At 35.5% G+C, this 144,179-nt stretch overlaps 8 protein-coding genes across 8 annotated transcripts in view; 6 read left to right on the top strand and 2 right to left on the bottom strand.

The window, feature by feature from the left end:
• Positions 1-13,477, top strand: part of slc50a1 (solute carrier family 50 member 1) — a 15,420-nt gene extending 1,943 nt beyond the window's left edge. The window contains exons 3-6 of the mRNA XM_056475638.1: positions 1-73; positions 3,598-3,759; positions 9,102-9,221; positions 9,309-13,477. The exon at positions 1-73 is cut by the window's left edge and continues 51 nt beyond it. Of these exons, the coding sequence (XP_056331613.1) occupies positions 1-73; positions 3,598-3,759; positions 9,102-9,221; positions 9,309-9,416 (463 nt within the window). The 3' untranslated portion in view covers positions 9,417-13,477. The remainder of the gene's footprint in view (positions 74-3,597; positions 3,760-9,101; positions 9,222-9,308) is intronic.
• An 18,643-nt stretch (positions 13,478-32,120) lies between these two features.
• On the bottom strand, positions 32,121-38,128 carry si:dkey-247k7.2 (uncharacterized protein LOC797677 homolog). The gene is made up of 4 exons (XM_056475050.1): positions 38,052-38,128; positions 33,286-33,397; positions 33,049-33,176; positions 32,121-32,460 (listed from the first exon to the last, which is right to left on the bottom strand). The coding sequence occupies exons 2-4, from the start codon at positions 33,353-33,355 to the stop codon at positions 32,326-32,328; spliced, it is 333 nt and encodes a 110-aa protein (XP_056331025.1). The 5' UTR covers positions 33,356-33,397; positions 38,052-38,128; the 3' UTR covers positions 32,121-32,325.
• A 3,375-nt stretch (positions 38,129-41,503) lies between these two features.
• trim46a (tripartite motif containing 46a) lies at positions 41,504-72,555 on the bottom strand. The gene is made up of 12 exons (XM_056475049.1): positions 72,162-72,555; positions 66,761-67,016; positions 64,359-64,509; positions 59,562-59,760; positions 57,497-57,643; positions 55,100-55,195; positions 52,258-52,511; positions 51,960-52,081; positions 48,835-49,182; positions 46,196-46,425; positions 45,859-45,926; positions 41,504-44,920 (listed from the first exon to the last, which is right to left on the bottom strand). Exons 1-12 carry the CDS (start codon positions 72,219-72,221, stop codon positions 44,530-44,532), a joined length of 2,322 nt encoding a protein of 773 aa, XP_056331024.1. The 5' UTR covers positions 72,222-72,555; the 3' UTR covers positions 41,504-44,529.
• A 2,984-nt stretch (positions 72,556-75,539) lies between these two features.
• Positions 75,540-80,596, top strand: krtcap2 (keratinocyte associated protein 2). Its single transcript, XM_056475486.1, has 5 exons — positions 75,540-75,650; positions 77,407-77,561; positions 77,664-77,727; positions 80,068-80,134; positions 80,254-80,596. The coding sequence occupies exons 1-5, from the start codon at positions 75,647-75,649 to the stop codon at positions 80,369-80,371; spliced, it is 408 nt and encodes a 135-aa protein (XP_056331461.1). The 5' UTR covers positions 75,540-75,646; the 3' UTR covers positions 80,372-80,596.
• Positions 80,597-90,777: 10,181 nt separating this feature from the next.
• On the top strand, positions 90,778-92,267 carry s100a10b (S100 calcium binding protein A10b). The gene is made up of 3 exons (XM_056475659.1): positions 90,778-90,886; positions 91,394-91,543; positions 91,838-92,267. The coding sequence occupies exons 2-3, from the start codon at positions 91,403-91,405 to the stop codon at positions 91,997-91,999; spliced, it is 303 nt and encodes a 100-aa protein (XP_056331634.1). The 5' UTR covers positions 90,778-90,886; positions 91,394-91,402; the 3' UTR covers positions 92,000-92,267.
• A 4,540-nt stretch (positions 92,268-96,807) lies between these two features.
• On the top strand, positions 96,808-98,740 carry s100w (S100 calcium binding protein W). Its single transcript, XM_056476166.1, has 3 exons — positions 96,808-97,074; positions 97,593-97,735; positions 98,264-98,740. The coding sequence occupies exons 2-3, from the start codon at positions 97,595-97,597 to the stop codon at positions 98,432-98,434; spliced, it is 312 nt and encodes a 103-aa protein (XP_056332141.1). The 5' UTR covers positions 96,808-97,074; positions 97,593-97,594; the 3' UTR covers positions 98,435-98,740.
• A 19,966-nt stretch (positions 98,741-118,706) lies between these two features.
• On the top strand, positions 118,707-120,139 carry icn (ictacalcin). The gene is made up of 3 exons (XM_056475229.1): positions 118,707-118,817; positions 119,570-119,700; positions 119,930-120,139. Exons 1-3 carry the CDS (start codon positions 118,805-118,807, stop codon positions 120,071-120,073), a joined length of 288 nt encoding a protein of 95 aa, XP_056331204.1. The 5' UTR covers positions 118,707-118,804; the 3' UTR covers positions 120,074-120,139.
• A 19,297-nt stretch (positions 120,140-139,436) lies between these two features.
• On the top strand, positions 139,437-143,843 carry LOC130243339 (ictacalcin-like). Its single transcript, XM_056475483.1, has 3 exons — positions 139,437-139,547; positions 143,285-143,415; positions 143,615-143,843. Exons 1-3 carry the CDS (start codon positions 139,541-139,543, stop codon positions 143,756-143,758), a joined length of 282 nt encoding a protein of 93 aa, XP_056331458.1. The 5' UTR covers positions 139,437-139,540; the 3' UTR covers positions 143,759-143,843.
• The last annotated feature ends 336 nt before the right edge of the window (positions 143,844-144,179 follow it).

Below are 144,179 nucleotides of genomic sequence, written 5' to 3'. Positions count from 1 at the left end.
TTTTGTGAACATCATTGGAGCCTTTTTACAAACTGTGTACATTGCCACCTACTGTCATTATACCAAAGAGAAGGTTTGTCCATGTCTTGAACTATTATTGATAATGCACAACACAACATGAATCCACTAGCATTTTTTTTTGTAGAACATATTAGTTATTACAAATTAGTTGGGCTGTGATGAGACGCTTTCTCCACGTGACGAGACACGAGATTGGGTTCACGAATATGAGACAAGACAAGATTTTTACACTATTTTTAAGAAATCTTCAATGATGAAATGTATAAATGTAAAATAGTCTTTTGTTAGCTATTTTATTAACTATTTAGGTGCTTTTTTAAAAATCAACTTGTAATGATATATAACTTCTATTTCAATGAATTCTATACAGTAAAGGACGTGCAAACGCTGCAAAATATTTTGCTAATAGCCTACATTAATGGATTATTGTCGTTTTTTTGTAGGATTTTAAATATTAGCAAAATATTTGCGTGTGTCTCCAGAAGTTCACCGTCAGGATAAGACACACACACACACACACACACACACACACACACACACACACACACACACACACACACACACAGCTGTGTGTGTCTTATCCTGTCGCAAAATGTGGCTAAAAGACCTACATGATGGTAATAGTTTGATTATGGTCTTTACTCTGCACTTAGCTCTTCAACAATGGGACTAAAATACTCCATTTGTGTTTGCGATGAGTATGACTTTAAGCGGATCTGAAGTGCTATTCTATCGCATGGATATGAAGCATGGTTAGTGTGTGTGGCTGCAGTTTTAGCCTCTGTTGGACGCAGCAGCTGGTGAACTCCGGTTAAAAAAATAAAAATAAAGCAGTTACGTCACACTCGCCCAAGCAAGTGTGTAACATGGGCAACTCCTGAGCCCAGCCTGGGTTGCCAGGTGTGTGCAAAGCACTTGATTTGCAGTTCAAATCAAATCCTGCCTCCAATCTTCAGTGATAAATTCACCCTTATGCTCCATCATAACATCACAACTCATGACACAACTTTTCACCTCGACGAGAAATCTCATCACGATTTAATCTCGTGAAATCTCATTATACGAGATCTTGTCACATCCCTACAAATTAGTAATAATCAAGAACAGTTTGAATGTTTTTATTACAAATTAAATAGTCAGCGTAACTGTTAAATCTGTATTTAAAAGGTAATTCAGCATAAGAATTTAATAAAATGATTAATTGAAAAGTTAATTCAGAATTGTTATTAAAGGTTAGATTATTGGAATCCTGATCTAAGAGAAAAGTTAATAAAATGGTTTTAATGTCAAGTTTTATTGTTGTCTCAATTCGAGTAAAAAGTTTAATTTAAATCAGTTTTATTAACACATTTAAATTAAAAGTCAATTTAATTCTATATAGGGGTGTCACGGTGGCGCAATGGGTTGCATGATCGCCTCACAGCAAGAAGGTCGCTGGTTCGAGCCTCGGCTGGGTCAGTTGGCATTTCTGTGTGGAGTTTGCATGTGCTCCCTGTGTTTGTGTGGGTTTCCTCCGGGTGCTCCGGTTTTCCCCCACAGAATGATCAAATGAAAAGTGCAATTTAAATAAATATATATATAAAATAATCACCATAACAAATCAAGAGGCAATTTTAATTAGAAAAAATGCTTTATTCACTTAAAGGGGTGGTCCACTACGATATAGCATCATAAACTTTAGTCGATGTGTAATGTAGCTGTGTGAACATAAACAACATCTCTGAATGTAATACACTCAAAGTTCAATGCAAAGGGAGACATTGGCTTTTACTGAGTTAGCTTAGCAAAGCCTACAGCGAACAAAGTTTGGGGACTACAAAAAATACATCTGGGTTAATGATGTCATTAGCCCTTCAGGTTACACCATAGACTGTAAAATATATGGACAGAGCATCCGTGACGTCACCCATAGGTTTCTGAACACTGCAAAAGAAGCTACAAGTAGGCGCGGCCAACCGTCGCCATTTTGTTCGCGCGTCATCGCACACACGGCGGGATACCAAACAAGGGCAAATAGGCGGAGAGTGGGCGGAGCTACAGACGCCTGCTGGCACTTTGCTTAGACCTAGCAGACAGACTTTACTTTGGGAGAAACGCTTGATACTTTATTACCTGCGACTCGTTTGTGTTCTGACCACATGTGCTTGGCTGTACACTATATCAATAAAGTGTTTGGACTTTTAAAAACACTGTAGCAATACAGTGAGCCACTAAACATTGCTCTTATGACGTTTTTCTACAGGAGGAAAACCCGAAATACGTCCAAACACTTCAAATATAGTGTGTGTTAGTAAATGCAAGACTATTGATGAACTCCAGCATAACACTGTATGATAACGCTTCATATGACTGTTCTAGAGCCTACAGCTAATCAATCTGTCACATTCTGGAGTGCTTTATGGGTCTAAAGAAAAATATTAATGATAAATGATCTTAAATAAAACAAATACATTTATAGAGATGGTATACAAGTATATAACTTTACTCACATGGGAAACGGAGGCCACGTGAATGGTTTGTGAGCACAATTAAATGCACACAGCATGCCATATCATCTGATAATTGTAAGAAATAAGTCCAAAAGGCAGCTGACTGTGTAAAGCCACATAAAACAAAACAAAAATACGATGAATATGCCGAGATCAGTGGCTAATCTGCCGGATTCAGCTGAGGTGAAGTGACGGCGACCAGCGAGACCTAGCTGTCACTCAAGTGGCCACGCCCTTAATTATGCAAACTTAATATAACCTAATATAAAGGAAATGGATGAGTTATAAAAAAAAAATTCACCCCCCTCACAGTTGTCATGGAGGGTAATAATAGCTATATGAACCAAAATCGTTCTTTGTACCAGACTGTAAACACCTTTTCTTCTGCTGTAAAGTTGGCCATTCTAACAGTGGGCTCAATTGCAACTTGCTCTATTATGGAGCCAGGACTAGCGGAATTTTGATGAATTGCAGTTTCAGTTACTTCCGTATTGGCTTCCCGAGAGAGAGCGGGAGGTTGCCGCTTGGGTTACACACATACACCCCGCACAGCAAAGGGGCGTGGCCAGAGGCGCTGTAATGTTATAACATGTGGAGCTGATTTGCGAATCACAGAACATTAAGTTAGCTGAACAATCAGAGCCTCTTGAAGGCGGGTCTTAAATATGACCGTCCTTTTCATGTTAGCTTAGTAGCTGTATATAATCAAAGTAGGATGTATGAAAAACGAACGTGATTTTCTACAAATAAAGCATGAGCACACATTGCTTTTCACCCCATAAACACAACCAAGCCTTAAAAATAAACTCTGGACCACCCCTTTAACAGTTTGAGATATTTGATCATAAAATACTCTTACTAATTTCTTAGTATATCTAGTTTTATTTTCTAGTTTGAAGTAGAATTTGTATCCTAGGCTTGACTCTTTTACGTGACCCCACTGTATATACAACAGATGGGAAGGCTCAGAAACAAGAAATAATGTCTTCAACCCAGATGTGTAAAATAAATCTGATCATATTACTAAAACACAGACAAAACAGTTGCTCCTCCGTAACACTGCCATATCTGTGTGTGTGTGTTTCAGAGGAGAGTATATACTCACACCCTACTGATGGTGAGTGTGTTGTGTGTGGCCTGGGTTTACTTCACGCTGGTGATTCCTCCCGGTGAAGCTCAACTCTCTCAGCTGGGCCTGACATGCAGTGTGTTCACCATCAGCATGTACCTCTCTCCTCTTGCTGACCTCGTGAGTGCACTCCTATACACACAATTAACATTAATTACGTGCTGCATCCCAATTCGCCTGTTTGTACCACGCCCTAAAAATATGAGCTTGTTTTGTGAAGAAAAGGTACATATTTTTGAGTGTTTAAGCTTTGAGACATACTAATTCCACATTGAAGGACTGTTATGTTGCTTGGTTACATTCCCTGTCAATCTTGTCCCATCATCCACATTACATTCATATTTAATTTCCTACCATATTGAAGAAGCAGCAGCAGGTTAACCTGCCATCCGTGAGTCCTCAAGTGTTTGCATAATTGTGCATTCAGAATTTAAGAAAGTTTCTAATAGTTCACAGGTGAAATCAACATGAAATAAATATGTTAGATATGAATTAAGGTGCATTGAAACATCTTTACCAAAGCCTCTCCACTGAACAGTAAGTCTTGCTTATGCACCATTTTTGTAGTTTGTTGACACTTTTTAACCATGTTTGTAGTTTTAATTGAATTTGCATCCAGTATGCAGTGCAATATGGGTAATAGCCTTTTGAGCATGGGTCTCAAACTCAATTCCTGGAGGGCCGTAGCTCTGCACAGTTTTGCTCCAAACACAGCTGATCTAACTTAAGCAGGTGTGATTTGGAGGTAAATTGAGCTAATTCTGCAGAGCTGTGGCCCTCCAGGAATTGAGATTGAGACCATTGCTTTAGAGCATTCATGGAGCTGCACTTAAAATTTCTACCTCAAATAGTAGACCATCTGGGTAATTTTAGAGCACTCATTTCAACATACTATGTTTTTGGACATAATAATTCTATTTCTATTTTTTAATACTATTTAGGATGGAAAACATGTACCTTGGGACACAGCAATGCTTAAAGGGATAGTTCACCCAAAAATGAAAATTTACTCACTCATTTACTCTCCTGTTGAACACAAAAGAAGATATTTTGAAGAAAGCTGAAAATGTGTAACCACTGGCTTCCATAGTAGGAAAAACAAATACTATGGAAGTCAATAGTTACAGGATTATGACATATTTCAAAATCTTGACATGTTCAACAGAAGAAAGAAACCTAAACAGTGTTGAAACAAATAAAGGGTGGGTAAATGATTCAAGAACATTCATTTTTGGGTAAACTGTCCTTTTTAAAGGGTTAGTTTAAAATGAAAATTAAAATTATAGCTGCGTCCCAAATGGCACACTATGCACTCATGCACTATGTACTTATGCACTTACACACTCAACAGCATAGAATATGTAGTTATGTAGAATATGTATAATATAAAGTGTCGTCCCAAATGAAAGTCTAAGGTTTTTTTTTACTAAGCAGAAATTCAACACGTTTCCCTGGTAATGTTTGTTGGTTGCCAAATTAGCGAAATAAATAACCAAAGTACCAAATAATACCTGCCATGAGTATAACCACCATCACCATCCGGAGGCGATATAATTACTCTCATAGGAGAATTTTGCTTTCACAATCCAAAATGAATAATGAATCCAACATGTGCGCCCGATAACTCCGCCCCTTCTGTCACGTGAGCAAGGCTGCGACTGTTTAGTGCGTAAAGTGTTCATCATTCTACACTTCATTTTAACAGTTGAATAAGTGCATGCGGTTATACTCATGGCAGGTGTTATTTGGTCATTTATTTCACTATTTTGGCAGCTGATAAAGGGAAATGGTTCAAATTCCACTCTGTAAAAAAACTATTAGTGTTTCATTTGGGACAACACTACATGCATATACTATGCTGTTGAGTGTGTAAGTGTATAGTTTGCCATTTGGGATGCAGCATATGTTATTAATAACTGGCCTTTATATCCATGTTGCGATCAAATGGAAAGTAATGCAAGGTTCCCCATCTTGGCACTATAGAGTATAAAAAATATATAGAGTAGAAAAAGTATATATATACTTTTTGCCTTCGATGCGATTTTATTTTTTATGCTTTTTGCAACCACCTGCATTTGCCGCTCGTTTTTTACCCATTACATGTGTGAATCAGTGGGCGGAGCTTAACAGGCAGGTATGTTGAAGCAGGTGTTGATCATCTTTGGTGGAGGAAAAGTTTATGAAACAAACTTAATATAGACTTAATAGAGTGGTTCATTATTTCACAACCCCTTTGTCAGGCTGACTTTAATTCAAATTTTTTTTCTGAGGGGGCTTTCAAAGAAGTTTAGAATTCTCTCGTTTTTATGGAATAATTAATGCTTTAATGTCAAATGATCAAGTAAAAGTTAGATTTCTCAGTTCACAACCCCTATAAATGAATACCACATTTATATAGTTCATTGTTATAATCTATGAATTAAAAAACAGGCACTAAACATCTTAGCATGTTTTTTGTCTTTTTAGGATCGTGGGTTTCTAATTCAGTTGAATAAAATTGAAATGATGCACAGTTGACATTTATGTAGCATCAAAGCATCATCATAAAACTAAACAAAATGGATTAAATAATTTAAACTAAACTTTTACACAAAACAAAATGCTCAGGACCATGTTATTATATGTTCAGCTTTCTGGTTGTCTTTTGCCCAATGAAGCAAGTGGGTAGGAAACTAGTCAACATATTTCTCAAATTAATGCATTTTCTATAAATGTCTTATTACCATTTTTTTGTTTGTTTAAAGTCCCCAAGAAATCAAAAGCAACCATATAATTTTGTTAGCTCGCATTGCTAGTTTTGTGGTAAACAATTCATCTGTGCATGTCCATTTAATCTTTTTAATTGAAATCTGAAAATGCACCTCCTGTTTTTTTTGTTGTTTTTTTTTTTTTTCAGTTAAATTGTCAGATTACGTATATCTTAGCAAATGGCCGTGGCTAACATATTTAACCACGCCACTCCAACTGTCAGTTTTGACAACAAATGGTGAAAATGAAATGGTGAAAGGGTGAGGATGCGGTGTCTGTTAAATTGTAATAACTCCCCAAATCCTATTCCCCATCTTTCTGAACGAAATGCCTACTTTACTACATCCATTCAGCTCGCTGTAAAAAAACAGGCCATGCCCACTGTTGTGTCAATTAATATTCCATTTCTCTAGGAACTACGTCACAATATGAAAAAAATAACGATCGCAGCCTCCGGTTCATGTGGACTTTAAGATTTTTTTTTTCACACCTTCATTCTCCTTCCTTAACCTGCCATATTGAAAATAAATGCTTGAACAGTTCCTTTCGCATTTAATTTGTGCTATTTTGGGCCTTTGAGGTAATTAGTTTTCAGATTGCTAGCAAGTTAACATGTATATACCACAAGCACTTTGGGAAAAACTTTATTTTAAGGTGTCCATGTTACACCTTGTAAGTTGTACATACTATAGTAATTGCAAGTAATTACGCATAATTACATGTAACCTAACCATACAGTAAGTTCAAGAGTTCACATTTAGCTGATGATTGATAATAAAGCATATAAAACCCTGATTTCAGAATATCCTTGAGCCCAGGGCTCCCTCCCGTTTGAAGGGCGAAAAGCGATTATGAGCTCAGGTAGGATTAAGATGCTATTTTGAAGTAGTCAATTTACCTATGGTGTATGTCTTTGAACGATGGGAGGGAACCGGGAACCCGGGCAAAACCCACGCGAGCATGGGTAGAACATGCAAACTCCACACAGAAACACCAACCGGCCTGGTGACGGGCCGAACCAGTGGCATTCTTGCTCTGAGGCAACAGTGCTAACCACTGGGCCGTAGTGCCACCCGATCAGGAGAAGGGAAGGAGTAGGGGTGGAAGGGGAGATTCTTCAAGACAAAGATGACTGGAGTGGAAAACTGGAATAGTGTGTCAGTATTCATCTGATTGGTGCAATATACGGAGCTGATGTGGTACCAGCCGTGTTCAATCATAAGCACGTGATCCTCTTGAAATTAGTAAATAAATAAGCCGTACTTTACGTAATTAATTAATTAATTTTACTCTGTAGTTTTATGAAGGGTTACACTGTAACAAGGGCACCTTTAAACTGTAAGTGTATTGTAATTATCGATAATTTCACCAGTTTCTGAGAAAGAGATGATTTTGTTTTCTAAAATACATGGGATGGTAAAATTGCTAATATTTATGTGATGTTCTAGTTTATGAAGTTAAATTTGAAGGTTTAGATAGAAACATAACTAATCACTCTATCTCACACAATAGAACATTTGCCTGTTTAACTGCTAGCACAGATGTGCTATTTAAAACTGCTTATTTATATGGCACTTTTAAAAGAACACATTTGCTGTAAAAAATGCTGCGCAATAGACAAAATACAAAATTTCACTTTTTTTTAAGTGTCCTTGTTACAGTGTAACCATTATTAACTACTTAGTAATATGAATTAATTGCATGTACTTTCTATAAGGTTAGAGCTAAAATTTGGGTTGGGTTTAGGCTTAGTTGCACGTAGTTGATTGTAATTACTATAGTACATGGAGGAATGAATGAATCATGATAAATGAATGAGCATATATCCTCTTCTGATCCTTTCCAAAGTAAAAATAAAGACATAAAATCTTATAGTGACATTCCAGCATTCCAGTTTTTGTTTACCACTGTATTTCTGTGCCCTTTTGCCATCTCCAACTTCCTGTTTTCCATCTTTCCTTCTTCCACATTTATCAGTCCAGCTCCGTCTATCTGTCCTGCGCCCTGTGGTGTATTTCCTGTCATTCTCATACCTCCTTTTGTTTCTTCCTGTTTTTCCCTCCATCACTCCCTGCAAGTGTCAATACCTACTTGTTATGGGAGAATTGGGGCTTAAAGGTCCCGTGAAGTTAAAATAAATTTTTTTAGATGTTAGTAATGTGATGGTAGTCTTTAAGGTATTGTGCTACAAAATTCTCATTTAAAAGATATAAAACTGAAATAAACATCCAAAGCTTGCTGTTTGCCACTTCTGCCTAAATGATTTAATGTTCTTTTTCTTGTCATCTCATACTTTGGTTTCTCAACAAATCTTTACCAATCAAATGCTTTCTAGTATCTGACATACCCTGCTTTTTTCAAGATGCTTCTCATTTGCTTTTCATTTAATGCACTTGAGCTCAACCACTCTTATTGCCAGAGCAGTGATAAAAATGAAAAGCTATAAAGCTATTGGCTGTTTTTAAAAGAGGCAGGAGCTACTCTGTCTTACCTTCCCTTCATGTTTCAGTTGAGATTTACGTCAAACATCAAAAAAACCTGCACATTTCAAAGCACTTGATGGGATCTTTAAGTGTAAATAACGAGCACTCCACATGTGCTGGTCCTGGGTGCTGAATCTGAAGGTGCGGGTTTGAGTCCTGCTTGGATATAAAAAAGTATCAAAATCATATTTCTCCTCTCAAAAATATTTTCGCATTGTTTATTTTCATCAGTTGGAGATCATACGGACCAAATCTGTAGAGCGCTTGTCTTTTTCCTTGACCGTCGCTACATTTTTCACTTCTACATCATGGACGCTGTATGGCCTTCAGCTGGGGGACTATTATATCATGGTAAGATGATGAAGAGACTGTTCTGAGAGAGAAGTTTGAGGTGATTAAGTAAGTTTCATGTTTTGTTTTTCGTGTCTTGGTTTTTAGGTGCCCAACACCCCTGGCATCTTTACGAGCCTCATTCGCTTCTTCCTCTTCTGGTGGTTCGGTGCAGTCATTCCCCAAATCCCATCCTATAAACTCATCCAGATCTGAAGGGGATTTGGATTGAATCTGAATAAGTGCCTTCTCCAATTTCCTTTACCCAAGCCACAAGAGCTTGACATGATGCTATCTGAGCTCAAACCTCTAGTGAAACTGGCACTTTAAATGCTTAATTTTCACAGTTATTTTAGGCAAGTGGGAAGCACAAAAATCTTATTCTGTCACCATTTACTTATCCTCATGTTTTTCCAATTCTGAATGAGTTGGTTCTTCTACCTGTACAGTAGAAGTCTGGTTACAAGCTTTTGTGTTGAATAGGAAAAAGTCAGGTTTGGATCAACAAGAGTGTGACTAAATAATGCTTGAATGATTAGAATATTCATTTCAAAATTCAGAGTTCATTCATGCTCATCCCAAACCTGTATGATTTTCTATCTATTCACAAAAGAATATAAAGTAAATTGTTTTTGTTTTTTCTCAGTTACAGAGAATTGAGGTTTTTCGGTGTTTAAAAAAAGACACAAAAGCACCATCATATTGAAGGGGCCATTAATAACACTTTTCTGAGAGTTATGAAGCTATAAGTTAATCTTTTGTGAAGCATCAAGACAACATTAGAGCCATTATCATCTGAAACCTGTTCTTTTTGAGTGATATTTTAATCAGCCTGTTGATTTATTCTGAAGCATCACTGATCTGCAGGTTGAGATCACTCAAGGTAAGATTATTTGATCTTATGTCTTACAAAACCTTTTGTTTTTTTTAGCAACTCTAGCAATTCTTTGTTACTGGATGGGGAAAATCCTCTGAGTTTCCTTTTTATGTTTCCTGTTAGTCATATGGGTTTGGAGCCACATGCGGATGAGTAAATAACAGTTGTGTATTAATTTCCGGTGAATTTCAGCGGTGACAGATAATTTTCTAATTTTTTTAACCTTGTTATAATGGAGATGCTCTCAGTTTGTTTGTCAGGTATTTCTGAGTTAATAAGTGTCAAATTCTGCAAACATGGCACACCCCAAACCGAGAGCTCAAACCTGTTTTCCTGTTACAGTCTTTTCTTTTGGAATGACGTCTTGTTATTACAGAGATGTCTACCTTTTTTTTTTTCTTTGTAAAATTGGTTGCATACTCCTTCAAGTGGCCTTTAGAAAAGTGTAACAGTCCATTGCAATGAATGTAGTGTTTCAGAACCCTCATTAATCATAGGCTAATTTATTACAATATCATTCCTAATTGTCTCTGAATATCAGTTTGGCAGCTATTTAATCAGCGAGAAACTCAAGTCACTCACCCCAAGTGATGCCTTGCATGTGTAAAACACATGGTTTGCACATCCTTATGAAATTAACCATGGTTTTACTATAGATAAAACAAACAAGCATGTTTTTTATATTTAAACCATGGTAAGCACAAATTAACCATGCTTTTGCTTACACTAACCACAGTTTAACCATAAGCTTTGTAGTAAGACTGTGGTTATTCCAATGGTAATTACTATATCAAAAACTACATTTGATAAAATATATATTTTTTTGATAAGTCAGCATCAGAATATGGTTGTCATGCTGTGCTTTATCCTTTAATGTGCTTGTGTTCATGCATAGTTTGGTTATTTATGGGACTGATTGTTGCAATCATATTTTCTTGCTGTTCTGTATGATCAGAACAGAACTGGACATCTAGTTGTCTCAGTTATGTACATCCCAATGTCACCAGGAAATGTAACTATTTTACATATATCGTCAAAAAAGATTTATATGATTTAAAAATAGGAAAGCATATTATTTTTAAAAGGAGGTACCTCTAAACCCATCGGGGGATGAGCAAATTATGCTAAAATGTACAAATGAGATTGTACAAATTCATACACATTAGGTACTAAATCAACAAGTTATGAATTTCTGTGAGATTTTGTTGTAATATCTCTCCATACTGGACATATATGGGCAGATATGGTCTCTATCACTTACAGTTACACTGATTTTAGGTTTAGATCCTATCACTTTCCTCCACTGGGTCAGTTTCATGATCTGTACAGTTCTAATGACTCCGTTGTGCAGCTCTTTAATGAAGTATAAAATCTTTAATTCATTAATTTAAAAGATAAATTTATACAAACAAAGCTTTACGGACTGCCCAAATTTTCAACCATACCAGTCAGCTATGAGGGGATTCATTACATTACACACTTTCGTTTGAATAATTTTTTTTTTTAAATTGGACAAGAAAAGAAATGTACAAGACTGTGAAGCATTGCAAATTATGCAAATTTAAAAGAAATGTTTAGAACTTGTGTGTCAAGTTCATTGTTATAAATATGAATTTAAGAATGCCATTTGTGATACTTCATGGTAGTGGCTGGGGCTGAATATAATTTGATGCTCTTTGCAACTCTGATTGGTGGAATTTTCTTTAAAGCATATAGTGTAGTTTATGTAATCTTCTATCAGTTACAATTGCTTTAAAAGATAAATTGTGTAGTTCATTCCCTTATTTAGTAAGGTAATTTTCTATTTCTTCATATAATCCTTTCTTTCAAATCAGACTTTGTAATGTTGTGATTTTCCTTGTAGCAGTTTGGTTTAGTTTTCATTTTATGGGTGAACTATCCCTTTACTAATATCTTTGATATATCTAGCGCACCTTTGTTTTTGGAACAAAAGGGTATTTTTATGAACATTGTCATTTTCAGAATATCATACACTACCTGACAAAAGTCTTGTCGCCTATTCAAGTTTTAGGAACAGCAAATAATAACTTGACTTCTAGTTGATCCTTTGGTATCAGAAGTGGCTTATATATATGACAAAGGCCTCTAGATTATGCTTATTTTACCAAAATAAAATATGATCATGCCTTGATTTTTAATTATTTTAATAGGACAGTAAGGTGTGACTTCGCTGAATCAAAAGTCTTGTCACTTAACAGAAATAATGTACAGTATAGAATATAAAGTCATGGTGCAGTGGAAAAAAAAGAAATATTGTGTATGACTCCCATGAGCATGGACGACTGCATCAATACATCACTGCAATGACTCAAATAAATTATTAATAAAGTCATCTCCCAGAGGAGTCCTCCTCCATCTTATCCCAGACATGCTCAATAATGTTCATGTCTGGAGACTAGGCTGGCCAATCCTAGAGCACATTGACCTTCTTAGCTTTATAGAACTTTGATGTGGAGGCTGATGTATGAGGAGGAGCGCTATCCTGCTGATTCCCTTTTTTGATTTGTAACGTAATGGGCAGCACAAATGTCTTGAGACCTCAGGGTGTTGATGTTTCTATCCACTCTGCGTCTCTCTCGCATACCCCCCCCCCCCCCCCCCCCATACTGAATCTAACCCCAAACCATGATTTTTCCTTCACCAAACTTGACTGATTTCTGTAAGAATCTTGGGTCCATGTGGGTTCTAATAGGTCTTCTGCAGTATTTGTGATGATTGGGATGCAGTTCAACAGATGATTCATCTGAAAAATCTACCTTCTGCCACTTTTCCATTGATCAACTAGAAGTCAAGTTATTATTTGTTGCTCTTACAATTAGGATTGACAACAAGACTTTAGTCTGGTAGTGTACTTTAAAAAACATTTTAAATGAATAAGAACTTTACAAACTCCCCTTTCCTCAGAGAATGCCATAGTCTAAACAAAATCAAAAGTCTTTATTCACTATAGTCAAGCTGGCTGGCGGGATATGGGGGGAGTAATGCACATATTCATAACCGGAGATGTCAAGATAAAAATCATAAGCAGTCATTAGCTGTTCTTGTTGTAAATCTAAACCGCTTTAATCTGTGAAATGCAAATCTCTTTTTGGGCTTTACAATATTAGATACTTTATCCACTCTAAGTCTCCAAGACTGGGTGTTGTGGATTTTTTCAAAAATGGTTTTAATGTATTAAATTTAATGTAAATCAACTTTGATTTATTGAGAAATGTTTATGGCTTTTGTGTTGTAAGATTGTGTTTTTTATATTAGGTTTAAATGTGTTTATATATACAATTGTATATTCTATGCAACAGTGTATTTTATATCTGAGGGGATTTAGAGGGATGTTCTTCTTTCCTGGAAAAGAAGGCTCAAATAAAAATTTTATATAAGATATACACTTCGATGTCTGTCTGAGACTGAGGGAAGAAGTTATTAGGGCTTAGCAGGGGAATGTGAAAGGATTTTGTTCTGGTCTCAAAGAGGATCAGAGCTGATTGTGAGCAATGAAAACTCAAATGCGCTGAAAAGCCGAGGCGTAACGCATACTGACAGACGTTTTAATTTCTGTGGGAAGTAACAATACGTTTATCTCCCGCTATTAGGTATTTGGTTTTGCAGAGCTCTGTCAATTATTGTGTGTGTGTGTGTGTGTTTGTTTACCGTTTGCTTGTTTGTGTTTAGTTTTCGTTAACGCGAGTGAGTGGGAACCGTGTGTTTGCTTTTTCTCATTGCCTATGGAGTCTTTACATGCTTTTCCTGTCTGCTTTTCAGAGTAAGACATGAAAGAGGAAAAGGGATTGTAGGCGGTGATTGTTTATCAGAGAGGCTTTCTGAGCGAACAAGAAAATTAGTGAGAGAAACAATGGTGATTATGGCAGCCGAGTCGTGGATGAAGACAAAAGCACTTTGTGCAAGCCGTTTAGTCATGTTTGTCTACATGCTGTTAATCTGAATGTTAAAATGGACAGATCAACAAATGCATTCTCAGATCAGAGCTTTTTAGCTGGTGGATTGTCCACAAAAATTATGAAGCATCAAAGGCCAAAGGAAACATTTTTGAGCTATATACAGTTGAAGTCAGAATTATTAGCCCCGCTGTTTATTTTTTTCCCCAGTTTCTGTTTAACAGAGAGATTTTTTTTCAACACATTTCTAAACATAATAGTTTAATAACTCATTTCTAATAACTGATTTATTTTATCTTTGCCATGATGACAGTAAATAATATTTTACTAGATATTTTTCAAGACACTTCTATACAGCTTAAAGTGACATTTAAAAGCTTAACTAGGTTAATTAGGTAAACTAGGCAGGTTAGGGTAATTAGGCAAGTTATTGTATAATGATGGTTTGTTCTGTAGACAGTCGGAAAAAAAAAAAGTAGCTTAAAGGGGGTAATAATAATGACCTTAAAATGGTTGATAAAAAAAAATAAAACTGATTTTATTAGCCAAAATAAAAGAAAATAAGACTTTTTTCAGAAGACAACAATATTACCAGACATACTGTGAAAATTTCCTTGCTCTGTTAAACATCATTTGGGAAATATTTAAAAAAGGGAAAAAATCTAGGGGCTAATAATTCTGACTTCAACTGTGTGTGTGTGTGTATATATATATATATATATATATATATATATATATATATATATATATATATATATATATATATATATATGAATATATATGAATTTGTGTTATTTATATTTTACCATATTAAAATACAAGAATATAGTATTTTATATAGTATGTTGGACAAAGAATGGAATGAGTAAAGTAATTTTATGTACTCCTTTTGAGCATATGGATGCAGGTAAAGTTTCTACTTCAATGTTCTACTTTTCTAAAAGTGAAATGTCAAAATATTGGGTGATAAAATGAATTGTCATTCAATTTAACAGACACATTTATATAAACAAAATGATGCAACATAGTCTTTAAAATATATTTAATAAGTCATACTAAATTTGCTTTGTCATCAATTAAAACAAACTTATTTAATGTTGAAACCTTAGTGGTTTGAAGGATTGTGGAAAATCAGACCCGTTTAAAATGAGATTTAATTAGTATCAAAATAACTTGATTTAAAAACTATTTCTACACTGAATGATATTTTAGAGGGTGTCTTCCGCAAATCTTGGAGCAAAAAAGGAAGGATAAAATGAAGAACAATATAAGTAGAGCAGCAGATCACTCAAAGATGGGGATTTCTTTCTTAAACTGGCAGCTCAGGTGTTTGTTGCACTGTTGTAAAAACATTTCTGAAAATCATTATTTCTAGCTCAAGAAAAAGCACTTCATGCTTACAATTTCTTTTACAATAAAATTTATTTTAAAATATTTTGAAAAACAACAGTTTTTACAGTATTTTTTAACAAACGGAATGCATCAAGCCTTTGATGGACAGATCATAACTACAATGATCAGTTTTCTGTGCTGAAGTTGAGCATTTGGGCCTCTACACATCATTGAACTTTATTTTAAGGTCATTTTTTTTTTCTTTCTTTTAGTGCTCTGTAATATCTGTGTGGTTAAGTGCAAGATTGAGAAGAATGTAGTGTGGTAAATGGAGAGAGAAACAGGTGTAATTTGGGGTCATTTATGTGACATGACTCTTTAGCCCTTTAACCTCATATAAGGTGTGTGTGAGTGTGTGCATGCATGTGTTTTTCACGTTTTATTTATATTGAGTGATAATAATACCCTTTTTTTCGTTTTGTACAGAATATACAACTTGTACAGTATAAAAATCATTATGTTTTCCTCAAACCGCCATTAAACAACGAGATTTGACATTTTAATTGCTGTGTTTTCATATTGTTTAAAATGACACCATTTTTAAACAAGCATATTATTATTTGTTTATTAATTCAGGTACACTTGTACACTGTAAAAGTTTCACATTGGTTAAACTTACAAACTCAAGTTCACCAGCTGCCTTTAAAATGCGAGTCAACTCAACTAAGAGAAATTCTTTGTTTCAACTTAAGATGTTGAGTTTCACAATACATTTAACTAAAACTCAACATCTTAATTTGAAACAAAGAATCTCTCTAAGCTAAGTTGACTCGCATTTTAAAGGCAGCTGGTGAACTTGAGTTTTTTATAAGTTTAACTAATGTGAAACGTTTTACATGTCATTTTAATGTTTCCTCCTCTGTTTTCTTTGTAGTAATTTCCCGTCGTTCTTACAATATAACTATATTTGTTGCATCGAACATGTTCACAGGAGAGGACAACCTGTCAATCACATGACATTGACCAATAACAAACCACAATTGATCCACTCAGGGCTGTCGCAATGTCTGACTTTTCACTATACACGATCATTATGGCCAAACTAAATTACATTACATATGTTTTATGTAAGTGATAAAGTACATCCAGGAGGTTGTTATCACAGAATAATGCCTGGCTTATTAGTAGCTTGACGCGAAGCGGCTTTGCAGTTAATTTTTCAACAACAACAGCAAAAAACATTTTAAATCTGAACATATCTTGACAAATTATTATTTATTTATTCAGGTAAACTCTTGATCTTAATGTCCCCTCCTCCATTATTTTTGTAATACACTGTAAAAAAATGCTGGGTTCCACACAATTCATTCATGTTGTCCCAACACAAATAGATTAAGGTAACTTAACACTTTTTACAAATTTATGTGGATAAAACATAAAATATTAGGTTGTCCCAATGAAATCTCAAGAATTGTGTTGTTTCAGCTCATTTAAAATACGTAGTTTGAACAACAAAAAAGAAATAGTTTTTTTTTGAGTGTATGAAGATTTTAGATGCAAATACCTGTAAATGCTGTTTCTTCTAAAATGTCTTCTAAAATGAGCATTTTTCTCTGACTCCTGTGTGTAGGCTTAGTCATTTTACCTTTATAGTGACAAATAAGTTCTTTTCATTGCCTTTAAAGTGAAATAAATGAATATAAACATTGGAGGATGAGAAAAACTCTCAATTTAGGAGAAAAATTCAGACAACATTTCTGAACTCTCAAAACTATTTACAATCCAAATGTGGGGTAACCTTTAAGGAGTTAAACCAGGGGTCACCAAACTTGTTCCTGGAGGGCCGATGTAATGCAGATTTTAGCTCCAACCCTAATTAAACACACCTGAACAAGCTAATCAAGGTCTTACTAGGTATATTTGAAACACCCAGGCAGGTGATTTGAGGCAAGTTGGAGCTAAACCCTGGAGGGACACCGGCCCTGCAGGACCGAGATTGGTGACCCCTGAGTTAAACCATGGTAACCAAAAAAACAACAATGTTTTTTTACACCAACCATAGTTTTTGTAAAACTCAAAGAAAGACAACTGCACTTTTGCTAATAAAACCATGGTTAGCTTACATGAGGATGTATATACCTCACAAGAGTAGAGAAGACTATGCTGACTTTAAATAAAATAAACTTTAAAACCTAGTTGAGATGGAAACAGACAGCAACTTTCCTGCATGAACCAACCGAAATAAAGGATTTCTTTATAGCAAGATGAAGATTTTTTTTTGTCATCAATGCCTCATAGAACAAAATAAAATGTGCTCACTTGGTGACAAGCTCATTATGCTGAAACAATTTAGTGTAATTACAGTGTAAAGCAGGGGTGGGCAAACTCGGTCCTGGAGGGCCGGTGTCCTGCACAGTTTAGCTCCAACTCTGATCAAACACACCTGCTTATAGATAATTAGTGATCTTGGAGACACTGATGAGCATGTTCAGGTGTGTTTGATTAGAGTTGAAGCTAAACTGTGCAGGACACCGGCCCTCCAGGACCGAATTTGCCCACCCCTGGTGTAAAGCGTCTCTGTTACAGAACAGACAGATAAATAAACACAAGACAGGGACTGGACGGTCAGGAGTGATGGATGACCATGTGGAGACAGAGAGACTAGACAACACAATCTACACACACGCTGCTCCAACTCTCTCTCGCTCTGTGTGTGTGTGTTTGTGTGTGTTTGTTTGATGTCCAGTGATTCAACCTTTGTTGAGTAAGACGGGAGCTCTTGTGTGAAGGCATCCGGCTAAATGTGTTTATTATGAATCGAGTCTGAGTGATCTCGGACACTTTGCTGTGTTCTCATCAGCAGTAGTTGTAGTGTGTATGCTTGTGTGTGTGTCTTTAATCAGCGCAACAATGGGGGTCTGCTGCAAAACAGGATACCACTGTTTCCTGCAACAGAGACTGTCTCTGGTATACAACACAAACAGACACACACATACACAACAACAACAACGAGCACCTCGATGCTGTTACTAACCAGCATGCATAAATTCTCGGTGACATTTCCAGTCGTTCAAGTACACTTGACTGATGAATAGTTATTATCAGGCTGTGTTTACACTCTTCCCTCTTTTTCTGATGTTACTACAATGGAAAAGCAATAACACAACTGTTATTTAAGTATTGTTTAATAAAGTCAGGCTGATTGTGTCATAAAAAATATATTTATAATAAGAAAAAAGAGTTTAATTGGGATGACGTCAGGTTTGATTTAGTCACTAATGAAACAGTCATAACACATTGACTGGTCAATGCTAATGATAAAAGTACATCATTCTTACAAGGCTTTCTTTGCTTATTTTTTTACCAACAGCATATATTTATTTAGCATATAATATAATATAATATAATATAATATAATATAGTGTGGCACGGTGGCTCAGTAGTTAGGACTGTCGCTTCACTGCAAAAAGGTTGCTGGTTCGCGTCCTGGCTGAGTCAGTTGGCAATACTGTGTGGAGTTCGCATATTTCCTCCGGGTGCTCCAGTTTCCCCAACAGTCCAAAGACATGTGCTATAGGTGAATTGAATAAACTAAATTGTCCGTAGTGTGTGAGTGTGAATGCAAGAGTGCATGGGTGTTTCCCAGTGATGGGTTGGAGCTTGAAGTAATCCACTGCGTGAAACATATGCTGGATAAGTTAATAAAGGGACTGAGCTGAAAAGAAAATTAATAATATAATATAGGGCGGCACGGTGACTCAGTGGTTAGCACTGTCGCTTCACAGCAAAAAGGTCACTGCTTTGAGTCCTGGCTGGGTCAGTTGGCGTTTCTGAGTTTGCATGTTCTCCCCATGTTCGCGTTGGTTTACTGCAGGTGCTCCGGTTTCCCCCACAGTCCAAAGACATGTGCTGTAGTAGGTAAATTGTGTAAGCAAAATTTTCCGTAGTGTATGTGTCCTGGTCTTCCAGGTTGGGAGTTGAGCGTTGGGCTAACAACCCACCTCATAAAACTAGATGCTACGAAACACCAATATGGTGCAGCTAAATATCAACTTCGATATAAACAGCGAAGTAAGTAATATAATATAATACAATATAGGGTGGCACGGTAGCTGAGTGGTTAGCACAAAGGTGGCTGGTTCGAGACTCGGCTAGGCATGGGCCAGTATAAGATTTTGACGGTATGATAACCTTGGATAAAAATATCACGGTATCACGGTATTATGATTACTGCACTAAAATATATTCTTTTTAAAAGTCTCGGTGAAAAAACTACAACTTTTTTCCCTTTTGAATACAATATATTTTATGTTGAGAAGCATTTAAAATATTTTGGAAGAGTAAACATGTTAGGCTAAATTAATTATTGACTTCTGCTGTCTTCATTTGTTTCAAAAACCGATGTTTTTGCAATTGAAAATGGCATCTTTAGATATATTTTCTGCTGGAGATTCTGTTGTCCTAAAAAACAAAACAAAAAATGTGAATAAAAAATCGTGCACATACCTTAGGAACGATATTGCAGAAAATTTTGACAGTTTTAAAACCTTGACCTTTTGAAACCGCGTTTTACCTTGAAAACTGTTATCGTCCCATGCCTAGTCTCGGCTGGGTCAATTTCTGTGTGGAGTCTGCATGTTCTCCGCATGCTGGCGTAGGTTTCCTCCGGGGGCTGTGAATTTGAGAGAGTATGGGTGTTTCCCAATACTGGGTCGTGACTGACAGAGCATCCACTGTGTAAAACATGCTCAAATAGTTAGCGGTTCATTCCGCTGTGTCAACCCCTGATAAATCAGGGACTAAGCCAGGCATGGGCAAACTCGATCCTCGAGGGCCGGTGTCCCTGCAGAGTTTTGCTCCAACACTAATCAAACACACCTGAACACCCTAATTAGTGTCTTCAATATCACTAGAAAGCTACAAGCAGGTGTGTTTGATTAGGGTTGGTGCAAAACTATGCAGGGACACCGGCCCTCCAGGATCGAGTTCGCCCATCCCTGGACTAAGCCGAAGGAAAATGAATAATATAATATAATATAATATAATATAATATAATATAATATAATATAATATAATATAATATAACGTGATGTAATATAATATAATATAACGTGATATAATATAATGTAATATAATATAATATAATATTATATAATATAATGTGATATAATATAATGTAATATAATATAATATAATATAACGTGATATAATATAATATAATATAATATAATATAACGTGATATGATATAATATAATATAATATAATATAAATTAATATAATATAATATAATATAATATAATATAATATAATATAATATAATATAATATAATATAATATAATATAATATAAAACTTTATAATATAATATAAAACATTGTGCAATATAAAAAAGGTCAAAAGGTTTCATATCCACATAACATCCTTTAAAAAAACACTTGAGAAATAATGGCAAAGACACCAACTCTGTGTGATCTTTTTGCCATTAGTATTAATATGAATGGAACTGATCTATATCCACTATCATTTTTGCTTTCAGCTAAATGCAGAAAGAAAGGCTCAGAAATATGAAGATCCAGTTCTCGTGTGTTTACAGAAGCCACTGATTTAGTTTGATATTGTGTAAAAACACACAATTTCACGGTCTGTCTTTTGAAAATTCTTCTTGTCGTTGTACCTCAGACCGAATAAGTGAGATAAATGTGCAGAAGAAGCACTTTAAACTTCTGTTTGCTGAACTCTGAAAAACAGTAGTGTGTGTTTGCTGCATCAGCACACTTGAGTGTGTGTGTGTGTGCGTGCTGTCAGCTCATATGTTTCAGCTTTCAGCAAGTAAAACACACCTGTGAGAGCTCCAGCTGTTGTTTTGAACAGCCCGAACAAGAGAAGCAGAGACAGGGGAAGAGGAATGTGCTGCTCTCCCCTTTTTATCCTTCAGCCCTTCTCTTTTCTTCTGTATCACGTTTGTTCTGTTCACTTTCATCTCATCCAGGTCTCTTCCCCCTCCCCAAACCTCTTTAATTATCTCTGTCTCCTGGTGCTTGTTTGCATTCGCCTGCTTCTGTCTTAACGCCAGCTCTGTAGATGTTAACAAAGACGCCAAAAGCACCGCAAGTTGTAGCGACATGTTTTTAATAGGCAGACTCCATTCTTTAAATGTGGAGAAGAAGGTAATAAACGTGAGACAGAAAGCAGGAGACGCAGGCAGAGACAGGCAACACCCCTCCGGCACCTGCTGACCTCCGTCACCCATTTCAGTGGGTTCAGCTTCTGCTAGTTAAACAGGTAAGGCCAGAGGTCACATACTATAATGGTGACCTTTTTTTTCTCCTGTCCAACTGTCTTCACCCTCTTCTGTCCTTCTCCGTTTCATCTGCAGTTGCTTTAGGCAGGCAATTACCAGTAACATTATGCAGACTCATGACATTCAATATATACAGTTGAAGTCGGAATTATTAGCCCCCCTGTTTATTTTTTTCCCTAATTTCTTTTTAACAGAGAGATTTTTTTTCAACACATTTCTAAACATAATAGTTTTAATAACTCATTTCTAAAAACTGATTTATTTTATCTTTGCCATGATGAGAGTAAATAATATTTGACTAGATATTTTTCAAGACACTTCTATACAGCTTAAAGTGATATTTAAAGGCTTAACTAGGTTAATTAGGTTAACTAGGCAGGTTAGGGTAATTAGGCAAGTTATTGTATAACGATGGTTTGTTCTGTAGACTATCGGGAAAAAAATTGCTTAAAGGGGCTATTAATTTTGACCTTAAAATATTTTTTAAAAATTTAAAACTTCTTTTATTCTAGCCAAAATAAAACAAATAAGACTTTCTCCAGAAGAAAAAATATTATCAGACATACTGTGAAAATTTCCTTGCTCTGTTAAACATCATTTGGAAAATATTTAAAAAAGAAAAAAAAAATTAAAAGGGGGGCTAATAATTCTGACTTGTACATACAGTTGAAGTCAAAATTATTCACCCTCATGTGATTTTTTTTCTTTATCTGCATCATTCTCATGGTCACTAAAACCCATCTCATCCTCACTTTCATCTGCAGGAAGAGCCAGTTCTGTCCTTTTCTTGTTTCACTTACCATTGAACATTATGGTGCTCGCTGATACTGTTTCCTGTGTTCATATCTATTCAAAAGTAGTATTGCCATTATAACTAGATTTTATCCATAATGCAAATGTCATTAACACATGACTAATCAACATTATATTACTAGCATTCATGTTGTTATTGTTACAACTTAAAAGTTCACAGCTGACCTTGCTAGCTAGCTTACCCATTGTAAATTGCACGTTCCACTATTGCACAGTGTTGCCATTTGGTAACACATACATTTGATCGATTAACAAGAAACTAATTTGATTAAAAAAAAAAAATTGCTCTGGATATGTCATCATAACTTACTGGAGGTGATTCAGATGTTTCAGATTTCAGATTTTTTTTTGTGGATCTGACATAATTTGATCCTTTGTTTTATTGACGATTACATTTGCATTCAGCAACTACTCACAATAAACGCCAGTCTGTCAGAAATGTGCTACAGAAAAACACAGCATGTCATGTGACTTAATCAAAGCACATCATTGGCTACTCTAAGGTCTTCTCTTTCCACAAAAAAAAATTTATTAATTAATTTATAATTTAAGAAACAGTGTCAGGGAAACAAACATAAGTATCATGTTGCCAAATGGTGACACCGTGCAGTAGAGGGATAAGTTTGAAGTTCCTATAACCATAAATGTTCCTAGTTCCTGTGGAGCGAACATTCCAAAATTTGCAGTGCACACTGTACATATAAAAATTAAAGTTTTTTGTTTGTTCATTTGTTTTCTTTTTTTGCAGTGATGTCATACAATAACCTTTTCTTTTGTTGTTCCATAAAAACATCTCAGTGAACAGGTCTTAATGAAACCTTTTTTTTCTTGGTGTGACAAACATTTTTAAATTTGAAAGAATCTTTTAATTGAAGCTTCTCTCGATGTTAAAGGTTCTACATGAAAGTATCAGTTACAGTAAAAAAACAACTTTATTTTTAAGAGTGTGTCCTAGCATACATATGAAAAGAAAGAAAAACAAGACTTATTTATTTTTCTGTATGCACTCCACCACCACCTGACTTTCCCTCTCAAAACCACTCAACTCCTGTTCATTGAGCATGACTTTTAAGGCGTTTCTCCCAATGCTACATCTGGTTTCTGATTTGTAAAGCCTAATACCGGTTAGCATTCCCTTTCACTTCAGTAACATCTGTTCATCCTGCCCTTTCCTAGCTGCATATATATATTTTCTATATATTTGCATATGTGGATTTTCATGTTGCAATTAATTTTGGAAGCTTTTATCACAGTATCTGTTAAAAGGTTACTTTAACTGGTAAAATAACTCAAAAATACTCAATTTATTGCCTTGTTGATAGATAAAGCATGACCTGGTGGACCAAAAAAAAAAAAAAAACAATTGACTAATGGGGAACACCAGAAACACTGCACAAAACATATTTCCATGTGTTTTAAGCTAACTTGACAAATATTTGTATCACATATCAACAGAACAAAAGAGAGATGTGATCACAACCTGTAATTCTGCACATTTGCAATGCATATATACTGCGCCCATAGCAATTTTTCAGTTAAAACCATTATGTTCCTGTCAGACCTCCAATTTGGTGATGTTTACATCTGTCTTGTGGATATCCCTCAGCGATTTAGTCATTGGTGACTGCGTTATATCGTGAAAATGTCTGCTTTTATATTTGGTGTCAGTCTGTTTTGTTTAGATTATTATTTGATGTTAGGTAAAATCTATTTGTTCACTTCTGTCTAAACTTTAACTTTGCATTTCACTTTATACACTACTTGACAAAAGCTTTGTTGCCTATTCAAGTTTTAGGAACAACAAAGTATAACTTGACTTCTAGTTGATCATTTGGTATCAGAAGTGGCTTATATGAAAGGCAAAGGCCTCTAGATTAGGCTTATTTTACCAAAATAAAATATGATCATGCCTTGATTTTTAATTATTTAATTTGGACAATAAGATCTGACTTTGCTTAGACAAAAGTCTTGTCACTTAACAGAAATTATGTAGAATATAAAGTCATGGTGCAGTGGAAAAATAATTAATATTGTTTATGACTCCCATGAGCTTGGAGGACTGCATCCATACATCTCTGCAATGACTCAAATAACGACAAATAATGGCAAAGAAAGCGTTCCTGCAGGACTCCCAGAGTTTATCAAGATTCTTTGGATTCATCTTCAATGCCTCCTCCTTCATCTTACCCCAGACATGCTCAATAATGTTCATGTCTGGTCACTGGGCTGGCTAATCCTAAAGCACCTTGACCTTTTTTGCTTTGAGGAACTTTGATGTGGAGGCTGAAGTATGAGGAGGAGTGCTATCTGGCTGAAGAATTTGCCCTCTCCTGTGGTTTGTAGTGCAATGGGCAGCAAAAATATCTTGATACCTCAGACTGTTGATGTTGTCATCCACACCGCGGATCTCTCTCACGCCACTATACTGAATCTGACCCCAAACCATGATTTTATCTTCACCAAACTTGACTGATTTCTGTGAGAATCTTGTATTTGTGATGATTGGGATGCAGCTCAACAGATGATTCATAGAAAAAAATCTACCTTCAACTACTTTTCGAAATGATCAAGAAATCAAGTTATTATTTGTTGTTCTTACAACTAGGATCAACAACAAGATTTTTGTCAGGTAGTGTACTTTAATTGCACCTGACAATTAGAATAGAAAGTGTATAAAGCATACAAACATTATAGGTTATAGGACAATTATAGTCCAAACACTGAAGAGCAAATCCATCAATGCGCAGCTCTACAAGTCCCAAATATGTAATTATTCACGATAAGTGCCCACAATATCAATACTGTGCATGTTCATTATCAAGATAAACTAAATTATTGAATATTGGCAAATATGTGTACTCTCAAGTAAACATGCAATGGGTTTGTAAAATCTGTAAAAGTTTTGACGTGCATTTTTGTAGCATTGACCGTGTTCTGACCAGCAGGTGTCGCCATTGTATTATGTTTAATGCGCTTAGTAAGGTGGGATATTTGAGAGAGCTGAAGAAGAGAAAATGTCTAAAGACAGGAAGATAAATAAATGCTAAGATCAACTTAGCCTACGTGAGATGAAAAGCCTCGATGAAGGAGGAAGAAAGTTCTGTGATGTCTTCTGTATCTGTTGGACCAGTGAGTAATTTAATTCCACTTTAACCCTATATCAATCAACAGATGGAATTTCACACACAGGTCACAAATAAATACATACTTAAGTTTAAGACCTACCTGTGCTTTAAAACTAGTCTGGTATGATGTGGGAGGTAATAAACGAGATTATTTTACCTGCTTTCATCACAGCAAGAGCTGTACATGCTAGAAATGTCTCTAAACCTGCAATCTTAAAAGTAAAAGTTCTTTATTTGCATCAATGCTTCCACGAAGAACCTCTGATGACCATTTCATTCCAAAATCACTCTTTATTGTTATTACTTTGTTTTCCGCTCTGAATTTTTTTTATCCGATTCAAAATAGTGCACATGAAAAAGACAATATGAATTTATAGTAAATAGACCTACAATAGTGTTTTTGTACGATACTATAATATTTTGTATAATACTGTAGCAATGTATTGTGGTATTATCAACAATTTTTAATGACTATGATGAACTGATAAACTAATAAAATACACTGTAAAAAAATCCGTAATTTTACAGTTTTTTTTTCTGGCAGCTGGGGTACTAGAAAAAAAAAACGTAAAATAACGACCATTAAATTACAGAAATTTACTGTAAAATAACAGGGGTTGAATTACAGAAGTTTAAATGTAAGAAAATTTGTGTAATTTAATGTACATTACTTTATTTCTTTAATTTAAGGGTCGTTATTTTTCGTTTTTTTTTTTTTCAGGCATCCCAGCTGCCAGAAATAAACCGTAAAATTACATATTTTCTTTACAGTGTAGTTTCCTGTAGGTTTTACAAACTGTGGTGAATTGTAATATAAAATACTATACACAACAACTTCTTAAAGGGTCACAAAACACTAAAACACATTTTTTGAGATGTTGACAGACTATGTATATATAAATATGTATATATATATATATATATATATATATATATATATATATATATATATATGTATATATATATATATATATATATATATATGTATGTGTATATATATATAAATATGTGTATATATATATATATATATATATATATATATATATATATATATATATATATATATGTATATATATATATATATATATATGTATATATATATATATATATATGTATATATATATATATATATATGTATATATATATATATATATGTATATATATATATATATATATGTATATATATATATATATATATGTATATATATATATATATATATATATATATATATATATATATATATATATATATATATATATATATATGTATATATATATATATATATATATATGTATATATATGTATATATATATATTTATATATGTGTGTGTTTGTGTGTCCCACATTGCTAAAAACACTATTAGGACACATATATTTAAAAAAGTGAAAATTGTTTGTTTTTGCATTGTTTTGAGCAAATTCGTTCTTCCGGTTTGAAAAAAAATTTTGAAGCTACATCACGCTCATGAGATCCTTGTGTAAAGTCCAGAGTGGAGATAAGCTGACTGTACCGGCTGGTACAAAGTGATATCATTTGGTTTTCAGCACATCTGTTCATTAATTGATGAGAAAGATTTGGTTTGAATTAATCAGCACGCTCTATTGTGAATGAGATGCAACTTTATTATTATGCATGATATAGCTTCGAAGACTCCTTTTAGCTGTTACAGTGTTCAGAGAGACATCACGTTGTGTTGCCAACCGTAATTCAAACAAGTAGGAGAAGAAGACAGAGACATGGGTCATTGGTGTTGCGTTTTTAAATGTGCCACAACAAAGTTTTTGTTTCTATTTCACCATGATGAGAGCACAGCTTGTGACAAAAATATGTTAGTGAGGAACATTTTTTACCTGAGAGCTATTCAAACCTAGACAAAGTGAAATACAGATTTGGCACTCGTCTTCTTTAAAAAAAAGACAAGGTTCCAGTTCGTGTTTATTGTCCTGTCTCTACAGATTTGGTTGGTGTGTGATCAATGTTCGTTGTTTATGTTTATTCAGATGGCAAAGTTGTCAGAGTACTCTCAGCTTTTAAAGGCATGCTTAATCAAAATGATTTAGTTATGTTTACAATAATATTACTACAATATTATGGACTGAAAGTTCTTCTTCTACACAGCTCTCTGATCCACTGTTAATGCTGCTCTTCGTATCACTGTCTATCTCCCTAGCATCTGTGTTTGTGTTGCTGGTGTGAAAATCAGCGTGTGCACATACTGAAACCTCCCTTTCCTTGCAAACCCTTCCCTCCTTCGCCACTCGACACTCCCACGTTCCGCCTAAACAAAGCTGGACTCACCCACTTCCTGACTCTTTTCAAGCTAGTGGTGTGAAAACACCCTGCTGTACATATTGATACCTAAAGAATACAAATGTGTACCTCACAGTACCTTAAGGGAACAAAAGTGTTCCTTTTGAAAAGGTATTGTTCAAAAGGCTTCTGGAACATTGTGCTGGTGACCAATAGCATTTGCAGCATCACTTTAATGGGCGGGACTTGGAAAAGCAAGTGAAGCAGGTGTGCTGAGCAGAATCCGAACTGAAATCGCTGCAAAGTGAAAGTTATCTGCTTAACTGCTATTGTTTACTTGCAGAACAATACCACTGCTGATGTATATAGTTGTGCGTGCACAGAAAGTAAGTGTATTTGGTTTGACTAATGTAAATGCCTTGTTATTTCATATCGCGGGTGAAATGCGTCATAGCGCCATAACGCCATATAGCGTCTAATGTTCAATTTTGCAGTTCTAATGGATGATAGTTGATGATTAAGCTTGCTTTCATGTGCAGTGTACTTAATGCAATTATTCTAAACACTTCACTTGGATAAACTTGATTGTTTCATCGAGTTATTTACCACTTATACTTGTTTATTATTCTATCATTGGAAATGTGCCTCAGTCATGTTTAGTGGTCTATTGGCGCCCTCTTGGACAGTCAGGGAACGGCTGCTCCGATTATTTGCACTCAGATGGTGTGCGGTTACTGCAATTTGTATTCATATTTTCTAATTATAAGTATTGTTAATTGATGTTCTAACTGTTATTTGTATAATTACCTATGTAAGATTATTTTTGTATTGTTTCAGAAAACCACAACTTGTCAGTAAATATTCGAATGAGACATCGTTGAGACAATTTCTTTAAATAGATGACAGTAAACAGTTCTGACCAACTGTCTGCAGGGATTCAGATACACCCCAGTCAGTTTTAAAATTAAAACCTCAGTTACAGCTGTAACACACCTAGGTGTACAACCCCAGTGACTGATTTTGTACCTTTATTTCTCAGAGTTATTGAAAACGGCAGTATTGGGTAACTTTATATTACTATAGTTGTTGTGTTACCATAGCAACTATAAAATTACTACAACAGATTAATTCAAAACTTTACTTCAGTATGGTCAAAGAGCTTAAAATTACCAAGAGGTAACACTCAATAGATCGTTCCATTGCAACAGCAGCGCCCAGCAACAGCACTGCGATTTCGCCATTTTAGAGTGAAAGCGATCGGCCATTCATTGGATCTTATTGCTGTCATGATGGCAAGAAGCTGATTTGTTTTTTATTTATTTATTTATTTAAAAAATGCATTAAAGCTGAAATACAACCTGAAAGACGACAATCCAACACTTACATCAGCACTTTTAATAGTTTATTTTACAGATTTGTTTAATATAGCCTACCATACTTGTTTTCTTGAAACTGTTACTTTAAGGTGAAATTACTTTTATAATTTAAGCACTGGCATAATACAAATAAATATTGACATATTAAATTAACATGACTTTCAAAATGGGACATTGATAACATACACTGACATGACTGACCATAGGCTTCTTGCTGTAGTATTAGATGTACGTTGAATGGAAAAGATAGATGTTGCAAAATGTGGCCAACTTGTTCATTCTACACCTAAAAGTATTGGTGCTGTCAATAAAAAGTCATGGAGGCCATACAAACTACTAGATAAAGTAGTTTTTGTTGTGGGTACTCATTTTTGCATCACCCTAATTTATGTAAAATAAACAAATAAACAAAAAAATAGTAAAATCTAAGTTAATTCGTTAACCTTACTTTCATGTTATAAGTTAAACAGATATTTTAGATATCAGATATAATAAACTCAGTCTTGTCAACATTTTGGAAATTGTCTTTGTTTACATTGAGATATTTTTTAAATATTATATTTCAAAGGGTGTGTACAAATTTATGCTGAGAGCACTATAGCATAATATTTAAACTCATATTTAACTGAATATTTAAATTCATTCTGTCTAATTAGTCTGACGTTAGTTATCCGTGCTGTTGTCCAATAGGTTGTTTTCACATGACGTCATTGATGGAAGGCAGGAAGTGATTCTTCTACATAGGAATCGCTATCAGATCATCAAAATGTTTGTTTTACGTTGTTTAGAATTGTTTAAATAAGAAATACCGAACAGCTTTTATAGAACTCCAAAAGATTTTGCTCATAAAGGGGGCAAGTTCAAGAAACTGGCTGAAAACGGAAGAAAAGGTAACGTGTAAGCAACATTTTTTCAATACATCCATGTGTTTTGACTGCAATAATTCATTTGACAGCACTAATACAACCACCACCACACTTATACAAAATCCAGGAGTAAATAACGTACCCTGCCATGTAATCGCTGCAATTAAATATCCGTCTTGTTTTGCAATAATCCATGTCTTGACTGGTGTTTTGGTGGAATAAACAACCGTATCGTGAACATCGAGATGTGCAGCAGTGGTTAATGTTTGATGATGGTAAGTTCATCGACTGAACAAAAAAGCAATACAACCCTTGTGACAAAATTAGACGGTTATTATTGTTGAACACATTTTCCCTCTTTCAAAAATAAATAAATAATAATGTAGACTATGCGTCCACGCTTTGTATGCTTTCATCAGTTATTTTGTGATGTCTGGAAGACACCCCCATGGGGAAAACTATAGTAATTTATAATAAACATGTTTTTGAACCACATAGTAAAGTGTATAATATGTACAACTCTTTGTTAATGAAGGCAACAGATTACTGTAGTATAGTAAATTGATCAACTGTAATAAATACTGTAACGTTAGTGTAACCTGTGGTGCATTATAGCGTAGAAAACTGAAGCCTTTTAAATCAATTGTTTATTACTACAGTTGTGTTGTACCACAGCAACAATATAATTACGACAGTTTAATTCAAGTAATTAGCTATAGTATGCTTCCAAACACTATAGTATTTAAAACATTTTTCATGCAATGTAATTATACAGTATCTCCCGCCTCGATGACAAATATATATTAGTTCAGTTGAAAACTCGGGCCTCTTGATGATATAAAGATCATACCCAGCATATGTGGTTATTTTCTATTTATATCTCCTTTGAAATATGTTATAAATCGCAAGAATATGGACTTTCCTCGATTGTCTCTCTTTCAGTTTTTTATGTTGTGCCCTCCATCTGAATTTTGCACGTCACCAGAACCGCGTGATTGAAAACAACATGGCTGTTTTTCAATTCCAAGAATGCAGAGAACGGACTTGCGTTCTTGTGAAGACCGGTCTTGCCAGGTGCCCTCAGAAGAACGAACACGGGAGACCACGAGAACAGAGAACGCGTCCTGTGAGAAATGAGATGATGCGTTTTTCCTGATGGTCACATGACCTTCATACATTTTAATGGAAAATTATTTAAACATTACAGCATTCATACAACGATTTATCGTTTTCCCCCTTTTTAAAATATATACTATACATAAAAACATTATTAATATACATTACACAATATAAATAAAACAGATTTCAATACAAATTTCAGCAAATAAACACCCTTAATGTGTTTATTCTTTTATTAAGATTTGCATGGTAATGTTTACTTTCACCTTTTCATTTAAGGAAACTCCCGAGAAAAATAAGTTATATCTCTAAACTTTAATAATAAACCTATATAAAATGCAGCGCTTCCCACCTCCAGTCGCAATGACTTCTGGGACTTCTAGAGCGAGTTCGGTGCTCAAGTCTGCATCCATGTGTCCTTGATATCAAGAACACATCCGGGAAATTTCATGCGTCCTCCGCTCTTGCGGTCTTGGAACTAAACTCTGGCAGCTGACGATGACGTTACACGGGAACAGGAGGACACAAGACTGCTGATGAACGCATATTGAGAAACAGCCCATATTGGAATTTTCATTCCAAAATGGCCACCGTGTGACACTAGCGGCATCTAGTGGCTATTTAATAAATAGCAACAGAGTGTCGCCTCTTGGTGATTCTATGCTCTTTGATATGGTTCAAAAACACTATAGTATCTGGAATAGAAGAATATATTTTATACAAATAGTGCAGGAAATGTAGTACTAAAAGTAAGTGGACGACGTGTGCAAATCAGTAGAGATGCTGTTCATATTGCAAGTTAAAACTGCAAAAGGGACTTCATGCTGAAAAAATTCTTTAGATTATAAAAAGGTTTTTCCAACTGTGAAAAAAAAAGTCCTTTTTAAACATGGCATCTCTTTAAAACTTTTGTTGTAAGAAATTAAATAATAATTCCCCATCAAGTTATTTGAAATAGTTTATTTGACAGGTATTTGTCATACAGATCATTGCTTTATTTTTCTTCTGAATTATAGATCACAGTGTTATATAAGAGATTATATGAGTTTAAGCTACTGGACTTGCATTCAATATAAGTGTGTGTGTGTGTGTGTGTGTCTGAGTTTTTTCATACATGTGCAAGCTACTTTAGCCAGTCGATATGATTTCTTTATATCTGAGGAGGCCTGTGGACAGAGTCATGCACTCTCTGGACGACAATGGAACACTCCACAAAGTTGAGGCGATTGTCATGATCAGTATCAGCATCTTGCATCCATTGCTGGGTCACCATTGGGGTCAGAGTCTAATGTAGAGAGAGAGAGAGAGAGAGAGAGAGAGAACTAATGTAGCATTTCAAACTTTTGGTTGCCCTTAGGTCACCAAGACATTAAAATATAATGACACACTTCTTTTAATAATATTCTTTATTTATTTATTTATTTCAAGGATCTAAAGTCTCAAGTCTGTATTTCCCATGCTTTAGTTGTAGTAATGTATTACTTGAGCCAGTATAATTAATCACCAGTCTACCAGATGCAGTGCCCCAACATTAATGAAAGCAATAGAATGTACAACCCACTAGAGTGCTACATGAGTAATTTATACATGTGAACAAAATAAACATTAATAAACTTCTGAATATACAGTGCTTAGCATATGTAAGTACACCCCGCACAATATATATATATATATATATATATATATATATATATATATATATATATATATATATATATATATATATATATATATATATATATATATATATATATATATATATATATATATATATATAATATATATATAATATATATAATATATATATATATATAATAAGCTTAACTTATGCATCTTTGCTGATTTTTGAGTTTGTTTTATGAATGTATCACACCTGGATATCTCCTCCGAACTCAAACCTCATCAAGTCAAAGAACTTCGTTCCGTCCAGAAGCATGGTGCCAGAATTAGTGTAGTGAGTGCAGACCTGCTCTCCATAACTATTCTGACCAGGCCCATTATCTATTATGTAAAGAAAATGAATCAAATTAAAGCAAAGGGGGGAAAAGAAAGAAAGAAAAAACCCTCTCTGTCAGTGAGAGAGAGGAGAGAGCTGTGATTGATTACTCACCCTGAGCGTTCACCACCGCTGCCAGGAGGCACAAACTCAACACTGCCGCCAGCTGGACAAACTGCGCCATTGTTGCAGAGATTTTACAAAAACGAGATTGCTAGACGAGAAACTGGAGAAAAACAACAAAGTAACGTACTCAGAAAGAAATCTAAAAGCAGTGGTTGTCATTATACGATGATTTTAAATGATCTCGTTTTAAAGGACAGTAGTCCGTGATATAATAGAGAAACAGGCCCGTAGCTAGTCTGGTGAAAGGGGTGGTTCTTTTTTTCTCAAAAAGTGGACCTTTTTGCAATTATACGCCTCATTTTCTATTCAATTATGAGATTTAAATACTGCATTTTTTTGGCATTTTTTAAAATACTAAATTTTTTGCCTTAAACTTTGTGTTTTAGTAAACATGGTTATCAACAATGGTAATAACAGAATTCCTCAACATTGACTTGGTTCAATGTGTATAGCATGGTTGATAACAAAATAAAACAAAGTAAAAAATTACAAATTATATATATATATATATATATATATATATATATATATATATATATATATATATATATATGCATGCAAACAAACACATGAATATGAATATATACATATATGCATACAGAAACCTGTAAATAAGTACAAAAGGGAGAATAAAAAACTATATACATAATGTCAGAGAAGTACATAAATAAAAAAGTGCCTAATAAAATTATTGTAAAACAGATCAAACAGAAAGTAAAGAAAAGTTTGTTGTTACCTATATCTTAAGGCATCTTAATCATTTCTCCTACATTGTTAAATTAAATCACTTAAGTTTTAATAATGGAGATCCAATTGTCATGTATTTGGTTCCAATGAAGAATTGTTGAAATCTTTGCTCTGTAATTAAGGCAGTGGATTGTTCTAGTCGAACAGTGTCTTTAAAATAGTATAACCATTGCTGAATTGACAGGAGATTAGGAGGGAACCAGGAACTGATGATTGTTTTCTTTGCAGCAGTTAATCCTGAGAATTTTTTGTAACATTTTAAGCACGATTCTGAATTAGCTTGTCAGATGGTCATCATAACCACACTTTTTGACTATTTTAGCCAAAATAATTTTCAAATCAATTTTAATATGGGCCGCTTTTGGTGCTTCACACTTTTTTATTGGTCTTTTGTTTGTTTTAAGAATAAGGTCCAAGATTTAGAATAAAATTGACGTGTAAAATATTTTCTCAACAATACAGTGGTTTTCGTGCACAGCTGGATGTTTGACTCCTGACAAATATGTTAGCATTGGCCAGAACTGATTAGCTGAAGTCACAACAGCCAAAGCATTTTCCGGTGGGTTATTTTCACCATGATGGCATAGCAGTCAAAATAGGACAAATAAGCTCATGTTTGGGACAAATTCTGAACCTTTGTCAGTGAGGGGTGGGTCTTCCGAACCACCCGAATCCCCTGGCTACGGACCTGAGAAAACTCCTTTACAAACCTTCACAAAAAACACTAATACTAAGGAAGTAAATGAAAGAAATAAGCCTTAATCTATGTGGATTATTTGATATTACCAGTGTTATAAAAAAATAAGGTCAAATGTTATTTCTTATTAACATAGAAGAATTGTTTTGGAATATTTATCATGAAAAACACTTCATAAAAAATAATCCAGTTTACGAGTACAGATATAAACTTGAGAAAAATGTATGGTAACCCTTTATTATCTTCTTAATATCTGTTGATAACTGATTATAAGAAACTTTGCAAATACAAGTCAACTTACAGTAACCCTAACCCCAACCTAACAGTCTACTCATAATCTAATGAGAATTAGTTGGCGTGTATATGCAATGTAACCTAAACTCTTTATTTTGAAACGGACCATCAAAATAAAGTGTGACCAAATGTATTTATATAAAAAGTTGTACAATACATACACATAAATGCACAAAATACATGAATATAGAACATCATGTGACAAGATTTTCTGGTGACAGTCATGTAGACTTTTGCCAACCTCAGTTTGAGTCTATTATTCATTTGTGCATGTTAATTAATAAGAGTAGTAGTATTGTGTTAATGTTGAGCTCCTTTTACACAGTATAAATGGTCTTAAATAAACTTATTAAACCTGCTTCTAGATATTGGTAGTATTTAAATGGGCCATCATGGATTGCGTAAAAAAAACACACTGCAAGATCAGAAAAACTTGTTTACTTCCTCAATATTTCTTTCCATCAATGCAATACAATCATTTAGCAAAGAATGTGAAGGTGTGATTTCTTTTCAATGTTCACTGATGTGCATTAAGCAGTCGGGCCGGTTCCACAAGCTTTTGTTCAAAGCCAAGGCCAGTTGCAATGACATCACACATTTAGTGCACAGTGTTACTGTAAAAAGCAGTCCAGAATTTAAAAACAGAGTTCTTTCTGCTCATGTTATTTTTCTTGCTTGCTTTTTGGTGTGGAAAAGACCATGTTTACAGTTTGATATGTGTTTGGAAAAAGATGCAATGAAAGTGAATAATGACTGATTCTCTTAATCTGATGCATGTTGCAAACTGACCATTTTAATATGGGGGCTAAATTGTTCATCATATATCAAAAGTTCATCATATATCAGTATGTAGATATTGAGGCAGAGGCAGATTATGCCATTATGGAGCCCTAGCTTTGAAATTCAAAACACTCTCTTTCTCTATAGCTGTTTTTTTTCTCTGTAGAGTCTCTCTGTAGATCTTCAGTTCAAAATAAACTGCATGTTAAACTCTTTCTTCTTAATGTAAAATTAAATACAATAAATTCAAAACAAGTTCACGAATGTGCAGTTAATTAGCCATATTTGTGAATGTTAATGCCATATTTATAATTGGTTAAGTCCGCCCCTGCGTGAAAGCAAAATTATTAGTAGCCATGTGAAATTGTAAATCTTTTTCCAATATTTATTATTGGTCTATAACAGGGCAAGGAAATTTTCACTGTATTTGCTAGTATATTTTTTCTACCAGAGAAGTGCTGTTTCTTTTAGTTTGACTGGAATATATGCACTACTGGTCAGAAGTTTGGGGGCAGTTTTTTTTAAATGTTTTTTATTTGAAAGAAAATTATTGTGTTTATCAAGATGGCATTTATTAGATGTAAAAAAAATGTTCAATTGTTAAATATTTATTATAAGAACTGCTAAAAGAACTGCTTGTTGTATGTAGTTTCAAATTAAATTATCACTCCAGTCATTTGCTTTTATTACTATTACAATTAAAATAATAATAATAATAATAATAATAATAATAATAATAATAATAATAATAATTATTATTATTATTATTATTATTATTATCATTATTATTATTATGATGATGATGATGATGATGATGATGATTATTATTATTATTATTATTATTATTATTATTATTATTATTATTATTATTATTATTATTATTATTATTATTATTAATATTTCAATTTATTATTAATATTTACAATTATAAATATCACAATTTTACAATTTGTACTGCATTTTTGATTAATAAATGCAGCTTTGGTGAGCAACATTTAAAAATCCTACTGACCCCAAACTTTTGACCAGTAATATATTATATTCATTCATTCATTTTCTTTTCGGCTTAGTCCCTTTATTAATCATGGGTCACCACAGCGGAATAAACCACCAACTTATCCAGCATATGTTTTACGCAGCGGATGCCTTTCCAGCCACAACCCAACACTGGGAAACACCCACACACTCTTGCACACACTCACATACACTACGGCTAATTTAGTTTATTTAATTCCCCTATAGTATATAGAGTAAAAAAGTAAAGTATATTAAGGTCAATATTATGATTATTATTAGATTTCTTTTCATTGGCTACAGCACAAACCACTTTCATTCAATAACTTGCCTAGTTAGCTTAGCGTAGTCAACCAAATAACTACTAAAATATTATGTGCTGTCATAAGTAATTAAAACTAGTTGTTCTATAGAAAAATGTTCTCTCTATTCAACACCAATTGGCAAAAATAAAATAATTATAATTTAACGCTAATAATTTTGCCTTGCATATGCCTTGTGTTGTATAATAATTGTCCCAAATGAATAAGAAGATATAAGGTTACATTAAATCTTAAAGTAGTCTGGAATGACATCTTTTAAAACAGCACTGAAGACACTGAATTAAAGTAAATCTAAAATAGTGCTGTATTAGGGCTGAACAATACACTGTTTAAGCGTCAATAACGCAATGTCTGCGATATTATCACATCGCTGGATTAGATTATTTATTAAAGATTAAAAGATATTAAAGATTACTATACAATGATGGCCATGATATTTAACATTTGATTGATTGCTCAATTTCTGTACTTGGATACTGTTACACTCCCCAGAAAACCATAAGGCACTGTTTATTTCACTTTTATTTTTGCTCTGTCTTATTTACATTGTAATTTATTGTAAGGCAGATGAACTGCGTAGAATAAGACTTGATCATCTCCAGTCGATCTAAATTAATAAATTCTTTCCAAATAAAGCTATTCAAATCACCAGGTGAAATTAAATTCATATTGCAATATATATCGCAGCAAAACAAAATAATTAAATTAAAAAATAATTCCAATATCGCACAGCCCTATGCCATACCGTACACTATTTTTTAAAACCTTGATAAAAACACTCTCATTCTATATTTGCAAAATTTATATATTAGATTGATGAAAATAAAATATATGAAATATGCAATAACATCATGATTAAAGTGGATTGGAAAAAAGTGGATGTGTGTAGCTGTTCCTACCTGTTTGAAGTCTGAAGAGAAACTGACAGCTGCTCTGATCGAGGAGAAGAGAAAAGCTTTGCATGTGATGATTTACAGATCACCGCCTATTTTCACATCTAATACAGTGAGAGGGGAGGGATGAACAAGAAACGTTTTGGACGTGCGAGTTACTGATTTGTTGTTTTTTTTCTTCCTTGTTCCTGAAGAACATCATGGAACATTTTGAAAACAACAGAGAAATCAGCTGCTTTTATTCAGCTTTGATGACAGTGGCACATTTAGCAAAGGTGGCTTTTTGCAACATTAATGCATGAATCAGTAATTAACATTGGTGTATAATTCAAAACATTAATAATGACATGCAAGTGGGCGAGTCAGGTGTGTAACTTTAGTTCACCTGCACTGACTAAACACAAAAACAGGACTGACAAGCAGCTCTTTTTACAAAAACATTCTTTTACTTTCATTTTATTCACTTCACAAATGCCGCAATCATGTGAGACTTCCTGAAAGTCCACATTCATGCCATATGAATGATAAATGATTTATATATATATCACAACATGTGTTTTTAATTTCAGTTTTACACTTTGCAACAGTGTGAATGTGTAGATATACAGCACATGCAAATTTGACCTGACCTCATGTATTTCTCTGTCATATTCTTTCACCTTCAGAACACAAATACAGATGTTTTTGGGTGTAACCTGAGAGCTCCCTCATCCTCTATAGACAGCAAGATTTGTGACTCATTCAACATGCAGAAAAATAAAACTGCCTTCACAAACATCTATCTATCTATCCATCCATCCATCCATCCATCCATCCATCCATCCATCCATCCATCCATCCATCCATCCATCCACACTCACCAGTCACTTTATTAAGTACACCTTACTAGTACCGTGTTGGACCTCCGTGTTGAAGATTTTGGTCCATATTGACATGATAGAATCACACAGTTGCTGCAGATTTGTCGGCTGCACATCCATGATGCCAATCTTCCATTCCACCACATCTCAAAGGGGTTCTATTGGGTTGGGATCTGGTGACTCATTGTCATGTTTAAGAAACCAGGCTGAGATGATTGCGCTTTATGACATAGCGCATTATCCTACTGGAAGTAGTCATCATAAGACGGGTACACTGTGCTCATAAAGGAATGGACATGGTCAGCAACAATACTCAGGTTGCCTGTGTTGTTGACACGATGCTCAATTAGTACTAAATGGTCCTAAAGTGTGCCAAGAATATATCCCCCACACCATTACACCACCACCAGCCTGAACCATTGATACAAGGCAGGATGGATCTAAGCTTTCATGTTGTTGACGCCAAATTCTGACCTTGCCATCTGAATGTCTCAGCAAAATCAAGACTCATCAGACCAGGCAACGTTTTTCCAATCTTCTATTGTATAATATTGGTGAACCTATGCATATTGTAGCCTCAATTTCTTGTCCTAAGCTGACAGAAGTCGCACCTGGTGTGGTCTTCTGCTGTTGTAGCCCATTCACCTCAAGGTTTGACATGTTGTGCGTTCAGAGATGCTCTTCTGCATACCTCGGTTATAACGAGTTACTGTTGCCTTTCTATCAGCTCAAACCAGTCTGGCCTTTCTCCTCTCTGACCTCAGGCATCAACAAGGCATTTTCGCCCACAGAACTGCTGCTCACTGGATATTTTCTCTTTTTCAAACCATTCTCTGTAATGCCTAAAGTTGCTTGTGCGTGAAAATCCCAGTAGATCAGCAGTTTCTAAAGTACTCAGACCAGCCACCAACAACCATGCCACGTTCAAAGTCATGCTCAGTTTGAACTGCAGCAGATCGTCTTGACCATGTCTACATGCCTAAATGCATTGAGTTGCTGCCATGTGATGGCTGATTAGAAGCTTGCGTTAATGAGTAGTTGGACAGGTATAGTGGATCAAAGAATGGGTGTTGTTCAATAGTTTTAGGACCACTTTGATTAATGGTTTTGATTGCTTTCAAATGTTGACTATTATATATAAACACAAGCACAACCCCACTTTATTACATAAATTGAAAGAATATTTTTGAAACTGATGAATAAAATGAAACGGCAGTCCCAAACTAGTTTTTGTGAATACAATGTACAGTGTACAGCATTATAACAGTGGTATTAGCCACCACATTTGTTTAAAAACAAGAAAACAAGTTACACACTGATACAGTGTGTGCTGCCAAATATTTGTGTGCTATTGAAAAGTGCTTTGAGCACATTAAAAGCTGACAAATCGAGAACGTTTTTTAGTGAGAGACATTTAATTTCATAACAAATTATAAAAACGTTGTGCTTGTGCTTCACAGTTCACATGCTGGGCTGCTAAAAAGTGGCAGGACCTTACTTTGTGCAATGCCACTCAAACTGCTTACATTTTGTCGCTTATTGTTGCTTTTATTTTTTGACAATCACAGCTGCCATATCTCATCTGAAATGTTCTTTAGGAGAACAAGATTTTCTCAAGAACAAAGATTATCTGAAAGGAGCACAAACATCTTTTACACACACTTTCAAAATTCAAAAGCATCACGATGCTACCCACAATGAGCTTTATGCACACAGACTTTTATATTCAGCCAGCCAACCCCAGGGTTACCATAAACTGTCTTTCCATCACAAAATTGCCACAATGAAGATTTTTCACTGCCTGATAGATATACGATATGAAGTCGGTGTCAGATCGGACAAGAAGCACTGCATTAAATTCCATTTCCCCTAACCGTGTCTTTAATATATAACAATTTATTTTACCCCAGTATTTTCAATGGAGTTTCTGCGCTGGCCTACTGCTCCTGCCAGTGCTTGTGTTTACACATTATTTAATCTCGTTTTAAGCTTGCACGACTAAATAAAGGCTTAAGTCTATTTAACTGAATGTATTGTAATAAGATTACAACATTTATGCTGTAAAAGCAACCTTATTAAATTGAAAATAGTCACATTAACCTTTCACCGTAAGTGTATAATTGACTGAAAAACACTAGCTGTGTATATAGACCATTGGGTCACATACGACCCACCATTTGAAAAACGCTGCTCAAGAGACATAAGAACCTGTTGTAGTCCAGTAGACTTTTAGAAACTAAATTTGCGTGGAGGTAAGAAACAACTATGAATCCTACCAAAATCAAGCGTGGAGAAAAATTAGGCAACTGCTATGCTCAAATGGTGGTGTGTTCTAACTCATTTTCCAGTTTATATTAGGGGTAATTATTACATTAAAAATATCTATTACAATGTTGAACAGTCCAAGGAAGTAGTTTTTGGTATAAGAAATGTTTTAAGATTAAATATCTTGAATCACTGTTTTTTTGACTGATTTAATATACGCAAGGAATCCAATAAAAATTCCCAAGTATAATGCTTTCGACTAAAAGATTGCTTTGTGTCAACAGTCTATTGTTCAGGATTAAAATCGAGGTGCATAGAAATAATACAAGTGTGAAACGTTGATGCTTTATTTCATTTCTGCCATTAGTGTGTTTTACAAACATTTTGCCAATTTGCAAAGGCCCAGTATTTTTAAGAAATGCTACATAATATCCTTAACATCAATATAAATTCACACAACAAGACCTGAATCTGCAACAATGCATTCAAATAGCAGAAAACATGGCCAAAACCAGAGCTTTCAGCAGCTGTCTTTATTGCAATAACACTCTCTCTAATATACACACACACGCACACATCATAAATACAACTGACATCCGGCATACAATCAAAAATGTCCTTTAATCAACACACACAGACACACACTAAAGACTGACAGTCTCACGGTCATGAGCAGCATTCTCGTATTCAACTTCAATTTAATGCCTGCTAAATCTGCCATACCCAGTCTGCAAAAACAAAACGACTTTAACAGTCACGGTTATAAAAAAGCATTAAAAAAGTAAGAGGTGTGTCAAAGACTGTTGCAGTTTGGAGATTGTTATTGAGGACATTCAAATGGGAGATTGGGTTGTTTCAGATTGGCGCAGGCACCTGTATGGATCTCACAAAAGCAGGTTCTTCTCATTTCACTGTTGTTCTTTTCGTTTCGCTTGCTAAAGGCTTGCATCAGCCCTGTTTTGGCCCAAACAAACCAAACAGACAAGGTCTCTATGCACGGGACGTGTACTGATACCAATACAACATGTCCAACCAAAGCCTTTACGTTTCGGTTGAGCCACAAAGTTGCAACACAATTCAAGGACACCGGGAACTATTGAAAAAACAATCAACAAGACAGCTGTAAGCCGTCTCGAATGGATAGGAGTTGTGACATGATCACATTTCAAGACATTTGAACATTCCTGTAAAGAGCACATACATTGTTAATGAATAAATCAAGGTATTCGCTAACTATTAGCACACCCATACTAGGCGGTTTGCATGCTAACAATGCTGGAAAACGAGTTTGTAAATAGCAAGGAATCTTTTGTTTTTATAAGAACTTTCGATTTGAATGCACCCTGAGTGAACCTGAAATGCATTTCGATGGTTTCTGATTTTGTCAAGTGTATCTGTCTGCGGACTGCAAGATGGGGGCATAACTTGTAGCAAGTTAGAGAGGCATAACTTGCAGTTATCGAGATTCCATTGACCCATGCGAGATGTCACAACGAGCTGTTGTTGGCAAGATGGTGGAACAGCACATTTTTACCAAATGTTTTCATGAGTTTTCTCCAAATTTATCCACAATCTATTTATTTGATATTTTTTAATATTCATTCATTTAGCAACTCCACCATGCTGTTCCACTCGCTGAATTCTTCATTCGTTTTGTCATGATAGTTAAGGCTGATTTATACTTCTGCATCAAGCAAACGCGTATGCTCTGCCGCAGCCTTCGCATGGTTGCATAGCCCTCGTCGTGGCTGTCGCGCACCTCTCAAAATGTAACTACACGTTGCAACGCGCGTAGTGCAAGCTCTGTGATTGGTCAGCATGGTATCGCTGACGAGTGTGGGCGGGACCGAGAGCCACGCAAACCCGATTGTTTACAAGTGTGGAGTCTTGAGTAGGAGCTCCAGATAGAATGTTCTGTTTTGTGTTCACCTTGTGATTAAAGTTGTTGCACCTCCGCCAGTTCCCGCCTCAAAATGAGCGAGTTTGAGCCACTTGTACATTTAAGGTAGCGTTCAGAAAAAACAAAACACCAGCGAAGAAACATGACACAGAGGAACATAAAAACCTCACTGCCAGCTAGCGTTTCGGAAGTGTTACTGCTAGGCATGGGACGATAACCGACCTTAAGGTATACCGTGGTTTTGAAAAGTCAAGGTTTTAAAACCGTTAAAATGTTCTGCTATACCGTTCCTAAGGTATTTGTAAGTTTTGTTTTTTAACATGTGTTTTATGACTATTTTCAGTTTTTTTTTAGGACAACAATAGAGAAGGACCCTCCACATCACAAGTTACTGGTCAGTCCATGGATCAGAAAACATCTGAAAAACAAATCTCGTATAAAGCAACATGCAGCATACTGTAGAGCTGAATAGTGCAGAGGCTTGCTATATATCCAAAGTAAAGAAAGATATCCAAAGATGCCTTTTCAAGTTGAAAGAAATCTGTGTTTTTGAAACGTATTAAGACAGCAGAACCTATTTATGAGTTATTTAAATTATTTAGCCGGACATTTATTGTTTCAAAATATTTTAAATAGTAAAACAATATATACCATGTTCAGTAGGGTAAAATGTTGTTGTTTTTAACCTAGACATTTAAAAAGAACATATTTTTAAGCAGTAATTACTATACCGTTATATTGTGGAACCGTGATATTTTTACCCAAGGTTATACCATCAGAATCTTATTCCGGCCCATGCCTAGTTATTGCAGAGCAACACAAACAGCGCACAGAAGTATAAATGCACGGCAAAGCGCAAGGCATGCGTCGTGGGTCATGCCAATCGTTTGATGCAGAAGTACAAACCAGGCTTTAGCCTACTTGGCGTTGCCCCCTATGGTTATAAATAAAAATACAATGGCGAGCGTGTCAAGTATGAAAGCCTCTGCAACTTGCGGCTGTATGTTAACAACTGTGATGTTGGGTTAAGGATTGGGGTAGTTGTAGACATTGATAACTATGATAGTTGGGTTTAGGTTTGGGAAGGTGTAGAAGTTAATAATGATGATGGTTGGGTTTAGGTGTGGAGTGGGTGTAGGCAATAATAACATACTAAAAGTTATGTTATACTAAAAGTTTATGTCTTGCAGTCTGCAGACAGACTCTATTCGATTTTGTGGCCACAGAAACGAACAATTCCTTGTTATTTAATACTGCACTACATGTTGTTAGCATGCTACATGTTGTTAGCATCCATAACCACTTTTTAAAGTTTATCTTTTGAAATGAAATGGATCCTAATGTAAAATATTACCAGTCAATGCATTGTTACCTATGAAATAAGCGGGTAAACAAAGTTGATAGAAAAACGATTTGCTTAAAGGTGCTGATTTGACAAGTTTCCGAGCGAGCAGATGTTTTAGTGACCTGTGTCTGTGACACGTGTTTGGATAGTCACTCTTCTTGGCGGGTTCTGCTCCGTGCTGCGATTGGCTATTAGCTCCTGCAGCTGTAGCGCACCTCCACCAATGAAACAAAAGGCTGGGCAAATGGGGGCGGAGCAATCAACAGTCCCCTCCCACAGCACTCTCAGAGAGTGAGCATCGTAGAAAGTGAGGCGTCCCTTCTCAAAGTCCAGATACAGCCCGAGGCGAGGTGGTAACGGGGCAGTGAAAGGTCCAGTTGAACTGTTAGGTCCGCCACACTTGGGAAGTAAGATCTTGCCCATGCCCATTGTGAGGAAACAGAAAGGAGGAGGACAGTCTTGGGCGTCCTCTGCGCCACTGTCATGACCACTGTCTGGATCATACCTACAGAGAAATCAGAGGGAAAACATCAAATCACATTTACTACAACATAGCCATTCTCAATTAATTAACATAAGGCAGATTTTTTGATTTACAGCAGAAGATCTGGACTCCTATAAAGATTTAATTGGCAGAAACCATCTGATGGACTGTTCATTTGTTTAATAACATGTTTCTAAAACTAGCTCTCTTGAACTTCTAAAAAAATTGACCAAGGCTCATTGGAAATATGGCCTACATTTTTATAAAATCTGAAATAAAGTGTATATAATGCTCTAGTTACACTTCTATACACTTTTATTTGACATCCACATACAGTCTGTGCTACAGTATAAGCATTATATAAGATACAAACTGCTAAAAAGACCATATTTAATTAATCTAAAATATGTCTGTTTACAAATCAAGGCACTGTAGTAAAAAGGTTTTGCGGTCTTCATGTGGTTTTGTTTAAGTTTCCATGAATTCTTTTTTTAAAAAGGCATTGATGCATTCATACATCACTGATTTGTCTCCCTGCAGTCATTATTTGTATAAAAAAGGAACAAATATCATTGTTACTTCCTAGTTAGCCATTTTTACATAAAAACTAAAGGGAAATGTAATCATATGTTCATTTTTTAAGTTTATTGCCATGTGCAGTTAAAGTCAGAATTATTAGCCCTCTTGAATAATTTTTTCACCCACCACCCAGATATTTCCCCCAATTTCTGTTTAACAGACTAATAATATTGATCCTAAAATGTTTTTTTTTTATTATTAAAAACTGCTTTTATTCTAGCCAAAATAAAACAAATAAGACTTTCTCCAGGAGAAAAAATATTATTGGAAATACTGTGAAAAATTCCTTGCTCTGTTGAACATCATTTGGGAGGCCTAATGATTTTGACTTCAACTGTATGTATTTACAATGAACCAGGGTTGTTCTTTTTTTTTCTCACCGTGGACTTGCCATATCTTGTGGTAGATGGAACCACTCTTGGAGTTTTGCTTCAACACCCACTCCCACCTACACACATATAAAACAGCTCTTTAAGGCATAAACATTAAATAATTTTAAATTATATTTTTTAGTAAATTAAAAATAATAGCATAATATACTTCAAATTCACACTTCATAATACTCTTTAAAAACAGCTTTCAACTTTTATTTTATTATTTTTTGTGTATTTAGTGCTTGTTAAGTGTGACTTCACACAAAGGGGCTTCCACGTCCAAGTACTTTATAGTAAAAATATCTTACTGACTCCAAACTTCTAAAAAGTAGCATATGTTTACCTTAACCAGGTAGGATCCAGGCTCTACCGAGCATGCCCAGTAGTGTCGTCCCTGTGTGATGGAAACGTCAGCCACGAGAAGGTCAGATGTGAGATGGCAGGATGTCAGGGCCCTATCAGCAGCCTGCAAGAGCGTCATCCCAGGAACACTGCGGGCGTACGTCTGCCCCTTCCCCAGTGCCACCCGCTCCGCATGCAGACCCCAGCGCGAATCCAGGCAGAACGACAACACTGAGATTGAGGTATGCGGGAGTGGAGGAGAGAGTTGGAAAAGCCAGGTCGTAGGGAGCAGAACACAAAACGAAACGAGGATGAGGGAGTCAAAGTGAGGGAACGAAACATGTAAAAAGGGGATAGAAAAGAACAGAGCGGAGATATGTATGGATAAGCATAAAAGGGAAGAAGAATGGGATTGGAAATTTGAAGAAAAGAGGGGGAACAAAGAGGACAGCAGGAACATTGTACATATTCCAGGATTAAGAGGAGATCAAGCAGCTTAAATATTCCATTTTGAATTGGAATACAAGTCACAGAAAGAGCAGCGATAACAGGAGCAAAGGAAGGAGGAGAATAACGGGAATCACAAGGAGAAATAATACAGAAAGAGAAGTAAAAAAATAGAGACATTAAAGAGTTGTGGATATGCATGGTGAAATGTACCACCAGTAAGCAAAATTGCATGAGAGAAAAAATAGAGAGAATGTGATATGCATATAATAGCACAAAACAAAAGCAGGCTCAGTTTGTTGTTCTAGAATTGTGGATGGATGGAACAAGAAAACAATCAATAGCTAAATTAATAAACAGGTAGTGGGATGATTGTGGGGATAACCAAAGAGATGCATGAGTTACTGAACAAACAAAAATGTAACAAACAAAGAGATAATGATGGATGAACAACTGAGTCAACAAACTCAAGACCTAATGTATGTGGGGGGATGCATGTATGAGTGTTTGAATCAATAAGTGGATGGATGAATGGATGATTCTTTGAGTGAATCGACATGAGGATGGATGCAAAGATGAATTGATAAGCATTTGAGTGATTTCACAAGAGGATGTATGGATGAGCATTTTAGTTATTTGACTAGAAGATGGATGGATGAATGAGCATTTGAGTGAATTGACAAGAAGATGAATGGATGGATGGATGGATGGATGGATGGGTGAGCATTTGAGTGAATTGATTGATGGATGGATGGATGGATGGATGGATGAGCATTTGAGTGAATTGACAAGAAGATGGATGAATGGATGAGTATTTGAGTGAATTGACAATAAGATGGATGGATGGATGGATGGATTAGCATTTGAGTGAATTGACAGATGGATGGATGGATGGATGGATGGTTTGATGGATGGATGGACGGATGGTTGAGCATTTGAGTGATTTGACAAGAAGATGGATGGATGGATGGATGGATGGATGGATAAGCACTTGAGTGAATTGACAAGAAGATGGATGGATGGATGGATGAATGGATGGATGGGTGAGCATTTGAGTGAATTGATGGATGGATGGATGGATTGATGGATGAGCATTTGAGTGAATTGACAGATGGATGGATGGATGGATGGATGGATGAATGGATGGATGAGCATTTGAGTGAATTGACAAGAAGATGGATGGATGGATGGATGGATGGATGGATGGATGGATGGATGGATGGATGGATAGATAGATAGATGGATTAGCATTTGGGTGAATTGACAATAAGATGGATGGATGGATGGATGAGCATTCGAGTGAATGGATGGATGGGTGGATGGATGGATGGACAGATGGTTGAGCATTTGAGTGATTTGACAAGAAGATGGATGGATGGATGGATGGATGGATAGATGGATGGATGGATGGATGGATGGATAAGCATTTAAGTGAATAAACAAGAGTATAGATGGATGGATGAGCATTTGAGTGAATTGACAAGAAGATGAACTGATTCATGGATGGATGGATGGATGGATGCATGGATGAATGGATAGACAGATGGAGGAGCATTTGATTGAATTTACAAGATGATGGATGCAAAAATGTATTGATAAGAGTTTGAGTGAATTGACAAGAGGATGGATGCACAGATGTATTGATAAGCTTTCAGTGAATTGACAATGTGATGGATGGATTGATTGATGGATGGATGGGTGAGCATTTGAGAGAATTGACAAGATGAATGGATAAACAAGTGAGTGTTCCAAATAAATATATGGATAGATGAAAAATTTAAGTAAAAATGGATGATCAAATAAGGGTGAATGAATCTATGGAGGCATAAATGAACAAGTAAACAAGCAACAGTCTGTTTGAATCTGTGGATGGATGGATGAACAAGTGAGAGAACAAACAGGTGTTAATGAGTCTATAAACCAATGGACGAACATCTAAGTGGACAAACAAAAATATGAATAGATCTGTGGATAATCTCACATGAATAGCTATCAAATAGCTAACAAATGGAATAAGCCTTAAGAGTGATGAAAACTGTAAGTTAAAGAAGTAGAATAAGTGAAAGGGGAACAAAATAAAAAAACAAACTTTCAATAATGTGAGGAAATTGAGGAGCTTGAGCGAAATAAGGGAGTCTCTGAATAGCGGATATTTGGAAGTGGTCTGTGCATTAGTGTATGGATGTGTCTTACCTGGTGCAGGTGGTGTGTGTAGATACACCTCCTCACTATACTCTCCAAACCCTGCCTTATTACATCCTCGAACCCTCAGAACATACACGCTGTCCATCTCCAGCTTGTCAATCACAGCACTGGTCCCGCCCACGTCATCCAGACGCTGCCAAGAACAGTGTGTGCCATTACTTCCAGAGCTTCCTTCAGACCACACCCTGCCCCACACTGCACCAGCTCCACCAACTTTCCTCTGAAACTCCACTGAGTAGTGCCAGGCGGGGGCTGAGTCTTGTGGGAGGCGCCAGCACAGATAGAGCTGGTCATAGGCCAGGGTCTTCTGAGTGTCAATCACAGGAGCCAATGGGGCTGCAGAAGGAAAATGAGACGTTGGAAATTGAATGCGAAATCCAATGGAGGTGTGCTTAAATGGCAGGTTCTACCCAAAAATATAAATTATGTCATCATTTACTCCATAAACCCTTGAAACATCCATCTTTTTTTTATTTTCAGAAACCAAATGAAGATGTTTTTACATAATATAATATATTTATGTCTTAACTATACTCATTCAAAATGTTCATGCTTCAAATGTTCTAAATCCAACTGAATTAAATAGTTTATTCCAACTCTTCTGAAGAAAGACATTTGCTTTAACTGATGAACACATTTAAAGCTATTGTTTGGATCTAAACAACACTCCTAACCTGCTCTTTACTCGTTGCCCTTATTTACCATCCCTAATATCCAGTTTTTACTGGCTGAACTACCCAATATTTTCAAAAGAAAAACACATCATCATCAATACAATGCAGTCGAGTCCTAGATGGTTCATGCACCTTATTTATTTTATTTTTTTGTAAGCACAGACCATTGTTATTACAACATGTCAGAACTTAATCCTCATTCACTTCCATTTATAAGGCGCTTTTGCACTGGGTAGTTATAGGAACTTAGGTACAGAAACTAGCCACCAGGCCAATTCCCGGACAACATTTTCCCACCAAGACATTTTCCTGGTTGCATTTACACTGTCACAAGAAACTGTGAGGTGATGTAAGAAGGCTGACAGTAGTATAAAACATAGCATTCAACAAAATCAACAACTGGAGGATGAAGATCACACTGTGATTGCTGAGATTTTATTGTATGCTGTGTGTTTCATAATAGCTTAGCTTGAATGTAGACTTAAGTCATTTAGAATTATTAGCTGCCCTTTAATTCTTTTTTTCTTTTTTATATATATTTCCCAAATGATGTTTAACAAAGCAAGGAAATTTTCACAGTATGTCTGATAAAATCTTTCTTCTGGAGTAAGTCTTATTTTTTTATTTCGGCTGGAATAATAGCAGTTTTTAATTTTTCAAAAGCCATTTTAAGGACAAAATTATCAGCCCCTTTAAGCAATATTTTTCTGATAGTCTACAGCAGTGTTTCCCAACCCTGTTCCTGAAGGCACACCAACAGTCCACATTTTCAACCTCTCCCTAATCAAACACACCTGAATCAACTTATCATAACATCAGAAGAGACTCCAACACCTGAAGTTAATGGGTCAGAAAAGGGAGAGATCCAAAATATGTACTATTGGTGTGCTTCCCGGAACAGGGTTGAGAAACACTGGTCTACAGAACAAGCCATCGTTATAAAATAACTTGCCTGCCTAGTTAACCTAACAAACCTAGTTAAGCCTTTAATTGTCACTTGAAGCTGCATAGAAGTGTATTGAAAAATATCTAGTCAAATATTATGTACTGTCATCATGGCAAAGATAAAATAAATCAGTTATTAGAAATGAATTATTAAAACTACTATGTTTAGAAATATGCTAAAAAAATAAACAGGGGAGCTAATAATTCTGACTTCAACTATGTGTGTGTGTTTATATATATATATATATATATATATATATATATATATATATATATATATATATATATATATATATGCATATATGTTTACTATATTTATAAGATTAAGAATAAAATACAACATAATCAAATAAGAACAAGTCCCTTTCTTTTCATTGATTCATTTTCTTTCCAGCTTAGTCCCTTTATTAATCTGGGGTCGCCACAGCGGAATGAACCGCCAACTTATCCAGCATTTGTTTTATGCAGCGGATGCCCTTCCAGCTGCAACCCATCACCGGGAAACACATACACACTTATTCACACACACACACACTACGGAAAATTTAGCCTACCCAATTCATCTGTACCGCATGTCTTTGGACTGTGGGGGAAACCGGAGCACCCGGAGGAAACTCACACGAACGGGGAGAACATGCAAACTTCACACAAAACCGCCAACTGACCCTTTTCTTAACTATTCAAGCATATTTATTATATAAAGCCCTTTTGTACATTTTCTGGAATAATAATTAAATAAAAAACTATATCTTGGAAGATATCACTAAATTGAAATAAACTTTCTCATAGCGTGAACAAAAATGTTGGTCATATCGCCCAGCCTTAATCAACACTAAGAAAAGACAGAGATAAAAGGTGAATGCTGCTAACATTAGCTTTTTAGCTGAATGCGTTTTTCTGGTGATACAATATGCCATCTTTTGTATTGCATGTGTTCACCCAATCAGCTGACATTTGCCTTACTTTTATTCCTATTGTGCTGAATTACACCCTGCTCTGCAGTGGAAGATAATTTAGGCATAACAAAAGGTGTTCTTTTAACTAAAATTATTCTAGTTCCTGTTGTGTGAACATGTCATAAAGCAGGTAACTTCCGCTAGCAGTTCCAGGAACTGTGGAAAGGTTCCTCTGGTCTTAATGGCCCTATAGTTGTACAAACACACTGATTTAAAACACAGACTTCTTTTTTCAGCCAAAAATCAATAATGCAATTATTATCTGTCAGAATCTGCATCCTTTTATTTTTTCTAAAGTATTGTAAAATGATGTACTTTAGTTTCATAGAAGGCACTGAGGTCTATCCTATTACACCACTTAAATATGTCTGGCCTCGCCACTGCCAAAAATGAACACATTTTCTAATGGGTTTGGAACAACATGAGGGTGAATAAATGAGCTGGGAGCTAACCCTTTAATCACTGAGCTGACCTATAAAATAGCTCAAAAAGCAATTGGGGTATATAGCGATATTAAAAATGTAGTATTTATAAAAACCTTGTATAAAGTCCATGCTGCTGAGTGTTTTGAGCTCTCTGGAGACATCCATCTGAAAGTGTCGGAATGAGGGATCAGCTGAAAGAGAGAAATGCTGCAGATTTTCTATTGCTTTTACCAATCTGAAACGGAGAAAAATACAAACGTAGAATATGAAGCAGATCTCTGCAGAAGTGTAACAATTTTTCAATGTTTATTTTTTAAAGGTTTTCTAAAAAGCACACATTGTGCTAGTGCTGGATTGCAATTTCATAAACCATTTACAGACACATTTACAGCAGGAAACACTCCGTCTGACCTGTTGTGTGTGACTCTGGCAGCCTGAACAAAGCACGACTGGTCAGATTCCTTAAGCAGCTCCTGAGTGTACGTGAGCAGTCCTGCATTTTCCAGCAGACTCTGTTTTTCAGAGAGCTGAGCGTTGAGAGCTGCTGCCCGTTGTGCACGAGACCCTTCCAAACACATAGCCAAAGCCCCCTGACGCTCGGCCAGTACAGCTCGCAGCTCATTCACACACTGAGACAACTGCTCCTTCACCACCGCACTGTTCACCTGAACACAAATGGACAGAGACAGTGAAAAAAGTTCATATTATATTTAAGAGCAGACATATTGTCTACTTTTAGATGTTAGTTATGTATGTGAAAGTATCTCTTTTTCAAGTGTTTGAATATTTACATAATTTAATAAATCAAATATTTGTAGTGATCAGCATAATTGAGTACACCACCTTTTGAAAATGAATATTTTTATCCAATTCTCAGTGAATATAAGCCTAAACTAAACAGTTTTATTAAACAGTTACATCCATTTAAATAATAGTTTGGTCACCTAATACAACTGAGGCTCATTATGAAAATGTACTCCTATATACATTTCTACAGAGTGCAAATACGTCCCAGGAGCTATGTTTTTTTTTTTTTTTTGCAATTTTCATTTTCACAAACCCGAGGCCGCTATGTACGCTTTTTGAGATCTCAAATTTCTCTTGCAAGTGCCATTCGCGCCTGCTGTTCTCGCGTAAATCCACCAGAGGCTGCTGTCGACTGACTGACTGACTGACTGACTGACTGACTGACTGACTGACTGACCGATCGACTGACCCACCCTCCTCCATCTCTAAACTCAACCAATAGTTTTTTCAAATGCAATCTAGAAAAAGAGAAGCCCTCGCCTGATTTTTACCATGTTTTCAGATTTTATCACATCCTCACCCTGATATTTAATTGTTTTTTTTTTGCCTTCTGTTTTAGTCTTACGCGCATTCTAGAACCCTTCTTGGCTGGACTCGAACCCCGTAGTTATGGTCAGCTCCTCTCTGCATCTTAAGTCCACCGACATACATGGCAAGCTAACTGGACAAAGCCGTCCATATGGAGGTAAGCGGTCAGCTAGTAAGTGCATTAAGGAACGTGTCATACCGCCCCGGAACATTCGTTTGAAAGACAAAATGCAGCCATACGTATTTCTGGCTACATAATTCGCAATACAGAGAAATGTATATGGGGCTACATTTTCAGAATGTGCCTATGTTGCAACATAGATTTAATTTAAACAAGTTATTGCAATACTACTACTACTACTACTACTACTACTACTACTACTACTAATAATAATAATAATAATAATAATAAGAAGAAGAAGAAGAAGAAGAAGAAGAAGAAAAAGAAACTACAAAATGCAACTAAATTTGACATTTTTTTATGTTTCTCTGGATCCTGTTTATTAAAATGTTATTTAATATATTTCCCCAACATATTCATTTGGGTGTACTAATCTTTGGGCTGTGATCTTAAGCTTTTTTATAAGATTAGTTCAAGTTTTGGCTTATGTATATCTATTATATATGCATGAATATTTTATTGTAAAGCATACTAGAAAATATCAAGGAGATTATGTGACTCATTTATGCTGAGCTCTGTAATTTGTTTAGTGTAATTTAGATTTCATATTCTATAGTTTACAAAAATATTAACTGCAATACATGAACATTAAATTATAAATATTACATCAAATATACAAATTTAAAACTAATGATTTTCAATTATTTAAAAAAATTAATTGAATTAAATGAATTAATTTATTATAATTATGTATTATTATTATTATTATTATTATAGTCAACATTTGAAGTGGTTCAAAAAATTTCATAAAAGTTGTCCTAAAACTATTCAACAACACCCATTCTTGCATTCTAGGAATGTTTGGAAAACATTTTTTCACCCACTTCAAATGTTGACTACTGTACATAAAAAAGTGACCTATTATTTATAGATTTACTTCCATATACAGTTGACGTCAGAATTATTAGCCCCCCTGAATTATTAGCCCCCCCTGTTTATTTTTTGAACAGAGATAAGATTTTTTTCAACACATTTCTAAACATAATAGTTTTAATAATTCATTTCTAGTAACTGATTTATTTAATCTTTGCCTTGATGACAGTAAATAATATTTGACTAGATAATTTTCAAGACACTTTTATACAGCTTAAAGTGATATTTAAAGGCTTAACTAAGTCTTAGGTTACCTGCCTAGTTAACCTAAATTAGGTTAACTAGGCAGGTTAGGGTAATTAGGCAAGTTATTGTATAATGATGGTTTGTTCTTTAGATCAGTGTTTCCCAACCCTGTTCCTGAAGGCACACCAACAGTCCACATTTTCAACCTCTCCCTATTCAAACACACCTGAATCAACTTATCATAACATCAGAAGAGACTCCAACATATGAAGTTAATGGGTCAGAAAAGGGAGGCATCCAAAATATGTACAGTTGGTGTGCCTCCAGGAACAGGGTTGGGAAACACTGCTGTAGACTATTGAAAAAATATATATAGCTTAAAGGGGCTAATAATTATGACCTTAAAATGGTTTCTAATAAATTAAAAACTGCTTTTATTCTAGCCAAAATAAAACAAATAAGACTTTCTCCAGAAGAAATTCTTTATCAGACATTCTGTGCAAATTTCCTTGCTTTGTTAAACATCATTTGAGAAATATTTAAAAAAAAGAAATCAAAATTCAAAGGGGGGCTAATAATTCTGACTTCAACTGTATATATAAAAAACAGCCTTTTCTTTTATTCTATCAGCTGTCTGTCAAACTCTGCAGGTTTGCTTTAAACAGCGGTGTGCTTTACCTCAGTCTGAGCGATGCCACTTTCTACTTGGGTGATCTGTGCCTGCACTGAGTCTTGATTGGCTAAGATGTAGTTCATCTCCTTGGTGATTTTGTCCTGTGATTTGACAACACAGAGAATGAATGAGGAGTTAAACACAGACGCACTGTAGATTTTCTCCACACGGCCTACAGTCATAAAGAGGAAATCTACAAGCTTAGAGAGATTACACCAAATAACCATTTCATACAGGAAAGAGGGGCTTGTTGGGCGTATTTACACTGTTTATAAGACTATGCAACTTTTCCCTCTGTCACATGATGCTTTGCTTGAATTATAGGAGTAATTTTTATTAAACTGTAAGCAAACAGTCATGTGTTTCTAAAAATTGTGCACAAGATTGCATTTTTCTCCTCACAGTTCATCAATCCAATATTAAAAGGAAACTTTTTAGAATTAACTTTCAGCAGACAATGGCTGTTTCTCAATTTGCGTTCCTGCATCCTTGTGTTCTCATGTAACACCATCATCAACTGCCAAAGTTCAGTTACAAAACTCAAGAACATAAGAACGGAGGACGAGTGAAATTTCCCAGATGTATTCTTGATTTCAATGATTAACCGATGCAGGCTTGAGCGTAAAACTCGCTCGAGATGTCCCAGTAGTCATTGTGGCTGATCAAATGTGGGAAGCGCAGCATTTTATACTTGTTTATTATTAAAGTTAAGCGATATAACTTATTTATCTTAGGAGTTTCCCTGAATGAAAGGGTGAAAGTAAACATTTATATGAAAATCTTAATAAAGGCATAAACATATTAAGGGTGTTTATTTGCTGAAATTCATATTTAAAGGGAACCTATTTACCCCCTTTTCAAGATTTAAGATACGTCTTTTGTGTCTCCAGAATGTGTCTGTACAGTTTCAGCTCAAAACACCCATCAGATTATTTATTATGCCTTTCAGAAGTTTGTAGTTTTCAGCTCTGCAGCTGTTTTTGTTGCCTGTGCCTTTAATGCTAGTTCTCCCCGCCCACTGTTCCCACACGCCTGTCAGAGTGTGCCTCAATCTCCGCCTCGGCTGTGTCAGATAAACAGCACAGTGACAGACATGAAGGAAGCAGATCTTACGTTTGTGAGAAATACTACAGCATGAACGTTTAACTTTGCACTGTTTTTGCATGCAAATGTGACAGGATACGCGTTAATATCCACTGCTGTATGGATATTATGTTAATGTACAAAATAAACCTGATTTAACGTCCACAAACCAGGATTGAAGCATCTTCTTTTATAATTGTACTGACACGCGGCTGTGGTGATGAGGTAAATTTACTGTAATTCATTAAGTTCTCTGTTTTGAAAACATTTTAAACTTGTAAAACTCATTCTTGATCACATTTGATGATGATCACAGCGACCTTAACAGATTAATTGCCGTTGATTTGCGCACGTCCTGTCTTGTGGATATGATTATACACGTTACTACAGAGAGATGTTAATACGCGGCTGTCAATCAATTCGGTGGGCGGGAAAACCAAACTTCTACATCACGTTGCAGTGGGCCTCAAATTGGGAGGGATTTGGATCTTTTTTTAACGTTAGGACATTCAAAAAAATAGGCTTGTGTTTCTATCACTCCAATATAACTGTGCACACACTGTACAAACACACAGTTCTGTCCAAACAGCTTACAAAAGATGACTTTCATCATAGGTGCCCTTTGTTTTATTTGTATTGTGCTAAGTATATTTGTAAGGTTTTTGTGCATGTTATATATATATTGAAAAGGGGAACAACAATAAATCGTTGTGTGAATGCTGTAATGTTTGAGTAATTTTCGGTTAAACATGCTGACGGTCATGCGACCACCTGGAAGAACACAGCATCTAAATCCCTACAGGACACATTCTGTGTTCTCATGGTCTCCCGAGTTCGTTCTTGTGAGGTAAACTGGCAAGAACGGTCTCCACGAGACCACGAGTATGTTCTCTGCATTCTTGGAATTGAGAAACAGCCAATGAATTACCCCAAAAACAAGTCTTTTCATTAAAATGTTATGGACTCTACTGTAGAAAGAGCTAAATGAAAATAATCTTGAGAAACAAAACAGTGAACTTAAAAAGTCTTTGGCCACAGATATGCTTGTGATACTAATGCAACGTTAAATTAAGTGTTACGTTATTTCAGTGATTTGACAAGTACAAAGCCAAAACATACCTCTCACTCAGGTTTCACTACTGTATGTATATGGAATATTTTCTTTATTATTGCAACCTTATTTCCTTATTATTACATCCCTATTATTTGAATGACTTGTTTCGGTTGTTTTCAATGGAAGTTCCCCAGAAGTGCAATCTATAATCTGAAACACACTAACGGTGTGTGGAAACAGGGGGATGGCGGTCAGGAATGTGTACCTTTAGAGTCTGGTAAGCCAGCGCAATAGGCATGATCTTGTGTCCACTGTGGGCACGACGGAGTTTACACAGTGAACACAACAGACGCTGACATGACCTACAGTAAAACTGCAGCCTCTCCTGCTCATGCTCCACACACACCAGCACCTGCGGACAGGACATGAGGTTAAGAGGAAATCTGAATGATCAAGAATAGTCTGAGTTGACTTCTGTGGAAAAGATCAATATTTGAATGTTATTTGCATGGGACCCAAAATAATTTCAGCAAAATATCTGATCAGATTTTTGTTAGCGCTGTTTGGTACAGGGATAGTTTACCCAAAAAGGAAAATGATTTCATCATTGACTCACCATTCACTTGTTCAAAACCTAGTCAAGTTCTTTCTTCTGTTAAGTACAAAAGAAGATCATTTGAAGAATGCTGGTTGAATGCTGGTCCCAGCAACCAGAATTCTTCAAATATGTTTTGTCCATGTGTAGGTTTTCAACAGAATAAATCACATGAAGGAAAGTAAATGATGAGGTAATTTTCATTTTTGCGTGAACTATCCCTTCAAATCAAAGTTACAGAGAATTATATACAAATAATAATATATAGATGTTTACAATAATGTATACATGTTCATATTATCGTAATGGGTAACACTTTACTTGGTCTCATGAAGAGGTGTGAAACCTTTATAATCATGACATGTCATGAATGTAAATGAGTTATTAACTGTTATTAAGTGTCATTTGCTCAGTTATGTCATTTTAAATACAAACATGGCATTTTTGTTGAGCAAAGATGAACAAATATTCATCTTTGTCATGACAACTTGCCTTTACCAAGATAAAGCAACTTGTAATAAATCTGTCATAAACAGGATTATCATGAGGCGTTGTAATTGTCATAAATGGTTTTCTAATCTTGTTTTCAGTGGAACGGACTCTATTTGTCCTTAAAAAGTCTCGTTAAAAGTGTCACTACTGTAACACGGGGAGTGACACAGTCAACTGAAGTTTGGATCCACTTGCAGGTTTAATCAAAGTCAGGCAAGCAATGGTCAACACGGGTGCAAACAGATGTATAAAGGCAGTCCAGAATCGTAGTCAAATGTATTAGGCGAGAGGTCAGAAGGCAGGCGGCAGACAGGGAGAACTAGGTAAACAAGACTAGGGTCAAAACACAGGAAAACAAGACTAGGGGAAACGCGTTGTAATGTCACTTTACAGATAACAAGACTCGGCACTGGAAATGAGAGTGTGTGCTGTTTAAGTAGTGTCTGTAATCAGTCTTTGACAATGCTCAGGCGGTGCGAGTGTAATCAGTAGAGACTTGGAGCAGGTGTGAGTATGTGTGTGTATAACTGAATATGTAGTCCATTAATAGAGCAATTGTAGTCCATGTGTGTTTGTGTGTGAGATCAGTGATCTGGGAGTTATGATCGCTGATGATCGTGACAACTACTCTGTCAAGTCATTTTTGCTATATTTATGTTAATTATATTAATGACAAATTCAGCTTGTTCACTGTTGTTGAGTTAAAAAAAATATATATTAATGGTGTGGTTATAAAATTCATGACACATTTATAATGGCTTCATGACAATCATGTTTATGACAGATTTATGACAAGTTTTTTTGTCTTGATAATGTCAAGTTGACATGACAGACAAAACAGGTTGTGATGTATTTATGTCAAATTTTCATAACAAACAATGTCATCTTTGCATTTAAAATGTCATAACTGAGCAAAAAGCACGTTATGACAGTTGTTATAAGCATGCATAAAAACTCATTCACGAAATGTGTCATGTCATGATTATAAAGGTGTAATGACTGTCTTACGAACACCCCTTTAAGTAATGGTTACCATATAGGTAATATTGCTTTGCACAAATATACAATAAGGAATTCAAACGTTTTCTTTGAATAACTGTTTCAGTTTGTTTATAAGCTAAAGAAGCCACATGCAGTTGAATGTTTGACTCTTTGAATGGCCTTGGGTGGCAATTCATTCTGCTGTGGCGACCCTAGATTAAAAAAGGGACTAAGCCAAAAGGAAAATGAATGAATGAATGACCTTGGGTCTGAAGCTGTGTGTGGGCAGGATGTGTTCGTGCTGGGCGCGCGGTGTGCCCCACGGGTGGTACAGTTTGAAGCACTCATTGCAGAAGTTGGACCTGCAGTCGGCGCAACCTTTAGTGGCTTCCAGAGTCTGAGGAGGTTTGCAGAACTGACACATGATCGCCATAGTGCCCAAACTCACTGTATGCCTGTACCTACACACAAACACACACACAAAGACAGATGTCAATCAGTCAGAGTTAATTAATAATCGCAGACTGATCAGATAAGCAAACACATATGACACAAGTTACATGTACACATGATTGTTCGACTGCATTACTAATCTGCATGTGTACAGTGATAGTTCACCTAAAAGGATCATATACTACAAACATGTTTTGAGTTTCTTTTTTTTCTATTACACAAAAAATAAGATATTTTGAAGAATGTTAAAGATTGGTCATCATTGACTTCCATTGTATTTTTTTTTTTACTATTATGGATGATCTTGAAAATATCTTTGTGGTCAACAGAAAAATGAAACTCATAAAGATTTGGAAAAAACTTGAGAGGAGTAAATGGGTTGTAACTTGTACTTTTTGAGTGAAATGGCCCTTTAAACTAGAGTTTAACCTTGTCTGGCACCTCTTTTTCTGGCCCCATTTTGCTGTAGGGTGAATTTACTGTTGCGTGAGTGTTCGAAAAGGCTATCAATTTCTGTCCTGGTGTGCCTATGAATAGATGCAAGTTCAGAACATCTGATCTAGTACAACAAACCAGTACAGCAACATTTCTGCATCTTATAGTCCGCTTACTGGAACTGTAAGCTTTAGTTAACAATAGAGAATGGGAATCTACGTCATGGCGATGTGCATTCCACCATGTTTTTAACACACTCAGGAGCACACATTGTAAAACCATTCAAATCACCAGAGTAAATGTTGACTGTTTTATAGTAATAATTTAAAAAAAATCCTATAAACACTTAGAATAAAATAAAATATCTTTATTTAAAACATTCTATGTGTGTTGGAGAAGCTTAAAATACTCATTACATTAAATTCAATCTCCAGTGCTAAAGAGGAAGTCGACCATTTGTCGAGTTCCTTATTTGTGGTGTTAGTGCTTACAGATTATTGCTAATCAGCGTATATATGATACAATAAACCCATAGAGATCAATAGAATCCAGGCTCCCATGTATTCAAATTTCCATAAAGCAATGCGCGGTGATGGCACATTCTCATTATCTATGGCAGGAACTAATGTTAAAATAATTTATTCTAAAGTTATCCAGATGGTGTGCTGTTTCCAGTACAAGTGGAAGTGCAGATTGAAGTGCACATCTGTGGCTAATATTACCCAAATAACTCTAATGGCCAGGGCATGACATTAGCATGCGCCAACCCACCAAATGCAGGTAGATTTCAGCTGTGGTGGGTTAGACAGACACTCGCACTAGCCACTTTGGTTGATTGAAAATCATTTTTAAATCATAGTTTTCTTTAAAGCAGGGTTCGACAATAAGGATATTTAAATATCTTTTTGTAAGCAGCAGTGGTTGCCGCTTTCACTTTAATTTAACAGATTATTAATTATCCGTGTGCGCGTGATCATCCTTTCATTATCACACACGGTATGTTTTTCGCCTGCTTTGTTTTGCTTACAGTTATTTTTGTTAATATAGTTCAATTATCTTTTTTTTTCCTTTTTTTTTTTTTTACAATAACATTGCTTTATCATGAGATTAACTCCCCGTATATGTCTAGTTAACTAACTGGTGATCTGGGACCTTTAACCAGGGCTGATTACTGTGCATTGATTTAGATACATGACAATAGATATTTTTTTAAATGTCTATTTTTTTTTATAAAGAAAAGTTTTGTTGAATAAAAGGAGCATGTATACAGCTATATTTTGCTTGTTTTGACGCATTATTTAACTTTTGTGGCTAAGAAATAATAATTCATATATTTTTGGTGTGGTCAAAGATAAATTTGGTAAATCCTTAATTTTGAGCTCTGAAAAGTCATGTGAAATAAGAACTAAATGCAATGGGACAACCCATTTGCACATGCACATTGAGAAAGCTAACACACACAAAATGAATTGAATGAGGAGGCATGTGGACATAACACAAAATCTAAATCAAGTAATTTTAGCATGTCAAAGCCAAATTTATGCATATAAAATATATTTTCCCATCAACAAAATTGTGGCTTGTGAAAATGGCAAGTGGCAAATAATGCTGGAAATCTACTAGCCACAGTGGCTGGTAATCAAAAAAGTTCATGTCAAGCCCTGCTAATTGCTAATATTAATTCATTGTGCGCTGGATGTGAATTCGATTAGAACTACAAACACGATTTAACAAACTACAAACATGGCATATGCTCGAGACCAGTTGTAAAGTGGAGAGGCATAGGTAAAGATGTATGAATGATTGTTAATTAATACCTACCCTAATGGAAAATAATGATTTCATAGTTTCAGGCTTATATTTCAACTGCTACAATGATGTGTGCTTTTATAGGGGACGAGTTTGATAATTAACTTCTGAATACGTGAGGAGAATTCTCTGCGTGAAGGACTTGTGAATGTCAAATTACCATGCTGCTGCTGCATCTTCAATACGGTAGGAAATTAAATATGAATGAATGTAGATAATGTGACATGACGATTAACGGGGCATGTAACTAAGCAACAGAACAGTCCGGTATTGTGGAAGTGCATGTGCAAAGCTTGACTACCCTTGTTACACACTCAAAAGTGTTGTATTGAATTTTTTCTTCATAAAAGCAAGGTATGGTTTATAACATAGTATACGTAGGTAAATGATGCAGTAAACATTTATACTAGTGTGGTTACATTTAAAACACATTAAAAATAAATTCCATATTTGCTGTGATGGTGGCACGGTGGCTCAGTGGTTAGCACTGTCGCTCCACAGCAAGAAGGTCGGTGATTAGAGTCCCGGCTGGGCCAGTTGGCATTTCTGTGGGTTTCCTTCGAGTGCTCCGGTTTCCCCCACAGTCCACAGCTATAAGTGAATTAGGGAAGCTAAATTGGCCGTATGTGTGTGAATGAGAGTACTGGGTTGCTGATGGAAAGGCATCCGCTGCGTAAAACATATGCTGTAATACTTGGCGGTTCATTCCGCTGTGGTGACCACTGATGAATAAGGGACGAAGTCGAAGGAAAACACTTTACATTTTTACTTTTAAATTATTATGAAAAATTATATTTGTTTCAAATCTATGATGTATTTTAGCTTTAAGTGTATATTGAATGCCATTATAATCTGTGTTTGATTATTAATTGTATACAGTTTGCATATTTTCAGATTTTTATCTTGTTCTCTTCTGAATGGTGGTAAAATGGAAGGATTTGCTGCTTTTTTCTTCTCAATGCAATTTATAACTGATCATACACTGTAAACCAGGCTGCTGTCATTACTAAAGATATTAAGTTACTATAACTTGACATTACCTTAAACAGGTGTGCTTAACTTAATTGTTAGGCAGCAAAAAACTTTTAATTAATATTTTAAGTTCTCTGAACTTAACATTTTAATTTCTTTAAACAATTCACCATGTCTCTGTTTAAAATGATTGAATGTGCTTGAAATTCTGCCTGGACAACCGCGCTGATTGGTCGAAATATGATATATACAAGGTGGTCATTCTGCTTGTGATGCTGAATTTTGCCGAAGTGCAACAGAGACACTACCTGAACAACTACGTGATACACGCAAGGGCGACATGGTGGCGCAGTGGGTAGCAATGCCACTTCACAGCAAGAAGGTCGCTGGTTCGAGTCCCAGCTGGGTCAGTTGGCATTTCTTTGTGGAGTTTGTTCATGTGGGTTTCCTCCGGGTGCTACATTTCCCCCCACAAGTCCAAAGACATGCGCAAAAAGTGAATTGTAAGCTAAATTGTCCAAAGTGTACAGTATGTGTGTATGTCCTGGTCCTCCAGGTTGGGGGTTGAGCGTTGGGATTAACGCCCCTTCTTGTAAAAATTAGATATTACGAAACACACGCATAGTGCGGCTAAATATCAACTCCGATATAAACGGCCGTGGAAGCAAGTAAAGAATATAAAAGCTGAACAATTTGGAAGTTTAGTCTATTGGCCATTTTAAGTTATCTGTAATTAAACATTTCAGTTAATTCAATGAAGAGACCAGATTTGGTCAACTCAATTAATTGAGTGGTTGATTTCCCATTACTCAAACAAACTGAGGGTATCTCTTTCCTCAAATCATTTAGGTAGTCTCAATTTATTAGGGTTTACATTGTATGTTGTTTATAGTGAAATCTAGTGTAATTTATTTTTATCTAGTAACTATATACAATTTTGCTTTATAACTGCACTTCTGTTGTATAATTAATTATTTATAACATGTTTTAACTTAATAGTTATGTTATAACACTATTTCTGATGTTTATCTTGTTCTGCACTGGCTAGAAATAACATTTAAAGATCCGCTGTTAACTTAAACACTGATATTTTTAAGTGCAATTTAATACTAGGTGCTGTAATTTGTGTTTTACTTAATATTTGTATATGGATTATTATATTATTACATTTGTATATTTATATTTTGTATATAGACTACAATTTTGGCTAGAATTCAGGCTATACTTTTATAGCTCTTTTTAACTTCTGACATGAGTTTGTGATTGGGTCATTTGGATGGAAATATTTTCTGAAACATAGTTGAAGATTGTTTTCATTTTAGATGCTATTTTAAAACAAAACAAAACAAAAAAGGTGAAAGTAAAGGCAGCCCGAGAGACAGAGAAAGACCTTTCCACGATGCGCTCGAGTGTGAGGTTTCTCAGACAGTCGGCCAGGCCTCGCTCTCCCAGCTCCACGTCTCTTCTGCATGTGGGACAGGGGAACAGCATGAGCACAGGAGGGGTGTCTTTACGCCTGCGTCCCGGATGAGTTCCGCACACTGCACAAAAACACAGACAGAGAGAGATACAGATAGCAGAAGCTGTTTCCCAGATTAAAGCTTCTGTAAGCCACTATAAATCTGAGGCAGGAAGAAGAAAGGAAAAGATAATCAATGCAAAAGTGGAGCAGTTTCAGAGAGCCAGTGTGTGCTGACACTTTCAGAAAGAGCACATCACGACCCATAAACACACACACACACAGGGAGAGACCTGCAAAGTACTGCACAGACACAACGCTTCTGAATAAGGCAGGAATATCTGAAAGAGCTGAAAATGTGGCAAGATAATGTATGTCGACATTTTAAATGTTATTTTCTTTAATTCAATTAATAGTTTGCTCTTTATAAAAAGGAATAAACAGTTGAAGTCAGAATTATTAGCCCCCTGTTAATTTTTTTCCCAATTTCAGTTTAACGGAGGAAAGATTTTTTCAACATTTCGAAACATAATAGTTTTAATAACTCATTTCTAATAACTGATTTATTTTATCTTTGCCATGATGACAGAAAATAATATTTGACTACATTTTTCAAGACACTTCTATACAGCTTAAAGTGACATTTAAAGGCTTAACTAGGTTAATTAGGTTATAATGGCAAGTTAGGGTAATTAGGCAAGTTATTGTATAACGATGGTTTGTTCTGTAGACTATTGAAAAAAACATAGCTTAAAGGGGCTAATCATTTTGACCTTAAAATGGCTTTTAAAAAATTAAAAACTGCTTTTATTCTAGTCGAAATAAAACAAATAAGACTTTCTCCACAAGAAAAAATATTATCAGAAATACTGTGAAAATTTCCTTGCTCTGTTAAACGTCATTTGGGAAATATTTAACAAAGAAGCAAAATTCAAAGGGGGCTAATAATTCTGACTTCAACTGTAAGTAAACCCATTGTAACTTGGCACTGTTAAGCTGAATTAATTTGTATTATTATGCAAATTGTATTTACTTTTTAAAATAAAAGTAAACTAATCACTTTATCCAACACACATTTATTACATTTGTTTTTTTCCAGGTTTTCTGTATCTAGCAAATTGACAGTAACTAAAATAAATCTGCTCTTCCAGACTCCAATGTGTCTTCTAAATTCAATACAGGCTAGATTTTATAGACTTAATGAAGCACAAATATGTACTTTGTAATAAATACAGTAATTATTTGAAAACAGATGTGCTAAAATAGTCTAACACTGTAAAAAAGAATTAGTTGACTTTAAAAAGTAAGTATAATAAGCATAATTATAAAAATTAAGTCAGCTTAACAGTTCCAAGTTACAATAGGTTTACTTACATTATTTTTGTAAAGTCAACTTGTTGCTTTTAAGGCAATTGGTTTACTTGCTTTAAGTAACTAATCAATTTTACTGTGTAGATTATTTAGAGCAGGGGTGCCCAAACTTTTTCTTATGAAGGGCCAAAAACCAAACTTGTTTGAGGCTAGTGGGCCAAAGGTAAATACAGTTGCTATGAGTGATTTACAATATATTTTTTTACATTTTATAATGAACTTATTACAGTAAAAACAAACTCATTTATAACAGAATTACACTGCAGACATTGCCTTGGTTTTCTCGCCCATGTCTTCTGCATAGTTCTCTATCCGTCGAGTGACAGTATTTACATTTTAAAAATCAGATTCATTCATTCATTTTCCTTCGGCTTAGTCTCTATTTCAGAGGTCACCACAGCAGAATGAACCGCCAACTATTCCAGCATATGTTTTAAGCAGCGGATGCTGTATATGAAAAAAAAATCTTATTCATTTACAACATTTAATTGAAAATTTGTTTGCTCTTTTGGAGCTCAGCAATAAAACAAACGAACATAAAAATGTTACGTCAAATTTGAAATGGCGATCTCTGTGTTAAAAGAATTTGCCCCAGCCCCCTCCATCTTTCTACCTCTCTTCTCAGATGGGATGGTGGGCCAAATCAAAGGTTACAATGGGCCAACTTTGCTGTGGCAGATCTTCCAACTACCTATATGGCATTATTTCAATGACAAATGTCACCAACTTTGGCCAATGGGCCCTACCTTGGGCATCTCTGATTTAGAGTATAAATATAGTGCCAGAAGTATACATCATGATATTTAAAAGATTCTCATTTTATAAATAAATGACTATTGAGAGAGTTTTCACAAATCAGATGAGCAGAGTTCTTCATACTTTACAACTCAACCAGTGGATAACACAACAGCTGATTTGGCTCAGTTTGAAATGTGTGTTTGTCAGTGAATGAGCACACAAACCTGTCCTGATGACTCTGTCCAGTCGGTCTGTTTTTGGTGGAGGTCTGCGGTTCTGTCGAGGGGAGCGTGTGAGGGGGCTGGAAGTGGGAGTGTTGGGCTCTGGAGGGAGTTCGGGTGGTGGATAACCTCTCTGAACCAACACTTCAGCTGCACACAACACACACACACTGTGCGAACATGGCAGAACGATGGGCTGCTTCACCATTTCCTCACACACCGGACAGTGCAGCTCGCGCTCCATGCTCTTCATGTTAGACTGCACACAGAAGAAGATAATAATGCACTAACTAACATATGAAAAACTGCTATCAAGCACACACGCTGAAAGTAGTATTTGATTTTTTACTCTTCTTTTTTTGTCTTTGTTTTTTGCTCTTGTTTTCTATTATAAATCATTACAGATTTTGCTAAAAAAAAGAGCTAAATCCATTCCATTTTTGATCAGTAGGGTCAGAAAAATCTAATTGATTTAAAGTGAAAACAAGATTATTTTCCTACCTTGCTATATTTTATAGTAGTTTATCAGAGTATATCAGAGAGTGAAATTCGATGCATTTTAAGACCTTTTTTAAGACTCATTCCATACATTTCAGTTTCCTCTAGGATTTTTCCCAGCTGTGGTGGCAGGCATTTTACACAGATCTTCCAACTACCTATGGCGTTATTTCAATGAAAAATGTCATGAGTGTAATACGAGCATGCGAATCTTTCCTTGCGTGCCAATTTCCTCTGCTCATGCATAACACTTCTTGCATACTGTCAAATATACGTTACTTAATATCAGATTTTCTTGTGCACTCTCAAATAAACACTGCTGAAGTGCGATTTAGTGCGTTAATGTAATGAGTTTGTTTCCAACATTTATTAGATTTGCTAGGAATATTTATGAATGTCTCTAATAGACCTACAGAACAGCATTGATTCATCCTGAAGTACGCAAACTCCACAAACTCCAGCAAGATAAAGTCATTGTATGCAGAGCCATAGACCTTTATCTATAAATAAAGTATTATTATGGAAACCGTGTTCATCATAACTGAAAGCTAAGTCGTGTTTGCTGGCCTTACGCATCACACAGCCCTGTCAGTCAGCAACAATATTAAACAAATACGCACTATTACAGAAAAGTTTGCTTTGTTATAATTCACTTACATTTTAATACATTTTGGTGCAATTATAACCCACTATAGACCATTTTGAGGAATGTAAACTGTAACAGTGACCTTAATGTATTTCCTGTTTTACATTTTTAATTTTCATAGTGTTCGAAAATCCAAAAAGGTCCACATTCAGATAAATAATGTTATGATAGCTGTTTTAACATGATCATATGATGGAATTGCCCATTGTTACAGTTATGAAATACTATGATTGGAAGCTGGAAATGTTCATGGGCCAATGACATTACCACATTAAAGTGGTCTATAAAAAAAAAAACAGCAACAGCTGAAGGTTTTGAATGTGGAGCTGTAATGTAGCCCTGGTAATTCTGTAATTCTAAACTAAAACGTTATTTATACTGAATAAAAATGCTAATTCAGGTGGAACAGCAGGAATAACTGTCTTTCCCTGTTTACTGCAGTAAACAAAGCAGCGTGATGTAAAAATCTAGGAGGATTTTACTGATTTCATAAACTACAAAGCATTTAATCGCAGATTAAATTCGGGCAAACTTTAGCACACTGATACAAAATACTGAGGCTGATAAACACATGGACATCAGTAATGGAATTATTTGCCTTAATCTGAATAGGACAATAATATGAAGAAGGTGTTTACATGAGTTACTTTTCGAATGTTCTTTTCATTATCCCGTTTTACATGTTACAGCACATAATTTGTTTAATCTTTAATATTCATCACCACGCTATCCACATTTCCTCCGAGAGTCCTCCAGTTTCATTTAATTTTGGATGTTTGGCACTTTCGCTTTCATTCAGGAACATTTCATGCATGTCCCCGTGACAAACAGGATATTTGATGCGAATATGAACTTCTTGAAATGTGTTGTTTTAATGGAATTTGATATCGCATGCTGTATGGGAAAAAAAGCCTCTGCATTTCACGGTGCAGGTGTCTGTGGTCCATCACGTACTTGATTAATTTAATTTCTGTTTAGTTCGATTATGACCTTAATCAGATTAAATTAATCAAAAATCTCTGTTTACATGGTAGACTCTTATTCAGTGTATTGTCTAAATCATATTAAAATTGGATTATTGGTATCCATGTGAACGTACTCGATAATACTTTTTAAGACCCCCTCAGACTCCCTGTTTATATCGGATTATATATTTTCCAAGAGTCAAACATAAATTCACTCCATTTACTTTATTCTTTCAGTTAATCAAGGCCTACTGTCAAGAAAACCAAAGAAAAATACTGAGGAAATAAACAATTTTTGCAATGCAACACTCCTTCCATATGCATTACAGATTGTGTTAATATATTTATCTATTTCTTTAATATGTAATATTATTAATGTAGCGTGCAGTTTTGTAATTTTAAAGCAACACTGTAGATTATTATTTTTATTTTTACATTAATTACGTATTAAGCTGTGGACTGAAGGAAACAACATCATGAGCACAGATAGGTCAGAATAAACTTTGCATATAAGGAAAAAGATGGACATCTCAAAAATCAACAGAGGTTATTTATTACCTGTGGTCAATACTTTCCTTCTAGTTCAGTTTGACTCCAATTTTCTTTTTTTCCCTGATGTTGCCTTTAGTAAAAAAAGTATTAACTACATGAAAATTTGCTTATTTACATTCTAGACCGTCGAGTTACTAAATGTACTTAGAAACAGATTTAAGGAAGTGAACATCTGAATTACTTCTTGTATGTGATCATGCTCATGAATGCATGATAATTCTACAGCAGTGGAATCCTAATATAAGAAATGATAATAGATTAACTTATTGAACAGGAAGACATAGAACAACAGCTGGGTTGCAGAAATACAAATTCCATTCATTATCTCCACAGGGAAATTGATTTTGAACCACGAAGAATAAATCTTTAAGGACGGGCCTTCTGTGAGCTCTGAGGCTGTCAATCAATAACAGTATATGCTTAAAACAGAGACTCTCAGTTCACCTCACTTCTTTTTTGTTTTTTTAAAAATAAGTAGATTCAAGAAAGTAATTCCTGGTGAAAAAACGACATTGCCAATGATACTGCTGAGAAATGTAGGAAAAATACATATTTGTATGTATCATCAAACCAATAAAAGGTTTAGATTTGTACAATAGAATGTGTCCTGTATATTTGTCTTTTTTTTCCAGATCAAGGTAGAATAAAGAAGACATCCACACAAATGTCATTCAGTCTAACAATAATTTACAATTTAATAATAATTGTCAGTCATACATATCGTCAGAACACATAACAGATCAAAAGACTTCCAAATCATCTCCAGAATACTGAATAATCATCATGTGCATCAATTATGTTTATAATATTTCAAACATTTCATGGATTAATATTTTATTTTACGTTTAATATTTCATGGATGTTGAATAACATTTAATTGCCATCTTTACCAATAGTTTAATATTTCTTCATTTTAATAAAAAGGTAAAGGATTTTAATGCAAGTGTAAATTTAGTGATTGAATTGTAGTTTATTTAGCTATTAATTGTTAGAGTATTTCTTCTTGTATTTACTGTAAGTGTGCACTGCTTCCTTTTTTTTCATCACTAAACTTTGTAATGGTCTGAGTCACCTCACAACTGGTTTGTTTGGTTCATGGCTAATGCCTTTTAAACAAAGACTTGATGAAAAAAATGCTTCCAGTAAATAAATGCCATGTTGCATTCTCGTTGTTTGAAAAAGATTTCCCTATGCTAAAAGAGAAAATGCTGATATTTGCTGCGCACCCAATCCAAGCAAACGCTCAGCAAATTAGTAAGATGTTACCAAACATAACCAGCTAACGAATGAAAAACTCTTAAAATCTGTTTACACTCATTGATGGTTCCATGTAGAACCTTCCCATTTCACTTTTTTATGTAAACTATTATTTATATACATATATATATATATATATATATATATATATATATATATATATATATATATATATATATACATATACATGAAGAGTTCAGATGCAAAAATCTCTAAGTACTGTCTGAAATTTCTTTCGAAAATTAACATTTTTCTCAGCCTCCTTTGTTTGTGTTGAGATATTTCACTTTAAAGACCAGAAAAAGGACTTATTCTTTTCCATAAAAGTGATATTACTGAACATACACACAGGAGCCTGATAAAAAAAAAATGCTCATTCAGTGGAAAATGTCAGATGGAATTTAGAGGTTTATATATATATATATTATATATATATATATATACTATAGAGAGAGAGGATGAGAGAGAGAAGAGAGAAGAGAGAGAGAGAGAGAGAGAGAGAGAGAGAAGAGAGAGAGAGAGAGAGAGAAGAAGAAAGAAGAGAGAAAGAGAGGAGAGAGAGAGAGAGAGGAGAGAGAGGAGAGAGGAGAGCAGAGAGAGAGAGAGATAATGACTAAATGTACTGAAAGACTTCATGTTGGGAACCACCGGATATGGTTTTTTTTTCTCTAAGACAATTAACGCTAAATTATCAACCACTTCTTTAAAAGTGGTAGGTGATTTTATACTGTTTTCTCTTCAACGATCTAATCATTATATTCACAAGCAAAAAAAAAAAGCTGTATATTCATGTATTCAAATAGTAATAATAGTAATAACAATATAACAACACACAATGCAAGTTTACAATGATTACAAATCCATGCAGCCCGCATCTATTTATTTTTTAAAGATATTGTCCAGTGATCTGCACGTGCCTCTGCGCAGGCCTGTCCCACACAGGCTCTCCTGATTCTCGGCCTCAGTCCTTTTGCATCCCGTCTCTATGGCAACAAGCATCCTGTAGCTCAGGCCCCTTTCCATTCTCTTAGATTTAAAGACTCCTTCATTTAATATATTGTTTTCTATCATTTATATCGGTGTAAATATATTGCGTCAGTGTCTGACATGCGTAAGTCGGGACTAAAAATGTATATTTATTCAGTAGGCCTACATGCGAGACAATAAATAACGCGATATGTTATGTTAGGCCCATAAGAGCACATATATCATAAGAAAACAAGAAAAAATACCAGAGGAAAGGCTGCCACGAGCGGTTTATTCGATGGGGATGAAAATGGACTCGGTTTCTGCTTACAGGTGTTTTCTCTCGCTCTCACTCTCTCGGTTATTAACGAAATGTAAGGTTTGGTCATTAAAAAGTAAAACAGTTAAATAGACAGCTGGACAGAAACATGGCGTGTTTTCACGTGTTAAATAATAGCCGCATGCAAATCGTCATAGAAAACGTGTAAATGTGCGGTTTTGATGATGCAAATGTACTTACGCTTATGCGCACGAGGGCGTCCATGATGGATGTAAAGGTTTGCAACTCCGCGTCTGCCATTGCTGAAACTGTGCCGGTTGTTCAGTTAATACTGTCCGCAATAAACGCTATTATTAAGCTCCCTTGTCTTTATCTGGAATCATTCACAACAACGAACGGTTTATAAATGCGAAATAAAACGCAATGGCTGTAACTGCCACTGAAATTGACGCTTAAGACTAGGCTTTACGTTATAATTATGTTATTTGTGTCTAACATGTTTAAGAGGTCCAATTTAACGCAATCCATGTTGAATCGGGGGTTTTTCTGGCTCTGGTCAGTGCTGACGGATGTTAAGCCATCCATGTAGGCGATGGATGTTGTGAGGTGTTCTGGAGCAGAGCAGCACTGAGCATGCGCAGAGATGCTGAGCAGACGCTATTTTCAGGATGATACGGGGGGGGTTTCATAATATAATACAGGGGTTTTCAAATCCCGAGAGGTGCAAGGGTATACTTGAGGGACAGTGGACATATTCTGAGGAAAAACAAGCGCTTAAAAATGCGCAAATAAGATAATGAATACTTAACCACTTCAAAACATAGACCTACAATTAATATAAATAGGCCTATATATTTTTTTAATAATCTGACATTAATACAAGAGAAACAAGCAAACACAAACATAGAAATAATCTGATAGTTGTAATAATACAAAGTAATCAATACAACAAGATTCAAATAAATGTAAGGTATTTAAAACATTTGAATACAAATAAAATAAAAAAATGAATAGGCTAGTACAACTTTGATTCAAATATGTGTGTAAAATAAACGTGTAAATAAATAAATTCAGTTCGACAATGCTTAGAAAATAGTATGATATAAGTTTGGCCTTTGCGGCGGTTCATTCCTCTGTGGCGACCCCAGATTAATAAAGGGACTAAGCCGAAAAGAAAATGGATGAATGAATAAGTTTGGCCTTTGTACAAAAAAATAGGCTATATAGGCTAAATGTTTGCCTTTTGCATGGGAATAATCATATATGGCAGCAAACAGATTGACAAAATGCATATGTATACTGTATATCATACACTACAAATAATAAAATAAAACCAATAATAATGATTACAACATTATGCATAATCAAGATTAAATAAGATTCAAAAGATCTAAATTTGATTAAATAAATAATAAAACAAATTAGATTATACTACTAAAACTAATTGCACTAATAATATAAATACATATAAAATACATAAAAACAGTAAGTACAGTACTTTAATTAGTAGAAAGTAAGAATGTACGATAATATATTAGAACATAAATATTTAAAGAAAAAAAAATCTATTTTCACAATATGAATTGGTTTGTATTCAAGAAACTTATAAACACGTTACACCTGTAAGGATATGTTCCTTCAAGCATGATCAAACCTGACATATTATAATATAATATAATATAATATAAAATAATATAAATAATAATAAAGATAATATAATAGAATCTAATATATATAATATATATATATAAATAATTATAATATAATATAATATAATATAAATATAATTAACTATAATTATCCTAAATATAATTAATATAATATAATAATATAAATATAATAGTAACTATAATATAATGTAATTAAATAAATTATATTACTATAATTAAATAAAATAATAATATATAAAATAAAATAAAATAAAATATAATATAATATAATAAAATATAATATAATATAGATAATATATATAATATAATATAATATAATATAATAAATATAATGATAATATAATATAATATAATATAAATAATATAATATAATATAATATAATATAATATAATATAATATATATATAAATAATATATAATATATAAATATAATATAATAATTAAAATAAATATATATAAATAATAATATAATATAATATAATATAATATAAAAATATAATATAAATATATATAATATAATATAATATATATAAATATAATAATATAATATAATATAATATAATTAATATAATAATTAACATAATATAATGTAATATAATATAATATAATATAATATAATATAACATAATATAATGTAATATAACTATATAATATAATATATATATATAATATAATATAAATAATATATTAATATAATATAATGTAATATAATAATATAATATAATGTAATAAATATTATATATATATAATTATATAAATATAATATAATAATGTATATAATATATAATATAATATATATAATAATATAATATAATAAAAATAATATATATATAATATATATATAATATAATATAATATAATAAATATATATAATATATATATATATTAATATAATATTATATAATATAATAAATATAATATAATAAATATATATAATATATATAATATAATAATAAATATAAATTAAATATATATATATAATATAATAAAATAATATAATATATAATATAATATAATATAAATATAATATATATATATATATAATATATATATATAATATAATATATAATAAAATAATATAATATATATATAATATATAAATATATATATAATATAATATAATATAAAAAATAAATATAATATAATATAATAAATAAAATATATATAATATAATATAATATATATATAATATAATATAATATAATATAATATAATTATAATATATATAATATATATAGGCGACTTGGTGGTGCAGTAGGTAGTGCTGTCGCCTTGCAGCAAGAAGGTCTCTGGTTTGAGCCTCGGCTGGGTCAGTTGGCATTTCTGTGTGGAGTTTGCATGTTCTCCACGCGTTCGTGTGAATTTCCTCCGGGTGCTCTGGTTTCCCGCACAGTTCAAAGACGTGCGGTACAGGTGAATTGGGTAGGCTAAATTGTCCGTAGTGTATGAGTGTGTATGGGTGTTTCCCAGAGATGGGTTGCAGCTGGAAGGACGTCCACTGTGTAAAACATGTGCTCGTTAAGTTGGCGGTTCATTCTGCTGTGGCGACCCCGGATTATTGAAGGGACTAAGCCGAAAAGAAAATAAATGAATGAATGAATGAATAATATAATATAATATAATATAATATAATATAATATAATATAATATAATATAATATAAAGTGATATAATATAATATAATATAATATAAAGTGATATAATATAATATAATATAATATAATACAATATAATATAAAATAAAAATAATATAATATAATATAATATAATATAATATAATATAATATAATATAATATAATATAATATAATATAATATAATATAATATAATGGTGTTTTGATTTGAACAAAGCTGTTTGACATATATTGGTGGTGTATTTTAAGACTAAAGTGAATGTCGTGCTGTTTTTTGTCCACTAGATGGAGCTGCAGGGTTTCTGCACCGCTGTTCGCGCTTGGCACTGCTTTTACACGTTAGCGGCGCGTCATCTTTACTCTGCTGGCACTGGAGCTGAATAGAGTGGAGTAAAATCTCTTTTCCTCTACTGCTTTCAAAAATGGGTGAGTTTAGCCTTCACATTATCTATCCAGGAAAAACCATTCCACCAGAAATCTCAATATTTTTGTCGGCTAGTTTGCACACATGATCATGAAAATGGCAGATACAGAATGACAGGCAGGCTTGCTGAACATTTTGTTCGCTTGTAAACGCAAAATAGTAGCCTTCTGCAGCGCGTCTCATAAACCACTTAAAGGACTAAATGACATGTTTCCTCCACCGGTGTTTCGAAATAAAGCACGAAAACATTGTAGTGTACAGTTTGTGTGTGGCTTTTAGCCTACCGCTAACCTGCGCTTAAACATTTAACACTTTATGATCGTCATTGACACAACCTTCTAAAGAACGCAAAAGAAGTAACGTTATTATAATATATAGCCTAATTCCGTGTGCGGTCACTATTTTAACAAAAAAATACAAACAGCAAATGTAAGTCCAATGTTTGTTTCCACACGGAACTATTTGAAGCGCGTACACTGACGTGTCCAAGTTCTTGCAGATGTGCCTGCTTCACTATTTATCCATGACACTTTTCACCTTTACGTCATGATTTTTAACTTCATCATCGTGTTTAGGTGTTTGCTGTCTGCAGAATATCAAATGATAACATCATTGTTAATTGATTTCTTTGTCAGCTTCGTATCACGTTATAACTCTTCCGTAGTGAACACTTGTTCGTCTCGGAACCAAATGTAAACAAGAATACAAGAATAGTTGGAGATGCATTTTTACTTCGTCTGATTCCACCTGAATTATTTGTTTAGACGAGCACTGCAGACTTTTTTTGATTAACTTGTCAATTTGGAGAGTTTAGATGTCCAGAAAACAAGAGATAGTTAACCAAAAACTGAAAAATCTGTCATCATTTACTCACCCTTCACTTGTTCCAAACCTTTTGAGTTTCTTTTTTCTGTCGAACACAAAAGAAGATATTTTGAAGAAAGCAGAAAAACTGTAACCTTTTACATCCATAGTAGGTAAAACGGATACTATGGAAGTTTGTATTTAAAGGACCGTTGCAATCATACATTATTTGTCTGATTGCAACATTTTATTCTATAATAAATAAATAACCAATAATATATATTTTCCTATAATTTTCACTGGCTGATTGCAGTATTTTTGGAATTATGGAGAGATGAAAAGAGGTTCCCAAAATAACCAATATAAAATATAGTACATATTTAATAAAAATATAAATAATGCCTTATTGCTTAATCAAACAAGATATTTTATAAAACTTATAATAAACAGATGTTTCCAATTCTAAAATCTACTATAAAAATATTGCCATAACTGTCAATATATACAGTATTGTGCAAAAGGCCACTAGTATTTTGACTCACAAAAAAGGTTAAAGTCAGTTATATTATTCTGTAGTATGTCAGTTTGAAATATCAATTTACATTTCAAAACATTGTTTTTGTTTTGTTATTACTATTTGAATACATGAATATGTTCATACATAAACATTTTGTTTTTGTCCAGACAAAGAGATCTGATCATCTTCATGTCATTCCAGACAGACTGGATGATATATATATATGGACACCTGCACTGTTTTGCCTTAAATACTGTTTTAAATAGTGTTATTTGGCAGTAAGATGCATAATAGCAATTCAGTACTAAAAGAGAATGTCCAGCCTGTTCTTTCTAACAGTGTTTATCTTTGTCTGCCCCTCTCTCTCTCTCTCTCTCTCACTCTCTCACTGTCTCTCTCACTATCTCTCTCTCTCTCTCCGTCTCTCTGTGTTCCAGCGGTGAACACGAGCACATCTCTGGTGTTGTCCAGTCTGCTGTCGGTGCTGGTGTTTGCAGGAATGCAGATGTTCAGTCGACAGCTGGCCTCTTCAGAGTGGCTCACCATCCTGGGCGGCTTCCTGGGCTCCCTGCTGTTTGTCTGCTCTCTTACTGTATCCTTCTGCTGTTTTATGCAAGACAGTCCTTCTTTCTTTAGCATCAGCGAGACGTTTACACCCCTGTTCTCTGTGTCCATCCTTAACCCTTGATTTCAGGCTTTCAATAACCTGGAGAATCTGGTCTTTGGCAAAGGCTTTCAAGCCAAAATCTTCCCAGAGAGTAAGTCTTACTGTATATGCAAACATGATGAAACACTGCGCATAAACAACATTATGTGTGTGTGTTTTATATTTCCCCATCACTAATTGAACCCTTATGTTATGTTGGGGAGGTTTTTATCCACTATGGGGTGCTGTTGAGTCTTAATTTGGCCACAGCTTTCTCTGTTTCAGCAAATGGAGTGATTTTTGGTGACAAATCTTATTGACACACATTTTTGGAAAAAGTTTTCAAACTCAACTCTGGGCAAATTCACTACTCTTTCATTATGTTCTTGGCTGTTTTTGTTCCATTGACTTCCATTATAATGACAACATACTGTTTAATAATGCATTCTTGATTGTTGGTGCTTTTCGCTGTTGCAAAGGGGTACAATTTGTCATTTTTACTGTTGATCATCAGTTCCAGTGCTAAAATAAGGCAAGGCAAGTTTATTTATATAGCACATTTCATACACAGTGGCAATTCAAAGTGCTTTACATAAACAGGAATAAAAGATACAACTATAAGAAAATAAAAATGATAAAAGTGATTAAAACAGATTAAAATGTGTTACAGCAGGTTATAAAAGAATGAAAAGGAAAATCAAGACATAATAGTGTGATCTGTTCGACGTAGCACAGTGCTCATTCAGTAAAGGCACAGCTAAACAGATGGGTTTTCAATCTTGATTTGAATGTACCTAATGTTGGAGCACATCTGATGGTTTCTGGAAGATGATTCCAGCAGTGGGGGGTGCAGTAGCTGAAGGCCGATTCACCCTGCTTTGACTAAACCCTTGGAATATCTAGGTTTGTATTCAGTGAGTATATCTGTAATGCATTGAGGTCCATGCCATTTAGTGATTTATAGATGAGTAAAAACGTAGTGTCTAGCTTTCGTATATAGTTAAATGGAGTACAGTGTGTGGGAATGTGAGAGAGACTGTTGCACATTTACTCTGATATGTCTGAGATGATCAAAATAAGCACTACACGGAGTAAACAAAAACATAGTAAGTGTCTTCATGCATGCACTCTCTTTACTGCTATATTCCATAGAACTCCATATAAATGCCAGAAACTAAGCTTTTTTTTTGCACAGGCCTATCTAAAGGGTTAATGGTGCCAACTGATGATCAACAGTAAATTGAAAAATTGTACCTCTTCCCAAGAGGGAAACCACCAACAATAATGCATGATTATATGGTGTCATGACTTTGGAATCAAAATGTCATTATAATAGAGATCTCTTGGTTCTCGAACAGTAAATGAGGGAGAAAAAATGAAAAACTAACAGTGCATCAAAGCCAGTTTTTGTGTGTTTTTCCCCCAAATAAGTCATGTCATATGAACTTGGAAATTAAAGTGTCAAAAACATTTAGTAGTTTTGATCAAGACTGAGGTCGATTTAACAGATTCATGCAAAAAAAAAAAAAAGAAAGAATTTAACAATTGAAAATCTGTTAGATCTTTTTACAGCAGCTTAGTTTAGTGTATATTTTCATCCCAAACATAACGAAGGGGCATTTAAACGATACACAAGGATTAACCTGATATTACATTTGAATAAAATAACAAAGTAAGATTTTTTTTTAAATATGGACTGCAGCAGATAACATTTTGAAAGAACATATAATAAATAAATGCATTTTGTTCAGTTGCTGTATTCTGTATTTTTTAGAATTATGGGAGAACTGAGATTTTAAACAAACCAGTTCTCATTATATCCAGACCTGTTCAGCTCTATTGTACTTTATATGTTACTGTATATTCTTTTATACTGTAACACACTTAATTCAGAAAGAATACGTTCAATTGTAACTTTTCTGCTGTTACAAATATAGTTTTAAAGAAATTCTCTTTTGTTCTATCGCTCAACAAAAATGTATCAGTTTCCACAAAAGTATTAAGGCTGCATTAAGCAAGAATTATGACACTGAACACTGGACTAATAATGCTAAAAAATTACTTTTTTTTTTAATTTTCATGTATTGAAATAGCATATGCTGGATAAGTTGACGGTTCATTCCGCTGTGGCAACCCCAGATTAATAAAGGGACTAAGCCGAAAAGAAAATGAATAAATGAAATGGCAAACTCCACAATGTTGACAATTTATTTATTTTTTCTTTGCAGTCAGGTAATTTACATAATCCCACTGACCCCAAACATTTGAAATAGTAACCATTTCAAGAATAAAGTAATTATGGGTCATTCCGCTGTGGCAACCCCTGGTATATAAGGGACTAAGCCGAAAGAAAATCGATGAATGAAAGTAATTATGCTCAATATGGTAAACTAATGAAGTTAGATTCTGAATGACTTGATTTATATCAATGTCTGCATTTGTTTCCTCTTAGTTGTTGTGTGCATGTTCCTGGCGCTGTTTGCATCCGGTTTGGTGCATCGTGTTTGTGTGACAACATGGTAAGAGGAGATTAATTGTTACAAAATAATAGATTTAAATCTAACTTTTTTTTTTTTACAAATAAACATATTAATGTTAATTAACATCCACTTTTTTGTTTATTTATTTTGTCTCTTAGCCTGATCTTCTCTGTCTTTGCACTGTACTACATCAATAAAGTGTCAGCAGCTCTATACCAGGCAGCACCCGCTCCAATTCCTGCCAAACCCACCAGTAAGGGCAAAAGGAAGAACTGAAGTACTTTAGCCATCCCAGCACAATCACAGTCACCAGAGTGCTCTGTGCTAAAGCTACACAATCTGATGTGTTTGCCAACGGCACACTTTCTTTTTTTTATTCATTCCATTCAAACTTAAAAACGTGTAACAAATTTTGTCAAACCAGTCACAGTTTGATTTTTGGTTCTGTTCGCAAAATATTTTTGTTTGAGGCATTTGTTATTAAAAGTTGATCGGATCATTTGTCTGTCTGGAAGTTATTATGGATATCATCGTTATCAAGTCAGTTTTTTAATAAGTCAGTAATGCGTACGTCAGGCAGTTTCTCCAGCACTTTTTTTGTTTGTAGATTTGCACCATTAAATGACTGCCTTTTCAAATCATATGGCATTATTTGCTTCAAATCCAGTCTTTTGCTATGAAAATATGTACAAATCTTGTCAAATGTTACAAGGGACTGATTAGGAAGCCTCTATTATCATAGTGTGTGATTTTTTTTTTTAATGCACGATTGATTTTCAATTTCACTTTTGAGTTTGCAGTCATGCAAATTCTGTACATGGGGAGAAGCAGAACTGACCATACATGTTAGAGAAGATAACAAGAAAATATTGTCTTTGCCATGCTCTTGTAAGTCATCTTCTCTTTAGTTTTTTTTTTATTTAATCTGAGTATGGATGAACACCATGCTGAATTAATTCACAGGATTCGTTCTAATTTTGTGTGTTTAGACATCCAAACATGGACATCTTGGCTTAAATGAGGTGAATAGGTTACAATAGTTCAAAAAGAACAATAGTTCAAAAATGAAGTCTGTCTAATCTGTATATTTGATACTGTATATTTGATTGATTTGATATAGTCTGTTTTTGTACTACTTTCTATTAGGCATTCATTAGATTTTCCCTGACAGCCCAAATTTAGCATAAACTACTAAAAGCAGAGAATTCCCTCTTTGTTTTTTGGCCATGACTGATCACATTCTCGCTGTTTCACTCAATATTCTGATGCTGTTACTTCTGTTCCATTGTGTTTTTAATGTGAATTTGCTGTAAAGTCATCAGTAGTTTTCAGTGTTGTTGTTTTGTTTAATTATAGATAATAACCCACCAAGCAATTTTGTGTTTGAAAGACGTCTAACAGATTAGGGCTGGGCAATTAATCGAAAAAAGTAATGGAAATTGACATTCAGAACCAATAATTGAGCAAAATTTCCAGGACAATTTTTTTAATTTCCATAACGCGTGAGTCATGTAACCCCGCTCCTTAAGGCTGATTTAAACACACGGGTGTGGTCCGACGCAGCCTTTGTGCGGTTGCATACTCTCTCAAAAAATGGAAGACACGTCACACTACATTAAAGATGATTGGAAGCTGCACCAGAGATGCCTTGAGACGGCATGTTTTCCATTACAATAAAATTATTATTTACGTTAAAATATGTATTTAAAGAAGATTCAAGAAAGGCACTGTTTAGAATATTATTAACAACAGTTGTTTTATTTAGAAGAGATACTGTTAATTTTCTGCTTTTAAATATGAAAAACATTGAAAATAATTCATTTTGTTTCCAAAAGTGCGTTATTTATTTTTCAATTTTTATAAGAAAAAATGAATGTTGGTTTCAGGTAAGTGTGTTTTAATTTCAGTTGTTCAACGTTGAAGTAACAATCACAGAGAGTAGATAGTGTGTGCTTCCATTAGTTATTTTAAAATCAAGTAGTACACCCTTCATTCAGAAATCACTTGTAATATGTGAGCATATATACTGTACAAAACTTGTCAGTGAACTATGAGTGCAAAAAAATTTAATAAATAAAATAATAGTTCGTCCTCGAGTTAAAATGTTCAGTTAATCAAGAGTTTAATTTTAGGCCAAATCGCCCAGGTCTAATAGATGTCCCAAATGAAGATATCTTGGCTAAAACAAGGCTTTAATTTGGGCTCTGAGAGAAAATCTATAGACTTCTAAAATAGACATGAGTAAATCACATGTGTAGACATTCGTTCATGTCTATTAGCCGACTAGCTTTTCTTTTGGACTATTGTAACTTATTAACCTTGTTTTAGCCAAGACATCATTGAACCATAATAAATTTTTACAGAACTGACAACATGCTGTGTAAAGTGTGTTAATACTGTTGTTAAATAACACAGTGGTGGAAAGAGTACCATTACTTGCCATTACTTGTAAAAAGACTTTTCAAAAAATAAGAGTAGTGAGTATTACGCTGTAAAAGCTGATGCCTTTACATGTAATTTGTGGATGTGTGTAAACGTAACATTCTGTAGTGCATTTATTTATTGCCCAGCAGGCACACGACATCATAAGACGTTAATGTTAGATTACATTTAGGTTGTAATGTCAGGTCTACCCAGCGTCTAAGGACAATGTTATTTTGATGTTCAATAACAATGTCAAATGACGTTGATTTTAGTTTGTGTTGGAAAGTGACCAAAATCCAATGTCGAGCCAACATCTTAAACCAACGTTATGTTGACGTCAAACACTGACATTTATTCGTCAGGTATGGCAACTAAAATCCAACATCTGATAGACCTATTGGTAACGTCCACAACAACGCCAAGCTGTAACATCATTGGACATTGAATTTGGTTGATAGGTTTGACGCTGGACATTGATGTCAGCCTGACGTTAAGTTCTGAACGTCAACCCGATTTTAATTTTCAAACAAAATGCAACGTCCCCGCAATGTTGGGGTACAACGTCAATCAGCCTGATGTTGACATCTTATGCCTGCTGGTTGAGGATATTTCAGTCATCATACAGTTAACATATGTCATCTTCTCATCAGTGACATGCATCTAAACAGTTTTTGGGTATGAGGGTAAAGATTTTGGACATCTTCTTGGACACTTTTAATGCTTTAAAACAGTTTGCTACGTTTATAAATTGCACATGTCTTGAGGTAGTTCATTATGATGCAATCCCCATAGACAAGAAAAAATAAAGTAGTGGAGTAAAAGTAGCAACACTGCACAAAAAATGTACTCAAGGGAAAGTAAAAGTACACATTTTTAAAACTACTCAGTAAATTACAATTCCTAAGAAAAACTACTCAATTACAGTCATTTGAGGATTTGTAATTTGTTACTTTACACCACTGATAACATACCACTTATTTCAGCTGGTGAATCTTTTCACTTGCAATAGAATAGAAACTCCATAAAACGGGTATTGAAGTCATGAAATATTATAAGTTTATGTAATTAAGTACACTTAATTAATGCTTAATTACATACTTAAGTCATTAAGTGTACTATTAACTACACTATAGGGCATCTTTTGAAGAATGAATGATGTTATCACATAAAAAAAAAACTGATAAGTCTTTCTGTACCAGTCAGTCAGATGATGATTTAAAAATTATTATTATATTTATTTGTGCCAAGTGCATCTGATGTTTAGTCAACTCTTTGTTTTTTGAAAGACTGAAAGTGTTAGAGGACTATAGACCTTTTATCTTTAACCAGAAATGCATCTAACTTGCAAATTGTTGTCATATTTCTGTGTTCTTCAGTCTCTTGTATGATGATCTGTGTTGTGTTTGCTAACTGCCTGAGGCCTCACAGTGCATTCTGGGACTGTCAGCTGACTCAGCCCTGCTCACACTCAAAATCTCATTCATCGTCAACTGTGTGTTTTATTGAACCTATACTTACAGGTCAGACCACAGATAAGGATCGCATTAGCGTGGAATTAAAAGTATGAGCTTCTATCAAGGTTGATGCCAACATATTTTTACATGCGCTTCAATTGAAACCAGATAGTTGAGAAACTGCTGTGAAATATTCTAGTGAAATAGTTCTCCCAGACTCTGTTGAACTTGTCTTTTCAGAAAGACAAAACTCGACAAATCTATTTCTGCAATCACCCAAAAATGCAACCTTTCTCATGATTTACGCACCATCATGTTCCAAACCCATTTTAATGTCTTTTTGCTTTTTTACACACAAAAAAATATAATTTAAAAAAGATGTTTTGAAGAATGTTGGGAGACTGTTTACATAGTATCCCCCCCCCCCCTAATATATTAGATGTTACTGGTTTCCAACATGCTTGTCCTAACTTGTAAGGAATGTTGAGAGAATTGCAGTATTGCAAACTTCCAGCGCTGTACTCGCAGGGTTACCATGAGAACACAATCACGGCCGGTAAAAACAGCATGTGTCATCACCCATGGCCATGTTCTCTCTCCCTTCCTCTTTTTCCTTCCCACATACTACTGGTAGAGATTCTGTTTTGTTTCCAAAGTGACAGTGTATAACTGCCCAATGACTTGGCATGGAAACACTGATTCATTAGGGCCAGAGTGTGGTCAGTTTAAGGATGATAGTACGGCTCTCTTTGGAATTAAACACACTCTTGCAAGTAGGTGCTGATTTTAAATATGTGGAGAGCTAAGATGAAATCGCTTTTAACTTTCTAGGTTTGGCTACTGTATATCTAGAATCAATCTCACAATTATGCAAATATGTGGTTTTGTTTCATAATTACAGTCCATGTTTTCTATTTTTATTATTTACCTCGAAAGAATGGAAGTGAAGTTTGATAAATTGCCCCAAAGATGACCATATAACTGCTGATCTTATTCATTTTCCTTCGGCTTAGTCCCTTATATATCAAGGGTTGCCACAGTGGAATGAACTGCCAACTATTCCGGCATTTTACGCAGCGGATGCCCTTCCAGCTGCAACCCAGGAATGGGAAACACCCAAACACAAATTTAGTTAATTCAATTCACTTATAGCATGCCTTTGGACTGTAGGGGAAACTTGAGCACCTGGAAGAAACCCACACCAACATGGGGAGACCATGCAAACTCAGAAATGCCAACCAGGACTAGAAACAGCAACCTTCTTGCTGTGAGGCGACAGTGCTAACCACTGAGCCACCATGTCGCCCACCGCAGATCTCAATGTTAATTAAAAATACAAGACAAACTGAAATCTTATGCTAATAAAATTAAATTATCACTCATTTTGGAGTTAAATAATCAAAACATTGTCAACACACAGCTCAACAATACACACTCTCAGAAATAAGGGTACAAAACCTGTCACTGGGATGGGACCTTTTCTAAAGGTACACGTTGGTACCTTAAATTACAATTTTGTACACCTTTAGGGTACATTTAGTACTTTTAAGGTATTATGAGGTACACATTTGTACTTTTTAGGTATTAATATGTGCTATTGAGATACACATGTGGGTCTTTTAAGTACAAAAGTGTACTTTTAGCAAAGGTACCACCACAGTGACAGGTGTTGTACCTTTATTTCTGTGAGTGCAGTTAACACAACATGGCCAAATAGATGAAGAAACTGTTTCACAAAAAAAAATGTCATATACTAACATGGATATAATAATTGCAGGGCACATTAAAGCAGTGGTACAACCTTTACCATTTGCACAAACAGGAATTTAAAACTAGCTAGTTTCTTCTGCTAGTTAGCAAAGCATTAACAAACAGTCAAAACTGTGTGTTTTAAACAAACACACACACACTAAAAGAGATTTACTTTTGCTGTGGTCAAATGTTTTTTATTATATCTACAAAAGATATTTAGCTAATTAGCACAATTGTTTCTCTATATATACCGTTTTGTTATGCTAGCAAATGCTACTGTTAATGACTGCTACAATTAAATGTACACCCTCTTTATTAGTGTGTAATGTGAATACAATTTGGACATATATTACATTTACTACAGTGATCTCAAACTGCAGCTCTGCACAGTTTATCTCCAACCACCTCCAACTCACACTTGCTTAATAGTCCCTAGTAGTCTTGAACACCTTCATTAGTAGGATCAGCTGTGTTTGACTAGGGTTGAAGCAAAACTGTGCAGAGCTGCGGCCCTCCAGGAATTGAGTTTGATTTACTATGTGGTCATTATCAAGTGACTTACCAGCGTCAGTTACTTCACAAATCAAACTGTTAATCACAAATCTGGCCTGTTATTTGTGATGCTGTGATTTCCTTTTTTAAATGGACTAAACAGGTAAAGGCATTTTTTTGGCCTGCTGGGTTGAGACATGTCCCTTCATACCTACTGTGCAGACTGGAGAAAATAAAACAGCAGCCCATCCCTTATAAATAATGCCTTGCCAAGTACTTTTTACTGACATCCGTCCAGGAAGGAGTGTAAGATATACTGTGTTGTCAGACGAGAAATATTGTGAAAGGTTTGAGTCACTGGCTTAGGAAATAGTGAAACGGAATGAAAGAAGTCTGTTCTTCCTTGTAAAAAAACATACTATAAACATAATATTTGTTTGACAAAAATATATAGGACTGCACTGACAAGTGAAAAGTAACCTATAAATGAAAGTAATACTAAATTTGACTGCCAAATTCAGTAGTGGAAAAGTTAAAAAATGTACATGAAAATGTGTATTTAAAGAGTACTTAAAGGAGAGAGTTCAAAAGTAGATATTTTGAAGAAAGTTGAAACCTGTAACCATTGACTTCCATAAATACTATGCAAGTCAATATTTTCAGGTTTACGTTTTCTTCAAACTGTCTTCTTTTGGTTTGAATGGTGAAGGGTGCAAGTAAATGAAGATATATTGACAGGAAATGATGTAAGAAAATGAAAAGTAAATGATGATGATGATGATGATGATGATGATTGGACAGAACTGTATGTATGTATAGTGTGTCCACTGTCATATTGGGGGGATGTAAAGACAATAAGTTTTTTTTTTAATTTCCTGATGTTAAAATTGGATTCAAATCCCTCCATTTTGAGGCCAACTGCAAGGGGATGTAGGAATGCGGTTTTCCCACCCACAGACTTGATTGACAGTCACGTATTAACATGTCTCTGTAGTAACGTGTATAATCATATCCACAAGGACATGCGCAAAGAAACTGGGATTAAAAGATCTGTTCAGCTTTCTGTGATCATCAAATGTGATCAAGAATGAGTTTTGCAAGTTTAACACAAGTTTGATATGAATTTCAACAATTTTGCCGTCTTTATCACCACAGCCGCATGTCAGTACAATTATAAAAGAAGATGCTTTAATCTCGGTTTGTGGACGTTAAATCAGATTTATACTTTATCAAATCAATTTTGTACATTAACATAACGGATATCCATACAGCAGTGGATATTAATGTATATCCTGTCACATTTGCAGTTAAGCGTGCACACTGTGTGTGTGTGTGTGTGTGTGTGCGCGCAAGCGTGAATTTTATAATGACATTGTGTGTGACATGTTGCAGAAAGACTTGAATTAACTCCACAACAAATACATCAAATAATCAGTTGTTACTGCAGAATTTCTTACAAACGTTACATAAGATCTGCTTCCTTCATGTCTGTCACTGTGTTGTTTATCTGATGCTGCCAGAGATTGAGGCACACTCTGAAAGGCACGTGGGATTGGTGGGTGGGGAGAACTAGCACTAATGGCACAGGCAATAAAAACAGCTACATTGTCGTTAGAGCAGAAAATCCAGTGTTCTAAAAGGTTTAATAAATAATCCGATGGGTGTTTTGAACGGAAACTTTAGACACATTCTGGAGACACAAAAGACGTATCTTAAATATTGAAAAAGGGGTATAATAGGTGCCCTTTAATTGTTTAAAAAAATCTACCCATAAAATGATGTTATGTTTTATTTCAGATCAATGCCCTTTTGTTTCATTAATATGTTCTGCAAGTATATATATATATTTATTATTTAATTCAGCATTATTTGTAGGCGGTATTTTACCTGTCTGTATTCAACTAATTAAGCACATAAAGAGCACTATTTTCACAAATGTGACTTATTTAGCCATTTTTTCATTTTAAAATATATTTAAAGCATTTTAATTTTATTGGCTAATAATTGGTAAATTCACCAGCATGGACCACACCACACTTTGAGCTAGACTTTATTGTAGGGATGAAAAGGGTGGTAAGGGGACAGTGGGATGAAGCGGAAGAGAAGTAAGAGAATAAACTGTGAACAGATAGATAGGTTGATCAGGTGTCCTACGATGACGCCAGAGACTCCGAGTGGGGGTACCGCCTCTGTAATATTTTGGTAGAGTGATTGGACCACTCAAGAGAAGATTGTTAGGATTGTTAATGGGAAGCAAGAAAATAGAGGGAGTGAAGGGTGGTTTCGAGAGAACAAGAAGAACAGTGCTAGAGGGCTGGTCTGCCTTAAATATGTTTTAGGGAGAAGGTGATTGCACTTAATCAATCACCTACGTGATTGCAAAGTAAAGCATGGTCCTGCTGCTGAAGCTTTGTTAGCAAGTTAACTCCATTACATGAACGCAGCATGAGAAGAAAATCTTTATTTGTCTAAAATGTTAAAATTGAGGAACTTCTTTGTTAGAATGTAATTCATCTAATACAGCCTATATATATATATATTTTTTTTTTATTTATTTAAATGAATATTTGATCTCAGTCTTCATTCTATTGTAAGATTGAAAAAGTATTTTCTTATCCCTAAAACTAAAATATATTGTGGGATATGAAGGCTAAAAATCAAAATATTTTGATCATAATTTAGTTTGTGTCCACTTTTGTAATGGAAAAAAAGTCTAAAAATCTATTTGTTTTCTTTACATTTAAACTCAGACCACATTAATCCATTAACTTTTGACATTGTGAAAGGACATAAATGGCAATTTAATGTTTTTGTACATTTATTTAAAGATCATGTACCATTATTTGTCACTGGTGTTACCTACTTTTTGGAAATATTAACATTATAAAATAATATTTCTTGATTTTTTTTTTAGCACATGCACTCAGAATTACAGAAAAAAATGATGATAATGCAAAAAAATAGAGTTTTTTAAAAAGTGTGATGATGATGCTAGTTAATTTCTACAACCATAAATTTGCTATAACAATGAAAATCTCTGAAAAACATTTATAATTCAACAATTCACCATCAAGTCATAATTCACCCAACAATTCACCACGCCACATTTACGAGCAATATTCATTGTTGTATGAATGTAGGGACGAAAAGGGATAAAGGAGGAGGGATGGTAAGGGGACAGTGTAATATAGGGGAAATGGAGTAAGAGAATAATGAAAAGAGTTGGTCGGTTGATTGGATATCCTTCGATGATGCCCACAGACTCATAGTGGGGGTACTGTCTCTGTGTTTTGGGATTAGGATTACATTCAACGTAGGTGGGGAGAGAGGGTTATAAGGATTCTTAATGTGAAATCAAATTAAATAGAGGGAGGGTGGGTTTGAGAGAACTGGATGAACAGTGCTTGAGGGTTGATCTGCGTTGAACACGTTCAGGGAGTGATTGAATGGGATGGCAAAGACAGGCGTGGTCCTGCTCCTGAACTCCAGCTAACAAGTTAACGCCATATAATGATGCAATCCTTTACATATTAAAATGTCTTTTTAATTATAAACTATCCTGATATAATGTTAGTGTGACAGAAACACCAGGGACATGATGAATAACCAAATGTAACACAAGTTGCAGTAACATCACATCAGTGACAATATTCACATAAAATGCACTTTACACATTTTCCTCTGTGAGGTTGTAAACTTGGTTGAAGAACTCACTACATTAAGTAGATTAATCCATTTATATGTATTTATTTTACAATTCCCTAAAAAGAAAGGAGGTCACACCAGTGACACCACTTAAAGCTTCATAAGATATCAAGAGATATTACAAACTTCTGATAACTGAAAAAATGACAGTGGAGTTGCAATGGGCCTTTCTTCAGATTAGAAATTAGAAATGTGTTTATTTACCAGGGACAATGCTCATTAATCAACAGTAAAACTGTATATTAGCCAGAGTTAGCCACAATGGCTCATTTTCATCTGTTGCCCCCGCCAGATTTTAAAAAGGCAACCTAAATTAAAAAAAAAAACATTATCCTCAGGAAATATAAAGAAGAAAGCCAAGTTATGTCAAAGGAGTAGGTAATTTTTGCTTTTTAAAAAAGAAAAGGTTGTTGTTAAATGGAAGGCCTATGATACAACTCCAGGTGACAACTGTCATTATATAATTTATAATATTTATTTGACTTTTTTATTTCATCATATACTTGATTGTTATGAATACATTATTGTATAAAAAAACTTTTTTTAGACCTCAAAATAAAACACCTTCTGTACCCCATGGTTGTAGGTGCAAGCAATTTGTGGTGCTTTTGTTATTGTTGTGTTATAAGTCAAATAACATTCTGTTTTATTTTTAATTATAAAGTATAAATTATAAATGATACATTTCTGTTAAGGGTACAGAAAAAAGGATATTGCTGTATAATGAGCAAATCCTATATCTAGAATAGGGTGGATATTAGTCTCGTTTGAATGGTAAATTCCAGTCAAAGAATTGTGTGGTCTTCAGTCCTAAACAGTTAAAACGTCCCAGTCCTTCCCACAGACTCACCGCGCCTCAAAGCGGGCGGAGCCGCGGTATAAATGCCGCCTCAGCTCGGCCAACTCCCGCGCAGGACATTCACATCATTCCTTTATCTTCAGGTGACGCTCTGCCTTTATCAGCGTAAGTACACTAACCTTTACTCTTCACAAAGGCCTTGACAGTTAAACAAGAGCATGACAAAACTTTATTTCACTTAGTTATCGACTCAGAGACTTTAAAGTTTTAGCCTTAGTATTTGTAAGCTGTCACTCCTTAAATGTGAGCAAATAACTTTAAAGTACGAAGACGCTGTTTAAACGATGAGTAGCCTGACGTGCGTGGATGCTCAGATTTGTGAACGTCATCAGCGTCAGTTGCGTAACTTAATGTAAAGTGGTTAAAAAGTTTCATATGCACTTTATAATCTGTTTAAACAAGGGCTCCAGTTTATACTAACAATAATTGCTTGATTTTCCTTTTACTGCATGAACTTGGTAGCCTAGCCTATGTTCTGCATTACTCACACTCTGGCTTGCTTCCAAATGGAAAAATCCACTTCTGTATCTGAACAATGGGCTGTTTGCGCAATAGTATGTTTGATTAAGAGATGAGACACTCATAAACTAACAGTATTATCCTTTAATGTAGACATCCACAATGCCATCTGATCTGGAGAGAGCAATGGAGACCCTGATCACGGTGTTTCACCGTTATTCAGGCGCAGAGGGTAACGCATCAACCCTGAGTCGAAAAGAGCTCAAACAGCTGATGGAGAAAGAGCTGGCTAGCTTTCTGAAGGTACGCCATTTCATCTGTCATTCCTACACTCAGGGCGGGGCATCTCTAAAGACTGGTCCCTTGTGGTGACTGGGGCCTTTAATGAAGTGCCTGGATTTGATCAAAATCCCTATGCATCCAAAGAACATTTACATTTCACCAAAGCTTCTTCGTAGAAGGGAAATAAAGTTTTTTTTTTAATTTTTATTATTATTTATAAAACATTCTTTGAGGAACCCAACATATTCATTACATTCCATCACCACAAACACACTAATTTGTACATTTGTGCATCTCCTGCCTCTCCCACTGTAGAGTCAGAAGGACCCTGCTGCTGTGGACAAGATTATGAAGGATCTGGATGCCAATGGGGATGGAGAGGTGAATTTTGAGGAGTTTGTGTCTCTTGTGGTGGGCCTGTCCATTGCCTGCGAACAGCTCTACCAGAAACAGATGAAAGCAGGAGCCAAGAAGTAATAAAAGTCCAAACATGAGGGGAAAACAGTTTTTCTGTTTTGTCATTTTGTTAATAGTTCAATAAACACTTTCATCCGCATGACCCGATTTAAAGTTGCAACTGCAGTTACAATGCATGTTTGCAAATGAGGATGTTTTGTCATTTTTGTCAAGTCATGTTAAGTTTTATTGTCAGTTTTTTTGTTTGAAGTATTATTTAGACACAAAAGATATCATCAGAGGTATTATAGCACAACCATGGAAATAAATATTCTGTGTTTTTTTTTTTTATTCCATATTGTTTTTTGTCCTGCTTTTCCTCTTTGTACTGTACTGTTCAGGTCTGAATTCCACAGTTCTCTGTGAAATCACATTGTAAGAATGAGAATGCAAAATGTCTTTTAGGATTCACTCGAGGGCACTGAGGCGCATTGGAATTGGAGGAGTTTGAGATTATTATTGGTGCTTTGTAATCTGAACATGGAATGTCCTAGAACTAAGCTTCAGAGCACTTTATTTAATGATTTATCTTCAGATTACTCTACAAATGAGGTTACATTTGATCTCTCATTCACATTTTTGCCATTATTTTAAATCATTAGTAACAGGGCTGCATGATATTGTGATATATATATATATATATATATATATATATATATATATATATATATATATATATATATATATATATATATATTATATATATATTATATATGTGTATATACATACATATATATATATATATATATATATATATATATATATATATATATATATATATATATACACACACACACATTCCAATATTTAGCTTTTTTTGTGATTATACAAAACATTCCAGGACAGAAAGGCATCAAGGCACATCCTAATCTAAACTCTTTCTTACATCCTGTCTGGACATACTTCTTTAATCGAATATGAAGGTGGCATAGAAGTCTGTCTGAAATCTGTTTTACGAAATGAAATCTATTTCACCAGTTGGCTTTAATTACTTCTGAAAAAAATTCTTTTTTTAATTGATGAAATTATCTTTTTACCTTACAGTAGTGTACATAAAATGTAATAAACTAGATAAATTAGGCTGATTGAAATTAGAATTCAATTCATTAACCTTTGCCACGTCGTAAAAATTACCAGGCATCAAATGCATATTTGTGAGTATTTTTCTGTGATATATTTCTATGTTCTGATGGTTTAATAGTAGAATATATTACCTATTCTCAAAAAGTGCTGAAACTAAGTCAGACAAAACAACACAAAATTTTACAATTTTGGTTACCCAAAAAAGAAGATTGCTGTTTTACTCTCAAATTAAATTAGATTAGCTAAAACCATTGTCTTTGGAGAGTTTAACATGCTCTTGACACTTTGGCTGCATCTGTAAGCTCTAAAATGCCGCCTATGAAGGCAGCATTCTAAGACAGAAAAGCAAGGCACAGCCTAATCCAAATTCTTTCTTACATCCTGTCTGGGCACATTTCTTTGATCGAATTTGAAGGTGGCATAGAAGTCTCTGTCTGAAATCTGTTTTATGAGCTGCCTTTGTGCACAAACACTGCCTCCAGAGTGAGGCAGCAAGTCATCTGCCTAATTATTTTTCTTAATTTTCAAAGTGCAGATGTTGTAATGATTCACGCTACCCATCCTTTTATGCTACATTTGAATGGTTTTAAGGTTGGGGTTAGAATTAGGGTCATATTACAGCCTATATGACCTTGCTTCACATCAAAATAACAGCTGGTTGCACAATTTGATGGGTAGCATCTTTCTTTATAGAGACGTGCGACATCTTGCATACTTGCATATTTTTGTTATTAGAGGTGTAGTGTGATCTAAGAGGGTAGCACAAATTGTGAGAACACAGGTAGGCTACCTGACTTTCTGGTATTCTGACTTCATTGGTATAGAATCTTCCACAGTGTCTTTATGTTCGCAGAGGAGTCAGGTTACCTACCTTACCACTTCATGCTTCCTTTAATAAAACACAGAGATAAACATCGCTGCAGCAATGACACATTGTGTCTACGAGTCTACTTACACACTAATGAGGAAGAATAACATTTTTGACATAATAAGTTTTGGATTTTGATGTAAATCCATTGTTTATAAAACATTCTGTAAACATAGATTTAAATTTAAGCTGTACAGGCATAATCAATATTGTATCAATATCAGCAGTTGAATCAGTTGTAAAGATCATTTTTTCTTTAATGTTATGTCCAAGGCAACCTGAATTTTTAGTGTAGATTTAAATAAATTAGACGACGCATGTCTGTGATTTTGAAATGCGCAAAACACCTCCCCCTCAGGAAGCACAGACAATCTGTGGGTGTGTGTTTGAAATCGGTGTAAACAGTCGAGTTGCCTGGCAATTGAGAAGGACTCCTGGGTGTGTCTGTCAGCCACTTCATGAGCTCATGGGAGTAAGTGCTACCATGTTTTTTTCTCCCTCTTCCCCTTTATTAGTCTGAAGATACTTCTCACAATAGGCCATATAGCTATATATCTTCACAATAAAATTATAATCTGTAGGCTATATTGATACCATGTTCAGGTAGGCTAATAAATAATGATGGGGTTAATATCTCAAAAATAATAGCTTAATGCTGCCACGACGCAGAGCAAATGTAATGCATCAACAGTATATATCTTGTAATGAAGCACACTTTACTCATCGTAGAAGCAAATTCTGATGTCTGTCATATGACCAGTGTGTAAAGTTACTTTTAAAAGTAGAATATTAAACACTTGAGTTACTTTTTTTAAGCTAACAATGTGTTACTTAGTTACTTTTTAAGGAAAGTAATGTGAAAATATGTCTTATGTTATTGTTATCGATGATCACTAGATGTCAGCAGAATTCCACACAATCATCAGGAGCACGTCCACTCGTTTTCTCGTCGCCATTTCTTTTTTCTTTTTTTTTTTTTTCAGGCAGACAATTAACCCATTTCTGTCCCACAATAGAGATCAAACATGTCTGGTGGGTAAATTTATACATATTTTTTTGCTTAATGTCAATGCGGACTTAGCTTCAAAACTGACATGCTAACATAAACAGTTAGATTAGTTAGTTCTCTGTACCTTGTTTAGTCCTAAATGGTGCGTATTCTTCTAAGAATCTGAAGTGTATTAGTACACTTTAGCCTTTGTATTTTGGAATACCACTTCAGTGAGAGCTTTTATAAATATTTAATTGTATATAGGCTACATAGTTTTTTGCAGCTATACCACCAAAGAACCACCCTGCTGAAAAAACAGCATAGACCAGCATGATTCCTATGCTGGGCATGCAGGTAGACTAGCTTCGGCTTGCTGGTCATGCTGGTAGATCAGCTTGGTATTGCTGGTGATGCTTGTAAACCAGTTTGGTATTGCTGGTGATGCTGGTCTATGTTTGCACCAGCAAGACAACTTGTCTACCAGTATGGTCTTGCTGGTGATGCTGGTCAACCAGCAAGATCTCATTATGCTGGTCTACCAGCATGGTCTTGTTAAAATTCATTTAATTGTTTGTTTCCATGTTTAAATTACTGAAATATTAGTATTAGTACATTTTAGCCTTTGTATTTTGGGATACCACTTCAGTGAGAGCTTCTATAAATATTTTATTGTATATAGGCTACATAGGTTTTTGCAGCTATACCACCAAATAATACTGGGTTCCACAAAGAGCATAAAAAAAAAAATCTTAATGTGAAGAAAGTGTTACTAATCCGATTAACCTTTTTGTACTATAAAGACGCAGTTATATAATGAAAAGGTTCCAAAAAAGGAGTACAGACTATAAGAGTATGTTTCCTCATGGTGGAGCATCATACAATGGCACATATAGGCCCACACCTATAATAACACCTACATCATGCTTTTTCTTTGCATATTTGTCTAGGTGTGTGTGTGTGTTTGTGCACTGCAAAGGCAGTACACCGGAGGTCTAACTTTACAATGTAGAAAAACTTGAACCAAACAAAAGAAAATTAAATAAAGAACACTTAAAAGTACACACCCATTTTGATAATAGGCCTAGGTTTGTCAATGTCAGAGTTTACAGGGTATGACTTTGGCAGGATTTACATACCGTATACAGACAGCATTTACTTTGTTTTGTGTCACTAACTTCATTGTGTTCTAAAGAAAAAAGCCTATCATTATAAAAGGAAGATCTGTGATAAATAGGTTATGTGCATTCAAAAAGGGTGTGCTTTGTTTATCTGGTTGTTTACTTTTCAGGATACAAAACTAGACTAATATGAATAAATGATGACACTCGTGGCAGATGAGTCACTGTCTTTGCAATTACCTCATAAAGGAAAAGCTTAAGGGAAGTACTGAATAATCCTGTTGCTGCACAACCAAACAGTCATTGTCTATTTGTGGTTTTTTTGCACCATAGCATGCATTGTTGTATGTCTGCAGAAGACAGCTTCGGTGGTGTTTGCATTTCTGTGTATAGCTGCAGGCTGAAGTTTTCACATTGTCTCCTTTAAATCATCTATTTTGCAACTCTCTTGCATAGTTTGAGGTTATGAGTAATAAGTGTGTCTGTTTGCAGCAAATACGAAACTTGTGATTTTAAATCTCCATGAAAAAGTTATCACCAGCCTTGGCGTAGCTGCACAATGCTTCTTTCAAATTCATCTTAATCTTAAGTGTTGAATTTTTTTTAAGAATGGGCATGTGGTGTTATAAATTATATAAATACAATCATGGAAAGATGGCGTTCAGGATGGCAACACCCAAAAATGAGAGTGAGGGAGACAGTCATGTTCTAACATATGACTCAGATTCTCTGTGCGAGAGGGAAGTTCCCTAAATATATTCATTTATCAGAATCAAATAGCATAACTTTAATCAAAGAAACCCGATTACCATTTCTGATTTCATAAAGTGCAACAAGTTGCATAAGAATGTCTTGTTTAACGGGTTTGTCACTGGATTGGGTGTGCTGTGGTTCTTTCATAGCCCAAGTATGAATCATTCCCGCCACTGTGTGTGAGCTTGTGCTGTGGAGCATTAAATCTGTGCTTTAAAACCAGAAGACGGCTTTCTCCAACAAAACATCTGCTTAACTTCTCTGGGAACACACCGACATTGAGGTAAGTGCAAAAAAATATTAAAAGAGAGAACACTGAGTGCAAAATCATGAAATACAGAGCTACAAAATGGAGTATAATAGATTTTAGAAACATGAGATGAGTTTTACAATGCAGGTTTTTCAGTTTTACTGCATGTACTATGTCTTAATGAGATTTTATTATTTACTCACCATTATTATTATTATTATTATTATTATTATTATTATTAATATTATTATTATTATTATTATTTGTTATTTCAAATTTGTAAGGCACTATTATTTTGACCATGCAAGGAAAATCAATGTGGTTCAATACTGTTTTGGACCCCACTGACTTTCAATGGATTGACAAAAACACTTCCAAGATGCAGCTAAAATTACAACCTTTCGTAACAAGTTTAATTTTGTAGATTTTATTGTTGCCAATATTTGTTGAATTGTATTTGTTAGAGACCTTCTGTATTCTGATAATGTGCATGATAAGATAATGATAGTCATTAATGACCTTCACAAATTCTTTTGATTTCTTTCTCCTAGACATGTCTAAGCTGGATAAAGCCATTGTGAGCATAGTAGAGGTGTTTGAAGAGTATGCAGGAAAGGATGAGCAGAAATCCCAGCTCAGTACTGCTGAACTCAGAGATCTTATTAAAGCCGAACTAAAAAGTCCTGAGTTTAAGGTGAGAGTTTGAAAGATGCACTGAAAAAATTAAAAGTTGTGAGAAAGCAGGCCATTGGTTGAAGGAAGGCAACACCTCCAATGAGATGTTGCAACAAATGTATTTTCTCTAATAAAAGGTTGTGCCGTTGAGGCTTATTATGGCAACTTGGCATAAAAGGGGTTTACCCAAATGAGTCATAACATGCATGCATGAGACTCGAAAATATGCCTGCCTTCATTTCAAACTTCAAATTACTAACACACTTTTAAAACACACTGTATTGATCGACGATGACCAGTGCGAATAGTCATCAGATTTATCAGTCTTCAGTCACGTTTAAAACATTCAACAATCCAACAAACTAGATCGACATTCAGACCGCAAAAATATGCGCAGACCTAACAAAGGCTATCAAAGTGCTACGTGAATTGGCCCTTTAGTATATCGAAGATGCTGTTGTTCCTCCTTGTTCTTGCAATACATATAGCTATGAGCGGTATGTACGTAAAAACTTTATTAACATTCCTCTCTCTGTGTCTGTCTCAGGATAAAGTGGATCCAGAGAATATTAAAGAGGTCATGGAGGAACTGGATAAGAACCATGATGGAGAAGTGAACTTCCGTGAATTCAGTCAGTGTATTGCAGGTCTGGCCAGAGGCTACTATAAGAAGAAGCATGGCAATGATGAGCGCAGAGGGAGAGGCAGGGATAAATGAACATGTTTGTTCTTCTCACTGTCGACAATTACCTCTTTTGCGGTTAACATAGTACCTCTCATACTGTACTCTAATATTGGCAAGATTTTTTAATGTTCCAAGACAAAATTACAGCTGAAACATGGTTAGAATAATTTTTTCGTCTTTTGTCGTACTACTACATAGTAGTGGGATATGTATCTCAACAGACAGGGTTATGGAAAGTGTTTGTCCTTTTATAATGAACAGTGATACTTAAGATGACTTGTACATCATTAAATGTTGTAATCGTAATTTTTAAAGATCAATAAAACCCTTTTGTGATTGCTTACGTGTACTTTTTATTTAACAAAAATAAGGCCCACCAAACAAAAGGTACATACACCACTGAACCACTGGCCAAATCAGTATCGGAGGCTAAATTTGATCAGCCTGGTGGTCGGTCTTCATTGATTGCACATTCCACCAGTAAGAGCATAGTGTTAGCACAGTTTTGCTAAAATATTGCAATGCACACAACATTATGGATGACATGTCAGAGTTCATGTCAGCATACCACCAAGAAGAACAAACCACATCCAACAGGAGTAACTGTGGACGCAAGAGGAAGGTGTCTGAAAGGGATGTCCAGGTGCTAACCTGTATTGTATCCACAAAAAAAACATAAAACCAGAGCTGCCCAACTCACTGCAGAATTAGATGTGCACTTCACCTTTCCTGTTTCCACCTCCTGTTCATCGGGAACTCTACAGGCTCATAATACATGGCTGGGCTGCTATAACCAATTCTTTGGTTACTCTTGCCAATCCCAAATGTCAGTTTCAACGTGCCAGCAGTAAAAATCTTGGGCTGTGGACAATATGAAACATATATTGTTCTTTAATGAGTCCTTCTTCACTGTCTTTCCCGCATCTGGGAGAGTTACGGTGTGGAGAAGCCCCAAAGAATGAACAACCCAGACTATTGCATGCCCAGAGGGAAGAATGGGAGTGTATCAGTGATGGTTTGGGATGCAATATCATGGTATTCCCTACGCCAAATAGTTGTGCTATATGGGCGCGTCACTGCCAAGGACTACCAAACCATTCTGTAGGACCATGTGCACCCAATGGTTTAAACATGGTATCCTGAAGGTGGTGCCATATCTCAGGATGATAATGCACTAATACACAACAGCAATACTGGTGACAGTGGTTTGATGAACATGAAAGTGAAGTTGAACATCTCCCATGGCCTACACAGTCACCAAATCTAAATATCATTGAGCATCTTTTCAGGTGTTTTAAAGAAGTGAGTCAGGAAAGGTTTTTCTACGTCAACATCACATAGTGACCTAGCCACTATTACTGAGCTAATCACTATTGTCATTCCCAAGACAAATTGTTGCTGTATTGGCCCCAAAAGAAGGCCCTGCACCTTACTAATGAATAATTGTGGTCTACAACCATAGACTGTAAAGTATGTGAACGTAGTGTCTGTGACGTCACCCATAGGTTTCTGAAGAGTACAGATAAAGCTACAAGAGGGCAGGGGCAACCGTCGCCATTTTGTTTGCATATGTAACTGAAAATGGGCAAAGAGGCGGGGGGATGCTTGCTAGCATTTTGCTTAGATGGGGTTTTCTTTGGGAGAACAGCTTAACTCTTCATTACCTGTGATTGGTTTGTATTCTGACCACATGTGCTTGGTTGTATACTATATCAATAAAGGGCTTATTGTGTTTGGTCTTTTAAAAACACTGTTGTATTACATTAAGCCACTAAGCATTATGCTTATGACATTTTTCTACAGGAAGAAAATGCTATACTTCAAATATAGTCTGGGTTAGTTTACGCAGAGCTATTTATGAAATCCAGGCAAATGACTGTGTAAAGTGACCAAAAAAATATATATATTTATATATATATATATATATATATATATATATATATATATATATATATATATATATATATGTGCAGAGTTCAGTAATCAGTTCACTAATCAATGACGTGATGGTGAGCAGCAAGACTTAAGCTGCGGTCACACTAGAGTTTGTGTGTGCGAAATTCTGTCGTGCGGTGCTGCGAAAAGGGGCGGGATTAAACAAGATGATTAGACATAAAAAAAGCGAGCGATTGCTCCATGTTTTGAATTTCTGTTAAGAGAGGTCCTGTTTTGATCCTCGATTGGTCTCATGCAGTCAAGCGATACGATTTTGCAGGTCAGAGTTCACCAAGCTTGAACTTTGCACTGCAGCGAACTGCAAAACTTAACGCATGACCCTGCGTTTCCGGTCTGACGCATTCGCGTGTGTATGAATGGAAGTCTATGGGAGGAAAAGCTCAGTGTGACCGCAGCTTCAGCCGACACTCAAGTGGCCACGCCCTTAATTATGCAGAGGTAATATAAATGAAATGGATAAGTTAAAATGTTGTCATGAAGTGTAATATTAGTAGTACACAAAAATCTTTTTTGTATCAGGCTGTAAACAACTTTTTTCTGCTGTTAACTTGGCAAATTTAACATTTTGGTCAATAGAAATATGTTCTATTTTGGAACCAGGCCTAGCGAAATTTCAATAAATTGCCTTTTCAGTTACTTCAGTGCTGGTTTCATGAGGGAGAGCGAGATGCTTCTTGTCTAAAAACTAGGTGTGTCAGTTGTATTTTGTGTTCAGGTCCTTTTAGACCCAGATACTGCATGTTTGGAGTGTCTTCAGTTGTCAGAAAGTTGTCAAATGTTTTGAAAAATATATTCACCCTTTTGCCTATTGCACATTTTACTATATAAATATATTTGGAATATGGAATATTTATGTGGTTATACTTATTAAACTATTTTTTTACACATTAATTCTACCAGAAGTCAAAAAGTTACATTTAAGCATTAAACCTATTTTTCTATTGAGGTCTGCAGGTAAATAACAATAATTAGGCATCTGAAAAGCACTTTATAAATACTACTGTGATTAAAGAGCTAACATACATTGGTGAATAAATTGTTACAGGAGCATAAACAATAATTTTGATCATGCTGTGGCAGTAATTTTACATTGGGTGGTGCTCTAATCAATTTGTTAAGCACTAAAAGCATGCTTTTTTATTGATTAAGTGCCAAAAACACATATTTCTGCTTAACATTTTATTACAAATGTAAATTTGGTAAAATGTAAATTTTAAGCTACTTTCTAAGTTGAACAATGATCAGGTGCAGTTGACCTACTTGCAGCATGCAAACCTGCATGCAAAAGTGTTCTTATGATAGAACGGCTTTGTAGCATTATTTGACGCTAATGATTCTGACACACCTCTGCTGTCGTCCTGTGTGAATGTGCAGCCTGACTCTAAATCTTTCAAATGCACAGTGTAGTCAGGCTATATTTGAATAATACCCATTAAAAACCACAAATGTAAGCACAAACTCAGTTACTCCGCCCCACCCTGTCCTATCATGTATTTTTTCCCTAAAGGGCCAGATCAAACAGAGGTGTGCTGATAGCAATGAAAGCAGGTCTGTTTGAAGTATCTTATTGACTTATTCAAATTGACATTTCTACTCCAATGCAAAGGCAAATAACTCGCCTATTTTGCTTAGGCGATTGTGCTTAATTACCAACTAAGATTGCTGACAAGCGAGCAGTCGGTTTTATGTCACATATTGACCCAAGATGAAATATAGGACTGTAATTAAAAACTAGGAAAGTAAAGTTCGTCGACAAACTTCATGGTGGCTTGAGAAAGACTAGTGTGAAAATCTGAAGTAGATGTAAAGTTTAAATCATTTAAGTAGTTTTTAAGTATTTATAAACAGTTGGCATAGATAGATAACTACATATATATTAGCATGTTTCTAGTATGGATTGGCATGTTTCTTGCTAGGCGGTTGATAGGGTATTCTGAGTGGTTACTAAGGTGTTGTTAAATGGTTGCTAGGGTGTTCTGAATGATTTCTAAGGCCTTGCTAGGTGTTCTAAGTGGTTGCTAGGGTGTTCTGAGTAGTTGCTAAGGCGTTGCTATGGTGTTTTGACTGGTTGTTAAGATATTGCTAGTCAGTTGCTAAGGTGTTCGTATGAATTAACATGTAGCTAGCATGTTTCTAGTATAAACTAGCATGTTGTTAGCATGAATTTAGCATAAATTAGCATGTTGAGAGTATACTTAAAGTATGAATTAGCATGTTGCTAATATGATTAGTATGTTCAACACAATCTCACGGCAATTCGTAACTTTTTAATTTTGTGGCTAATTCGTATGAATTCGTACGATCTAATTCGTACGATTTTGTACGATTTGCTCATCCTCCAATGACGGTTGGGTTTAGGGGTGGGATTAGGTGCCACGCCTCCTTTTTAAAATCGTACAATTTCGTATGACTGAACTGCCACTAAACTGACAAAACGTAATATACTTACGTTTTCTCGTGAGGTCAGGCTGGTATGTTTCTAGTATGGATTGGTATATTGCTAGTATGTTTCTAGTAGGATTAGTTTGTTAATATGTCCATTAGTATGCTTCTAGTATGGATTGGTATGTCGTTAGTATATTTTTAGTATGGATTAGTATATTGTTAGTATGGTTTGGTACGTTATTAGTATGTCCAATGTAAAGTCAATGGCTTTTTTTTTACAATGGAAGTCTATGCAACAGTTGATAAGGTTTGGCTAGTAAGTTGAAAGGTCATCAGTAACTGACAGATTGGTAGTCTGAGTTAAATGAGTCCAACCTTAAGTCTGTATGACAGTCTGGCACAAAGTTATGAGGTCAAAAATTTGACCCAATGTTAGGTCAATGGGACTTTTCCGAGTTTTCTGGGTCAGTTTTCAGAAAACCATAAGTCGGATTAGTTGGAAAAGATTTAGCAACTTAATACAGTATAGTCTGGAGGTTTGGAGTTCGTTTGGTGTTTGTAGTATGAACAGTCTAGGAGGAGATGTGTTCTTAAAATAGTCTAAGAAGAAAAAGAAGACGGAAGAAGAAGAAGTTTATGTAGTATAACAGTATGTTGGCTTTCTCAAGCCACCATAATAATAAATAAAAAATACATATTCATATTGCAAATAAAGCTAACACATAACAGCGTTGTTGCATAACAGTGTTGCATAACAACAGCTTTAGTGTGTATTTCTGGAACCAGCCTGAACTTGTTTTACCCACTAATCTTTTCTCACGTTTAAGGTGTATGTGGAATGTGACCTTCTTTACAAAAGCGTTCATGAGATAATTGTCTCTGACATTTCTTTTACTACTTTTACTTATAGCAATATGTATATGAAAATCATCCATCTTGCAACAAAAAACAATATATAGCAATAAAATTGGTCTACAATATAAATGTATATATTTGCCCAAGCTCTGCATTTCACCAGCATCATGTTAACAAACGAGGAGATTAAAATTACATTGCTATAATAGCGTTTAACATAAAGTATACAAAATGAATTCACTAAAGGCACTGCTCGCAAGCTTTCTGCAGGGACGCTTGTGTCTCTGCTGTATATATTGTTTTTCCCATAGTGCTGTCCCAGTCCTCTGCACCTGTACAGCAGTCTACTGTAAGAGCGAACACACCCACATGTTCCTAAACACACACAAGCCCTCTCCATCAGGTTTATTTACATGGAACAGGTGGCCTTTGCTTGGAAGAAATCCTCTGGTACCAGCATCCAGATGATGCAAACAGGAAAAAGGCACCTAGTAAATATAATAGTACAAATTGTCTAGATTTAAATGTAGATTCTTAGCATTTACTGTGCTGAGTGTGATGAGAATGAATAGGTGTGTCGTGTCTTGCTGTCTATAATACATTAATTATTACATTATTACATTATTAAATTAATACATTAATATTTATTCATGTTGTAACGAAAGGTCATTTACTAGATGTCAATTTCAGAGTGGAATAGGGTTGAAAGAGACTGAAAAAGAGCAGCATTTTAGATGATTTCCACCAAGTATTTATTTGCATTTAGTGGATGTCTAATAGACATCAATACATACTGTAGATGCATGGGCTAGAACAAGGCTAAATTTGGACTGTCAGAGAAAATTGGATGTCTGACGATTGTAAAAAGAATAGACATAAAATAAGCAGGAATAAATGTGAGGTCTGTCTAATCCATTTATTTGATGACTAGTCTTTGATGTTAGCCAATAAAAAGATGTGTAATAAACACAAAATTACTAGGTGAGGTGGGTTCCATGAGGTGTGCAAGCTTGACTTTAAAACCGCATGCAAATACAGGCTGGTTGTGTTTGTTGTCTGCTCAAAATGGCTGGTAAATTAAAATAATTTCCCTTTGAGGCATTACCATAACTTAGTCATTGGAATCAGGAAGAGTATAGTTCTCTTTATGCTACCCTTTCTATCTCTCTCTCTCTCTCTCTCTCTCTCTCTCTCTCTCTCTCTCTGCTATGTGGCATGGGGTGTGGTGATGCGATGACAGTTTTAACTGAGAACAAAGGAAAGCATAAAAGCACAAAGAATTACAAATAAAGCCATAAAACTGCAAAGCAACATTTAACTGCTACAACAGAAGCAACGAGAGAAGAACAAATAACCGGCAGTGCACTAAAGAAGCATAGATTTAGATCAACGAATGGAGGTACATGGTGTGAAAGTTCACCTAAAACTGAAAATTCTGAAGTCATTTACTCACCCTTCACTTTTTCCAAACCTTTTTGAGTTTCTAGTTTCAACAGAAGTTATTCTGAAAAAAGCTGGAAACCTTTAACCATTGACTTCCGTAGTAGTTTTTTTTTTCTACTATGGAAGTCAGTGGTTTCAGGTTTTCAAATTTCTTTTAAAAAATCTTCTTTAGTGTCCAACAGAAAATAGAAACTCTTAGACATTTGGAACCACTTGAGAGTGAGTAAATTGTGAGTAAAAATATTCATTTTTTGGTGAACTATTCCTTTAGGACTAACAAACCCTAATTTTTGAACTCTCATGACATACTGGCACACGTTCATTTTGCAGACTTGTTCCAGTAAATGCTTACTGTTTGAAGTATCCTGTTGCACAATTAACCAGTTTTTCTGTTGATCTAGCAACAATTGACCTACAACTGTAAAATGCACATACATTTCTACCTGATCTGACTGCATAAACGGTGTACTTTTCCCATTTATTATTTGAGTAACCATTTAATTTTATCCAGGGCTAACTATAGCATGCTTTACATTATTTATGCTTTGCTATTTTTAAGTATGGCACTATGACATAGTTTTATAATTATCATAATCAGAAGATCCATCCATCGTATAAATAGCGTTTACGTGTTCTCATAGAACTCATAATTACAACTTGAGAATTGTTCACGTGACCAGCGTACCACCTGACTGGTGCTGCTGAATGCATGTTCTACTGGGAGCTGTTCATTCCCTCAGATTGGGAATTGTGTGTTTCTATATCAACACCATTAATGCCTAAATATAGTTTCTAAATTAAGTCAGTATCTCTTAGGAAATTCTTGAAATTATGGTCGGCATGATATGGGTTGAATATTTTCAATACTTTAGTACACTCTCAGAAAAAAAGGTACACGGTGGTATAAATAATGTCCCTTAAGGAACAGTTTTGTACCTTTGTAAAAGTTGTACCTTATATGGTATAGAAAAGACCTCTTATAATACTGTTCTGTACCTTTTTTGTACAATTAAAATGAAGGTACACAATTGTTCTCAAAAAAAGGTACAGAAGTGTTTGACAACTCCTTTATTACAATATCTATGAAAATAAACATGACTGGAAAGGCAAAGTAATTTTATGAATAATTACCATATTAAAACATGAATCAACATTTAAAATCATACGTTTAAAGAAACTCATAAACATTAATTATTAAGTTCTATAATACAAAACAACTGATAAAACAAAACTATAGATATTGTAAACTAAACAATCAAGGCATTTTTAATAAAAATTTGGTAAGTATTTTCTGATAAGTACATTTTCAATATTGATATCTGCACCTTTTGGCATTTGCTTTCCACTACGCACATGAGCTGGCAAAAGTCCTGCATATGCAAAGTGTTCATGCAGACATTTTACTATTGTAAAACTAATCAAACATGGTGCATATCTCGTTACAAAACTTTTGCATAATTGGATTTCTTTTTTTTTAAATGAAGTAAATTAAATTTACTTGTAAGTTATTACAAAGGTATTGTGTGCAAATTGGAGAAAAAAATGTTTTATATTGTTACACATTTGACAAAGTGTCTTGTCACTGTAGTGGTACCTTCATGGATCAGATTTGTACCTTTGATGAAGGTACAATATTGTATAAGCAGGTTTTAAAAACCAAAGGTACATTTTGGTTTCTCATGGTACAAATCATGGTCTTAAAGGTATATACTGCAATGGTACAAATTTGTTTCTTTGTCTTAAGGTACAATTTTGTTCCATAAAAAGGTACTGCCCCAGTGACCAGGGTTTGTACCTTCTTTGGTAAAACAGTGTGTTATTTTTTTTTAAGAATGTAATCTCCATCAATCGAAATTTCTTCATTCATTCATTTTCTTTTCGGCTTAGTCCCTTTATAAATCCGCGGTCGTCACAGTGGAATGAACCGCCAACTTATCCAGCATATGTTTTACGCAGCGGATGCCCTTCCAGCTGCAACCCATCTCTGGGAAACATCCATACACACTCATACACTACGGACAATTTAGCCTACCCAATTCACCTGTACCGCATGTCTTTGGACTGTGGGGGAAACCGGAGCACCCGGAGGAAACCCATGCAAACATCCAAACTCCACACAGAAACGCCAACTGACCCAGCCGAGGCTCAAATCAGCGACCTTCTTGCTGTGAGGTGACAGCACTACCTACTGCTCCACTGTGTCGCCATACAATTTAATGGAAATTTAGTTGTACCTGGTATTTGTTTGGGTTTTACTCACACATGACCAGGACCTATTCTGGGATTTATTCCTGCAACGTTACTTGTTCCCCAGCCCAGGATCAATGCCAGAATCCATTCTAAAATGTGTTTGTCTTCACACAGAATGTATTCCAACAACATTACCCTAATTTTACAGAATCTGTGCTGTATGAAAGGGGCTAAAACATTCAAGGAACTTCAACAAGAACTCTCTATTTTGTGGAAAACACAATGATCAAAATTAGAGAGCAGCACTGACATTAGCACAAATAAAGACAGGGCAGTCAAAAACGAGTAGATAGTGTAGAGACTCTTGCTTTGAATGATCTGCAGTCACATGTAATAGTAACTGACTTTCGACTTGCATATGCAAGCTGAAACACGCAGTCTCAGACATGCAACATCAGACACGATTCACTCAATAGAGCTAGGGACGTGAGGGGTTGGGTTGGGGGCGGGGTTAGGTGTGTGCATCTGAAACCGGTCTGTGGCCAGACCCTTCTTGTCATGTGATATACTAATCTCTTACACTGCTCTGTGTGGATTTCTCAGTCATAACTTTGTAGATTTTCCAGAGATCAAGGTTAGGAGAGCAAGATTCCACAGATGAAGATTCAATCAGGTTTAGTTCAGGACTCCGGGCTGCTATTTCATTATATTATTCTTTTCAGCTTCAAGGAACTGCTATACCCATTTCATTTTTTTGCATAATGATGCCTATTTTCCTGCATGAAAATTGCCAGCTGACTGGGCAATGAATGCAGGGAAAAATCATGTTGAAGGAGCTTCAGATAAATATTTGCATCCAGTCTGCAATGTACTGTAGCTGTATAAGAGGACACAATCCAGCTACAGAAATACATGCCCAAACTATGACACTTCCTCTACTTTTCAATAAATGTTTCACACTTTGGACTCAGTCTTTCCACAGTTTGACAATGAAAAACCGTTTTCCATTGTACGCAAATGAATTGAAATCTCTTTCATCAGTAAAGTGAACTTTGGCTCTGATTCTGTCCACACAACATGCTCCTCAGCAAGTTTGTCAGGTTTGTCTAGCCTTTTGATTCGTTCAGATGATGAAAGGTTTGAACACTGCAGAGGTGCTTTCAGTCCAATTTCTCTTCTCTAATTCTTGAGACACTGTTTGCCAAGAGAGAACTTTAGTCTATTCTGCACTGAACTATTCATAAATTCCAGCTATTCCAGTATTTTCAGCTATTCAATAATTTTCTCTACACTGTAAAATGTTAAGGTAACTCAAACCATTTGAGGAAATCGATTGCAACAAACCATTTAAGATAAAAAAACTTATCTAAAGGAGAATCCATTTGAGTTAAAGAAGCAATTTGAGCACAGTAAAACCCAATAAATGAAGATAAGTCAAACCAACTGAGTACTGTAAAAAGTTAAGTCAAACTTAGTTAAGTCAAATACAACAAACCATTTGAGTTAAAAAAAAAACTCATATATATGAGTACTGTGAGCTTACTCCATTTAAGTTGAAGTAACTCTGTTCAAATGAGTAGAATTAACTTTCAGTCAATTTTGAGCTTACTACACTCATTTCATTAGATAAAGTTGACTGTTGGGTTTTACAGTGTATTAATCTATTTTCCTATATCTCTTTCACAATGTACATTTTGTCAAAGCAGCTTAGCTCAGGTAAAGAAAAAATAATAAAAAGCCTCAACATTTTGGAACATTCCACCAATTCATGCAGGAATAAGAGCGGTAGTATGCTTGTGTAGTTCAATTAAGGGTAAATTCCAACTGATTCAGTTCAGTTAAGTATACATTGAAGTACAGTTTTATTCATATCAATGTAATATAATTATCAATGCTGATGAACAAATCCCTTAAGAGCAACTCCAACGAAGCCCAGTTTCATCAGCCCTAAACAAGCAAGCCAGTGGCAAGGAACAGCTCACCATCTTGTAAAGTCAGTAAAAACTGAAAGTAAGGCTACCAGATAAATACAGTTTGTCAGATTATTAAGGATTTCTTCCATCAGGTAACAGATTAACTCTAAGAATTTATTAAATTCAATTCAAGTTTACTTGTATGGTGCTTTTCACAATATTTGCTGTTCCAGAGCAGCTGTACAAAAGGTGCATGCTATTACATTAAGTCTGATTAAGTCAAAATCCGAAAAGTTAAAGGGCACATAGGTTACCCCTTTTTTCATATTTAATATAAGTCTTTTGTGTCCCCAGAATGTGTCTGTAAAGTTTCAGCTCAAAACACCCATCAGATTATTTATGATAGCTGTTTGAAGTGTCTATAATATGGCTGAAAAAAAGTTGTTGCTGTTTTTTTGTACTGGCCCTTTAAGGCTAGTCCTCCCCATCCACCATTCCCACATGCCTGTCAGCAATCGCCGCCCTCGGCTGCCTCAGGAAGCAGATCTCACATAACGTGTGTGAGAAATACTACAGTAAGAACTTTAACAATCAGTATTTGATGCTTTTTTTGTGTGTGTGGATTTGCAACAATGAGTCACACACAATGTCATTACAAAGTTCACGCACACACACAGCGAGGACACACACACATAGCGCAGACACATACACACACACACACACATAGCGCAGACACACACATACATAGCGTAGACACACACACACACATAGCGCAGACACACACACACATAGCGCAGACACACACACACACACAGAGAGACAGCGCGTTAAGCTTTGCACTAGTTTTGCACGCATATGTGACATGATACTGGTAATATCCACTGCTGTATGGATATCTGTTATGTTACTGTACAAAATAAACCTGATTTATCGTCCACAAACCGCGATTGAATCGTCTTCTTTTATAATTATTCTGACACGCGGCTGTGCTGATGAAGTGAATCTGAAGTAAATCGCTGTAATTCATTACACACATGCTCCGTTTTAAAACATTTTAAACATGTGAAACTCACTCTTGATCACATTTGATGATGATTGATGATCCTAGCGAACTGAACACACCTTTTATTCCCGGCTGCTTTGCGCTCGTCCTGTCTTGTTGATATGATTATACACGTGACTACCGGACATGTTAATGTGCGCAGCTGTCAATCAATATTGGTGAGCGAGGGACTGCACTCCTACGTAAAGTTGCGGTCGATCTGAAAACCGCTCCAATTGGTCCACTGTTTTTATGTTGTTAAATTTGAAAAAAAAAAAAATAGGACTGAGTGTGTTTATTTCACCCTAATCTGACAGTTTATACACTATACTTACACACATTTCTGTCCAAACAGCTTGTAAAGTAGATTTTTCACCATAGGTGCCCTTTAAGGTGTTGTGTATAGTGTGGACAGTATATATACCCAGTTAACCTGCAGTTATACAAGATATAGTGTGCTTTTCAAAAACGCCGTATTGATGTGTACAACATGTTTTCAGTTACGTATATCTGTATATTGCTTAAGATTTTGTGTTGTCCTCAAAGGCATAATGACATAATTTTTTCAGATCCTCGGGCATCATCTCTTCACAGGTGTTGGATCTTAGACTGAGAAGAACTGAGAGATGCTTCAATATATGTGTAACTCATTACACATGCTTAAAAAACAGCTTTTGTGTTCATGTTAAGATAACTTTAAATAGGACTAAGGAAGGATTGATCTTGAAAGTGGAAAACAGCACAGGGACAAGCAGCAAAAGCTGGGAGGAGGATTTCCTCTGTTGTTTACCATGCCAATGTGCCAGTGTGGAGAGTCAGGCAGCAGGAAAACATTATCTTTTATCAGCCCACAGAGAAAAATGAGAGAGAGAGAGAGAGAGAGAGAGAGAGAGAGAGAACGACAAAGGGGGTTAGTGAGGAAATAATGAGACAAAGAGAAGTATGCAACATGGAGGTAGAGGCCAGTGTGAAGATGGTGTGTGATTTTCCATTCTGAGGTACACTCAAAAGAATGATTTTTTTGCTGCTTGTTCAAAATACTTACATAAAGTGAGCTTCTTTTGGGAACTTAATTGTTTTATGTTCAATACACTTACATTTGTTAAAACAATTAAGTTAACTCAACAAATTTGTGTTGGGACACGTTGTGTGGATCCCAGCATTCTCCGTAAAAAAATACTGGGTTCCACACAATTGATTTGTGTTGGGATAACATGAAGGAATTAAGTTAACTTATTAGTTTTTACAAATTTAAGTGGATTGAACATAAAACGATTAACTTGTCCCTAAAAAAATTGAAGTATTGTGTTGTTTCAGCTCATTTTATATAAGAAGTTTGAACAAACTTCAATTTTTTGAGTATTCTTTACAATGTAGAGAGGAATAAAAGCGAAATAATCTTAATACAAACACACACAGCGACGCAGTGGCGCAGTAGGTAGTGCTGTCGCCTCACAGCAAGAAGGTCGCTGGTTTGAGCCTTGGCTGGGTCAGTTGGCGTTTCTGTGAGGAGTTTGCATGTTCTCCCTGCGTTCGCGTGGGCTTCCTCCAGGTGCTTCGGTTTTCTCCACAGTCCAAAGACATGCGGTACAAGTGAATTGGGTCGGCTATATTGTCCGTAGTGAATGAGTATGTGTGGATGTTTCCCAGAGATGGGTTGCAGCTGGAAGGGCATCCGCTGCATAAAACCTGCTTGATAAGTTGGCAGTTCATTCCGCTGTGGCGACCCTGCATTAATAAAGGAACTAAGCTGAAAAGAAAATGAATGAGAACAAACACACACATGCAACCAGCAAAAAACACTATACATTTGCTACAGCTTACTGTGTCATATGTCTATATGTTTAGTCAAATTGAGGGAAACATTTCACTATTTTTCAAATGCCTGGCTTCACAGGGGTAATATTATAATATTAATATTGTTGCAAAGAATATGATTTAGTGCTCTCCATTTTAAAACAATCAGCTTCACTGAAGGGATGCAAAATCTTGGAGATTTCCCTCAAATTCACACCAATCCAAGCCTCATCACACACAAAGCCTCAGCTGCGTGACAGAGTCAGATGCTTCCCTTCACAGGGCTCATATTAGAAATGTTTCAGATTACTGTCTGAGTCACACAAACAGGCACTCTGTGATTAACTCGTGTTGAAAGAAGTCAGAAGCGTGATGCTTCCCTTTGCAGCTGATAGGATGATATCTTTGGCATTTATCATATTTAGGATTGTTAGGCTGAAGTAAGGCCTTGATCTTCAAACAGTTGGCACTCTGTAAAACACCACTCATTGAAGAGAACAGTAAGTTAAGGGAAGAGATGACTAAACTTTACACTGAAATGTTTGTCTTGTAAGGATGTAAATTCATCTTTTATTTAAAGTTGTCAAAATGGAACGTAAATCTTAAAGCATTAAATTGTTCAATAAAGGCTTTACTGGTCTCCTCCTTCCTTCCCCCTGATCTGTCTCGGCCTGCAAAACTTATCACTACCTACCAGACACCCCTGGCTCCATCTGGACATTTACATGAGTATTGTGTGAGTTCAGAATCAGATGCTGGACAGAACCAGTGGTGACAAATGGCCCGTTTCCACTGAGTGGTACAGTACGGTACGTATCACCTTTATCAGGCTTGCGTTTCCACTGCCAAAAGGGTACCAGTGGTGTACGATAGAAAGTTTCATTTGATGTCATTCTAGCTCAAGGAAATGTTTGTCCGTTAAAACTGTTTACTGTTCATAAAACTGTTGTTCACATATCATATGAGAAGCACTTCCTACAAAACAGATGCTTTATACACATAAACACTTGTGTATAAACGTTCATTACTAACCTAACTATGAACATAATTTGATTATAACTGCAGATCAATGATAGTGTGAAATAGCCTACTGTAACGTCTGCGATTATATGAAATAAATAAATAAATGCAACATATATGAACACATGCAGATCCAAACGGTTTCCGATATGCTACCAATTACAGAAGAACTGAAGAACAGACGAACCTCGGTTAGAGAGAATTCCATCATTCCCAGTTCATAATAGTCCAGAGGGTGATGATATTAGTTAAACACGGTAGTGTGTTCAACTTTTAGGTTGCTGAAAGAATCCTTTGCTCCTTTTCCTTTGTTTTTTCACACTTCACTCTCACGTTTGTCTGTTTCTGAAAGGATCAGATGTCAGAAAGACTTCAATAATCACACACACGATATTATCATCAGCTCAAGAAGATTGTTATTTCAAATATAGATGCGCATGCGAGCTCTCAGGAGAAAGTGAAACCGATCACGCTTTTAGACGACCTCGTAAACCAACAACAGAACAAGGCAGATTTTGTCCTTCTTGGCTTTGTGGCTGTTCATCAAGAGGACGACAAGGTTTGTTTGAACTCGGGTCGACCATGGCTTGTTATTATATGTATAAAATATTCAAATGTAATGTGTCGGCTGTGTATTTAAAAATGGTGGTTCCTTTGTTTTCTCTTGCCTGGCTTGTGTATGCACTATACGTTTCTCTGTAAACCAATAGCGTTCAGCTCTGCCTTTTGTTACCTTTTTGTCATGCTAGGTACCCTTTCAAAATGGTACCCAAAAAGTACCATTACGGTACATAACAGTACGGTTCGCTTTTTGGTAACTTTTGACAGTGGAAATGGTCATAAAAGCGTACCATATCATACCGTACCACTCAGTGGAAACGGCCAAAAGGAACACGTGAGCTAGGTTGGACCACTGACAAAGAAGGTGCTTGGGAGCTGAGAGAAACCAGTAGTGACTAGGAGATCATGAGTCAAGGATGTCAAATGTGCTTGAGAGCTATGTAGATCCAGCAGCAATAAAGGAGGTAAGGAGCTAGGCAGAACCAGAGGAGACAAAGGAGCTTGAGAGCTAGGGGGGCCTCACCAGTGATAAGGGAGCTCAGGAGCTAGTCAAAAGCTGAGGCGAAGAATGGGCTTGGAAGCTGGGTGTGACCAGCAGCAATAAAGGAGCTAGGAGGTAGGTGGAAGCAATAGTGACAAGGGAGCTTTGGAGTGGGATAGAGCCAGCTGTGATAAAGGAGCTATGGAGCTAATTCCTCATTTCCTCTCATTTCCACCTTATTTTGCAACAATGCAAAAAAACATTGTTAGTATATAGTTGCTATGAAAATGTACACACAACTGAATCTGGCATGACTGTTACCAACTTGCCCCGGTTTGTCTTTTTATTGCAGGCAGCTTTAAATATTCTGCAAATGAGCATGAGCCTAATCAAATAAATGTTTCCACATCTTCTCATGTTGTGTATGAACAACTAATTTCACAAAAATGATCAGTATCATTTCTACAAATAAAATAGGTGAGCCAAGTTGCCATCTCTCTTCTCATTTTCCAATCCACTGACTTTACACTGAGATACACGTACTGTCGTGTCTAAAGCAGATCTTAACCAACACTCATGATCAAAATGGCGCTAGGGAGGTCCCACATACTCAGAGATGGTTTTGGGTGGTGACTCACCAGGAAACTGGCCACAGAGTCCATGAGATTTAATCATGAGCTCTTGTTTGTCTTTTCACTGCTGCTGTATCAATGTTCCCATTGTAAGAACACAGGTTTGCATGTGCGTGTCTATTTCTCGCTCATTTAAAGGGACAGATAGCTCATAAAAACTCTGTTTTCTCACCCAAACCAGCAGAATGAAACAGAATATGTATTTAAAGTATAGTGAGTTACTTTTTTAGAACTTTTTTAAAAACCTTTATATAAAACTAAAGTTTAGAAAAGTGAAGAAGTTAAATGCGAAGACAAACTGTGGTAAAAAAAAGCTGAAATTCTACACAAATGAGTCACCATCAGCGTATTACATAAAGGCAAGGTTAAATGAGGCCAGTCATTTTCTCCGCCTCCTTTTCCCCCTTCTCCCTCCCTGACTTCTCCCATTTCCAGCTCTGTCTTTAACTCTGTCTCTACTCCTGAAGTTTTAGTACTGAATGTTTCTGACACGTTCATTCACTCTGTTGGTTGGAAACACTGCCCCACCCTTATATTCCTTATTTCCTTCCTTATTTTCTTTATTCACTTTTTCAGCAGTATGTTGCAAAAAATAAATATTACAACCAACACAAGCAACACATCATCATGGAAATCCATTAGTTTGCTGAGCACTGTGAATTAAAAGAGATGGAAAACTGTCTCTCTCTTGTTTAACATGTTGTACCCCTTACTTTAAGTATGGATATCAGTACCTTTAAGGAATGGTGCACCTATTTTGACAATTGCTTTAAAATGTTTCTGTTGTTTTTGTCATTTGAATCATATGGGAAAAAATGAAAATGCTGAAAAAGCTTATGTGTGCTCTAAAGAGAAAATAAAATTCAGTTTTTGTAGCATACAAAAGGAGCACGAGTAAACAATGATATGATTTTTAAATGTATACTTTGAATTTGATCTGTTTTGTTTTAAAGTGACCTTAAAATCTTACATTCATTCATTCATTTTCTATCGGCTTAGTCTCTATTTCAGAGGTCGCCACAGTGGAATGAACCATCAACTATTCTAGAATATGTTTTACACAGTGAATGCCCTTTTAGCCACAACCCAGTATTGGGAAACACCCAAACACACTCATAAACACACACACACACTACGGCCAATGTAGGTATTTCAATTCACTTATACCTGGAGAAAACTCACACGAACATGAGGAGAACAAGCAAACTCCACATAGAAATGCCAACTGGTCCAGCCGGGACTTGAACAAGCGACCTTCTTGCTGTGAGGCAACAGTAACTGTTGCTAACTACTTAGTCATCGTGCCACCCCCTTAATCTTACATTTTCTTGCCAAATTAATTTGACATTATATAATGTGTTGCAATGTGGTTCTCATAAAATGTCAGGTATGCATCAAAGGCCCTCAGGCACAAAGTTTTGTTGATCTTCCACACCATTTAGTGCAGATAAGCTGTAAATCATGCATGACTACAATCAGCAAACATACAGTGGCTTTTGTATTATTGCCTTTTAGCATAATACAGTCTTCAATTACCTAGTGCTCTTAGTAACTGCTGGAGCAGCTCTATCATGAATGCAACAACACAACTTAGGCTGTACACTCACGCCATCTTTTTTTGATTAACAGTGCAGTGTGATTGTTTCATGACCTAATAATGGTTGAAATATGAGCTCTGTAGATACAAGTGAAGAACAGGCCACAAAAGTCTTAAAGAGCCCCTATTATGGGTTTTTGAAAATGACCTTCTATGCAGTGTGTAACACAGCTCTAAGTGAATGAAAACATCCAGGTGAGGTTTAAATCTGAAAGTGCACTGTGTTTAAAACTATTGATTCGTTAATGAAATAGTCGACTCAGAGCCGAATAAATGAATCGTGTTGCGTTCGGATCTTTTGCTTGACCACGTTGACATCGAAACGGTACATCAAATATGCAGTACCAGATTCAGTAAAACATGAACGCACCTTCCCCTTTAGACACTAGTTGAGCACGGAAATCACGGGACTGATCATGACACAAAGATGACGATCACTGACAAATAAAGATTCGGCTGTGGGGAATAAAGGGTTAAAGTTCATTTTCACAATACCACAGTATAGCCAACTGTGTGCTGTGTTTTTTTTCCTGTCATTTTTCAGATTTTTGATAAAATAACCTACGCTGTAACCTGGTACTCGTCGGCCGTTTGCTATAAAAGGAAGGAACAGCAGAGACTATTAAATATGGGACTTTGTCAGTAACTGGTACAGTTTATATGGACTAGTTTCTTCTTCCTCCGTTCCGGCTCATAACATGTAAGTGTAATTAAAATTATTGCCTCGTTTTCTGTAGTTTGCAAAATATATATTTATTTGTGTGTTGTAACTTGTAATTGCACCACGTGGCTTGTTATCACATATCTATTATAGATCAGTGCTTGTACTGTATGTCTCAGGTCAAATCTTTATGGGCTACTCACATTTTGCATCCAAAACCACATTGAAAACGTGACGTGTGCTTCTTCCTTTGTCGATTTAGATGTGTTTCTGAACTCGCGATCCTCTGCCGTTTGCCTTTGCTATGGCCACCATCAGCTGTTCTTCACACATGCAGTGTGGTCAATTTTCAAAGTAGTTCAACTTCTGACACTGTGTGGATTCATACTGAATGTGGGTCGTGGTTATTATCTGGGGTTTGCATTAGGGGTAGAGCCGGGCTTAATTTCTTATTCTTATTAAGCCGGGCCCTCTCTTCTGCTCTTCACTTTCTACCGCGACTTTCCAACCCTTTTCACTTTCGTACTTTCGTCCGCGACAAACCCCCCCCACCCTCTCTCTTCATTTTCGTCCGCAACACCTCTCCCTCCTCTGGTAACATGCCAGATCCGTTACCCCGATCTGTTCCGGGTCCTCACAGTTCACAAATTATGCACTGGAGTAGAGTAATATGCTGGTGTTTAACTGCATTGCTTTATTGCATTCGTGCATTGGGCTCTCACATACTCTGTGCTTCTTCCTAGCCGTGGCAGACATTTCGCTCTGTCTCGCGTTGAACCCAGTCGACCAATCACAACAGACTGGGTCATCCAACCAATCACAGCAGATTAGCCTCACGCAAAGGAGGGGTTTGGGACCAAATTGGAGTCGTTGGGCTAATTAGGTAAAAATAAATGCATATTATAAGGCAATGAAAGTGTTTTTTGACCTTGCATGCATATCAGCCTGTTGTTGGACACCCTCGAAACCAAAATATGACCTTTTATAATGCAAAAAAGAAGGCTCTTTTAGAACTAATCCGAGCAATCGCTAGTTAGCCAACAGGCTGTCAGTCTTACTTTTTGGATTCAAATGAAACCGTAAAACTATTTTTCACAACTTGAGTTTCTACATAACTGTTAAGAAATGTGCTATTTTTAGTATAAAACTACATACAGTGATGTACTAAAAACTGAAACAGTCTAGTGTGTATATGAAATATGTGTATATGTTGTTAAAATGGAAAAGACAAAAATGCTCTACCGTGAATGCCAGATAATGTCACTTGGCAAAGAAACTCCACATGCTCGCACACATACCGTTAGTCCACTATTTTTGCTTTTGTTTATAAAGAATTCACTCATGACTACACTCAACACATATAGTATAGCATGTCTAAATGACCCTTTTGTCATTTGAAAACCATAAACTTATAAAAATGTTATGTAAACTTTATATACAATTATTTCAGTGTTTCCAGTTTTACTTAAGTGGTTCTCAGAAACAACATTGACAACTGTAGCCACTGACAATGTATTTGCCCGAAGGATAAGGTTTTTGTTGCTGGTTGTGTTCAGTTATGAAGCTGGTTTAACCAGTTGAGTTAGAGGCTTAATAAGGACAAAAGATGGCAACCCACCTGCCCCCTTTTATTTTTTATTTTTTTGCAAACTCGATATTTAAGTAAACACGAGTTTCTATGGTTAACTGGGATGGATAATGGGAGAGGGATGTTAATGTAGGTGTGTTTGTGTGCTAAGGGCAGGGAGTGTGGGGCTGAATTCAGGGGTGGGGCTTTTCATGGTTTAAAACACCCAGCCTCTTTGGTCAGTCTTCACTCGCTTGCTCTTTTTCCTTTCACTTGTTGCCCATTGTAAACACCAGAACCACCATGCCTATGTCAGGTAAGAGGCCAATTTTTTTTGTTCTAAAAGTGTTTTCCTGTCTGTTTAAATTGAGCTAATGCATCACACTGCAGCACTATTGCAGAATTGTAACAGTTTAATTTAGATTACTGGCATGCTTGCAGCCCTCACTTTCTGATTCTGGTTTATTTATATGCATTAACTGATTATCAGAATAGTCCAACTGTTTGTGTGCTGGAATAAAGAGGAGACAATGGTGTTGGATCAAATGACCAATTGCAAAATCCAGTAGATCTTTCTTTCTGTCTCTTGCTTTTGCCTTAATTAGAGGGTATGTTCTTTGTGATGGCTGTAGCTGTTTTTTATACTTGTAACAGTAGTTTTTATCCCTCCTTTTCTGAAAACTCCTACTCTTCCGACAATTAAGGTCCACGCCTTCTCTCCTTCTTTCATCTCTTGTTGTAACTTCTTCCGTGTTTTATGCAGTTGCTGGGCGTGGCGTTTCATATTATATGTATATATATATATATATATATATATATATATATATATATATATATATATATATATATATATATATATATATATATATATATATATATATATATATATATTTGTGTGCACCTTTGACATTTCCTCAATTAATAATCTATTGAATGTTGTAAACGATAAGCATTGTTTGATTATTCCAAATTCCACACTTTATAATCTATTAGATGTTGTAAACAATAAGCATTGTTTTATTATTATTATTTATAACATACTCATTGTGTTTCACACTAATTTTGCAGATACCCAGACAGCAATGGCTATGCTCATTGCAACCTTCCACAAATACTCCGGAAAGGAGGGCGACAAATTCACCCTGTCCAAAGGCGAGCTGAAGGACCTGCTCACTGCAGAGATGGGCGACATTTTGGGGGTGAGAGACTGCACAATTTTTTGTCATATACTGATCAGCTGAAAAGTAATTTCTCATGTCATTATGACGTTATTTAATATGCTTAATTTCTCATTTTTTTCTTATACATTGTAGTTAATTTAGTACGACTGTAGTCTTTAGTACTACAATAAATATATTGCTAGCTAAGACAGATGTATCAGCACATCAATGTATTAATGACACATTTTGTGTGTTGTGTTTGATAAAGAAAAGCGCAGACAAGGCAGCTTTGGACAAGATATTCAAGGATCTGGATGCAAATGCTGATGGATCTGTGGACTTTCAGGAGTACATCACATTGATCGCCTGTGTCACAATGCTTTGCAATGAGTTTTTCACAGAGAAAAAATAAGTGTGTCCTTACAGAATGGATTTGTCTGTAAAGAAAAAAATGAATAAAGGTTTTTAATGTTTTGAATGATGTCTGTTGTGTTCTCATTGGTAAATATCCAATTGTAACTGAAGTGTAAATACACATGAAAGTGATACTTGAATGTATTAAATATTATTTATGAATGTATTAAAACTATGCTTGTTTACAAAAAAACATTCTCCAAATAGACACTGCAAACACAATAACTACTATCTATAGTCATAATACGCTTTCTGGAATCAAACAGACATACTGTTCAAATCAGAATTATTACCCCCCCCCCCCCCCCCCCCCTAACAGAGGAGCAAGGACATTTTTACAGTATGTCGGATAATATTTTTTCTTCTGGAGAAAGTCTTGGAAAGAATAAAAGCAGTTATTAATTTTTAAAAACCATTTTAAGGTCAAAATTATTTGCCCCTTTAAGCTATTTTTCCCCCCCGATAGTCTACAGAACAAACCATCATTATACAATAACTTGCCTAATTACCCTAACCTGCCTAGTTAACCAAGTTAACCTAGTTAAGCCTTTAAATGTGACTTTAAGCTGTATAGAAGTGTCTTGAAAAATATCTAGTCAAATATTATGTACTGTCGTCATGGAAAAGATTAAATAAATCAGTTATTAAAAATGAGTTATTAAAACTATTATGTTTAGAAATGTGTTGAGAAAATCCTCTCTAAACAGAAATTAGGGGGGGGGGGGGGATAAACAGGGGAGGGGGGAGGGGCGGGCTAATAATTCTGACTTCAACTGTATGACTTTTCGAAACATGTTTGTACCTAAGGGGTCTTTATTGGTACCTTAAAGGTGTATATTATTCCCTAAAATTTAAATGACAGCTTTTATACCTTTATTTTTGAGAGTGTATGCATTAGTAAGTGTGTGTGTGTGTGTGCGTGTGTGTGTGTGTGTGTGTGCGTGCGTGCGTGCGTGGGTGTGTGTGTGTGTGTGAGAGAGAGAGAGAGAGAGAGAGAGAGAGAGAGAAGTGAGTATGTTTGAGAACTAAACTCATAACAGCAGTTTACAGATCAAGTCAGACACAGCTTTTGCATATTATTCATCAAGCCAAGCCAGTACTGACTGCTATGTGGTCTGCTGCTGTTGAGAACAGTGCCAGGAATGCTCATGTCTTCCCACTCCTCTTCCGGCCTCAGTAAAAAATTTAATTGTCACCCCCTGGATCGGAACTTCACTGCCTTTCACTGATGTAAACAATGCTAAGACTTTAGATCAATTGTAACTGCTGTTCCGTTTTGTTTGATATAGGGAAACAAACTGTTCTTGAGATAATCTGGAGACCACACAAAGTTTGGAAGTCTGTACATGACAAGTTGGCGACTTCTGCGTAGGCTACTGTGTGCCTCAGCATCTACTGACCACTCTGGGATTTTATTGATTCCACTTTGCTGTATTACCACTAACCAGAGGCATTGGATAGGGGGTAATACTTGTGGTGAAAAGCTGTCTGAGACTTTCAAAATGCATTGCTATTCTCTCTTGAATGAATTCTGATCGTGTCTGACAGCAGATGGTGCTGTGTGCATGACAAATGGCCATACCCTGTTTGCACCATCTTACAATACAGATACCACTTGAACCTAAAATAACCATTAATAAAATTAGAAAAGGTTTAATTAATTACAAGAGTGTTTATAGTGAGCTGTGTTTACATTAATCTTATTACATTAAATGACTCAGCCGAACACACAAGCACTTTTTTGTCAGCATTGAAGTGTACAGGTAAAAATTTGCCTAAAGCGCCATCTGCTGTTAAAAACTACTACTACTAGTGATAGTAGTTGATTTTTGGCGATCTCAAAATAAATTGACATGAGTAAGAATTCATTTGAAATAAAATAAGTACAACTAAAACATGCGTGGGCGATGTGCTATGATGTCTTACAATTAGTTTATCGCATTAGTTTACTATTCATCCGTTACCCCTTCAGTATTTAGTTTCAGCTGGAAACTTCCGTTTCATCCTGACATTAGTCGTCATGAAACAGAAGTTAAGATTGTCCTTTTATCCTCTATTGTGATATACATCTACTTGAAGCAGTCCTGAAATTAGAAAAAATAGGCTAGTAGCCACATGATTTCATTCTTTGGGAACTCATTTGATTGCTGAAGGATGGGTGTTGAAAGAATAGAAGTAAAAGAAAAGAAGATTGACAAAGATTGCACACGTCCTGATAGCCCCGCCCGAAAGGCATTCCATGTGACCAGAAGTAGGGAAAAGTCATTTCCAGGGGGGATGTAATGATGTTTGATTAAAGATTCTGAGGGCCAATTAATTTTTACAAAATAATGAAGTGCACAGAAACATGACATAACAATTAACAGTTTATAAAAAGCACTACTATGTACATGTAAGGCGACGTGGTGGCGCAGTGGGTAGCATGATCACCTCACAGCAAGAAGATCGCTGGTTTGAGCCTCGGTTGGGTCAGTTGGCGTTTCTGTGTGGAGTTTGCACGTTTTCCCCGTGTTGGCGTGGATTTCCTCAGGGTGCTTCGGTTTCCCCCATAAGTCCAAAGACATGTGGTGTTGGGTTAGCTAAATTGTCCATTGTGTATTTGTGGGAATGAGTGAGTATGGATGTTTCCCAGTGATGTGTTGCAGCTGGAACATGTGCTGGGTAAATTGGCGTTAATTCCGCTGTGGTGACCCCGGATTAATAATGGGACTAAGCTGAAAAGAAAATTGATGAAAACATATAAAAATACATTTTGATTTCATTTCGACATTAAGATTCAATGTTTGTCCAGTGTGTTTTTGAGCCAATTATAAAAACATATGTAGGTAAATAATTTCTTAACTTTTGTGAGAAGGTATGCAGTCAAAAACACTCAGGCATGATAAAATGCTAAGAAACATTAATATAGGTTATTTAAATTAGAAATATGTTTCTGGTTAGGTCATTTCATTAAAGCATATGCTCCAGTGGTGACATGCTGCAAACAACTAATTATGAATCTTCACATGTGCCCACTTCAAGCAAATGTGATCTCAAAGCACAAGTTGCACGGGTATATTTTTGGCAATAGCACAAAATACATTATGTGAGTATAAATGGTGGATCTCTTTTAATGAAAAGATCACGTTCCATGAACACTTCTGTAATCATAACTCAGTTTTGATTATAAAATGCATTGCTTTGCATCAATTTAAATGCAAGTTTCTCCATATTTAGATTTTTTGAAATTATCAGATTCCAGAAGACACATCATTTGTATTTTTATAATGTTCAATATGCTTATTTGTCTGCATGTTCATTTCCTTTGAATCCAACATGTGCTGAAGCTCAAATAATAGCTCAGATGATCTTCATCATCTGAATTCTGCATATAGTTTGAAGAACTAGAATATCTGTTCTTTCATTTGTAATTAAAAATGAACTTGAATCCAAACAAATAACCTTATTCTTGTCCATTGTAATAACAATAAAAAGTCAATCATGTTTCAACTTAATTATTTACTATTTAATAAATTACTCAAGGCAAAAATTCAAGGCAATCCTTTTTACAGCTACGTTCCATAATGATTACTACTTCCTCTGTTTTTATTTTTATTTTTTTATTAGCAGTTTGATAACTATGTGCATTTCCGCCATCTGCTGGATTGAGCTGCGAATGCCAATTTAAAATAAACAAAAAAAGTTAAAATCCTTCTTGCTTGTTGGGATTCTTTCAGAAATTCAGTAACTGTTTAGGTGTAGATTCATGTTTTCCAAGCAGATTCAATAGATTGTCACAGAATTATTTGTTTTTCTTCTCTCTGTAGAGTATTGTCAGTATGTCAGAGGTACATTCTTTGCAGTTTCTGGTTCTCTACAATATGAGCACATTCCAATCTGATGTTTTCATATTATTTGTTGGCCGCTATTAAATTCTGTACTGTAAGTCCTATTCACAATCTAGTGAAGCAGGTTTTGTCTTGCTTGATCAGTGGGCTGTTCTTTTAAACTATTACCTCCTTTTGAAATCCGTCTATTTTTCTCCTCCTTATCCCACTTTTTATCATAGTTTATTCACACCATCTTTGATTATTGATTTCATTTTAGATTTGCTAAGTGGAACTTGTACTTGGTTTGATTTAAGGGCTTCTTATTTCAGTTTCTCCACCAACTCTTTGGAGTCCAAGAGAACTGAATCAAAACTTTTTGTTAACTTTTTCAAAAAAATTAAATAAATAAATAAATAAACAAATAAATAAAAATCAGTTATGTTCTTATCTAAATGACGCAGTCTGCATTTGGATTTCCCTCACTGAATGCTTATAGGGACCACCTAGAGACTAAAATGACGGTATTGCCACTTTAGTGCCATTATAAGGACCATCATCTCAGTAGAGAAAATAAAGAGCTGACCTGAGATCCTTTTTTGTATTGTAACATTATGTTTGTTTTACAGCCCGGTTTTACCAGTTGTGTCTGTATATATTGGCACTGTGCAATCATACATAATTCCTAAGTATTGTCAAACAGCTTAATAGATTCCTCTTGACTTTTCCAAAACAACCAAGGTGTGATTTTACTCATGTTGATATTTTTGCTGCAAGAGATAGTATTAAAGCTTCTATCATAAAAAATCTACTTTTAGAAGCTGTTTGGGTAGAAACTTGTATAGGTATAGTGTGTCCAAAGTGATATTGGAGTGATATAAACACATCGTCATTTTAAATCGATTTTTGAGGCTCGTTGATCAAAGACTATAGAATACACAAGTCATGTCACTCCTATCTTTTTCAATTGGGAAAAGTGTAACGGTCGATATGATGAATAAAGCCCCGTCTACTAGTACAAGAGCCAATCATCGATCGCTATATGATGAATAAATCCCGCCTTCTAGTGCAGGAGCCAATCATCGATCGCTGTAGAATGATGATACTCCGGAAGAGGGGCTCGGACCAGAAGTGAGTTTCTGCAGATTTTGTGTGATTTGGATGTTCAGAAATGAAACTAAAGACACAGTTGTTGTTTAATTTAAGTTGCAGTTTGCAGTTTTAGGAGAATTTGTTTCCCCATTTAGACAGAATGCCCAAGCCCGAGAGGTTTTTTAAAGATGGCCGCCGAGTGAAATGACTTGCCTTAAAGGGACTTTGGATTGACAGATGCATATTAACATGTCTCAGTATTAATGCATATTATCATGTCCACAAGACAGGATTTGCAAAGAAACTGGGATTAAAAGATCCAAGATTGTTTTCCAACTATTTGTGATGTCCAGCTGTGCCTCAAGTTAGTGGTATGCTTAAATAAAGAAAATACTATAAATCGTTATGTAACTCATGCTTAAATCACCACAGTTGTATCATTACACAACTGTAAATGAGGACACTTCAATCACACAACATGAGTTCTGGTTTGTAGATGTTTAAATTTTTATTTTGTACAGGAACATAATGGATATCCTGTCACATTTGTCATGAATAGATGTTAAACACGTTTATGTGTGTACATGTGTGTGCACAGCGAACTTTGTGCATCTGTGTGTGGCTCATTCATCATTGCACAAAGGCTGGATAAACTCTACAATATACGTCAAATAACTTCATGGCTCAGTCTTACTGTGCACCCAAAATATTATGTTTGCTGCAAACTTATTTAAGATTAGTCTTATATACAACACAATTCTTGAGTTTTTTAGAGGACAACTTATATGTTTTATGTTCAATCCACTTAAGTTTGTAAAAATGAATAAGTTTACTTAATTCCTTTATGTTGTCCTAACACAAATTGATTGTTTGGAACCCAGCAATTTTTACAGTGAGGTATTTGTGACTGTGAATCACTGCTTTATCCATGTCTGAGTTGCTGTCTGCCATTTTGCTGTGTTTATCCTGATAACTGATGCTGATAGCCGAGCTCGCTAATCTGATACAGAAATGCCTGAAAAAGTGGGCAAGGAGAACCAGCTCATTTGCATTTAAAGACACAGGAGCAACAGGAACTTCCTCTGGCCCCAGAATTTACATTTTTAGCTGGGTATTATAGATGTTGGAGCCATTTGTAATATTTATTTATATTTTATTTGTTTACTTGTCGCATGATGGATTAAGATTTATAATATTATGCAGTATTATTCTGTGTCACGGATCGAGTGGTTTAGTGATATAGATTAGCTCCACCTACATGTCACGTCAGTTCACCTGCACAGGTGATGGGTGATCAGCTGGCAGGGGTAGTGGGGAAACAGTTTTTTGACCGTGTTTTGTTTGTAGCATTTGTAAGACAAATAAAATGAATCTTGAGATATAAATGCTTGGACGCGTCGTAAACATCACTGCTCCAGTCAAAACAGCTCCATAATAACCAGATGATGCCTGAGACTACTATAATAGATGATCTGATGGGTATTTTGAGCTGAAATTTCCCAGACACACTCTGGAGACGTACTTTACATATTGTAAAAAAGGGGCAAAACATGAGCCCTTTAATGTTGTAGCATGTACGTTTCTGACATCGAGTGGTTGAACTAGGTATTGTACTCCTGGTTCAAAACGCACACAAACGCATTTGCCAGATTGACGACATCAGCATTTGCCATACTACTGAAAGCAGCAGCAGATAGTTTACCTTAGATCTTGAAAATAAAATAAACAGTTTGAAATTGAACTTTAGAACTGTGACTATGTTAAAGAGGTTTAATATGTATCAATTAAATTATAAGTCTTACCATTTCATTGGAGTGCAGTAAGTACACTGTGCTTCTGAATTGCTGTATCTAAATTTCTGTCGTGTTTCGTCTGGTGCAAACAGCCAAATTGCTTATCACTGCAAATCTCATCATGTAGCGTGTTGTTATGACACTGGGTTACAACGTAACCTGCTCACCTAATGTTTACGTTTGTAATGTTTAATTGTTAATAATGTTGTTTGCTTATTAATAACCACGTGGAACTCTAAATATATGTCTTATTTTGGTCTCTGCTACTGTCCACCGGACGTCGCATTTTGATGTCAGACCAGCCTGATCTCACGAGAAAACGTAGATATGTTACGTTTTGTCAGTTTAGTGGCTAATTCGTACGAAATTGTACAATTTTAAAAAGGAGGCGTGGCACCTAACCCCACCCCTAAACCCAACCGTCATTGGGGGATGAGCAAATCGTATGAAAATGTACAAATTAGATCGTACGAATTCATACGAATTAGCCACTAAATCAAAAAGTTACGAATTGCCGTGAGATTGTGTTGGTCAGACACATACATTGAGAGCCTTCCTGACTGGATGAATGAAATATGTTGTTTTCCACCAAGGCAGCCCGGGGTGCTGAAATATAATTGGTTAAACTGGCATTGGTTGGTTAAAGGGACCAAAACAAAGACAGACTTTCCAGCACGTAACGCACATTTTCAAAGCAGAATATCTGCGTTCAGCATTGTTTTTCAGATAAACAAGAATGTTCACTTGGCATGTTTCTTAAATATCTGCAAACATATTATGGTATTTTTATGCATTAGAAGTCAAGCAATTACACACAGCACCTTTAAAAGTGCAGTAGTGCAATAGTGGAGTATTGCAGCAGTTCATATTTCAAAACATTTTGTATTTTATTCACACAAACCCTCTCTGATGACTCTACGCAAATGAAGGACGCCAAATTAACAATACCAACAGCCATGAGTGTGGCTGAAGATTGAGCCTTGCAATGTAAGCTTTGTAATATTTATATTATTTGCAAATTAAAAACCACCTCAAATGGATTTGTTTTTAATCTGTGTCTCATGAAATCTTATTTTTTGGCTGTACATGCATGCATTCTTTAAGACTGAAATTAAATAAACTTTGTTTTCAACCAAGGTAACCTGAGGTGCTGAAATATAACTAAACTGACAGTGGGTTTGTTACACAGACCGAAACAAAAACAGACAGTCCTAGATGGAACCTTTTGAAAGAAGAATAACTGACTTTAGCATTGTTTTTCATGCTATGGCATTTTTATGATTTAGAAGACTCAAAAACTTACATCCGGCACTTTTATCTCCTATGTCTTATCATGGATTTTAAAAGTGAGCTTTTCCCTACCATTAAATATCATTGACTTTTTTTGTGAGAATGTCTATATAGCTTAAAGTCTATTGTGGGTCTTATACCTTATCATGTGCTTATGATTGCTAGCGGCTGGATCCGCATTATCCAATTCTCAATGCACCAATCAGACGACTCCTAAGCTACTACAAATACTCTGGGTTACGTACCACCGCTATCTTTGTTTTGAAGAATCCCCCCATCCACCCCTACTCCTCCTTCTTCCTAGATGGGTGACACGGTGGCCCAGTGCTTAGCACTGTTGCCTCACAGCAAGAATGTCTCTGGTTCTAGGCTTTACCAAACCAGCAGACATTTCTGTGCGGAGTTTGCATTTTCTCCCCGTGCTCACGTGGGTTTCCCCCGGGTTTCCCGGTTTCCTCCCACCGTCCAAAAAACATGCAACATAAGTTAATTGACTAATCCAAACCGGCACTATAGACATGCTCCTAGTAAATGGTTATCTCTCAAGAGCAATCACTGGCTGTTCATTGGTTATTACAGCGGGGGAGTTCTCGAGATCTACCTGAGCTCAAACTCCCTTCTCGCCTTGCAACGGGAGGGAGCCCCGGGCTCGAGGATCTTATGAGCTCAGGGCTCTCTCCCGGGACAGCATGCCAAACAAGCTTATAATTAATCATCAGCTAAGTGTGAACTCTTGAAATTAGATTTTAGGGTTATTGGTCTGTAGCATTTGACCTCTGTTTTGTGCTTTGCCACGTTTCACTACAGGTACTCCTGAATAGATTATTCAGTGGGCAACTTTCCTCACTTCCAAATGTATCAATTTATTAAAAATAACCAGGATTGCACTTTTACCAACATCAGAAGTTATTCAGTCATTTTAAACACATCCCATAGGTGTAATTTAACACCTATCAAAGCTCTCTTCAGTTTAAACCATGTAAAATTAGCATCTAATAGGCTCTCACCCATATTTTTTAACATCCATCTTCATTTTCTATAATTATCTTTATTGTTTTAGATAGCTCCTTACTTGAGTTATTTGTTGAACTTTATATCCATACAAATGTTTTCGCAAGCAACTCAACTTTGACTTCATTGTTTACTGCTTGGGTGCTGCTACAACTTCAAATTGTTAAGAAGAAATCCCTTCTCTTGCCTTCAATCTTTGGGATCATTCCCTAGCTTCCATTCATCTCCTGCACTACTTTAAAAGCCTCTGCAGTACTTTTTTTTTTTGCTTCTCCTGTAAGTCTTTTGGTTTCATATTTCTTCTAAATATATATTTTGATTGCTTAACTTTGTCCAGATATGATAGTGATCACTGCCGATTGTGTAATCACTTACTTCCCATAGGCAAGTACCTGCTTGTACCTGTAATACAAAAGGATATCACAGCCATGGCTCTTCTATCATTAAGACACAGTAATTAATTATCATCCATAAACTCTTCTATAATACACACTTCTACTATAGTACGTCTTCACAGTGGATGAAAATCCCCATATATTATACATTTGGAATTTTCTACAGGGATTAAAAAGTAATTATTCAGATTGTTTGTTTTGTTGACCCAACCCTCACCTCTGTTAGTTATAACCAAGTCAAGTTCTCTTTTACTCCTGCTAGCTCTATAATGTTGGATGAAGTTAACTACTACACCACCTATGGCAAGGATTATATCTTTCCTTGTGCACTGCTCTGTAGTCATGCATTGTAAAGTCAAGTGAGGGTTTCAGTCAATATTTGCAGGTATATCTAAATGATGATTCTCACCCAGAAGAAGCAGTCCTCCTCCAAGCCAGAGTAGCATGCCAAGTTGCCCATGGGACTAGTAACAAAGGTGTCAAAGAAGTTCGTCAACAATGTGTTGAAATGGGTCATTGTTCCTCATGCTGTTTGGTTTATCTTTGGTCTGGTCTTCTGTCAGGCAATAACATATATAGGACATAAAATAGTGTGTAAAGAAGATTTTGAGGCTACGGGAGATGAGTGAGCTAGGTTAGCATTAACCATGCGCATGATTCTTGCAGGAGAATATGGAAGATGAGGGAACTTTATTGGGGAATTTAAATCTACATCTAAACACAGGGAATCCAATGTGTTCATCCAGCCCACTATAATTTGTATAGACGGAGATTACAAGCAAGTAAAACGTGTTTAGCATTGGGTTTAGTTGCAATTTCTAAAACGGCATTCAAAGGTTTCTGTTGGTCTTTTTGGACACAGTGATCCTGCCTACAGCACAAGCATTTTTTACTTCCTGTCAAGCAACATTTGGTTCTTTCTGCACTTTTTACTGGTTCAGAGTTTGTTCTTTGGGTGTAGAAAGACAAAGGGTGTGCCTACTCACACTAGGTATGGTTGTGAGAGCAAGGGTGTGATTGTATTTTAAAATAAAATACCAAATACCTCAGCTTTACGTGTATCAAAATAAATGACAAAATACAGCAGCCACTAATGTATCAAAATAAAATACTGTATTTTGTATTTTGAAAATACTACTAAATTATTTTACAAGGGAGCATGACATTTCTTCACAAATCTTCAATCAATATGGTTATTGGATCACTACCTTTACCATTAAACTGACTTTCTTTTTCAGTTTAGCATACATTTAGTACAAATTTCATACAGAAAGTCCTGTTTGAAGATAATCTCTTTCATCACTCTTTCCATCTATTGCATGGCCAGTGAAATTGCAACAATCTCTTAACAGTCTTATATATATTTTTTGTGTTTAATATATGTGTTTTTTACTGCTAAAATCTTCTATTCTTTTAATGCAAAACATGATTTCTGAAAACTACTAAAATCTTCATTTTAGTCATTTCCATAAATCCTGTTTTTTTTTTTTTTTTTTCAGGCCATAAAACATGATCTCTAAAACTGGAGTTATCTGTTTTTGCAAATAAACTCTTCATATACATCCTGCTGCTGCTGTGTAACGGTAGTCTGGAGTTTTGACCAGACTGTATAGACTGGAGTATCTTTTTTCTTAAGCAAAGATGCTGATGCCAAATTGTACACTATACTGACATTACATACTGGTCTTCGAATTATGCAGTATACTATTTTCAATGATTGTTACTTTTGTTGCTATTTGTCTGTTATTTTCTCTATGTGTGTTGCAATTTCCATTCATACTCCAAGCATTGACCACCTTCATCAATTTTCTGTTTTGATCTCAAGATTAGGCAAATAGTTGAGAACGCACCCATCAAAGGCTGCACGTTTATGGTGTCATCATGTACTGTAGACGTCTTACAAAGTACTTTACAAATACAAATTACAAAATAGTATTTTGTTTTTGAAATATGTATTTGAAGTACATGTATCATAAATACTGCCCATACCTGCCTCTGCCATTACCTGCCATTGCATTTTCGCTTTTCAAGCCAGAGCGCACTTGCGTCTGTTTAGAATTTTACTGTTTAGAAGAAAACAGTAAGAGAAGCGCTCTCGCTCAGTACTATGGAGATCGCTTTGGTTATATTGTTTTGAGTCGTTTGGAATGCAGTGACACAGTGTCAAATATTTTTATCCAGATCAACTGCTTCTGACGCTCATAAATTTTCATAAAAGTCATTGTGCTGCACCTATTAGGAGGTTTGCTGAAGGTGGCAGCTGAAGTGTGGCTGAAGATATTCAAAGTAAGAATTAATAATAAGAAATTCATATGAAGCATTCCCTTAAAGTCCCTTAATTTTGTATGTGTTCATATTTGGCCATATTTTGGGATATGCTCAAAGGCTAAGGTCTACATTTTTACACTTTAATTAGCACACTAAATTTAAAGTAAAAATTACTTCTTATGAAATGTACTTTAGGTACATCATAGAAATATACTTAAAATTGCATTTAAGTATACTTGACTTATGCTGATTGAGAAGTTTTATTACATTTGGCCTAAACTTATTCATTGACATGAGCCTGAATGCACAATTGTGTATTCAAAGTATATTTGCATAGTTGTTTTTACTCTTTTGATTAAGTTTTATAATATTACATAATACCACAGTTTGTTAGTGCCGTTTAGTCAAGAAGACTAAACGGCATTTTTGAAACTTTGAGTCTTAAATAAAGTTAGAAGTTAAAAGTTTTTTTTTTTGTTGTAATTTTAACAGATTTGTGTGTGTTAAGATAACATTAGCATCTTTCAGCTTTAATTGTGGGGAAAACTGGATAGTTTTAAGCTTTTGTCATGCAGCTAATTTCATCTTCGAAGTTTAAAATAATTTTTGGGGTTGGATCAAAATCGGTGACGTAGCGCCGATCTGCCTGTCCAGGGATGACGTGTCGGTTTCTCATTATTATTCATAACTGAGTTTTCTTATCCTATGAGAAGACCCTGCTTTTTAATTATTTATTAGAGCATGTGCTTTCTGATGATAGACCTACCAAACTGTGAGACTGCATCTGCGCACAGCATGTGTTTGTTTCCATAATCCATGGGGTTTGTTGCATGTTTTTCCCCGTGATGCTGTCAGGGCCGATACAGCAAAGATATTGGTTTTCAGCAAGCATATTTGTCAGAAGAGTTGAAAAGATTTGGAAAATGGCGGACTTTGTCTTTTATTAGATGAGTTTGTTACAATTTAGACACATCGCCTATATCATGCTGCTGTGTTTGCACCTGTTTAAAATCCTCAGAATAACCGGCTGGGTTATTGAAATAGATAGGGCAAGAGATCTACTGCACTGCTATCCACTGTGTCTGCATTTAGACCCGGGGATTCGGGAGGAGAGAAGTCCTCATTTATAGTGGTTATATAAACATAATTATCTTTATTATGATATAACAAATTGTGGTTATGTGTATATGAAATTACAAATAACATACAGTTAGGTCCATAAATATTTGGACATAACAATTCTAACATTTTTGGCTCTATACACAAACACAATAGATTTGAAATGAAACAAGATGTGCTTCAACTGCAAACTGTCAGCTTTAATTTGAGGGTATTTACATCCAAATTGGGTGAATGGTGTAGGAATTAAAACAGTTTGCATATGTGCCTCCCACTTGTTAAGGGTCTAAAATTAATTGAACAATTGGCTTCTGAGCTATTCCATGGCCAGGTTATTCCCTCATTTCAAAAAGCAGATAAAAGGTCCAGAGTTTATTTCAAATGTGCTATTTGCATTTGGAATCTGTTACTGTCAACTCTCAAGTAAGCCATCTCATCAGGCTGAAACAAAACAAAACAAACTCATCAGAGAGACAGCAAAAACATTAGGCGTAGCCAAAACAACTGTTTGGGACATTCTTAACATTCATGGTGGTAGTGACATGGTGTGGGCATGTATGGCTGTCAATAGAACTGGTTCTCTTGTATTTATTGATGATGTGACTGCTGACAAAAGCAGCAGGATGAATTCTGAAGTGTTTCAGGCAATTTTATCTGCTCATATTACGCAAAATGCTTCAGAACTCATTAGACAGGGCTTTACAGTGCAGATGGAGAATGACCCAAAGCATACTGCAAAAGCATCAAAGAGTTTTTGAAGGGAAAGAAGTGGAATGTTATGCAATGGCCAAGTAAATCACCTGATCTGAATCCGACTGAGCATGCATTTCACTTGCTGAAGACAAAACTAAAAGGAAAAATGCCCCAAGAACAAGCAGGAAATAAGGACAGTTGTTGTAGAGGCCTGGCAGAGAACCACCAAGGATGAAACCCAGCGTCTGGTAATGTGTGTGTTCCATTAGCCTACACATAAAACACAAATGCTTTTGAAATCCAAATCCTCTAAGGGATTGTTCGTCTGCGTTACTTAGGGCAACTGGAGCGGGGAACTCTTCCCAAAAGACATTATATTTTGAACGGCATCTGCGCTGATGTTAGTCTTTATTTTCCCCAGGTTTCCATAATCCTGGACCAGGCCGTATTCTGAGCAGCTGCTGTGGTGGTCATGAAGGAGTGGAGAGTATTAGACTGATTCCTGTAAGACCCTAGTGACAGGCAAGTCTTTGCATTGATCCTGAAGGGCCAGCCTGTACACCAGCCGGTGACCTCCTCCACCTGTAGCTTTTCCGCGATGGACGTCCAGCTTTCTCCAGCCTCAGGCGCCTAGACTGCAGCTCTGCACAAGAAGTTTGGCCATAGGAGAAATGGTTGTGCCTAACTGAGCCTGGTATTTCCATTCACTTCGTCAATTAGTGAAGTTTTTTCCTCACAGCTATCGCCGCTGGCTTGCGTGGTTTGGGACTTGTGCATCAATGAATTTGCTTATCAGTGTTTGAACTATCATCAGTGAAAATTAACACACTGAACTGAACTAAACTGAACTTAAACTCTGACAACTGGACTAACATAGTTTCAGTTTGCTAAAATCTTCTATGTGAAGCTGCTTTGACTTAATCTACATTGTAAAAGCACAATAGAAATAAAGATAAATTGAATTGAATTGTTCCTGACTTCAGGCTGTAATTGACTGCAAAGGATATGCAACCAAGTATTAAAAAGTGAAAGATTGATTTATGATTATTATTCTGTCCAATTATTTTTGGACCCTTAACAAATAAAGCTGACAGTCTGCAATTAAAGCACATCTTGTTTGTTTCATTTCAAATCGATTGTGTAGGAGTAAAGAGCCAAAAATGTTAGAATTGTGTTGATGTCCAAATATTTATGGACCTAACTGTTTGTAACAGGGCATTAAATTACTTACTGTTTATTTCTTTGCATTTTAACTTTGTAAACTATATAATCATAGGTCTCCTCATGGTTTGTGTTTTATTTTGTGAGCTAACTGACAGTTGATCTCTCTGCTCTTTTTCCCCTGCTCTGCCATCAACGCCCACTCCTCCCTCTGCTCGTAGAGCTCCACGCCCATGAAGCATTTTTTGAAAAAATTCTGAGGTAGACTTTAACTGAAATTGGGGGGTTTAATGGCCCTTTAATTGTTGAATTTTCCATATAAGAAGTCACAGGTAGAGCTGAAGATCTTTGCCCGAACCCAAAGTAATTAATTGGGCTTGATTTCTATCATTTTAGATGGGGTCGGGCTGGGCTCTGGCTTGCGCTACGGCTTGTGCGGTAAATAAACGGTCTTGTGATGAATTTTGATTAGCGCGAGAAAGCATCAGATAGTTTGTTACAACATCAAAACCCAAAGGTGAAACAAATGATGACTGAAAAGTCCGAAAGAGTGAATTTTGCGTAGTGGGAAAACACAGCAAGTTGACAGGGAAAATGAAGAAGTCACTTGCAACATTGAAACAGCTGTCATGGAAAATGGAATAGATGTTCTTGGCTGGTGGAAGATGAACAACAATCCTACCCTAAACTTGCTAAATTAGCCAGATCAGTAGTACCATGCATCCCGGTCAGTAGCAGCAGCAGTGAAAGAGTGTTCAGTGCTGCTGGACGCATCATCAGTGAGAGCAGGATTGAATAGTGTTCCTCCATAAAAACCTGTTTACAAAGCCTAATCGTGGTGAGTAAAGAATTTTCAAATCATAACTACATATTAATTAATTCAAAAACTGCATAATGTAGTCGGAGTATATAGGCTAATGTTGGCATTATTCTTCTATTATACAGCTTCACCATTGTCTTAAGGCCAGATTGTGAACAGAAGGGGTGAAACAAATCCCGCAGAGCCTTTATCTTAATTTCGTTATATCCAAATATTTAGAATTTATTTTAATTTAATTTGTTAAAAAAAACTTATTTTTATTGGTGTGTTGGCCAATTTAAAGTCTAAGTATATGCACCGAGGCCTATTTAGAGTCCTGAGATGTTTCGATGTTACAGAGGACTTATTTTATTTCTTTGTTCTAACTTCTAAGTGGCCTATACATTACACATGTTAAAACATGTATAAACAACTCATTCTTGAAAAAAGGCAAAAGAACTGTATGCATGTGCACATTTGAATGATGTTGGGCTGTAAACGGGTTCAGGCTTTTAAAAACCTGTTTTAAGAATTCTGTCGGGCCTAACTTTTATAGCCCGATTACTGCTCAAGTCACAGGTGTATCATGTGACCAAGGTGGAGACATGAGAAGAGCAAAGCAAAGCTGATTGGAATGTATTACATAAAGAAAGGGGTTAATTGAGACTAGCCATCTTCTCTGCCTCTTTTTGTTTTTTCTTTCTTCCTACCTGAGCCCTGTAATTTTCCAGCTCTGTCTTTAACTATGTTACTACTACTCTTGAAATACTAGTTCTCCTCTTACACAGTTGGTTTGATGTGGTTTCTCTCCCTGCTTCCTCATTTAAAAAAAATATATATAAAACTTGTTTAGCCATTCATTTACATAACAATTGTTTTGGGGCCTGAAAATGGGAAAACCTTTTGCATCTGCATTATGTATTACATGTTCGATCAGTAATATGCAAATACTTGACAACCAAAACAACAAATGAATGCATGTTTGTGCAGGTATGTAGTGTTTCAAAATAGCATTGCCCATACTTGCCTGGCACACAAATCCCTGCTTTAAATCTTTTTGTGGATCGGTGTGAACAGAGACCATTTTTACAACATTATTTTCTGTTCACAGAACTATTTCAAAAAGACATAAGATGTTAGGTATGCATGACACAGGTTTTTTGTACTATTGTCTTTTAATATGGACAAGCAGGGTAAGTCAGAACTGCTACATGTGAAAAATCACATAAGATATGTTGATACCTGGTCTTAAGGACAAGTCTGCCTATAGATATTAATAAACAGGTTAATCAGTCTTAATTTATGATTAAGATTAATGTTTTATTGCAGCTTGAGTTTCAATTAAACTTTCATGAGATCTGTTTTGCAGCATCAGGGAATGTACATAACAATAATGTGCTAAAAATATTATTTGGATCCTTAAAGAAGTTTATGTCTTGTCAACCAAACTGGCAAAATTTGTCTTATTCACTCGAATCCATTAAATGACTAAAATGCTGCATTATATATGCCAGGGCAGTAGTTGATGATGTAAATGCAAAGAAATAGTACATGACACAATAGTACAATAGTACAATCTTTTGAATTGGTTATCTTATTCACTCATCCCTATAAACCATAGGCTCTCCAATCATGCACTTGAAGAGATTGCAACCTGCAGACATCCTACCTAAAAAAAACATAGCCATGTTTTTTTGAAGCCCTTGAAACTCATGTGTAAAATGTTTTCATTTTCAGTTATCATGTAAATGAAATGCCAGAACTCATAATATTCCGTTTTTAGTTGAAATTGGTGTCATATAAACTTTAAATTGGTAAACATTTAAATTGCTTCTCAAAAACACCCAGCTCACATTGACGGTTGGTGTAGGCGTTCACAATGGATTTGGCCAAAGGCTAAGGTCTACATTTTTGTCTGTTTGTGTGCGGTTAGAGCTGGTTTAACCAGCTGAGGAAGAGACTTTACAAGGACAATCCTTATGAAAAATACATTTATTCCACCGTACTATTAGTAAACAATAAGAAAGTATACTTTCAGTTTAGGGGGCAATGCGGAGGCGCAGCGGCTAGCACGTTCGCCTCACAGCAAGAAGGTCGCTGGTTCGAGCCTCGGCTGGGTTCAGTTGCCGTTTCTGTGTGAAGTTTGCATGTTCTCCCCGTGTTCGCGTGGGTTTCCTCCGGGTGCCCTGGTTTCCCACACAAGTCGAACCTTGGAATTATAAGGTTCTATCTGCGTTCTGAATGATTTTGAGATATTGAGCTTCAAAGTTTTTGCATTCCATATAGCAAAGAGTTTGTGTGTAACATTTGTTTTTTTTAAATAAAAAGTCTTAAAATGTAAACAACTTTTTAAAAAGTTCCATAATTCCATAATTACAAAAAAATCCATAATGTAAATAAGTTGTCATTCAATAAGAATATGGCAATAACAAAATTTTGACAAAAATGTCAGATAGAACCTTATAATTCTAAGGTGACGATGTGGTACATGCTAAAAATGACCGTGGTGTATGAGTGTGTGTGTGAATGCGTGTGCGTGTGTATATTTCCTAGTGATGGGTTGCGGGCGCGGCTGCAAGGGCTTCCGCTGTGTTAAATATATGCTGGATAAATTGGTGGTTCATTCCGCTGTGGCGACCCCAGATTAATAAAGAGACGAAGCCGAAAAGAAGAATGACTTTCAGTCTAATAGTACTCTAAAATGTACTTTAAGTACATATTAGAAATATACTTAAAAGAGTTCTTGACTTGTCACTAATTATCCTTCGGCTGATTTATGTTTTATGCAGCAGATGCAACCCAGCACTGGAAAAACACATTCTCTCATTTACACACACATACACTATGGCCAATATAGATAATTTAGTTCACCTATATTAGTGAACTCCACAGTTCATATCACAGCCCCAGCCATATCACCCTGCCGCCCAAGACCAGTTACTCACTGAAGTAAGCAGGGCTGAGCCTGGTTAGTTTCTCGATGGAAGACCACATGAGAAAATTAGGTTTCTGTTGGAAGTGGTGTTAGTAAGGCCAGCAGCGGCCCTCAACCTGCGGTCTGTGTGAGTCCTTATGCCCCAGTAAAGTGAAGGGGGCTCTATACTGTCAGTGTATAGGTATATACTTTCCCTCCCCTCCTCATGATTGTGAAGCACTTTGGGTGTATGGCAACACACTATAAATGCGCTATATAAATGAAAATTACTTACTTACAGGCAAACCTGAGCAAACTCCACGCAGAAATGCCTCCTGAGCCAGCCGGGACTCTAACCAGCAACCCTGCTTAGCTTCCGAGATGTGACAAGATCAGTCATGCTCAGGCTGGAATGGCCGTAAGCTACTTGGCTCTTAGTTTTTGTTTTAGTTAAATAATAGTTTAACTAAAGCTTACCTTAGTTAAATATGTTAATGAAAAGTTAACTTGAAGTGTGCTACTTTGGAAAAACAAATTTTGCACCAAGTATATTTAAATTGTTATTAAATTATAGCAATGCAAAGCTCAAATGTTTGCTTGCAGTTGGAATGAAGAGCGTAATTGTGTACTGCTTGTGCACTTAAAGTGCACTGTTACACTCATAGCACACATTTAAAGTACTTTTAAATATGAAACGAACCAATTTACTCCCAAATGTTTTCCATACTACATTTACAAGCATACATACTATACTATTTGTACATATATGTTAGTAAACTTGCTAAATGAAGCACTTAAATATGTACTTCAACACTATTTAAATGCTTCATAAAATAAACTTAAAATAATACTTTTTATTTTAATAAGGGAGGAGATGCCAACCACCAGTTATTTTTGTGTGTGTGCAAAAGAAATAATGATGTAACAAAGAGTTTGTATGGTTTATATAAATGTAGGTGTGTTTGTTTGTTAAGGGTTGAGAATGTTTGGGGTGATGGAATTTGTGGGTGTGGCTGTTTTACTTTATAAAACACTCAACCTCTCTCAGCCAGTTCACCCAACCTGTTCTCTCATTGTTCAACTCGCTGTTCACTTGCTTAGTTTTTTCTTCAGCCAGAAACACCATGTCAGGTAAGACAATTTTTCTATTTTCTGTTTTTCTGTTTGTTTAAAATGCGTGCAGCACTACTAGTGCATTTTAAGAGTTTAAATTACTTACACACTTGCAGCTTTTACTTTTCAAATCTGATTTGATGGCCAACTTGTCATTTGTGAAAATGACTCCTCCAATTTTAATGCCACTTCAAAAAAAATCGTGGTGTACTGGAGTATCTTGGAGTGTTTTATTTTAACACTAGGTGTTTAAAGGAATAGTTCACCCAAAAATGACAATTTACTATTTAATCAAGTGGCTCTAAACCTGTATGACTGTCGTTATTCTGTTAATATTTTGAAGAGAGCTGGAATCCAGTAGGCATTGACCATTCTATAATATTAAAAAACAAGTACTGTGGAGGGGCGGCACGGTGGCGCAGTGGGTAGCACAATCGCCTCCCAGCAAGAAGGTCACTAACAAACTATGTAAATATGTACTGTGTTTTCTTCCCAATAACAAAATAAACACAATTACATGCATGAGAAAGCAGCAATTTAAGCAATAGTTCACCCAAATCTGAGGATTTACTCTCTATGTACTAGAAATAGATAAACTTTGATTAGTTTATTTCTTCGTAAAGAGGATATTTCGAAGAAAGATAAAAACCTGTACCCGTTGACTTGCATAGTAGTTGTTTTGGGTGACACGGTGGCGCAGTGGGTAGCAAGATCGCCTCACAGCAAGAAGGTCGTTGGTTGGAGCCCTGGCTGGGTCAGTTGGCATTTCTGTGTGGAGTGTCCATGTTCTCCTCGTGTTCTTGTGGGTTTCCTATGGGTGCTCCGGTTTCCCCCACAGTCCAAAGACATGCGGTACAGGTGAATTGAATAAGCTAAATTGGCAGTAGTGTATGTGAGTGTGTGCAAGAATGTGTGGGTGTGTCCTAGTGTTGGGTTGTGGCTGGAAGGGCATCCGCTGCGTAAAACATGTGCTGGATGAATTGCCGGTTCATTCCGCTGTGGCGACCCCAGATTATTAAAGGGACTAAGCCAAAAAGAAAATGAATGAATACTGTGGAATCAGTGGTTACCATTTCCAGCTTTTTTCACAACTTCTTCTTCTGTGCTCGACAGAGGAAAGACAGTCAAACAGGTTTAGAACATGTGAAACGTGAGTAAATGATGACAGAATTTTCAGTTTTGAGTGAACAATCCCTTTAACGTGTATTAAATAGGCTTAAAAATACACTAGACTTCAACAACAAAAAGGTCCAAAAGGTTATTTTCAATAGACTTTGATGGATATACAGAAAAATATAACTAAATTAACTTGCACTGGATTTGCTGGTTTAAGCCTTGTTACGGTCTGCAGCCCTACCGTGTGGTAAAGTACGGTACGGTTCAGTTCAGTACGCTTTCATGGCTGTTTCCACCAGTCACTTTGTTCGATTTATGTATGCGAGTAAAATGTAGATAGATAAAATATATTACATTTGATGCACTTTGGATGACATTGCTAATTCTATAGCAGAAATAAAGTGCCATGCAAAATGTAACAAGAATTGGATTACACATCACAACTGTGCTGGAGTGCCAAATCTCATTCCAGTATGTAGTTAAATAGAAAGTAAACACTGCTTTTATATTTCATACTCAGTCAAACAATAAAGTAACCAAAATATCTTTAATATATATATTTATGCATTTACTCAAATACTGTAAATGATTGATGATACAATTGAGTAGGTCTCTCTCTTTCTGTCTTAATTGTTTGTTGTGTTGGCCATCATTTGTTCATATGTGAAACAGTAGCTTTTATCCCTCCTTTTCTGAAATCTTCCACTCTTCTAACAGTGAAGGTCCACATCTTCTCTCCTTTATTTCATCTCTTGCTGTAACTTCTGTGTTTTATGCAGTTTCTGGGCGTGATATTCCATATATGTGCACCTTTGACATGTCCACTATTTTTAATTTTGTATGTTGTAAACAATAAGAATCGATGAAATCACTTTAGTTAAAGTAACAATTCACACCATTTACTACTGGCTTATACCACCCTATTATTAAGATATTAACTGTTTACTACAGCCTGATCTCACGAGAAACTGTAAGTATTTTACGTTTTGTCAGTTTAGTGGCTAATTTATATGTCGTATGAATTTTCAGTTGTATGAAACTGTACGATTTAAAAAAGGAGGCGTGGCAACTAACCCCACCCGTAAACCCAACCGTCATTGGGGGATGAGCAAATCATACTAAATTGTACGAATTAGATCGTATAGATTCATAAGAATTAGCCACTAAATCAAAAAGTTACAAATTGCTGTGAGATTGTGTTGGTTCAATAGCACTTACTAAAGTATGATCAGGGCTTGAAATTAACATTTTTTTCTTGGTAGCACCGGTGCTCCTAACTTCAAAAATGTAGGCGCACCAGCCTAAATTTAGGCGCACCCACCAACAATTATGAGCACCGTTACTACAAGTTTTATATAAAAGATTTATTGCACTTGAAATCAGCATTAATCAAAACCAACAATCAAAAAATAATAATCTGCATGCACCCACCAGCCCTACACAGACTGCTTAACATGAATGAAATGAACTGAGTTAACGATAACAACTTTTCTGTTCTCACAGGTAGTGTCTGATATTGCACATATCAATATTGACATAAAACTTATTATTTGCATATACGTCATCTTAATAGCAATACCGGTCTTTTCATGAGCTGCAATAGTTAAATCTCAGTGAATGCAAGCCCTTTTTCGCATGACTGACAGCATCCTGGCGATTAAATGAAGAATTAAATAACGTTAGAACACATCTCGTGCTTAAAATGTGTAGATGTGGCAAACTCCGTCCCACCGGCTTTATGGTGAATGGCTTTAGTTATTTTCATAGTGAACTTTAACCCACTGGAAGTCTTTTATCCTCTCTTCTTAAAGTGTAAATGGTGGATTAACATTTACCACATGGTCACTGATAAAATGTGTCATTATTTGTAACTTTAGGTGGTTTCTAAAACAAAATCTATCAGTGTTGTATTTATTCTCTCGTATCAGACTTTACATTTTCACACAGGCACGTGCACAGATAGGGCTCAACCCTAAAAAGTGATTCCCCAATTCGCGATCGTCTCCCCAATAATATAATAATATACAAAAACATTACAAATCTCTTAGTGCTCTTTATGGCTCTAACAAATGCCTATGCATCAGATTCAGAACAGGACTAATGTTATCTCTGTGAAAAAAAAACTGAAAATGTCAAAAGAAGTGGCTCAGAAAAAGGTATAGACCATGGTGTTCATTTCCTAAAACTCAACATTTATAAAACCTGTTAGTCACTGACATTAGGCGCAAATCTCTAATGGTGGATGGCTGCTTCTCACTCTGGGCTGTTTATGCTAATGAAGGAGAGATTGTCACTAGTGGGTGGGCTTTCCCCCTCTGATAACACTTAGAAAGCGAGAATGTCAATCACAGTGTTTCTCCAGACTGTTTTTAACAAGTGTGATTATAACAAATATAAATAATTATTATTATTTATGGTGGTTCATTCCGCTGTGGCAACCCCAGATTATTAAAGGGACTAAGCTGAAAAGAAAATGAATAAATTATTATTTGTCATTCGGGGCTGGCTATATTCACACATTGTTGCCACACAACTGTCTTTAAGATTTTTGCATAGTGGATCCCCTTTAAAATGTGACCAAATTGTTTTGTTACATTTATTTATAGCATACTCATTTTGTTTGCACAATAATTTTGCAGCTATCCAGCAAGCAATGGCCACGCTCATTGCAACCTTCCACAAATACTCAGGAAAGGAGGGTGACAAATTTACCTTGTCTAAAGGCGAGCTGAAAGACCTGCTCACTGCAGAGATGGGTGACATCCTTGGGGTGAGATACTGCACAATTTTTGTCATAGATTGACCAGATAAAAAATGTTTTTTATGCCATTGACATTTTTATTTTAAAATCTTAATTTAATGTTATTGTTTAAACTAAATCTGATAATAAATATACTATGGACTAAGACTAATATATAAGCACACCATTGTACTAATTACACTTTCTGTGTGTGTTGTGTTTGATAAAGAAAAGTTCAGATAAGGCAGCTTTGGACAAGATATTCAAGGATCTGGATGCAAATGCTGATGGCTCTGTGGACTTTCAGGAGTATGTCACGTTGATCGCCTGTGTCACTATGATTTGCAATGAGTTTTTCACAAAGGGAAAATAGATGTGTCCTTACAGCATGGTTTTGTCTGTAATAAAACTGTACTGAAAAAGGAATAAAGGTACACATAATAAATTGTGAATTAAAATTGAATGTGCACTGATTAATTCCTAGGAAATAAGAATCACACCAAACATTAAGCAGCCTCACAAATGTTAGCAAGAGCAGTTAAGAGACGTCAGACATATGAAACATTCAGCTTTCCTACAGCCCATTCCGCAGCAGAATGCAATACAGATCACATGCTATATAACATTGACACAATATCAAGATTGAATAAATGACATCAGAAATTTTAATTATAAACCCCCACTTAATGCGTGCACACACACCCGATGTATTTTAACCAGCATTTCAAATGCAGCTTGAACTGTGCAAAGCTAAGACTCTGTCTAATGCCTTATATATATAATTTTTTTTCTTT

This window comes from Danio aesculapii, chromosome 16 (assembly GCF_903798145.1).
Source record: "Danio aesculapii chromosome 16, fDanAes4.1, whole genome shotgun sequence".
Taxonomy (NCBI): Eukaryota; Metazoa; Chordata; class Actinopteri; order Cypriniformes; family Danionidae; genus Danio; species Danio aesculapii.
This window is presented reverse-complemented; position numbering and strand designations above follow the sequence as displayed.

Coding starts and splice junctions, on each gene's coding strand:
- si:dkey-247k7.2 (XM_056475050.1), bottom strand. CDS start 33,355: ATGGCGCAGTTTGTCCAGCTGGCGGCAGTGTTGAGTTTGTGCCTCCTG. Junction 33,177..33,285: donor AGCGGTGGTGAACGCTCAGG/GTGAGTAATCAA, acceptor TTTACATAATAG/ATAATGGGCCTGGTCAGAAT. Junction 32,461..33,048: donor AGTTCGGAGGAGATATCCAG/GTGTGATACATT, acceptor TCTCTACATTAG/ACTCTGACCCCAATGGTGAC.
- trim46a (XM_056475049.1), bottom strand. CDS start 72,221: ATGGCAGACGCGGAGTTGCAAACCTTTACATCCATCATGGACGCCCTC. Junction 67,017..72,161: donor ACGCCCTCGTGCGCATAAGC/GTAAGTACATTT, acceptor TTCTGTGTGCAG/TCTAACATGAAGAGCATGGA. Junction 57,644..59,561: donor CACACAGCTTCAGACCCAAG/GTCATTCATTCA, acceptor TCCTGTCCGCAG/GTGCTGGTGTGTGTGGAGCA.
- krtcap2 (XM_056475486.1), top strand. Junction 77,562..77,663: donor TGTTTGTCTGCTCTCTTACT/GTATCCTTCTGC, acceptor CCTTGATTTCAG/GCTTTCAATAACCTGGAGAA. Junction 77,728..80,067: donor AGCCAAAATCTTCCCAGAGA/GTAAGTCTTACT, acceptor GTTTCCTCTTAG/TTGTTGTGTGCATGTTCCTG.
- s100a10b (XM_056475659.1), top strand. CDS start 91,403: ATGCCATCTGATCTGGAGAGAGCAATGGAGACCCTGATCACGGTGTTT. Junction 91,544..91,837: donor AGCTGGCTAGCTTTCTGAAG/GTACGCCATTTC, acceptor CTCCCACTGTAG/AGTCAGAAGGACCCTGCTGC.
- s100w (XM_056476166.1), top strand. CDS start 97,595: ATGTCTAAGCTGGATAAAGCCATTGTGAGCATAGTAGAGGTGTTTGAA. Junction 97,736..98,263: donor TAAAAAGTCCTGAGTTTAAG/GTGAGAGTTTGA, acceptor TGTCTGTCTCAG/GATAAAGTGGATCCAGAGAA.
- icn (XM_056475229.1), top strand. Junction 119,701..119,929: donor AGATGGGCGACATTTTGGGG/GTGAGAGACTGC, acceptor TGTTTGATAAAG/AAAAGCGCAGACAAGGCAGC.
- LOC130243339 (XM_056475483.1), top strand. Junction 143,416..143,614: donor AGATGGGTGACATCCTTGGG/GTGAGATACTGC, acceptor TGTTTGATAAAG/AAAAGTTCAGATAAGGCAGC.